The sequence below is a fragment of the Myotis nattereri genome (assembly GCF_964212035.1).
Source record: "Myotis nattereri genome assembly, chromosome: 8".
NCBI lineage: Eukaryota > Metazoa > Chordata > Mammalia > Chiroptera > Vespertilionidae > Myotis > Myotis nattereri.
This window is the reverse complement of record NC_138083.1, coordinates 82,112,313-82,234,208: the sequence shown is the minus strand read 5'-3', so window position 1 is coordinate 82,234,208 and position 121,896 is coordinate 82,112,313. Positions and strand designations below refer to the sequence as shown.

General features: G+C 44.5%; 2 protein-coding genes across 3 annotated transcripts; one reads left to right on the top strand and one right to left on the bottom strand.

Moving 5' to 3' along the window:
• Window positions 1–778: 778 nt before the first annotated feature.
• Window positions 779–86,763, top strand: EPG5 (ectopic P-granules 5 autophagy tethering factor; the record flags this gene model as incomplete). Of its 2 annotated transcripts, none has more annotated exons than XM_081096515.1 (44): window positions 779–841; window positions 7,761–8,702; window positions 10,045–10,288; window positions 11,629–11,765; window positions 12,641–12,748; window positions 14,137–14,210; window positions 16,098–16,203; window positions 17,053–17,167; window positions 17,599–17,749; window positions 20,245–20,400; window positions 21,223–21,380; window positions 23,165–23,319; window positions 26,457–26,597; window positions 27,884–28,048; window positions 30,699–30,818; window positions 31,421–31,680; window positions 35,197–35,337; window positions 35,948–36,092; window positions 36,290–36,487; window positions 36,863–36,973; window positions 38,590–38,712; window positions 40,252–40,418; window positions 41,464–41,685; window positions 44,305–44,428; window positions 50,824–50,968; window positions 54,327–54,498; window positions 55,955–56,117; window positions 60,434–60,576; window positions 61,221–61,377; window positions 62,411–62,605; window positions 63,879–64,092; window positions 66,039–66,187; window positions 67,052–67,253; window positions 68,067–68,139; window positions 68,958–69,058; window positions 72,013–72,188; window positions 74,735–74,920; window positions 75,396–75,605; window positions 76,462–76,606; window positions 79,497–79,739; window positions 80,814–81,030; window positions 81,539–81,754; window positions 83,325–83,439; window positions 84,775–86,763. In XM_081096515.1, 44 exons carry the CDS (start codon window positions 779–781, stop codon window positions 84,955–84,957), a joined length of 7,731 nt encoding a protein of 2,576 aa, XP_080952641.1. In that variant the 3' UTR covers window positions 84,958–86,763. The 2 variants fall into 2 exon arrangements, with proteins under 2 accessions (XP_080952641.1, XP_080952640.1); XM_081096514.1 differs by having other exon boundaries at window positions 68,955–69,058.
• Window positions 86,434–108,173, bottom strand: SIGLEC15 (sialic acid binding Ig like lectin 15; the record flags this gene model as incomplete). The annotated part of the gene is made up of 6 exons (XM_081096571.1): window positions 86,434–86,490; window positions 87,510–87,682; window positions 96,215–96,595; window positions 97,743–98,126; window positions 98,512–98,571; window positions 108,122–108,173. The coding sequence occupies 6 exons, from the start codon at window positions 108,171–108,173 to the stop codon at window positions 86,434–86,436; spliced, it is 1,107 nt and encodes a 368-aa protein (XP_080952697.1).
• Between the last annotated feature and the right edge of the window lie 13,723 nt (window positions 108,174–121,896).

The following is a 121,896-nucleotide window of genomic DNA, read 5'->3' as shown; positions in this document are numbered from 1 at the left end:
TGATTCTCTCTCATTGATGTTTCTTCCCCTCCCTCTCTGAAATCAATAAAAAAATATTTTTTAAAAATAATATTTTTATGGGTCTTTTATTGCTTTTTCCTTTGCCTTCCTCAGGACGAATGTCTCTTTCCTGGGAATTTGTATAGTAATGATAATAACTACTATTTATTGACATGCCTGCTACTACCAAGCGCTTTTCACGATTAGCCCATTTAACCTTCATTACACCGGAAAAGGCAAGCACCGTCATTCTCCTCTACAAAAGAGGAAACTGAACTTCGATGGACATCAAGGTGCTTTCCTTAAGCGCAAACCAGAGACTGAAGCTAACTGGATCTGGTTATCAAAATAAGATGAACAGGCAAGCACCTTTCCCCGGGCTCCTTTAAGCCCACGTGGCTGACCTGTGCAAGCGCACCGGGGACCCAGACAGTGTGGCTCGGCAGAGCTCGGGAAACTGACGGTTCGCGCCTCGCCGCTCCCCGCGGCCCAAGGCAACTCAGAGCAATTAGCGCGCCCCTCGGAGCCTGGCGGCCAGAGCACCTGGGCCAGGGGGCGGGGCCTGGACGAAAGGGGGCGGGGCCACCGCATCCAGTGAGACGAACTCCCGGAGTGGTTTGTCCTACGCGGCAGCCCGTAGAGGCTCCGAGCTGCCGCCCCTGCTCCGGGAGTGGCGGAGATTTGATCATGTGACAGCCCGGGGGGCGGGGCTGGGCAGGTTTTGGGAAGCGCAGGGGGTTGACAAAAACAAACAGCGACGCCCGACGCCGTAGGGTCTATGGCTGAGGCCGTGAGACCCGCACGCCGGGCCAAGGCCAAGGCCAGTCGGACTAAAACCAAGGTGAGGCTATCCCTCCGCCCGCACCCCCCGCCCCTGCGAGCCCCTGGCGGGGCTGTGTGTCTCCCTTTTCCTCTCTGGGCCTCTCCGGCCAACTCTCCCCATCCCCTGAGTCCTCCGCAGCCGCTGCCCCCCGCCTCCCCGTGTTGGACCCCACCGCCTGCTGACTCCATCCTGGCCCTCTGTCCCCCCTCCGCGTCCCCCTGCCGGACTGTCAGGAGTCCGCCTTTGCTTTTTGTTTCTCTGACCTCGCTGGGCTCTTCTTGACTTTCCTCCCTGGGTCTGGATTCCTGCCATGCAGCAGCTTTTCTCGTCCCAGCCTCATCTTTGAACCTGTCTCTTTTCTCCTTTATAGTTGGAGAACCTTTTCAGTGAAGGAACCTCCCCTCCACGCACCGATTGTCCCCTTTGGCTGTATGGATAGCGACAGACAGGAAGTAGACTAGTGATGGGCCTCTTCACTTTTAAAATTAAAGGTGGTGGTGGTGGTGCTAGTTATTGATCATTATCCTGGTTGCTTAAGGGGGGAAGGGGCATGAACGCCCAGAAGTTAAACTAGGGCGAGACTCACAGGGTTAGACTGACAGGTGGTATTGGTGTGTTTGCAGGTTGACCTGTGTTTAGGTGTAGTCCGAGTTTTCATTTTGTTCCCATATATTTTCTGAAATGACATTTATTTTACACTGAACAGATTAAATGCTACCCCTGGATGGCTGGACCTAGATAATTTTGGCATACCTGAAACTGAATTTACGTTAAGGAAATCATGAGGATGGTATTACAAGTCCAGGATAGTTTCATTTCTTCAAATGGGTGGTGTTCCAGGGCAGGGGTAACTTAAAAATGAGACCCAGATCTGATTTCCTCGTGGGAACAAGGCTTGAACAGAAGACTAGTGTTCAAAGGTACCATATTTAATAAGCTGTACGTGATTTAGGTGAATCCCTTTCATTATGATGCCTTTTAAAAGGACTCTAGTGGTGTTATGTGCATCCGTGTACCCAGGTCTGTGAGGAGTTACTCTTTGTGGAGAAAGCCATCATGTTACTTAATTGCAGAAACATTTTCAAGAGAAATACTTTTGCAATTAATTGGGTAAGAACTATCAAAACAGAGGAGAAAGAAAAAAGCCATGGTCAGCCCTGCATAAGCTCCCTGAACCGAGAATATAATAGTGTTTAACTTGTAAACATCAGTCTGTAGAGAACACAATCTTAATTAATTCTTAATCTCTATTTTTTTTTTAAAAAAACAGAACGATTAAACTAAAGCCTAGCTAAGTGAAATGGTAAGCCGAAGGCATGCAGTTAGTGCAGTTAGTGAGAAAACTCAAGTTAAAGCACCAACAACCTCCAAGGAAGTTTTTTTTTTTGCCTAAACTGGCCTCTTCATGTTCATTCTTGCTGCCCATTCTCTGAACTAAAGCTGGATTGATATTTTAAAAAACGGATTACTCTCCTCCTGAAAACCTTTCAGAGCTTTGCTATAGCCCAGAGGCTAGAGTCTGAAAAGTCCTTAAGCATGGACTCAGGGCCCTCAATGATCTGGCTTTTTTTTTTCTTTTTTTTTCTTCTTCTCAGCCTCATGTCTGTTTCGTGCTCTTCCCTGCCCCCCATCCATCAGTACCACTCTGCATCTTTATGCCATTCATTTATTTCACTTGTAGTTACTTTGTCCACATCTCTATTTTTCCTTAAACTGTGAACTCAGTGAGGGAGGGACCTATCTTGTCTGTCTTGTTCCTATTACCTTTCACAGCTCTTGTAGGCCCTTGGTAAGATTTGTTGGATGAAGGAGTAAATATCAGTATTGAATAATGTTTCCAAGCTTTGTCACTCAGGAGAGTTTACTCTGGTGGATTTCCTGAGTGGTGTGAGGAAACAAATAGAAAAAGTGCACAATACCTGTAAGGCCCCCATACTTGTCAATCTAGAAAGTTAATTCTTCTTTTAGAGTCAGTAGATTCATTTCTTAGCACTGGTTATGGTTTGGCATTGATCATAAAGTCCTGCATTAATGAAACCTTTGCCATCTGTGCTATAATTTGGCAACTATTTACAGAGTCATAAAGTAGTTCCAAGGCTCAGTTCAGGAAGTGAGTAGTGTCATGTGCTATTGTCTTTGGAATACTTTGGGCGGCTTCTGGATTTTACCCAGTAGCTGACCTGCATTCTTCATTGTTAATCACCTGGTAGATGACCTCACATTGTTAGGTTGCGGTTATCACCTGATACCTAAGAGTTAGTCCTAATAACATTTTCATTTAAAAAAAAGTCATCTGCTAAATATATCCCCCACCTCAGAAGACCATGACTTTATTGATCTTGGTAGATTATAGGTTAAGAACAGTAGATTTTTAGATTGGACTTACTTTGTAGAAGCAGTGTATTTCATAGTCATAGAAAGTATTTTATAATTAATTTTAAATTCTGAATGCCAACAACTCATTAATAGTGAGAGTATACGGTGATAGCTAAGGATAGACTGAGATGTGGCCCAGAAGGCTGATAACAGAAAGACTTTTAAAACCCCTATCCCCTGTTGCTCTTCAGTCCCTCCCTTTCTTTAGTGATTATAGGAATGAAATTGGGGGATACTGTATATTATTATGTAGCTCCTTTTGTGCCCCTTAAGAGTCATTCATTTGTTGAAGAAACACTCATTGATCACCTACTCCTACTATGTCCCAGAAACTGTACTAGATATTTGGGACTAATAGAAGGAAAAACAAAGAACCTGATCTTAATGGAGCTTGCATTCTAGAGGGAGAGAACAAACAAACAAAAAACCCTATACAAACAAATAAAATATATCATGTTAGAAGGTGATAAGTGCTGTGGAAAGAAGCAAAAGAGCCAGGAAAGGAGTACTGGTGAGATATTAGGAAGGGATGGAATTTTAAATAGGTTGTCAAGGTGATCCTCAGTGAAGGTGACATTTATATAAAGACATGAAAGAGATCAGGCAGTTAGCTCTGTGAATATTGGGGGAGAATGTCCAGGTAGAGGCAACAGCTAGGGCAAAAACTAAACTTCTAAGAGCACATGGTAAGTATAAATATTTGTTGGATAATTCAATAATTTCTTCATATTAGGATGCTGTACCTAGGATGGAGCTCAGCATGTAGTTGGTAGTTAATTTTGTAAATTATAGGTCATCATCACTATCGTCTCAAGAAACATTTATTGAACACAGTGTCGAAAGTCAAAGGCAGATCAGATCCAAAGAAGCATAAGATCCGAAGAGGCATACAATCAAAGGCAGATCCAGAGCCAAAGAGGCCTAAGAAACATTTATTGAACACAGTGTGAAAAATCAAAGGCAGATCAGACCCTTCAGTCCGAAGGTCAATGCTCTATCCACTAAGCCAAACTGGCTAGGGCACTCTTTCCCGATTTTAAAGCTCGTTACACCGATAACGTTACCATTGTCCCTCCTTCTCTCCCTCTGTCCTTCTCTGATCTGCTAGTCCATTTTTCCAGTTACATCTTCAGCTTCTCCTTTTCCCTCACCTTCTTCCCTGGGACGACTCTCTGTTAATTCCTTTTTTTTTTTTTTTTTTTACCTAACTTTCGTATCTACACAGGAGAGAGTTTTCTTTGGTCCCACTTTTGAAACCATGAGAAGCATTAAGTTCTCCCAGGGAAAATAAAATCTAAAGGCTTCTGGTTCTTCCCTGGAGGGGCTAGAAGCTTTTAAAAATTCTTTAGTTGATTATCTAACCACATTATCTGTTGCTATTATTGTGGTTATGATTATTCCTTATAAGGTAGATCTGATGGAAGTGGGCAGCAAGTTTGGGAGTAGCAGCTGGAGACTTTATTTTGTTTAGAGAGGGGGAGAATTTGAAATTGCAAGGGCAGTCCTGCAATGGGGAAAGTGGACGTGTGAGGTGGAGCCGGAGTGGGGCGAGAGTGACACGAGGAGGTTAAAAACTGCATGAAGGATGGGCTGGAGAGGAAACATGATGTAGCCTGTGGCTTGGAGGAGGTGTGGTTGTTTTCTGTGCACTTGATCATGTGGCCTGTCATGCGCCTGCTTCCAGCTTATCTTCTCTTCTGGTTAGCATTTATCCTCCCAGAGGTCTCAGAGTTCCAGAAAAGAGAACTAAAATTTTTCCTTCTATTCCCTAGTTCAGTCTCTACTTGCTTACTTTTCTTTATTTCTCAACTCAGTAAGTGTTTAAAATCTCTTAGGTTTGTTTTTAACAGCTTTATTGAGCTATTATTAATATACTAGTACTATACAATTCACTTATGTAAAGTGTATAATTCACTGGGTTTTAGTATGATCACAGGGTTGTTCAGCCTTCACCACAGTGTATGAGGATTCTAATTTCTCTACATCCTTGCCACTACTTATTATCTGACTTTAAATAGTCATCCTAGTGGCATCTCATTGTGAGTTTGATTTGCATTTCTCTAATGGCTAATGATATTGAGCATCTTGTTATGTGTTATTTGTATATCTTCTTTGGAGAAATGTGTATTTAGTTCCTTTGCCTATTTTTAAATTGACTTATTTATCTCTTTATTATTGAGTTAGAAGAATTCTCTTAAAGAAATTTAACTAGTAAATTTGAAGATCTAGTAGGCTTTATTAAGTGATTCGTGAATTGGGAAGTATTCCATCTAGCAACTAGAAGGGTCCTCTGAGGAGTTGAACAAAATGAAAGGCTTTATAGGCAGAAGCGGGGGGGGGGGGGGGGATTGAGAGGATTATTTCAACTCTGGCCCGTGTGACTCAGTTGGAGCATCATCCTGTAGTAGACCAAAAGGTGGTGGGTTTGATTTCCATTCAGGGCACATACCCAGGTTGTGGGTTTAATCCCAGGTTGGGGTGCATGCAGGAGGCAACTGATCTCTCTCTCTCTCTCTCTCTCTCTTAATTCCTCTCTCCATAACCAATTTTTAAAAAGGAGTGGATTGCCCTCGCTGGTTTGGCTCAGTGGATAGAGCCTGCAGACTGAGGGGTTCCAGGTTCAATTCTGGTTAAGGGCACTTGCCTGGGTTGCGAGCTTGATTCCCAGGAGAGGACATGCAGGAGGCAGCAATCAATGATTCTCTCATCATTGATGTTTCTCTCTTCCTCTCTGAAATCAATAAAAATATATTTAAAAAATAAATAAAAAGGAGTGGATTATTTCAGGCAGGGACACTGTACCTGAGGGGGAAGACTGAGATCTTATCAAGCAAATCACCTCACAGTATTGAAGAGGGAATTCCAGGCTAATTGATTTGAATTCTACTCCTGTGGGAGGATGGAACTGCACTTAGGATAGTTTTTAAGTCTTGATTTGAGATGTGTTTTAGCATTTTGACTGTTTCTTTCTTTTTTTTTAATTCTTTTTTTCATTTTGGATATAAACCCCTTACAAGATCACTGATTTGCAAAAATTTTTCCCCTTTCGGTGGGGTTGTCTTTTCATTTTCCTCCTGGTCTCATTTTAAGCACCAAAATTTTAAATTTTTATAAAGTTCAGTTTATCTATGTTTATTTTTAAATTCTTGTCACTTGTACTTTTTGTGTCTTGTCTTACGAAGGTTTGGCCTACCTTAGCCAAGGTCATGAAGACTTATTGCTTTGTCTTATCTCTTATACTAGTGTCCTGGTGCACGGATTTGTGCACATTGAAAGGAAATTAATTAGAAGAAATATTTTAATAGTGTTATTTGCATCTTGCCAATGAAAACCTATCTACCTACTCCAGGACTTCTGTGAGGATCAAATGAGATGAGGCATGGGAAAACACTTCACAGACATTTAGTTAAACTGTAAAATGTTTGCACCTGGCTATAAAGCAAGTCAGGTTCCTGGGCTGAAGAAACTTCAAAGAGGCTAGTAGTCACTAGGGAGAGGAAGCTGGGCATTGCTCCGTGACGTCATTACCTGGCATCCACAGTGACTGTTTCTGGGCTGGGCTGTGGGCCGCATTTTGCGCCATTGGGTCTTGGCAGCGTTGGCTACGATTTGGTGGGTTGTCGCTCTGGGGTGGTGGCGGGGCCTGTGTCCCACTTGGGGGGAGCCGAGTGTTGGTTTGTTGACGCCAGGTCCGTGGTGCCATTTATTTTTAAACTAGAGGCCCGGTGCACGAATTCATGCATGGGTGGAGTCCAGCCGGCCCGTTCCGATGGGGCCCATTGGGCCAGGCTGGCTGGAGGGAGGTGCCACAGGCGGTTGGCTGACTGGCCCCGTCCCCGATCGGGGTGGGGTGGGGTGGGGCAATTGGGGGCGGGGCCAGCCGGGAGGGGGCGCGGTTGGGGCCTGGATCAGGCCGGTTGGCTGCCACAGTGCATATCATAGCCACCGGTTGTTCCGGTCACTGGGCTTTTATATATATAGATGGCTAGTGCACGGTCATGTCATGGCAGCTCCTGTGTTGAGCGTCTGCCCCCTGGTGGTCAGTACGTGTCATAGCTAACAGTCGGACAGACAGACACTTAGCCTTTTATATATATAGATTAGTTGTATGATTTTCTTTGAGTTAATATTTATATATGGTAGGGGTTCACTTTCATTTTTTGATATCAGTTATTCAGTGCCATTTCTCCCCCATTGTCTTGGCATTCTTGTTGAAAATCAATTGACCTTAAAAGGGAGGGCTTATTTCTGGATTCTCAATTTTGTTCCATTGATCTATTTGTCTATTCATGTGTTGGAACCACACTGTAGTAATACTATCGTAGTTGGTTTTGAAATGGAAAAAGAAAAGAAAAAGCAAATTGTCAGTTTTCTAACTTTGTTCTTTTCAAGATTGTTTTGTCTGTTTTGGGTCCCTTGTGTTTTCTTATCAGCTTGTTAATTTCTATTAAAAGCAGCTTAGAATGAGAAAATTTAGATTTTTATATACAAGTGTAAGATTCCTCATTGAAAACATTGGTTACTATTATAAGTTATTTCACTGTGTAAATCTTGTTTTTAGGAAAAGAAGAAATATGAAACTCTTCAGAGGGAAGAATTTGATGAAGTCTCCCTTGTGAACAGCTCCAGAGAGCTGGAAATCCCTACTCCAGCTTGTGAACTCACAGGAGACCATCCAAAGGTGTTAACTGATTCCGAGCTCCAGAATGATGCCCGTGGACAAGACGAAAGTGAAATGTTTGATGTACAACTCTCCTCCTTAACTATAAATAATGAAAGGTCCCTGACATGGAATGCAGAGACCCTAAAAGAAGGAGAGGAGGTTGGAGCCTGTGTTGGGGGTGATGCAGTCAAGCTGAAGGTTGACCCTGGAGACAATGTTGGAACCAAAGTAGGAACCCCCAAGAACTTTACAGATGTAGAGGAAAGTAAATTGGTACACTGTGGACCTTCTGAAAGCACACTGCAATCTAGTTTTTCTTATAATCAGCAGGAAATGGAAAATTTACAAGTCAGAGAAACTCAGCATAGCAAAGAAGACAAGCAAGCCTTGAATCTTTCTTCAGAGGTGCTACAAAATGTTGGCTTGCAGAGTTCTTGTGAAGCTATGGACGTTTTTCAGCCACCTAGAGTGAAAAAACTGTATCCCCAGTTGCCAGCTGAAATTGCTGAAGTGTCAGCTTTGGTGGCCCCGAAACCCTTGCTCCATAATGAGCGACTCTACCCGGAGCTCCCATCTCAACCAGAAGTAGTACCATTTACTAAAGAACAGCTAAAAATCTTTGAGCCTGGTTCGTGGTTGGAAAATGTTGAGTCATATTTAGAAGAATTTGACAGCATGGCTCATCAAGACAGGCATGAATTTTATGAGTTGCTTTTGAACTATTCACGATGTAGGAAGCAGCTGCTTCTGGCTGAAGCTGAGCTGTTTGCTCTGACATCTGATTGCCAAAATGCTAAAAGTCGACTCTGGCACTTTAAGGAGGAACAGTTGTCTGTACAGGTATTTTGACTAGTGTTCTGTTAAGCTTTCTGGAGCCTGGGGAACTGCTATTCCCTTGATGCCCTCTAGGTCTGGAGTCTGCTCCCTATTCCCACACTGAGCCTGTCTTAGCTGAGTAGTATACTGCAGGAATCGTAAACTCAGGCACCTGCAAGGGCCATGCAGGTAACTGAAGAAATGACTCAGGCTGAGAGGGGTAGTGGTCACTGAGTAAACCCATGTCTGGTCCAGCAGGGGCAGCTGCTCTTGAGTCCTAGCTGATTATTGCTGTGTGGTTGTGTTGATCCAGCATTGCCACATCTTAGGATTTTCCAAATGTGAAGGATCTTGATTTGTTACTGTTACACACACACACACACACACACACACGCACGCATGCACACGCACACACATGCACACATGCACACATGCACACACGCACACACGCATGCACACACACACGCGCACACACACACAGGAGTAGAGGCCAAGCAATCATGTGTCCAAGTCATATTCAGCCTGTGGACTTTTTAGTTTGTGACCTTGGGCATAATGACAAGAATATTCAGTGTGTAGAGAGTATCAAGGAGAGGATGATTCATGGAACAAGGTTAAGAGGAGATGAGGAAACAAGCAAGGCAGTTAGATGTGTCCCTATGGACAGCATGGTGACCATCAGGAAAGCCATTTCATAGTGGCTTGAAAGGAATGGCAGGGAAGAGAAGGCCACTCTAGACAAGCTTGTCATTGAAGGGAAACGAGGAGATACCAGGGAGAAACCCGTGATTTTCCCTCACCCCTAATCCTCTCGTTCATTGGGATACCTGTGTATCTCTTTGTAGATAGGAAGGAGTCTGTGGAGAGGGAAGCATTTGGGGATATTGAAAAGGAGGTTAGAAACAGCACAGCAGGCAGTGTTAGTATTGGAAAGGAAAGGAGCATCTTCTCTTGAACAGAATCACAGTGAATGATGAGGATGAGGACAGGGATATTTTGAGTCCCTTGCACTTGAGGGGGATATCACGTGGACCTTAGTGGGTTTGTAAAGTAGAAGTAGATCATCAATCATAAGAGTCTTAGGGACAAGCTCTATTTTCTCTTGTACCTTTCCCCACCTACTCCTTAGGGTTTCTCTTCTTTGAACTTGTGATTCATTGGTGATTGGCAGTATACTCGGCACTATACTCCTTGGCATGTGATTCTATACTTTATTGTTCTCTGTGTGGTATTACTGCCCCCCTCACTGTGATTTATAAGCATGTTGAAGATGGTACTGAAACCTATGCGTCGTATACCTGCTGCCTGATTATTTAAAGTCTAAAGAGTAACTGGTTTCTTATTTTACCCTTTTGTCTACTGCTAGGGTATCTGTGCAGATCAAGTGAAAGTTTCAGGCTATCATCGCTACCAAAGAGTAGAGATGAGTGAAAATGCACTGGGGGAGCTAAAGAAGTTATTTGATGCCAAATCTGAGCACCTCCACCAGACCCTGGCTCTGCACTCCTACACATCTGTGCTCTCAAGGTTGCAAGTGGAGTCTTACATTTACACATTGCTTAATAGTTCAGCTGTTCTGAGATCGTTAGCAGTTCATCAGCAAGGCCGAGGTGTGTAAGTAATGACAGTCTCACTTTTGTAGTCTGCAATTGAGGGGTACAATCTGGTTGAATTGATTGTACACTAATTGATATTACAAAGTACCATTGTACGTGTGGTTTTACCTTGCCTCCCCAATATAGGATTGTGACTTGCCTTATTAACGTTTTTAGGGAGCAGTGTGAGGTCTACCTTCCCCATGGCTATCATCTCCTTCTCCAGGAAGCCAGCAAGCTCACTCTTTATCCTTAATGTCCTGTATTGTCCTAATTTATGTGCTTGGACGAAGTCAGGTCCAAGTAGAGTTTTTGGTTGTAAAACTGATAATCGAGTACTTTTTCATTCTGTCTCTTGCACTGTATTTTTGTTTGTCCAGCTTATTGGGTTGTTATCATATTTAATTTTCATCAGAGGATCTAATGTTCTGAAATTTTCATCTTATTTTGGGTTTTAAGAAATTAGGCTTTACTATAGTGTGTGTAAAGTATTAATTATACTAATTGAATCATGTATTTTTTATATCTGGAAGTATAATATATTAGAATTGTTTATAGTAAAAAATCCTCCCCCACCCCATCTTGTTCTCATAACTAATCAAAGAGCTGGGGCCTGGGCCACAGATCTGCTTTTTAATATATATATATATATATATATATATATATATATATATATATATATATATATGTATTTATATATTTTATTGATTTTTTTACAGAGAGGAAGGGAGAGGGATAGAGAGTTAGAAACATTGATGAGAGAGAAACACCGATCAGCTGCCTCCTGTACACTCCCCACTGGGGATGTGCCCGCAACCAAGATACATGCCCTTGACTGGAATCGAACCTGGGACCCTTGAGTCCTCCGGCTGACGCCCTATCCACTGAGCCAAACCGGTTAGGGAAATATATATTTTTATTGATTTCAGAGAGGAAGGGAGAGAGATAGAGAGATAGAAACATCAATGATGAGAGAAAATCATTGATTGGCTGCCTCTTGCACACACCCCCCCGTACTGGGGATTGAGCCTGCAACCCGGGCATGTGCCCTTGGCTGGAATCAAACCCGGGACGCTCTATCCATTGAGCCAAACCATCTAGGGCTGCTGCTTTTTAAATAAAAAATAAATTTTAGTAAGTTAATTTTCTCTTGCTTTGAAATAGTTCACAAAGTTAAATACTTTTTTGGTTTACATATTTAGTAGAAATTCAAATATTTTTGATGCAGCTTTTCTTTTTGGATTTTTATCTAAAGTAAATATTTTAAAGAGTACTTTTTAAAAGTGAAGATAATAAATATCCCCCCCCCAACACCATTTATATGGGATTCATTTAATTCTCTCTTTAATTTATAGCTTCTAAACAGGCAGAGAGCATTCCCTCTGATCTGTGTCAACTGAAGGAGTGCATTAGTGTCTTATTTATGTTCACCAGGAGAGTTAATGAAGATACTCAGTTCCGCGATGATATTCTTCTCTGGCTGCAAAAATTGGTAAAGCAATAGAAATAGATACAATAGTTTTTCCTTTATTTCCGTGATAACTTGATTATTTCTTCTTTCATTATAGTTTTTCTCCAACAGTTTCTTTAGCTAATTCATTTAATTTATTAGTGACATTGTCTTTGATCATGACACATGGAATTAAGTTACATTTATCTACTGCATTGTTAAACACAAAGTGCTTTTCTCTCTGATAAACTTTATGTTAAATGATTTCTAGCTTCAACTTAGGAAGAAATAGAAATATGTGAAGCCTGTTACATTTAAGACTAGATTCATACTTAGAATATAGGTATCTGAACTAAAAATTTTCTTTATTTCTTTATTATTTTATGTTTAATCTTACACTTAGTCATACTTTAAAATTTTTTAGGGGGAAAAAGAAAGATGTTCGAAAAACGTAGGAAAGATGTTAGGTGTGTTATAGGGAAGGTGATTTGCTTATTGGTTATATTTCTTAATGGGGCTGCCTTGGGTGCTGTTTTGTTTTGGAGTTCATACTAAAGTTCTTAAATATGGATGAGGTTCCAAATATACTTATTTGTATTTGAGAAACTATTACAAACTGAGACTAGATTAAAATACTTGACTTCTGTCTATTCACAGATGGCCAGGAATGTTAGTGATTTGTAATTTGCCAGATGTACAATTTTTGCAGAGAAATTACAGAAGATATTTTTATCATAGTACTCATAGCTTCATAGGCCTCTGTGGTGGAAACTTAACCAGTGAATAGTGTATCTTATGCCTGGTTACTCTTTTGAAAGATCACATATGTATAAACATCAGATAAGTGTTTCACTAGACTGCTAGATACATTCTTCTTCTTTTTTAAATCGTGAAACTATATATTCTTTGTTGTTCAGGTGTCAGTGTTACAAAGAGCTGGCTGTCTTGGAGATCAACTCTTCCTTCTAAACCATATTCTTCGATGCCCAGCTGGTGTTAGCAAATGGGCTGTTCCTTTCATTCAGGTTTGATGAATATCCGTCTGGTTTTGAGCAGCATGGGAGGGAGATTTTGTTAAACATTATTCCTAAAGAAATTGCTTTTAAAAAAAGGCTAGTTAAAAAAATATTGATATTTCAGATAAAATTCTTAAAATACATCCAGAATATATTTATGGGAGTTTTTTATGCTGTAAGTTCTTAGGCCACCCTAAGAGCGTAATTGATGAAATGAAGTAGAACTGCGAAAGTTCCGTTGTAGTCTGGCTTGGTAGGCTCAGTAGTATTTAATTCTGTAAAATTTCTATGTGTGAAGGCTCTCTTGGACTTTTTTTCTGTAATACTCAACATAGCTCCCTAAATTAATCCACTTCACACCACAGTTGGTACAGGTGAAGCAGAAACTACCAGCATCTCAAAGTTTATTAATATTGGCACATGTCCAGGTCTGTGTGATCAACTCTCATATAATTAACTTAGGCGTGGATTCTATGGTTTATGGACTTTCCTCTCTGCTGATTGCCTTTGGGTTGTTTTGTTTCTAGTAGCAATCACTCAGACGAGTAGAAGCCAGGTGTATGCCAAGTTCAGCCTCTTTTTTTTTTTTTTTTCTTAAATGTATTTCTTTATTGATTTCAGAGAGGAAGAGAGAAGGAGATATAGAAACATCAATGATGAGAGAGAATCATTGATTGGCTGCCTCCTGCACACCCCCTACTGGGGATCGAGCCTGCAACCCAGGCATGTGCCCTTGGCCGGAATCGAACCTGGGACTCTTCAGTCCGCAGGCTGACACTCTGTCCACTGAGCCAAGCCAGCTAGAGCAAAGTTCAACCTCTTGACATTACCTTTCCTTTAGGATTTCTAGTGGCAAGAAGTTTGAATTTTTTAAAAAATAACTTTTATTTATTGATTTTAGAGAGGAAGAGGGAGAGAGAAAGAGAGAAAGAGAGAGAGAGAGAGAGAGAGAGAGAGAGAGAAAGAAATACTGATCTGTTGTTTCACGTATTTATGCATTCATTGGTTGCTTCTTGTATATGCCCTAACCAGGGATTGAACCTGCATTGGGATGACACTCTAATCAACTGAGCTATCCAGCCAGGGCGAAGTTTGAATTGTTTTAGGTAGAAGGAGGATTTTTTAATTTTTGATTAAAATATCAGTATTGTCCTTTGACCCATATTGATACTGTTCAGGTAATTGATATAAACTGCTCAGCTACCTCTGCTCTTTAAGTACACCTGAATCAGTCCTGCCAGGTAACCCATGAGCTGTGCTCTCACTCTTGTGGGTTAGGTACCAGTTCCATCTTTGCTTTCTTAAAAGCTCCCTTTCTCAGAATTCCTGTGAACTAAGATTATGGATACTTGCATTGTTGGTTTTCTACAGAATGCTTTTTCCTTTTTTGATTTCAGATCAAAGTTTTGAATAACCCCTCAGGGGTCTTTCATTTTATGCAGTCCCTTGCCCTGCTAATGTCTCCTGTCAAGTAAGTGGAATATCTTTTTGAAATGGAAATTGAAATGCTCTTTCTGTCAAAGTATTGACTTCCTAAATTGTCCATATCCAAAGAACTATCAAGGCCTGGGTCAGCATCCCAGAATTTAACATTGCAGATTTTCTTTGGGTTTGATGCCCTTTGTCCCAAAGTGACCCCATTAACCTTTTTGGGTCTCCCTTTTAGTGGGTTTGCCTCTCCTGTCATATACGTCATTGTGACAGATACTGTGGGGAGAGACAAAAAGATGATCTGTTTCTTAGAAGAACAGCTTTAGTGAAAGAGGAAATAAACCCCACAGAGATTTAAGTGCTGAATTGTGAAGCCATGATTGACGTAATGAGAATAAAGAGAGGAGAGTGGAGTTGTCAGAGAGGGTCAGAGTGGAGGAGCTGGGTTTGAAGAATGGAATGGATTTCAGTAGGAGAGAAGGAGTAGAGGGCACTGTAGTGAGAACAGTGAGCAGTGGCCCAAAGTGCAGGTGAGGATAGCTGTGCTGGGGACAGGTGGGAGGACAGCATGGCTGGGATGGTAACAGAGATGAATAGGGTGAGTCAGATTATAAAAGGCCTTGACATTAAGACAGAAGGATCTAGATTTGATATGGTCTGGCCTTTGTGGCAATTGAGGGTTTTTGAACAAGGATAAAAGTTATATTTAAGGAAGTTTAGCCTCAACTGGAGGCAGAAGGTATGCAACTGAATTACATTATGGACGCCTGGCTCTCCTGGTTCTAGACCCAACCCAGCATCAAAAGGACAGACACATCCTTAACTGGGGAGAAGGCAGAGTCTGTGTCTGTGTGACCTTGAACAGTGTTACCACCACCGGCTCTCAGTCTTGGAAAGCTTGTGTGCTTCCAGGCCTGAGCGGGGGTAATGGTAGGGGGAAAGAGAAAGAGGGGAACCTAAAGTCATCTCCCTACAGAAGGATGAGGTAGTTGATAAAAGAAAATCTGGGAAAAGGAGTGCTTCAGATATAACGCCACAGACTTCTGAGTTCTAGTGATAGAGAGGGCATTGGCAGCCCTAATAGGCAGTAGAGACAGAAGGGAGGGCTCTTTTGTAAGGAGGAAAATTTGAGGTCATTGAGGCATATATATTCAGTTGGATACACAAGAGACAGATAACAGTGGACATTCGGAGCTTCAGGACTGGAACTTCTCGAGTTGAAAGGCAGCTCTAGAGTTACAGAGCTGGAGATCATAGAATAAACTTCCTGGTTAAGGGAAGGAATGTATGAATGTTCAGGGTCAGGCCAGAGAGGAAGGAACAGAGGACTGAGAACCGGGTTGTGGTCTCAGAGAAGAAACTTCTCTGACTGCACCTACTCACTAATCCAGCCAACACCGTGTGAAAATCTGGCTGGCAGGAACTCTTCCTGATTCCTCTTTCACTTCCAAGATACAGGGTAAATGTGATTTGTCTTAAAAATGTTTTTGCATTTAGATGTATTTGTGTGTGTGTGTGTGCGCGTGCATGTGTGTGCCTTAAACAAGCTTCTGCATTACCTGCGGATTATCCTTTTTATTCAATAAAGCATGATTTTTTAAAGTCATCTCTCTGGCAACACTCTGTAAGCCTGGTTAGAGTTAAGGTACTGCAGCAGTCCATGTGTACTGAGTTCCTACTGTGTGTAGGACTGGTACATTTTAACCGCTTTTATGTAATTACTCTCATCTTTAGTGGTCTCTGCACTGAAATTAGTGAGATTTTGGTCTCCTTGAGTTTTAGTCAGTTCTTATTTCTTATTTACTAATTTAAACCATTTGAAGATTGGGTCAATATCTGACGCTTCTTCAGGGTCAGTAGGTGATCCAGAATGCACGCGTGTGGGCTGTCCGCGTTTGTGATTGGAGTGATGTCACTTGTCCTTTAGAAATCGAGCAGAGTTCCTGTGTCACATGAAGCCCAGTGAGGGGAAGCCATCCACCTCGGGGCCTGCGTCTGGGTCGTGGACACTAGTAGATGAAGGAGGAGAAGAGGTAACTCGTCATGTCTGCATTATTTTGATTAACCATTTTTGAGCTCTTTTTATGTGCCAAGTATTGTTCTAAGCACTTTCCACATATTATCTCACTTAATGCGCCCAACAACCTCATGAGGCAAGTACTGCTGTGGTCCCATTTACAGATGAGTAAACTGAAGTGCAGAGGGGTGAAAGAATTTGTTCCAAGTCATACAGTTATTAAGTGTAGGGCCTGTGCTCTAGGGCCTGTGCTCTGATCTAGTGTGCTATGCTGACACTTTTAGAATACATCCCTGTTGAGCTGAGAGAATAGAACCTGGAAATATTTACAGATTATGTAAACTTTATGTTAGGATTGTATTTTTTGTAGAAACAGTTTTCTGGGCTTGAGATCTCACCCGCAGATTATGTGAGGCTGTGCCATAAAGAACTGGAGCTTACCAGGGTTCTGCCTTGCCTCTTATAAACTTACTCAGTTCTTCTCTTTTGAAAGTAGAAGATGGTTTTCTATTTTTGATGAGACTTTAATGATCAAAATCCATTTTCTCAAGATAACCCTCCTTGATTTTTCTTTCTACTATACACATGGTTAGTGGATCTGTAAAGAATTTTTTTTTTCCAATTAGTTATTACTGAATGGACATGACCTAGATACACGTAAATTGTACCCACAATTTCAGGGGATTTACAGCCCATCCATAGAACGCATGCCATAAATCTCTGTCCCAGAAAAGAATTTGATGAAGGCTCATGAGAATACCACACACGTACCATTGAGACCTGTGATAATTTAGCTTCTGTAACTCTAGACCATAGTATGATCTGATCAAATCAGTGGACATGCTTTTTGCATCTTTTCCTTTAGGATGAAGACCCTGAGACTGGTTGGATTCTCCTTAATGAAGATGACTTGGTTATCCTTTTCTCACAGTTTCCATTTCATGAACTCTTTCAACATCTTCTTGGGTTTAAGGCAAAAGGTAGACTAATTCTTTGGTCATATGTAAAATGTGGTAGTGCCAAGTTCAAACACAGGAACTCAGCATCAAGTCTTACCCTCGTGCAGGTTCCTGATTCAGGTTCCCCTGTGCCCCGCCACGCTCTACAGAAGTGATTGCATCATACCTTGATGAGGCTTCCTTCCTTTCTCTTGTGCTTGTAATTTCCTACCGAGTGTTTAACTGCAAAAAGGGTGACTAGCGCACACATTACCCAGCTTAAATAAATTGTTTTAACTTTATACCTTGTTTCAAGTTTCCCATTTCACATTAACACAGGAGCCAGAGAAATGGGAATTGTTAATTCTTCTCCTATTGGCTTTGTTTTCTTATTGAGGTATCTATACCTGTATCTTTCAGTGTTTCTTCATAGCAATTGTAATTTTTTTCTTTTCTTTGATTTTAACTTCCAGGTGATTATTTACCTGAAACAACAAGACCTCAAGAGATGATGAAAATTTTTGCTTTTGCCAACTCACTAGTGGAACTTCTGGCTGTGGGGTTAGAAACCTTTAATAGAGCACGCTATAGGCAGTTTGTGAAGCGGATTGGTTATATGATCAGGTAATACTGCTGTTGCTACATCTTGTCTATTTGCTTTGGTCAGACACAGATACTGCATAATTTGGATTATGGACATTGTTGTGTATACTTCAGGTCTTATTTATCATAAAAATAAGAATTGGGTTTTTTTTAGCATCTACTAGATGGAAATTTATAAAGGCTTCCAGTCAGAATATGTGGTTAATTGTCTCAAATTTAACTGTTGCTTGATAATTGCTCTTGGAGTCAAGATCCTCAAAGCAACTGCTGGGTTGAACTTAGCCAGAGAAACTGAACTTGGTCAAGGAAAATGTAGGCTCTTTCCCCTTCCCTTGCCCTCTATTTTCTTCTCTCTCCTAGCTTCTACCTGGGGATTGTCACTTAGCTATGGGAAATCAGCAGTTGCTCTTTTGTGTCATTGTTTTTGTTTTCTTTTTTACTTATTCTTATCCTCATTCCTGTTAAATATCATTTAAAGAAAATTTTAAAGACTTCAGCAATGGCTACTCTTTTGATCTGGGAAAGCATATGATTTATTTGAGTGAAAATTTGATTTATGTTTTTATTATCAAGCAAGAAGAAATTTTTGAGAATAAGTACTACTTTTCATAGATTTAATTTTATATATTTTCTGCATCATCAGTTTTTCTATCTGGGTCATTTCCTACAGCATATAAATATGCTTTTATTTCTTCCAACCATCCCCTTCCCCCAAACCCCTTCAAAAAACTTCAAAACTTTCCCTCCCCTCATTTGTTTCTAAAACAACATTGATTTTAATTAATTTTAGATGTGTTATTTATTCCTCAATCCATCAGCTTTATAAAGCCAGCTAAATGATTATAAGATGTCCTGCAAAGGCCAGGGGTCACTTTTAAGGTCTAGAGAAAACCTTCAGTAGAAGGTTTAGAAATGAGATGGTGGGAGGAGGGAGAGTTGTTGACTTAGAGAGTAATTTCTTAGAAGCTAAAAACTTACTTGCTTATTATCAGAAGTCCTACTATACCTTTTCTGATTCTGTTCTGATAAATCAGGTAAAATTCGCCCTCGGGCTCACACACATCCTGTAGGATTGAATGATTACCATGTGCCAGGACTATGCCTTCTCATTTTATTCTTGTAATGACTCTATAGGAAAGACATTGTTATTATTGTTTAAAGATCAGTATTCTGTTTTTATATTATTTTTATGACACTTTGTCATTCCTGACTTTTCTCTTTTACACCCACATCCCATCTAATAGCCAATTCTATCATCTTTACCTTCAAAACATCATTTACTTTTTAATCAAATTTAAGATGCCACCACTTCTGAAGATGTATTTTGTGTTCCACTAAGGAGGAAAAAATGCTGCCAAATAATGGCATTTTTATGGCCACCAGTTTTTGTGTACATTCCAGTAGCAGAGATTAAAGTATAAAAGGTGTGCATCGTTTTGAATCAACAAAACAGGCCATTTCCAGAATCCAGCATCTCACCACCTTCACGGCTACCGCCCGAGTTCATTCTTAGTTTTTTCTCCCTGATTATCACAGTGGCCTCTTTACTTGTCTTCCTGCTTTTGCCCTTCCTCCCCCGTCACCCGCCCCCAGCTTATTCTCACAGCAGCCAGTGTCCTCTTTAAATGGTGAGTCAGCTCATGTCACTCCTCTGCTCAAGTCTTTACTGCTCCCAATCTCTCATTCAGAGTAAAAGCCAGTCTTCACAGTGGCCCATAGGACCCTTCATGCTCTGGTTTCTTGTCACTTTTCTGATTTCCTCGCCAGCCAGTCCTCCTCTCACTCACTTTGCTTTATTTTATTTTTTTGTTAATCCTCATCACGGAAATTCTTTCATGACTTTTCAGAGAGTGATAGGGAGGAAGCGGGGAAGAGAGAGAGAAAGAGAAACATTGATGTGAGAGGGACTGGTTGCTCCCCACACACTCCCTGATGGGGCAGGGAGAGAATCTGCAACCCAGATACATGCCCTTGACTGGAGTCGAACCCGGACCCTTTGGTGCTCCAGCTGATATTCTAATCACTGAACTCCATAGGCCAGGGCTCACTCACTTTGCTTTAGCACACTGGCTGCTTGCTGTTTCTCCAACATACGGAACACACCTTATGGCCTTCACACTGGCTGTTTCTTCTCCCTGGACGCGCTCCCCTTAAGCATCTCTGTGACTTCTTCCTGTCTTCACGCTCACGCTCCTCCTTCTTCAGTGAGGCCTTTCCTGCTCCCAACCTGCTCCCCTTCCACCAACTTCAGAGCAACTTGATTCTCCTCTCCTACTTATTTTTCTCAATGTCACGTACAGCCATGTGACACACTATATATTTTACTTTATTTTGTTTATTGTCCGTTTTCCCTACACTAAATGTAAGCTCCATGAGTGTAGGGGTTCCCTCCCCGCACTGAGCTCCCTTTAGAACATAGAAGATAGTAGGTGTTCAGTGATGCTTCAGATAGAATTAAAGCTGGCGACAGTGAGGACATTAATGAAGAGTGCTGTCTTGTCCTTCCTCATGCTCAGGATGACTCTTGGTTATGTGAGTGACCATTGGGCACAGTATGTGAGCCACAACCAGGGCGTGGGGTTGGCCCTGGAGCCCTACTCCATGGAGAAACTACAGGTTGAATTTGATGAGCTGTTTTTGAGAGCTGTCCTCCATGTGCTGAAAGCCAAAAGGTAAGCATGACATTAAGTGTTAAGAAAGAGTGACGTGAAAGTATTGACTGAAGTAGATTCCTTGTAGTGTCTTAGTGTGTTTCCTCTAGTCCTTTTCTTGAGCAAATTCATGGGTTTTAGTTTTCTTATCTATAGTGTTGACTGAAATGATCTCTCTTTCAGGTTTCTCTTAGTCTTAAAATACCTGGATTCTGAGATCTAGTTTTGATGCCCCTGAACTTGTGGGATAGCTGTGAGCAGGGGATGACCTTTACTTCACACCCACCTGGTGCCCGCAGTGAGGCAGAGTAGGTGCTCAGTGCACGGTCAGATGATTTTCTGACTTCTTGTTCAAGTTGTGAGAAGTCACTGGAGGGTTTTTGACTCCCCGCTCACCCACTCCCCGTGAACCTGCACACTTGCTCAGGCACATGCATCCACACCTCTGCAGCCTGTTGGTCAATCAGTTCTTAAAAGAATCTTTGGTTCAAAATCCATTTCTGCCCCTTATTACCATCCTCTCTGTGCCCCAGTAGCCTCATTTGTGAATTGGGGATAATATCAATAGCAGTGCTTGCCTTGGTTTCAGTGAGGATGGAATGAGTTGATATAAGCATGAAGCAGTGATTACAACAGTGCCTGGCACAGACTGAGTCCTTTGTGCGGATTTCCTGTGACTGTGATCTGTCCTCAAGGTGTTGATGACCGAGACATGTTAGAAAAATTACTGTAGTATGATTTAAGATTTTTTTCCCTGTCAGAGCTGAAGGTTTGTCTACTTTCTCAGTGTGGTGAGGTTGACTGATAATATAAAATGCTTCCTGCTCTTTTTGAAACACACAGACTTGGCATTTGGCTGTTTATGTCGGAAATGCCTTTTGGAACACTGTCGGTCCAGATGCTCTGGAAACTCTTCTACCTCATGCACCAGGCGGAGAGTGGGACCCTGGAGACTCTCTGCACCGCCCTCCCACCCGCGGAGTGCAAGAAGCAGCTCCAAGGTATAGCCCCCTGGAACAGGCATCCTCTTTCCCCACCTGTGTGCCTGTCCACTGCTTTGCTTCCTTCTCTTCACTCTTAGAAGGTCTAAGGGCAGGGGTCCTCAAACTATGGCCCGCGGGCCACATGCGGCCCGCCGAAAACATTTATCCGGCCCGCCGGGTGTTTTTGCCGCCGCTGCCTGTTGCTTAGCAGCCGACTAGTTTTTTTTTAAACTATAGTCCAGCCCTCCAACGGTCTGAGGGACAGTGAACTGGCCCCTTGTTTAAAAAGTTTGAGGACCCCTGGTAAGGGAATGTTTTACTTGGCGTATTTGGGCGATAATTTTGAAATTCGAGTTTTTGTGGATTTTGACTTACTAGAATGTAGTTTCAGATTTCATTATTCTAGAATGCTCTGGATAGTAATTTCTGTGGTAAACCCAATTTGGGGATGGGAAATGAAAATGGGGTTGGTAAATGCCCCATGGAGTTATTATTATTTTTTAAAGTTATTATTATTATTTTATGGATTTCAGAGAAGAAGGGAGAGAGAGAGAGAGAGAGAGAAATATCAATGATGAGAGAGAATCATTGATTGGCTGCCTCCTGCATACCACCTACTGGGGATTGCCACCTATTGGGAATTGAGCCTGCAACCCCGGGCATGTGCCCTTGACAGGAATTGAACCTGGGACCCTTCAGTCCGCAGGCTGATGCCCTATCCACTGAGCCAAACCAGCTAGGGCCCCATGGAGTTATTTTGAAGATACAGGAAATTTGATGTACTGCCTTCAATATCTCAAATGTGTGAGCATATGAAAGGCACTGGTAGCTTGTTGCCTTCTTACTGTGGAAAGGCCTGCCAGGGGAATGTGTTTTCTAAGCAGATTATTTTTCTTCACTCTATACAACTTGTCTTTGCAGCACTTAGTTTTCTGTCATGCATGGCACAGCTATTGACTAACACTGCCCCCTATTGGCAAAATGTAATGTTGCTTACATGGCATCCTCTGAGAAATGGGCAAAACTTATACGGGGATAGCAAAATTAGGTTTATAGTTGTGAGTACGTGAAAGGTTTTATTATTTATTAATTATTGTATTATTTTCCATATGAACAGCTGTAAGCCTACTTTTACTCCACCCTGTATACTGTGTGTCACGTTCATCGGTATTTCAGTCATTGTTATAATCGGTTTCTTGCCCCAAATTTTCATTTATAATCAGACCTCTTTAGTTTGGAATGCCACGCTTGTGCTGAGTAGTTTGCCAGTCTTAGCGGTTTTTGTTAGCAGGGTTGCCATTCATTTGCCTGGCAATTTTCAAGTAGCTTCAAGTTTGCCTTTGAAGATGTCTCACCTAGTGACAGTACTAGGGCTTTGCAGTTGACAAAGCGCTTTACCAATGACATGTCATTTAATCTTAAATAAACTTTGGAAGCAGATGAGGAAACTGAGGCTTGAAGATGTTAAATGTCAACTCTGAGGCTACATTATCGTTAGAGTAGGAAATTTATCTGGCCCAGCCTTCTTCTTGGTGCCTGTAGAAATCCATTCTGCAACAAAGAAAGAGAGTTTTTGTTGTCTAGTTTTAGCAGGAAAGAAGTGAAAGTTTAACCACATGTATACCTCCTGTATACACAGGAGAGGCCCAGGCACATTGAGTAACTTCAAGAAAGAACTTTTGTATCTTTACATATTTCTGAATGTCTTTTAAATTTGATATCTTCTTTCTCTCTGGAAGATTAATTAAAGTGATATATATTTATTCTTTCCCCATTTTAATTTTTTTGATTTGAACTTTCAGACCCAGAACATTTTGTGAACTTTGAGAAGTGCCTTTCTTCCATGAATAGCTCAGACGAGATTTGCCTTCTGACTACGTTTGCTCAGATGGCTCAGGCCCGGAGAACCGATGTGGATGAAGACTTCGTAAAAATTATTGTTCTGGAGATATATGAGGTTAGAATATTAAGTTTTAGAAGTCAGCTAAAAAAATATTTTCTTTTGGATTATCCCCTCACTGATTCTTTTGGAATTGCTTTAAAAAGTAAAAGTGACTGTTGTGTGCTGTCTGTTCTCATGGGAGCTGGTAATCAAAGGAACATTATCCTATATAATAAAAGTCTAATATGCTGTGTCCGGTTGTTCGGTCATCTGTTCAACCAATCAAAATGTAATATGCTAATGATATGCTAAGGCTGCTCAACCGCTCGCTATGATGTGCACTGACCACCAGGGGACAGTTGACCAGTCGCTATGACATGTACTGACCACCAAGGGGGCAGACAGTCGACCAGTTGCTATGATGTGCACTGACCAGCAGGGGACAGACGTTCCGACTGGTAGGTTAGCTTGCAGCTGGGGTCCAGCCGATAAGGATGGGCCAAACACTCCCTGGAGCCCTCCCCCGGTTCCTTCCCAGCTGGTCAACTTCCTGTGTTCCTCCCCGGCCCCGATTGTGCACTGGTGGGGTCCCTTGGCCTCGCCTGCGCCCTCTCACAATCTGGGACCCCTCAGGGGATGTTGGAGAGCCGGTTTCAGCCCGATCCCGCAGGCCAGGCCGAGGGACCCCACTGGTGCATGAATTCATGCACTGGGCCTCTTGTTTTACTATAAGGAGAGTGTTAAAAATATGAATCATTCCCATTCCATTTCCCCCTATTATTTTTTGACATTTGATGCATGAGTTTTGATAAGGAATAGACAATCTGATACAGCCTGATACTCATAGTTTTTTTCTTTTTTAAATATTTTTTTATTGACTTCAGAGAGGAAGAGAGAAGGGGAGAGAGAGAGAGAGAGAGAAAGATCAGTGATGAGAGAGATTCATTGATTATCTGCCTCCTATATGCCCCACACCAGGAATCGAGCCTGCATCCTGGGCATGTGCCCTGACCAGGAATTGAACTGCGAACTCCTGATTCATAGGTTGACCCTCAACCACTGAGCCACGCTAGCCAGGCGATACTCATAGTTTCTTTTCTTTTTAAAAATATATTTCATTGATTTTTTTTTACAGAGAGGAAGGGAGGGGGAAAGAAAGTTAGAAACATTGATGAGAGAGAAACATCAATCAGCTGCCTCCTGCACACCCCCTACTGGGGATGTGCCCACAACCAAGGTACATGCCCTTGACCGGAATTGAACCTGGGACTCTTCATTCTGCAGGCCAACACTCTATCCACTCAGCCAAATCGGTTAGGGCTCATAGTTTCTATACTGTCTATTCTCTCCACCCTCCCTCTCCGTCCCTGCCAATAATATGGAAATCTGGCTTTTAAGTCAGTTTAAAGGAGATGATGAAAAGAATACTGAACCTGGAGTTAGAAGGCCTGGATTTCTTTTCAATTTGCTATTAATTGCCCATCTCATATCAGAAAAGATACCTTACCACTCTTGGCCTCAGTTTCCTCATCTATAAAATGACTAGCTGGGCCCTGGCCAATGTGGCTCAGTTGGTTGGGTATCGTCCTGTGCACTGAAATGTTACTGGTTCGGTTCTGGTCAGGGCACATGTCTGGGCTGTGGGCTCGATCCCCAGTGGGGGGCATGCAGGAGGCAGGCTATTGATGTTATTAGGCTCTCACATTAATGTTTCTCCCTCTCCTATCCTCTCTCTCTAAAAATCAATAAAAAATATTTAAAAAATAACGATGAGATTCTTGTTTTCTTCACTTTTTTACTGAGCCATCCCTGACAATGGAAGAGAGTGAACATTGGACCCTCGAATGTCTAAGGACATAGCCCTAAGTGGTCATTAAAACTTTCATTGGAGTTTTGTGTATATTAAAGTAAAATTATATTTAATTTAGGCTGTCATTTATCTGTTTATCTTCATAAAAAGTATTTGCTCCAGCCCTAGTCAGTTTTGCTCAGTGGTGAGAGCATCGGTCCTTGGACTGAAAGGTCGCAGGTTCGATTCTGGTCAAGGGCATGTACCTCTGTTGCAGGCTAGATCCCCAGCCCCAGTAGGGATGTATGCGGGAGGCAACTGATCGATGTGTCTCTTTCACATCGAAGTTTCTCTGTCTCTCCCTTCCACTCTCTCTAAAAATCAATGGAAAAAATATTCTCAGGTGAGGATTAACAACAACAACAACAACAACAATATTTCCTCCAAACTATTCAAGTAAACTCCAGTAAAGTTATGTTTCAAGAAGAGTCTCTGAGGTTATTATCCTTAACCTAGCACTCCAGTTTGAGAATGGCCAAGAGGATGAATTCTTTTCCAGGATCAAATAAGCTATTAAGCTGTACTTATGCTTGTATGTCGTAACCATGCATGAGGCTAAGGCCTGGATGCATCTGCAATTCCAAACTATCTCCATGTTGTGAAAAACTTGGGGTAGAGGTATGTTTTCACATGCATTAAAATTGCTTTAGCAGTGGATCGCAGCATTCTTCAAATCCTAAAATAACATTTATGCTCTTGAATAATGTTTCAAGTGTTTTGACGAGTACTCACAGTAAAAATTACATTCTGTATTACATTCTGATGCTGTGTGTGCACATATGTAAATTCTTACAAGAAATTAAACCAATACTTAATTTTAAGTGGATGCACTCTCACATTTTTCTATTCTATTTTACTTTACTGTTATTTTTCTGTTTGATTCCATTGTATTTAAACGGTAAATGCTGGCACCACTGGATTGTGGCCTGTAGTTTGGAAGACATTGTTTAAGAGGAATTGGGAAACATTGATGTTTTTGGAGCCTTTGTAGTTGGGGATCTTATTTTGTAGGAGAGAATATGTATTTCCATGAAATGCATTCTGAATTTTATCATTTTAGTGATTTCCTCAAGTTTAGAAAAGTTTTACAGGGAAGGGACTATTTTATTGCTACTTTAGGGTTTACTTTCTGAATCCAGCACATGAAATCATGTTACCTGTTACCTTTCCCCTCTATTCTCTCCCCTTCCACCTCCCAGCTTCAGGGAACACACTTTGTTCTCTGAAGGTCTGACATGTTTTTGAACCTTGTATGAGGTGAGGCTGTTTTTTCACTTGAAAACATCTCTAAGTAAATTATGGAAATATGTTTTGACAGATAATTGGTATTAAAAGTGCCATCTCCACTCCCTCCCACTTTTAGGTATCGTATGTTACCCTGTCCACCAGAGAGACTTTTTCAAAGGTTGGTCGAGAGCTTTTAGGGGCCATCACAGCTGTTCACCCGGAGATAATTTCTATCCTTTTGGATAGAGTTCAAGACACCATTGACCAGGTTGGAATGGTAAGAGCGCTGCTTTTGTTTATTTGTTTGTTTCTTTTAAATCCTGGAGTAATGGAGCAATGGGCAAAATAGTAAGGCTGTTGGGAATGAGTGAGTCATGGGCACAGCAGGACGAAGAGAACATTTAGTGTCCTGGGCTCTGTGCCCTTCAGATGCTTACTTGGGATCAGCTGCTGCTTATAGAAAGCTGTGATTGTTTTTCTTTAATCTCCTCAAAGTGACCTTTCTACCTCCCTCAGTAACAGGTTTTTACTTTAAATAATTATTATAAAGCCTATAGTTTACTAACAGTTTTTATTTCATAATTTTGTTTGGCTTTCATAATTTTATATTTTACCCTTGGAAGAAACAACTTTGATTCAGAAACAAGGCACTATTTAAATCAGTCAAAATTAAAAGCAGTAGTTTGAGTTGAGCAAGACACATATAGTTTATTTCTGTATTTTTCACAATCACTTTTGTAATGTTTATATAGTTTTTTGTTTGCTAATCCTCGCCAGAAGATATTTTTCCATTGATTTTTAGGGAGAGTGCAAGAGAGAGGGAAAGATAGAAAGAAACATTGATGTGAGAGAAACACATCGATTGGTTGCTTCCTGCACGAGCCCTGACCAGGGCCTGGGCCAGGGAGGAGCCTGCCACTAAGGTACGTGCCCTTGACTAGAATCGAACCTGGGACCCTTCGGTCCGCAGGGCAACAGTCTATCCACTGAGCAAAATCGGCCAGGGCTTTCTTTATATAGTTTTTAATAACAGCTTTATTGAGATATAATTCATATGCCATACAATTAATATACCATACATTCTATCTAGAATGTAGAAGTCAGTGTATTTTAGTATTTTCACTGAAATGTACAAACATCACCACTGTCAATTTTAGGACATTTTATCATCTCAGAAAGCAACCACATGCTCGTTAGCTATCATCACTCTATCCTTCCATCCCCTCCAGCCCTAAGCAACCACTAATCTACTCTCACTATATAGTTTTGACTATTCTGCACATTTCATATAAATGGAATTATGTACACAGGTCTTTTGTGACTAGCATCTTTCATTAACATGTTTTCCAGGATCATCCATGTTATAGCAGGTGCTAAATATTCATTTTTAATATTAACATTTTTAATATTCATTTGATTTGGTTGTCCATTTCACATCTCTAAAAATCAAACAAAATCCATTTTCCTTTGGAGAAAAAATTTTGCAAGCAGTTTAATGATGTATTATATATAGGATTGTCTCTAAATTTTGATTTTAATTATTATCATTTTCTTCTTAATAAGGTGTCTTTATACTTGTTTAAAGAACTGCCTTTGTATCTTTGGCGACCTTCTGCATCCGAGATAGCTGTGATTCGGGATTGGTTATTGAATTATGACCTGACAATGGTGAAGAACAAGTTGGCTTGTGTCATTCTAGAAGGACTGAATTGGGGATTTGGTGAACAGGTATGTGTTGAAACCACTCCTAGGGCAGTGATTTCCAACCTTTTTTATCTCGTGTCACACATAAGTTAATTACTGAAATTCTGCAGTTCACCAAAAAATACACTTTTTGCTGATCTGACAAAAAATAGGTATCATTTTTTTTTCATTCACACCAGCTGGCTATTGTGTTGGCTGTTGTCATTATTTTATTGGACAATCTAAGGAAAAAGGTCAGTGCCCCTGACTAAATAGGTATTGCATGTTTAAGATTTCTTGCGGCACACTAGTTGAAAATTGCTGCTGTAAACTGCAGGTTCTACACACATCCATTTCAGAGAAACATTTTCTTAAAACATTAACCTTTCCGAGTATCATTTGCAAGATCTGCAGATTCTTTTAGCTGTGTCAGAGTTTAGGATCTTCTCTTTCATTCTGTTTTTGCAGAGTGAGCATCCTCTGAATGAAGATAAATTGTTCCACATTGAAAGTTCTTTCCTTTTTTTAAAGACAATTTGTATCTGTTGTTTTATCTTTGGCTATTTACTGCAGTTCCTCCTAATTGCTCTCCTGCCTCTAGTCCTTCCCCTTCCTGCATTTTGTCTTTTGTGTCATTGTCAGATTTGTCTTCCGAACCGCTCTGGGCTGTTTGAGAGCCTGAGCCAGCTTGGGTTCTATTCCCACTCTGCCACCTCCTGGCTCTGTGACTCTGGGCAAGCTCTTATACTCTCTGGGCCTCAGTTGCTTATCTCTAAGCATCAATATTAATAAGCTTACTTCATAGGGTTTTTGTAAGGATTCAGTAGCTTAGGACATGGTAAAACACGACAGTTCCTGGCACATGCCAAGTACTCAGTGGTGGTAGTTTTTATTAAAGGTTTGTTATTCTTAAGGCCTTGCTACCTATCAAATGTCTCCAAGATGCCAGGTCAAGTGAATTAAAAATTTTTTAAAAAATTTTTTAGTCCTCACCCGAGGATATTTTTTCTATTGATTTTTTAGAGAGAGTGGAAGAGTCAGGGAGAGACAGGGAGAAATATTGATGTGCTTGTTTGCCTCCTGCATGAGCTCCGACCAGGGCCGGGCCTGGTCGGGGGAAGATCCTGCAATCGAGGTACGTGCCCTGGACTGGAATTGAACCTGGGACCCTTTGGTCTGCAGACCTACGCTCTATGCACTGAGCCAAATGGCTAGGGCTCAAGTGGTTTTTGACTGTTAAACCCTTCCTGCCTCTTTACCCTAGATCTTTGTAGTGGACTCCTTGATCAAAATATTTAAACATTTTTCAGGGAAAATGGGGGAGAGCTTAGCCCTCTCCAGTTGCCTGGCAGCTTTTGTTCCGAGCGAGTCATTTAGTCCTCACGGCCATGGTCAGTGGTTTGCCTGAACGTGACTCCTGCTGTCCAGATGAGAACACCGAGGCCAGGGAGCTCGTCCCCTAGGCCGTGGTCGGCGAACCGCGGCTCGCGAGCCACCTGCGGCTCTTTGGCCCCTTGAGCGTGGCTCTTCCACACAATACCGACTTCTGCCCACGGGCCACGAAGTTTCAGTCGCACTGTGCATGCGCGCCCGCACGTGGTATTTTGTGGAAAAGCCACACTCAAGGGGCCAAAGAGCCGCATGTGGCTCGCGAGCCGCAGTTTGCTGACCACGGCACTAGGGTGACCCTGACCAGGTGGGACTGCCCATGGGTTCACGGGGCCTTCTCTCTCTCAGGTGCTGGTGGGTGGGCGCTGCTTGGGGCTGTTCTCGACCTTCACATTCTCTGACTTGTGACTGGCCCCCACCCCCCAGGTCCCCCTTTTCTCAGAGAGCTGCATGAAGATTCCCCTGTCAGTCTCCTTGCTCCTTTTTAGAGTTAGAAAGGTCATCTTCTATGAGAGGGTTAAAGAATGTGTTTCTTCAGGCGGCAGAGAAAGACTGGATGGAAAAAAAATTTTTAAAGACCTTTTAATAGCTTTTCTTTAAAAAAATATTTTTATTGATTTTAGAGAGAGGAAGGGAGAGGGGGAGAGAGAGAGAAAAAAACATAGATGTGAGAGAAAAACATCAATCAGTTGCCTCCTGAATAAGCCCCAACTGGGGTTTGAACCTGCAACCTGGGCATGTGCCCTGACTGGGAATCGAACCAGCAACCTTTTGGTGCATAGGACAACACTCAGCCAACTGAGCTACACAAGCCAGGGCTGGATGGAAATTTGATAGACAACTTTCAACTCCTGAATATTACACCTGTGTTGTTGAGTATTTTTTATATTATCAATGCTTATAGAACAAGAAAAGGGAATATATACTTAATTTATTAAATATCTCCCTGTTTAATAATAATTTATTAAATATTTCCCTGGCTTGTGGCAATGCCCTTAAACTTATAACTTTGTAGAGATTATAGGGAAGGGGAGGAGGATTACATTCAAAGATACCTGTTATGCCTGGAGTCTGGGATGACCCAGGTCTAAACCTATCTAGGTACAGTGTAACGTTTCTTTAAAATGAGATTTAAATTCCCCCTCCCATTGTCATTTTATAACTTAATCATTAAGGAACATGGTTTTTAGAAAATTTAGCTTCTGCATCCAAGATTCTTTTTCACTATTCAACCTAGTCTTTTGGTTTAAAGGTATATTAAAAAATATCAAGATTGCATATTTGTGCTTAATATTCTCTTTAATAGGGTACCCTTCATCTGGATCAAGCAGTCCATGCTGAAGTGGCTTTAATGATTCTTGAAGCGTACCAGAAATACCTCGCACAGAAGCCATATGCTGGGCTTCTTTCTGAAAGTATGAAGCAGGTATTGCCTTCCCTTATGTATTGAGAACATAAATCTCTATTATAAATAGCCTGGGTGGATAAAGTTACCGTATTTACCCTATGGTTGGGTAAAAATTTTCCTTTAAGAAGTATGACCATTTTAATATCATGGAACTTGAGTTGAGCTACAGAGGTGTGCTGGAGCTGGCCTGTACTGGCTCAGGAGAACTGATTGAGACATTTTCAGGAACTCCGCAAGCCAGGTTAACCTATTAGTAGCTTGAAATTGACCATGGTGGGAGTGTTTTTAAACCACCTAAATTGGCAAATGTATAAATGTGTTTCCTCAGCTCCAACTGGTTGTTAAACTTATTTACCAGCACACCATTTTTTTTGCATAATAACTTTTATATTATTACTGTTTTGCTTGGCCTGACTCAGATCAAGTTCACAAAATGACTAGCAAGTAAGCAGAAGTGGTCACTGAGAAATTGCTTTAATTTAGTGTCACAAACACGAATACCAGTAAGTGATATGTTCTCTCTTTCAACAGCATTATTGATCACAAAGGAGATGGATGGGTTAGCTTACTGATTTAATGTGCACATGACTAATCTGGTTTAAAATAAATCATTGTTTTAGGTTTCATATTTGGCCAGTATTGTTCGATATGGAGAGACACCTGAGACCTCATTTAACCAATGGGCCTGGAACTTGATCTTGAGGTTAAAACTGCACAAAAATGATTACGGAATGCAGCAGAATTGTCCAACTGTTCCTTTCTCCAGCACTGTGCCTGACATGACAGAGTCTCCCACGTTCCATCCCCTCTTGAAGGCTGTTAAAGCGGGAGTTCCCATTGGCTGTTATCTGGCCTTAGCTATGACGACGGTGGGCCACAGGTACAGTGTTGGGGCTGAAATCTTACAGTCAGTGATACTAGAATCTCCTCTTTCACATCCCAAGGTCTGAGGCCTCCATTAAACCTATCTAGAGTAATCAGGGCCAAAGCATAAGCCTTAATTACTAGCCTATCAAGGGGAAATGCTGCCCAAACTCATATGATACATTTGTAAGTTACCTTGTAAGACACAGTTACCTTGTTGCATTATGAAGTGTTGTTGTATGTGTCACCCAGCGTGGAATGTTTATGTCAGCAGTGGATGTATTTATTCTTTCCCTCAGAATAATCAAATAAAAACAATTGCTCACTTGTACAGAATTTTAAAGTGATGCAGCCCTGGTTCCTCAGCTAAAGGGCTAACCCTGCCCAGGGGGATGAAATGCTTGAGTCACAGGCTTCTCTGGGATGAGCTCATAGCTGTCTGTATCTCCGCCCCTGGAGCATGTATCCTGCTGTATTGTAGTTGTCTGCCTAATTTTATCAGGGGTCTTCTCTGAGGTTAGAACTCGGGAACTGTGTTTGTCTTGTGTTACCAGAAACAATGAATGAATGAATTCTTAGTTGGTTAAAAATCCTTTACTTTAAAGATCATTTTCCTACAAGGTATAAATTTTTTTCTAGCCTACCCATTTTTCTAAAAACCTCTCTGACCTATGCTTTCTGGTTCTTGCATTTCATACGCATTGTAACACCTTTTAGTATTCTGATTTCAACGTCATGTTCCACATTGAGTGTATTTTCAGTGGGATGCCAGTTGTCCTATCAGCTGTTAGTGTTCAGCCTTGTGCTATAGAGTAGGAGAGATACGGAGCTGTTAGACAGCTGCCCTCAGGTTGTTGACAGTTTGGTGGAGATGGTAGACAGAAAACAATGGTCAGTTCTAAAGATATACCTCATGGGCTGCGTGATATGTATAAAGCAGAGGTTCTCAATGGAGTTGCTCTTTAATTCGCTTTTGGATGATTCTAAAAATACCAGTGCAGGGGAGAGGGTGAGAATAATCCTGATCTAATTGGTTTGAGGGGCCAGGTCTCTAGATTATTCTAATATAGAGCATGGATTGAGAACCACCAGTATGAGCAGGAAGAATTTAAGGGAGTGAAAGTCATTAGAGCAGATTACCTTTATGGAGGAGTTAAGCTTTGGAGAGGAGTCTTAATTAGAGAAGGCGTTCTAGGCTAAGGAGCAGAGTGGTGACTCACCTCCTCCAGGTGATCAGCACCCTTAGTGTTGAAGATTCAGCCCAAGGTCACCCCTCCACCCTGCAGCACCTGTGCATTCTGAGCCACACACTCACTGTGCTGTAGTGTAAAAGTTTATCTCCCTCTCCTTCAAGGTCAGGGCATTGATTCATTCACCTTTGTACATCCAGAACTTGTACTTAGTAGGTATTGATTGAATGAATGTGAGAAGAAGCACCAGGTGTCTGAGAGGTTAGGAGGAAGAGGCGAGGAGAAGTGATGAAGAAATACTTCTGACTAAAGCCTGTGATTCCTGTTAGAGAATGGAGGTGATCAGATAGGTCAGGAGGGCCAACTTATTGACAAATTTGAAGGTCAGGTTAAAGGGTAGAATTGATCTACCAGGAAGAGGGGGATGTTATATAGGCCTTTTGGAAGGTACCCTGCATTGTTTCCAATAGCTCTAGTGTCATTCACAATTTACTGTATCTCACGTTCCTTATCTTTAAAATGGAAATAATAATAGTTTTGGATTTTATGAGGCCTTAGTGAGTATTATACATTTAACATGCATAGAACAGTGTCTGGCACTTGAATTCTTTGAATGGTGTTCTGAACTTAATTGTTTCATGATTTCTTTAATTTTTTATAATCATTTTGGGACTATAGCTTCTTATTGATCCTGCTACAGGTCCTCTAAAGATAAATACTTGTTTACTGCTAATTACTGGATTCTGAATGGGAGTGAGGGTAAAGATAAGGGTTTTTTTTGAGGAGCTGAACTCTAGTGTAAAAGTCCACCATGATCATCTGGGATGTATACTAGTATATACTAGAATTAAAGCCAATTTTATGAGTGGGCTTGAGGTTTGGGGTAGAGTATGCAAGGAGGTAAGTTGTACTTGAATATAACCTCACAGACAGTTCAGAGACAGCAGTCAAAAAAATTACCCAGAATCTTTCTCACCCTAATACAACATTGTTGGGTTTTATTGTTATTGTTTTGATTATTTTTATGCAATTTTTCTTTTGCTCTTTTTTAGAGTTATAATTATACTAGAGGGCCGGTGCACGAATTTGTGCACCAGTGACGTCCCTTGGCCTGGCCTGTGGGATAGGGCTGAAACCAGCTCTCTGACATCCCCCAAGGGGTCCCGGATTGTGAGTGGGCGCAGGCCTGACCGAGGGACCCCACCAGTGCATGATCGGGGCTGGGGAGGGATGTGGGAGATTGGCCAGCCAGGGAGGGACCACAGGAGGGCTCCAGGGCATGTCCAGCCGGGCTTGCTCAGTCCCTATTGGCTGCACCCCAGCAGCAAGCTAACCTACTGGTTGGAGCATCTGCTCCCTGGTGGTCAGTGCATGTCATAGCAACTGGTTGACCCACTGTCTGCCCCCGGTGGTCAGTGCACATCATAGCGAGTGGTTGAGTGGCCTTAGCATATCATTTGCATATTACGCTTTGATTGGTTGAACGGACCACCAGACACTTAGCATATTAGGCTTTTATTATATAGGATGCCACTGCAACACAATGAGCATTTTGGTGTGATATCATCCCTGTTTTACTCCTCTATATAACTTTTTTACTAGTAGTTGTAGTCAGAAGTATAACATTTTATATTTTTCCTCCCTCTATTGTTATAGCAGAAGTATTTTTTCATGTTGCCCATGGCCATCAAATGCATTATCTAAAAATTGTGCAATAATATTCCCATTGAATGGGTTTTTCTCAATATTTACATGTCATTTTGGCCTCCAAGTTTGCAGTTATAAATAATTCTGAGAAGCACATTTTTACATGGGTTATCTCTCTTTTTTTCTATCTTTGAGATTATTTCTTAAGGATAGATTCTCTGGAGTAAATTTTGATGCCAAAGTGGTTTCAGAAGACCTTTGCCAGAGTAGACTGTCAGATTGAGCTCACCTTTGAGTCTTTTCTTTGCTGTGACTACCTTGTAAGACTAGCAAATAATGAGAGCCCCTTAACTCTTAGCAGAAGCACCATTTGGGAAACAAAATAGGGTAGCAGCAAGTGCTCTGGACTAGAAATTTGCAAACCTGCAAATTTTGACCCTACACTAGGAAATTATGTGAATTTGGGCACATATTTCACCTTTCTCATCTATAAAATGAAAATATAGATGAATGTTTAAGTTCCTTTGTACTTCCAGAGTTCCGATTCTAATACTTCTGTGTGAAGTTTGTGTATGCAAGAATGTGCTGGAGACTTAAGATAATCCTGGTATCATGTAGGCTGACAGCTCATTGGAAGAACATCAGTTTATGAACTGGCTGCCTTGTATGCTCATTGCCTTTTTCTTTTTCCATAGCATTGAGAAGTTCTGTGCAGAAGGCATCCCACTGTTGGGAATTCTGGTCCAGTCGAGGCATTTGAGAACAGTGGTCCATGTCCTGGACAAGATTCTGCCTTTGTTCTACCCTTGCCAGTATTACCTTCTGAAGAATGAGCAGTAAGTAGAGAACAGCTCAGCAGGTACAGATGACTACGTCTCTGGTTTCTGTGTGCTGCTACCATCTGTACAGTGGTGAGCAAAGCAGGCCGGGCATTGCTGTCAGACACAGGAAGTTATCACATCCTCAGGATGTAGTTACTGGTTTTAAGGACCATGAAGGAAAACAACAGGGTGCTATGAGAGAGGTTAATGGGTTAGATGTATTTTAGATAAGTGCCCTATATGTGACCTGTGTGAAGTTGACACCCAAGAAAATACTGTGGAATGATTTTGTTAACATTTCTGCTTTTGTTAGTGAAGTGGGGAGTGTAGAAGGGATATTGGGGCACTTTGGAGTGTTTTTCCTCAGATTCTCTTTAATTTGCACGTGTTTGTGTGTCTTGAGTCTGTTCATACCCTTCTCCTGGTAAATACAGTTCCTTTTAACCCACATGAAATTGGAAAACTTGATTCTTTTGAAATTCTTGAAGGTTTATCAGAATCCGTAAATAAAGCTGGTCTAAAAAATGGGACCACTGTAATATTTTTCTTCTTTTTCGTAAGTAATTACCCACTGGAAATTCTGTTGACTTTGGAAGATAAAGTGTGTCATTGTATGTGTTGGCAGGTTTTTGTCACACCTCCTGCTGTTCCTGCACTTGGACAGTGGCGTCCCTCAGGGTGTCACGCAGCAGGTCACCCACAAGGTGGCACAGCATCTGACTGGAGCCAGCCATGGGGACAACGTGAAGCTTCTCAACAGCATGATCCAGGTCAGGGCCCTTCCCAAGCACCCCTAGTGCCAGCGCATCTCCATGTTGGTCATTCCAGAGCTCTTGGCACAGTCCTTTTGGCCAAGAAAGTCAGTAGATTGGGGTTTTGGAGTGGAGGTAGATACTGTTTTGTTGGTGTTTTAAAAAATGGGAGGTTGGTTATTACCTTTCACCTCACCTGAGCCCTTTCTCCATAGGCCCACATATCTGTAAGCACTCAGCCCAATGAGGTGGGCCCCATTGCCGTATTGGAGTTTTGGGTTCAGGCTCTAATAAGCCAACATCTTTGGTTCCGAGAACAACCCGTCCTCTTCCTTATGGACCACTTGTGTAAAACAGCTTTTCAGCTCATGCAGGAGGACTGTGTGCAGAAATTACTCTACCAGCAACATAAGGTAAACCTATTAGAGAATTTATCTTTCAGGCCCTTGCTAGATAGTAGCCTTCTAAGAAGCTTCCCCTCAAAACACCATTCTCAGCACTACTCTGTGGCTAAAAAAACTTGTCTTACTGAAGTCTTATCTCAGTAACCGCAGTCCATTGGCTCAGATCCCCATAAAGCCAAAGAAATATCCCTGCACTCCCATTACATTTGGCTGTAATACACTGCCTGGGTCTGTGATTGCTGGTGGACTAATGCATTATTGAAATCCGTGTCTTACCAGCATCTTACATTATAGTAAGATAATTGCTGATATTCCTGAAAAGGTCATTGATAAGGTTTTTTTTTAAAGCTTCCTCTCTCTGCTCCAATCCTCTCCCCGGTGTAGAATGCTTTGGGTTACCACTGTGACCGGAGTCTGCTCTCTTCCTTGGTGAGCTGGATCGTGGCCGGCAACATCACTCCTTCCTTCGTGGAGGGCTTGGCCACGCCCACTCAGGTAGGAAACCCTTGGGAGCATTTGTTACCTCAGTGAACTTTAATATCGTTTTCATCCTTACTAGTACATTATTACTAGCCTCCCATAACTAGCATTGACATAGCACTCACTAGGCGAGTACGTCTTCATCCCATCCTCACAGTAGCCTCTGCTGAGTTTCACTGTCGCTGTTTCTGTTTCATAGAGGGGTTAACTGAGGGCATTAGTGGCTGGCTCAGGTTCAGACAGCTCGAGACCAGACCCGGTCTGCCTGACTGCACAGCCTGGCCAGCCGCATGGCAGAGTGGTTAAGACTGGACACTGGAGCCAGAGGATGCTGCCATTTGCTGGCGCTGTGCCCTGGGCAGCTTGCTTACCTCTCTGTCCTCAGTTTCCTCAACTGTCAAAAGGAAATAACGATTGCACCAGCATGCAAAGCATTAGAACAGTGCTTAGCATGTAGTGCTCACTGGATAGGTGTTGGCTGTTATTATTGCTGTCATCATTATCACCAGCACATTATTTTCATCATTATTACCACCTCTTAGACTTCGTGTTGAATTACGCCTGTTTCATCACTTAAGCCAGTAGTAACATCCCTCACCTCCTATCAGTCTTACCTCCTGCTTATACTTCTTGAGATCTAGCTGAAGCCAACTCCTTGCTGTTACCTGCTCACGTCTTTGCCTTTGCCTAGCTTCGTGGTCGGCAAACTGCGGCTTGTGAGCCACATGCGGCTCTTTGGCCCCTTGAGTGTGGCTCTTCCTAAGCCTTAGGAGTACCCTAATTCAGTTAATAACAGTGTACCTACCTATATAGTTTAGTTTTAAAAATTTGGCTCTCAAAAGAAATTTCAATCGTTGTACTGTTGGTATTTGGCTCTGTTGACTAATGAGTTTGCCGACCACTGGGCTAGCTGATTGTTTTACTAGGCAAGCCTTTCCTCCAGTCTCTATGTAGAGCCTTCTCTGAACATACCCTCCCTCCCTCTGGCTTCCCATAGCACATTATTCCTGACTCAGTAGTCACCACTACACACTTCCACTTTTGGTTACTTGCATATTAGTCTTGTCTCCTGTTAGAAGGAAAACCTCTTTAAAAAAAATATTTTCATTGATTTCAGAGAGAGAAAGTGAGAGGGAGAAATAGAAACATAAATGATGAGAAAGAATCATCAATCAGCTGCCTCCTGCACACCCCTTACCGGGGATGGAGTCTGCAACCTGGGCATGTGCGCTGACCGGGAATTGAACTGTGACCTCCTGGTTCATGGGTCTATGCTCAATCACTGAGCCACACCGGCTGGGCTAGATGGAAAACTTCTTAAGAGCAGAGCTTGTGTCTATCTCTCTTTCCTGTCTTCCATGCATATAGAAACTGCCTGCTAAATGTTTTTGAGCAAACAAACATCCTGTTTTAGTATAAAGGAATTTGACATTTTTAAGTGAACTGTTTTATCTGAATTTATATCTGTGATAAGAGTATAGATAGGTATGAAAACTGTTAATTTTAGAAACCCTAAATATTTGTTGATTGAGATCTATGATAGGAAAGATATTAGTTTGTGGATTATCAGAATGTATTTTGTTTGCCTAGTGAGCTGCTGATTGCTCTACTGTTACCTGTTGTCATCGTAGGTGTGGTTTGCATGGACCGTCCTGAACATGGAGTCCATCTTTGAAGAAGATTCTCAACTCAGAAGAGTTGTTGAAGGGGAATTGGTTATAAACCCTTCTTTCACTCCTGACCAAGCTTTGAAGGTGCAAATACCAGTTCTGCATTTGAGTGGGAGAAGGTGGTTTATGCTTTGATGTTGATGGATTCACCTGTAGCTTTTGAACACCTATGGTTTCGTTTGTTGTGAATGTTTGGAAAGCACATAACTAGACCAATGTAGAAAATGTTATACTTGAAGTGTATGCGTCTTTCCCAGGGTTCATTGCACATTGAGAGTCACACTGATTATTGAAGGCCGTGCTCATTGCATGTGAAGGAGATCACCAGTGTTTTAAAGCAATTTCCAGTGTGTCCCACGTGCATCAGAATCTCCTGGAGATTCTTGGACTCCCAACTTCTGAAATTCTGAGTTTGGAGTAGGATCAGGAATTTATTTTTAAAAACTCCCTAGCTGATCCTCAGGCTCACTAAAGTATGAGAAAGACTGGAACAAAGCTTTAGAACTAACTAAGTGCCTTCTCTTTTAGGGTCCCCCAGGCGTGTCAGACTTGTGGCCGGCAGGCCGCATGCCTCATTTAAATGCCGGCTGCAAGTTTGACATGCTTGGACTATTGACTTTGCTTTGGAGTTTCAGAGCCAATCAAACAATTTATCACTCTTGAAAGTCCTTTTAAAAATCTAATTTTCAAGAGATTGATAAAGTTTGACAGTAAACTTTACTTTTGGTTTTCATCTACTTTCTTTTTTTTTAATAAACGTTTGGTGTTTTATTTTTATTTATTTATTATTATTCACTAGAGGCCTGGTGCACGACATTCGTGCACTTGGCGGGGAGGGGTCCCTCAGTCCAGCTTGCGCCCTCTCGCAGTCTGGGACCCTCATTCCTTACCATCTGCCTGTAGCAGAGGTGGAAGAGGCTCCCACCACCGCTGCTGCACTCGCCAGCCGTGAGCCTTCTCTGGCTGAGTGGCGCTTCCCCTGTGGGAGCGCACTGACCACCAAGGGGAAGCTCCTGCATTGAGCATCTGCCCCCTGGTGGTCAGTGTGCATCATAGCGATGGGTTCCGCAGTTTGGTCAATTTGCATATTAGGGTTTTATTATATAGGATTTTAAAATATATTTTTATTTCAGATAGGAAGGGAGAGGGAGAGAGAGAGAGAGAAACATCAGTGATGAGAGAGAATCATTGATCAGCCTGCCTCCTACACAATCCGCTCCCCCCGCCCCCCCCTTCCCCGCTGGGGATAGAGACCGCATCCAGGCATGTGCCCTTGACTAGACTCGAACCCGGGACCCTTCAGTCCATAGGCCGGCGCTCTGTCCACTGAGCCAAACCTGCCAGGGCCATCTCCTACTTTCTTGCACTGTAGTGTTTTATATACAAAGACATAAAGGTGTGTCAAGGCATGGACATGAGGTTAGGGTGACAGTTGAGACCCTTTTCAATTCTAGGGTCTGTGAAATGTTTTGACAGAAGAAAAGTTACCCCTTATCTCCTGCTAACAAGGAGGTTAAAATGTTAGCTAGTGGGTTGGAGAAGTAAGTTCTGGATCATTTAGAAAGAGCAAACTTTGCACGTGTGTTCATTTCATGGCTGCTCATAGCTCCGCCTCTTCTGTAGAAAGCCCAGGCCCAGCTGAAGCTCCCCCTCGTCCCGTCGCTGCAGAGGCTGCTGGTCTATCGCTGGGCCCACCAGGCTCTTGTCACTCCATCTGATCACCCTCTTCTGCCGCTCATCTGGCAGAAGTTCTTCCTGCTGTACCTGCACCGCCCAGGACCGCAATACGGGTAGGTAGCCAGTACCGTCGTCTGTTTCTGTGAATCCTTCCTGCCTTAGCACTGCTCTGCTGCGCTGAGTTCTCACACTGAGGCAGGTGAGCTAGAGTCTCAGCTAGGAGTTTCCCTCCCTTCCTGCTTCACAACTGTTCAGGATATCTTGTGGCAGCTCTCTCTTTACCATCTCCCATACCCAACGTGGGGGAGACAACACCCTGGAACCTCTGGAAATGCAAAGGGAGAGAAATTGCCCCAAATAGGCTGCTTGTGACTGTCATGGGGCTCGTTGGAGGAGATCTGTGATGAATCGAGCAGGTGTGGACAAAGGCCAAGCTGTGTCTGGCAGCCTTTGGGCTGGGCCTGGGGGCGTCCAACATTTCCACTGGATATGAAGGGACTGACCAGCTGGAACTGCCCACTGTTACTGACCATTGATCTTTAGCTCCAATTCAATTCCTAGCTCATCTTTCACTACCTTAACTCGCTCCCTCGAAACATAAATGTTAATTCTTTGAAACGTCTGTTTTCTACCAGATTGCAAGTTCTTCAAGAGCAGAGACTATTTTTAAAATATATATATTTTTATTGATTTCAGAGAGGAAGGGAGAGGGAGAGAGAGATAGAAACATCAATGAAAGAGAACCATTGATTGGCTGCCTTCTGTATGTCCCCCCCCCCCCCACTGGGGGTCGAGCCCGTAACCAGGGCATGTGCCATTGACCAGAATCGAACCTGGGACCCTTCAGTTCGCAGGCTGATGCTCTGTCCACTGAGCCAAACTGGCTAGGGCGAGGAGAGACTATTTTTAATCTCTTCCGTACCAGTCTAAGTGGTGATAATATCTTGAATTTGCATAGCATTTCATTTTTAAAAAAACTTTTCATATATACCATTTTGTTGGAGCCTCATAATAACTGTTATGGTAGAACTAGTGTGTATTAATTTAACGCAGTATATATACAGCTATAGTAAATTGACTTGTTATTGTGATTTTGTGGTCACATAGGAGGTACATCGTGTATTGATCTTGTTGTGATCCATGCTTGTATTTCTTAAGGCTACCCATAGATGGTTGTATCGGAAGAAGATTTTTCCAAAGCCCTGCACATACTAATTTGTTGAAAGAAATGAAGAGGCGCCTGACCGAGGTAGCTGATTTCCACCACGCAGCGAGCAAGGCCCTCCGTGTTCCAGCAGAGGGCAGTGAAGGGCCACCCGAGAGCCCGGCTGGCACCCCTGCTTACCTGACTTCACCCGAGCTGCACACGGAGCTAGTGAGGTAACACGTGGTTGTTTAGCCATTTACGTGTTGTTGGCACGTAATGTTGGCAGTACTGTGCTGGGGCAGTTACTTGTTCCTTAACTACTGGATGTTACTCTCTTGTTAGATTCACTAGGGAAGGCAGCTTTGACTATAGGTTTATGTCTTGTAATGTTTCTCTTCTTATGTTTCTTGTGGGAAATGAATCAGCAGTTTGTGAGTACCTGGAGTCTTTCACCTGGAGTGAAAGATCTTAAACTAGAGGCTTATGTCATTTTTTTAATGTAAAAACAGAAATAAACCTAAACAGTTGGCTGTGGCAGGTGAACAACAGGTGAAGCCTGCTTGGTAGTTTTGTAAAAGAAATAAATGAAAAGAAAAAAAGAAAAAAAAAAAGAAATAAATGAGCATGGCAGAGCTCTTTAAGTGGGAGTTCATAGCCTCTTAGGGGATTTCAGGACCCACCTGGGGTGGGATTTAGTGGGATCTAGTAATCTCCCAAAACTGCTTCTAAAATCGGCACAATATTGGCATCCCCAAAAGGTTAAGAACTTTGAAATAAGTTTGGGTCCCTATCCCATTTTCATTTATTTTTTAAATTTATTTTAAAAATATGTTTTTATTGATTTCAGAGAGGAAAGGAGAAGGATAGAGAGATAGAAACATCAATGATGAGAGAGAATCATTGATTGGCTGCCTCCTGCACGTCCCCTACTGGGGATCGAGCCCACAACCTGGGCATGTGCCCTTGACCACAATCAAACCTGGGACCCTTCAATCTGCAGGCCGACACTCTATCCACTTAACCAAACTAGCTAGGGCCCTTCACCTTTCATTTATAAGTTTGCTATAAACCAGATTTTAGTCTTATAAGTAAGACATTAAAAATGGCTCTTTATGTTAGTCCTGGGAACAAAATGTCTTGGTGTGGACACCCTGTGCTTGGAGCCAGCAATGAGGCTTGGGCTGGACATCAGAGCCCTAGGGCTGTCTCTCAGCCTCCAAATGATTTCTCCCTGTTTTACTTGCTCGAGGGAAACTGATTGTTAACCAGGCTTAACCAGTGGGAAGACTTTATCTTTGAACATTTAGATCAGCGAAGAAAGTCTCTGCTGTTCCCTCTGCCTCTCTTAAATCCCCCTTCCTTTGTCGTGTTGGTAGTGTCCATCTAATCCAGTGGTTCTCAACCTGTGGGTCACGACCCCTTTGGGGGTCGAACGACCCTTTCACAGGGGTCGCCTAAGACCATCGGAAAACACATATATAATTACATATTGTTTTTGTGATTAATCACTATGCTTTAATTATGTTCAATTTGTAACAATGAAAATACATCCTGCATATCACATACTTACATTACGATTCATAACAGTAGCAAAATTACAGTTATGAAGTAGCAACGAAAATAATTTTATGGTTGGGGGTCACCACAACATGAGGACCCCCATTAAAGGGTTGCGGCATTAGGAAGGTTGAGAACCACTGATCTAATCGAATCGGGCTGGAAGAGAGATCCATACCAGCCTCTCCCCTGCAAGAGCTCAAACCCCAGTCTCGGCTCTCTTCCTACACAGACCACTCCAGAGATAAAGGAGGTAATTTTCCACTTCATTGAGCAAAGCCAAGTCATGCCACCTCCGCCCAGTTCCTCACCCAGTCACTCTTGTGCTGGAGACTACTCTGGTACCTTTTGCTGCAAACAGCTGCTTAAAGTACAAGTGATTTTAGCTAAATCGACTGTGTTCCTTATTAAAACAAAAAATAAAAACAAAGGAAACATCATTAAAATTTATAAAATGTTTTTACTGGAAAGTTCAGATTGTTTTTCTTTCTCTTTATAGCTTGGCTTTGTTTTATTTCTTCTTAATGGGTCTAGGACAGTGATGGCGAACCGATGACACTGTGTCAGAGGTGACACGCGAACTCATTTTTTGGGTTGATTTTTCTTTGTTAAATGGCATTTAAATATATAAAATAAATATCAAAAATATAAATCTTTGTTTTACTATGGTTGCAAATATCAAAAAATTTCTATATGTGACACGGCACCAGAGTTAAGTTAGGGTTTTTCAAAATGCTGACACGCCGAGCTCAAAACGTTCGCCATCACTGGTCTAGGATCACACATGCTGTGGATTCTATCTGTGACTCCTGTGGCAGGAGATGCCATTGAGCCTACCGCTGGCAGGTGCTGCCAATGCGTAAGTTGAAAATGGCATTTACTTTTCTCAGGAAGACAGGAGGTATATTTATTTGGATGTTGTTTAAACTTTTCAAAGCACTAAGGCTCATTGACTGGGTTGCTCAGGAAAGAGCAGCTCCAAATTCATTCCTAGGTTTGTGATAAAATCACCTTTCCAGGTTTTTTTCTGTTTACTGTATTTAATAATGGAATTCCCAGAGTTCTTTCTTCACACCTTGTCTTTTAGCAATAATTGCATTATATTTTATTTGTAACCTGTTTCTCCCCAGCTGGCTCATGAGCTTTATGGGAGAGTGATGGTTGTTGGGAACATTTTCTGTACCATGTGCCTTCTTTACTTTTATGTTGTGGTGCCATTGTTTCTAGAGATGTAAGAAACTTCATCTGTGTGCACATCTTTTTATATTTTATATAATTATGTTCTTTTCTTTTAGGCTCTTCAACGTATATATATTATGGCTAGAAGATGAGAATTTTCAAAAAGGAGATACCTATATCCCTACTCTACCAAAGCATTATGACACTCACAGGCTAGCCAAAGTGATGCAGAATCAGCAGGTGAGACTATGGCTGTGTCTCTTTTAGCATCTCTGGCTGTATTTTGAATTGGTCACATTCATAATCGAAGGGTAAAACCACTTACAGATATGGAAATCACATGCTCGAATGGTCATTGTTTTTGTGGATTTTGTCAGTATACTAGTGATTGTTGTATTAAAGGGATAGTCCCTCTTGAATTTCCGGCCCCACCATGACCTCACCTGAATGCCTAAAACTCAGTCTAGGACTTTCTACCATCTCATAAACATAGCCTTCCTCGAACTGCTTGTATACTTTCTTAATTTAAATTGTTGGAAGCCGAACACTTTTAGCTGTCATCTCCACTCCCATAAAAAGCACCGTGTGAGAATTTGTTCGGATTCATACATTATATATGAAGTTACGTGGCCTAGATGGGAGCTCACCTTTATGTGGCTTTGGAGATGACTCGCAGGTGTCACAGTTTTGGTTGCCCTTCTGGAAGTACTCAGTTCTAGTCTTTACATATTCTTTTTTTTTTTTTTTTTTTTTTTTTTTACCTTTATTATCTCTTGTTATGGCCTTCATTTTGAAGTCTGTTTTTTTTTTTTTTTTTTTAATTAAATCTTTATTGTTCAGATTATTACATTTGTTCCTCTTTTTTCCCCCCATAACTCCCCTCCTCCCAGTTCCCACCCCACCATCCGCAATCACTCCCCACCCACTGTCCTCATCCATAGGTGCACGATTTTTGTCCAGTCTCTTCCCGCATCTCCCACACCCCTTTCCCCCCCAAGAATAGTCAGTCCATTCCCTTTCTATGTCCCTCATTCTATTATAATCACCAGTTCATTCTGTTCATCGGATTATTTATTCACTTGATTCTTAGATTCACTTGTTGATAGATGCATATTTGTTGTTCATAATTTGTATCTTTACCTTTTTCTTCCTCTTCCTCTTCTTAAAGGATACCTTTCAGCATTTCATATAATCCTGATTTGGAGGTGATGAACTCCTTTAGCTTTTCCTTATCTGTGAAGCTCTTTATCTGACCTTCAATTCTGAATGATAGCTTTGCTGGATAAAGTAATCTTGGTTGTAGGTTCTGGGTATTCATCACTTTGAATATTTCTTGCCACTCCCTTCTGGCCTGCAAAGTTTCTGTTGAGAAATCAGCTGACAGTCGTATGGGTATTCCCTTGTAGGTAACTGAGTTTCTTTCTCTTGCTGTTTTTAAGATTCTCTCTTTATCTTTTGCTCTTGGCATTTTAATTATGATGTGTCTTGGTGTGGTCCTCTTTGGATTCCTTTTGTTTGGGGTTCTCCGCGCTTCTTGGACCTGTAAGTCCATTTCTTTCACCAGGTGAGGGAAGTTTTCTGTCATTATTTCTTCAAATAGGTTTTTAATATCTTGCTCTCTCTCATCTTCTGGCACCCCTATAATTCTGATGTTGGTACGCCTGAAGCTGTCCCAGAGGCTCCTTACACTATCCTCGCATTTTTGGATTCTTTTTTCATTTTGCTTTTCCGGTTGGGTGTTTTTTGCTTCCTCGCATTTCAAATCATTGACTTGATTCTTGCGCTCCTCTGTTCTGCTGTCGGGAGTCTGTATAATATTCTTTATTTCAGTCAGTGTATGCTTAATTTCTAGTTGATTCCCCAATATAACATCGAGGGTCTCATTAGTTTTCTTGTAGATCTCATTAAGTTTATCGGCGGCTTCTAAACAGTTCTTGAGAGACCTTAAAAGTGTGGTTCTGAACTCTAGATCTTCCATTGACAATTTTGTCCTGTTTCTTTGTCTCCGCATTTTGTTATGCTTCCTTGGTGCACCCCCTAGTGGTCTTTGTGCGCAGTCTTATAGTTAAATCTTGTAGCTAATTCCAGGGAGGGTTTGACCTCCAGGCCAAGTGGCTATGAGAATCAGCTGTGTCAGCAGTGAGAGAACTTCTGTCCTCTAGGGAGGTGCTAATCTAGCCTTTGCCTGAGGCTATCCGGCAAATGCCTGTGTGCAGGGCTTGGGCAGGGCGGGTCGCACAGGATCAACAGGGTGGGCCGGAGAGAGCAGTGATGGCGGCTCTCAGTCCTGTCCCCAGGGGCTCTGCCTCTCTGAGTCCCAGCACCCGCTGCAAACCTCGGAGAGAAAGCTGCACTCGCTCTGACCGAAGCCAGGCAGTCCCGCTTCTCCCGTTTGAGTCTGGGTCCCTAAAGACTCGCCCGGATCTGGAGCTCAGAGTCTGCGACTCCCTCCCGATTGAAAACGCCAACCGCGCCCTCCACCGCCAGCCCGCTCCGCGCACTCCGCACCTCAGAATTTGACTTCAGCATTGCGCCTCCTCTGAGTGTCCGTATGTGTTTCTCTTTCCTCCTAGTTGTAGGACTTCCATTCAGCCAGCGTTCCAGTGGTTTTGGGTGATGTCCGTTCTGTCTTTTAGTTTCACTTTTGAAGTAGTTGTTCAAAGCAGCAAACTCCGGCGTTAACCTATGCCGCCATCTTGGTTCTCTCTAGTCTTTACATATTCTAAGCTGTTCTCTCCCTAGAACCCAGAGATGTCTGTGGTCCTTTTTCAGGCCAAAACTTTTAAGTTTTCTCTTACCTTCTGTGTGTGTGTGTGTGTGTGTGTGTGTGTGTGTGTGTACACATTTCTCCTATTCTAGTTCCATTTTTCTAGGTGCTGAACTCTAGTGGGCATTGACCTTGACACTGGGATGGGATTTAGGAACCTCTAAGACTTGAGAGACTTTAATGTAGATTTTTAAACTTATCTGCTTCCATATTATATGTAGTATTTCATTTCTAGTAGGTGTCTTTGATTTCTTTCCTTCTTCCTTTTTCTCTCTCTTTCTTTCCTCCCTTCATTTTTCTTTTTACCTTCTCTTTCTTCCATGAGTATTTATTTAGTGGTTTTAAGGTATCAGATATCAAATGTCAAATATACAAAAAGAGATCTGGCACAGTCCCTGCCTTCAAGGAGCTTACTGTCAAATGAGGGACTAAACAGTGATTACGTCTGGTGAGAAAGATTGTGGGAGTAGAATGTACAGGGTGCTGTGGGGACACAGGAGCAGCACCCAGTTCAGACTGGGGCAGGAGTGGTGATCTTTGAGTTGAGACCTGAAATAGGGAAAATAAATGTGATCTTAGTGTCGTGAAATCCTGAGTGAGGTTCCATACCCATTTCTTCTTTACATGCCACACACCAAGGCCTTAAGGTGTAGGTACTTGGTGTTGTGAAAAATTAATCATAGCTCTTTTGGTTCTTTGATATTTATCTTGGCTCTCCAGCATCTACTGAGTTAATTGCTTTGTTTTTCTTAAGTCTGCTTGCCCTTTGCTTTTATAGCTTCTATTTTTAAAAAATATATTTTTATTGAGGGGGAGATAGAAATATCAATAATGAGAGAGAATCATTGATCGGCTGCCTCCTGCATGCTCCCTGCTGGGGATCGAGCCCGCTGACCAGGCATGTGCCCTTGACTGGAATCGAACCCGGGACCCTTCAGTCTGCAGGCCAATGCTCTAGCCACTGAGCCAAACCAGCTAGAACTATAGCTCCTATTTTTTATCTGTAATCCAAGTTCTAGGTTTTTCTGTCCTTTTGTGTTTTCTGAGGCATCTCTGCTTAATCCATCACTGATTCTCAGGAATCTTCTCTAATTGTTGGCCTCTGTCAGCAGTTACTTAGCACAGAGGCAGAGAAGGTAACAGTGGCCCCACTTAAAGGAGATGTTTATGTGTATGCACAGCAGGAAGGCCTGGCATGGCCCTTGTGCAGTTGGGTGCATTTAGGAACCATCCTGTGATCAGGATGACTTGGAAGTTCCTTCTCTGAGTCTGGAGTGCCTTGTGCCATGGTTAGTTTGGAAATAATGACTTAGGACTTAATGGCAGTGTGCTAATTTGAAGCCAGGGACATTTTCAGGCTCAGAAGGATCCTTTAGACCACTTAAAATAAGGGGAAAAAAGGAGCCATAGTCTATAACTGATCATCTACTATTACTATTTGAAGTAGTTTTTAGTGTTCAGTGATGGTTGACTCTTTTTTCTCATTAAAGTGAGTCCACCATTCTAATTTGTAGTGATCCCCAAAGTGAAGTACATAGAGAAATACAAGAATGTGCAAGACAAAAAAGAATATGCAAGACAGCTCACTGGAGTGTGGGAAAAGAATGCTGGAAGTTCTATTTTTTCTAATTTTTTATTTCATCTTTTACTATGAAAAGATTCAATTGTACAGGAAATAGAATCTATACTAATAATAGCCTAGGGCCTTCAGGACCTAAAAGACCAGAAGGATGACCAGTCACCAGGAAGTGCATGGAGCACCTCTCGGTCCCTCCCCCACAGCCCACAGGCTCCTATCACAGGAAGGCTGTCAGCAGGTGGGCAGGTGGGCAAGTGGGTGGGGTGGTGGGGTGGTGGGGGGTGGGCGGGGCCAGGCAGGCATGGCAGCTGTGGATCAGGCCCAGATAGAGGCTCGGAGAGAGAGGCAGGGCCTGATCAGCAGCTGCTGTGGCTGCTGGCAAGCCCGAGAGAGAGAGAGAGAGAGAGAGAGAGAGAGAGAGAGAGAGAGAGAGAGAGACAGACAGACAGACAGGGCCTGATCAGCAGCTGCTGCAGAGGATTTCCCAGAAGAGCCAATGGCTGCCTAGGAGGCAAAGCTTTTGATGCTGACTGGCATAGAAACTGACCAGTCAGAACCAAGTCTAGGTGAACTCTGAGGAGCCAGTGGCTGCCTAGGAGGCAGAGCTTTTGATGCTGACTGCCATAGGAGCCAACCAATCAGAACCTAATCTGGGTGAACTGCGAAGGCAGATCCTAAGGTAGGGGCTGAGGCGGGTTTTAAGGGCAATAGCTGTTTGGTATAAGATGTAAGAAAGCAGTTCAATTTTTTAATGATTGATTTGGCAGTATAGTGCATATGGCTGGCTATCAGTCCAGATATAGGGATTACGTATTTTTGTCTGCAAAGAGCATCTCCTCCTGCTGAAAAAGGCTCCCCCTCCATTTAAGCAATCCTATCCTATATAATCTATCTATACTAATAGAAGGGTAATATGCTAATTAGACCAGGTCGACTGGCCATCTTCCAGACCTCCGACTTCCTTCCGGACAAAACCATGGTGGTGGGGGCTGAGGCAGAGGCAGTTAGGGGTGATCAGGCTGGCAGGGGGGCAATTGGGGGTGACTAGGTTGGCAGGGGGGCAGTTAGGGGCGATCAGGCAGGCAGGGGAGAGCAGTTAGGGGCAATCAAGTTGGCAGGGGAGAGCAGTTGGGGGCAATCAGGCTGGCAGGAGAGCAGTTAGGGGTGATCAGGCAGGCAGGCAGAGGGGTTAGAGGCGATCAGGCAGGGAGGCAGGTGAGCGGTTAGGAGCCAGCGGCCCCACATTGCAAGGGGTATGTCCGATTGAAGAGGGTGCAGTCTGGGCTGAGGGAACCTGCGCCCCCCCCCCCCCCCCGCATGAATTTTGTGCACCGGGCCTCCAGTAGTGTATAATAGACATGCCCATTCTCCCCCTCCTCACTTTGTGTACCATGTGTGTAGTTTCATCTGTAGTTCACCCGTACCCTCCACCATGTTATCTTGTAGCTAATCCTAGAGAGCACTTGATAAATAAAGATATTAAAAGATGAGGATTAAAAGTGCACATGGCTTACCATGCTTGCATGCACTTTCTTTTTCCCTGAATCCTTTTTGATGATAGAAAAAAAAAGATGAAGATTAAAAGATAACATAGTCCAATATAGCATTTACATTGGAAAAACAATAATAGGTTATTAAAATCAAGCATCTAATCAGTGTTCAAATTTCTCATTGTCTCATAAATGTCGTAAAAGTTTTGTTGTGCTGTATTTGTACAGTTCCTTTGAATCAGGATCTGAATTTTGTGATTGGTTTATAGCTCTTAAGTCCTTTTAATCTGTAGGTCCTCCCCTTAGTCCTTTTCTCCCTTGCAATTCATTTGTTAAAGAAACTGGGTAGTTTGTCCATAGAGTTTCCCCACAGTCTACATTTGTTTACTGCATCTTTGTGGTGAAGTTTAATATGTTTTTCTGTTCCCTGTAAATTGTTCATGGGACATAGGGTTTGAGCTAATCCAGATTCAATTATTTTCAATATATTTAAATTTATCTCTGTACAATTTCTGTTATTTACCTATGTCTTATAATTTCTTAGCTCAGTAATATGTATGTATAATTTATAAATATACATTTAGTGGGACTATAAAATTAGTTTTTCTGATCAATGGTAAATATCAAAAAAGTTTTGAGATTCTTGCTAAGATTGTTAGAGTGTCAGTTTTAAATGCGATTCTTCCTAATGCTGGAGAACTTGGAATAGACCAAACTTATTGGTTCACTTTATAGTTAAATATATAGGTTTATATGTGAATATATCTGGGAAAGTTAAGGTTCTGTGTTTTCATTCTAGGATCTGTGGATGGAATATCTGAACATGGAGCGCATACATTACGAGTTTCAAGAAACCATTGGCCTGTGGACGCAGGCCAAACTTGAGTCCCATTCCACATCCTGCAGTTTGTCAGTTCAGCTAGACTTCACTGATCCTTTTTTGGGTGAGTCATACAAGCATCAGCCCCTTTGTATGAAGGATGGAATGATGAGGGAATCAGAGCCTTTGAGGGTTAAGGTGTACAATAGCGTATTCCTCCAGTAAGCATTGATTTTTTAAGGAGTTCATAGTTAACTTGTCTACCACTTAGGATTAGGTTAGGCTGTGAGTGAGAGAAAATTCAAAAATAGTAATGGCTTAAATAAGATAGAGATTTTTTTTTAAATAAGATAGAGATTTAATTTGTTTTTTCTCATGTAAAAGGAGTCTGGATGCAGGCCTCTCAGAGTGGTGTGTAGCTTCATGACCTATAAGCCTTCAAGGACCCCTGCTCCTCCTCTGTGGCTGCCCCACTGTCTTCACACCTGACATCCACTTATGGTCCCAGGTTAAGATTACGGTCACATTCACGTTTTACCCAACAGGAAGGGGAAACTCCTTCTTTAAGGACTCTTTTCAGAAGCTGCGTACAGACTATCCAGTTATAGCTCACTGGCTCACATTGAGACACATGGTTCTACCTACCTGAAAAGGAGACTGAAAAGTGACTTTAAAAAGACATTTTAATTGACATCAATGTATAAAGTGCAACTTTACATTTCATTATTTTGGATTTGCAATTTTACAGTTCAGAAGTAAAAGTGTATTAACTTTTCTTTGTATCTGGAACTCTTACCATACAATACACATGGATTATATTCCTAAAGTTTCTGACTTGGTTGTTTTCTCACAGTGCATTTTTCTAAAGAAACAGTTTTATAAATTGTCAGTTTTCTATGCCAAGCCACAAAAACTCATTTAACCTGGAAAGTTGATGACATATCTTACAACGAAAATAACATAAAACAATATTTAGGTTCACTTGCTGGTTTTAATACTGAATATATTTTTTAAATGTAGGGCATATAATACAATTATGAACATAACTTTTGAATAAAATATTGTAATATGTAGTGTAATAGAGCACTGAAGTGATTCAGAGAAAGGCAAAAATATCTTCTTGTTCCAGCCCTGCCACTAACCAACTAGTTAGCTGTGTGATCAGAGAAAAAAAGCTTTAGTCCACTCATCTGTAAAAGGAAGGTGCTAGACAGTTTCATCTAAGGCTTTAAAATTTTCCCTCCAAGATCTTTCTCCCCACTTTTTCCCCCTGAAATAATAATAGTTTTTCACCACAACTATAAAAATTATATGTGTTCATTGAAGAAAATTAAACAGTATAGAGAAGTATATAGCGGAAGGTCTAAAAGTTGCCCTCAACCCAGCCACATCGAGTCTCGTTTTCTATTCTTTAAAGTCTGTTAAGGAGAAAAAGAAACATGTTTGTAGGTCTGGAAGCTGGTGAATACTGCTCTGTTAATGTCCTCCCATCTGTAATGCTTTCACATGGCCTTCATACCGCCCCCAAAGGCGGATTGTTTTCTCTGGAGTAAAATGAGCAATTTGTTCAGCCTTCAGTTTGTTCCAGGCTCTGTCCCAATACTTTATATGCGTTAATTCCATCCTCCCAACAGCCCTATGAGGTTTATCCCCACTGAGCAGATAGTGAACCTGAGAGGTAAAAAAGGTGGTTAGTGTGAACATGGCTTGGACCAGTTTTAAATGTAGGGCATATAATAGAATTATAGATTTAGTCACTTTTGGTCCAGAGTGGTGATTATAGTTAAAAATGCTCTGAATTTATTTTTGCCTGTCTTTTATTTTGCACTTAAAATATCCTTGATTTTTCTTTTCTTGTTTTATGATAAGTGATACTGATTTTGAAAAAGAGCTTCCAGTTTTCTTTAGAGTCATGTCCTAAAATGTTGCTGGAAAGAAACCTGAGCATACTCAGCAGTCTTATCCAGTGATTAATATCCAACTTCGTTACATTCTGTGCGGGGAGTGGTAGTTCTAGTGGAAAAACCCCGGCTCTAAGGGACAATCCTGTACTTGACCTGTTTGGAATGTTAAATTCCATCTGTTTGGGGTACAAATAGTACAAGTCTTCTTATGCCAAGTAAAATCACGTCTATTAAACTTAGTTTTTCTTAACAAGAATAGAAAATTGAATGCTACATTTGGAATGAAATCAGAAATTCATAGTAGTCCCTTAAGTACTTGTTGACTTGACACTCCCGTGACCTCTCATCCCCTGTTATCTTGCTATGGAAAAGAAACAGGGATGCGGCAGCTTTTCTTCATGTTCTTCAGTTCCTGCCTGCACTCTGGTATGTGTGTAGTGTAGTAAGGAGAGAGGGAGGGAAGGGAGGATATATTGGATACCTACTGTGTTGTGTTCAGCTGTGTACTAGGTGTAGAAATGGCAACATTTAACTTGGACTCAGCAATATGAGAACATGTGCAATTTACTGCAAGGTTAACAGTACAGATTTACCTTTATTTTTCTTATATGCCACCTTATTTCTTATTTGGGCTCCATAGATTATTTGTTGAGTGAATGAATAGTAAATGAATGAATGAATGAATGACTATATGACTATGTAAACATAAGTTCTGTAGGAGTTTGTCCCCATGTTCTTATTCATTTTAACTCGACTACTTTCAGCCCTCTTGTCTAAACCTTGGCCTATTTAAGATTTTTCGCTTAGCTGTATTCCATGATGCTCATTTCTTTTTCTCCCATTCCTATGAAGTTTATCTGGGTGATTGCATTAAACTTTTAACTGGGCTACCTGCCCCATCCCCCCAATCCATTGTCTGATGGTAGCTACCATCTTTCTCAAGCTTACTTAGAGCTGTTCACTAGATCCTCTTTGTTGTTTTTTTGTTTTATTTGTTTTTTTAAATTTATTTTTATTGATTTCAGAGAAGAAGGGAGAGGAAGAGACAGAAACATCAATAATGAGAGAGAATTATTGATCGGCTAGTTGCCTCCGGTATGCCCTACAATGGGGATCAAGCACACAACCCGGGCATGTGCCCTTGACCAGAATCGAATCTGGGACCCTTCAATCTGCAGGCCAACACTTTATCCACTGAGCCATACTGGCTAGGGCCACTAGATCCCCTTTGTACTAGCATAAGTCCAAACATCTTAGTGCATCATGCAAGGCTATCTAGGGTAATAATTTAAGATTGTGAGCTTTAACTCTTTAACTATCATTAAGACTTTTTGAGGTAGGAGTTCTATTCAATCACACCGCGTGCTCCTGATCTCCCAGCTCCTGGGAGAGTATTAGCAGGCCTGTAGGTGCTCCCTCAGAGCTTATAAATGATAAAAGATTTAGGCCTCTGAAGTATCTATTCTGTATATCTCAGCATATTTTATGATGGTAGCAGGCCAGGGCTTTGCACCCTCTTAGTAAGTTACTACCTAGTTGTAGCCATTACTCAGTAAATATAACTTTATTTTCTTTCAGCTAAAGAGAGGGTCTTAAGTAACTTGCGGAAGCATGACGCTCCCCAGCCTCCCCTTGCTCTGCACCCAGTGAGGCCTCCTGTGCCGGTTATTTCCTCTGATGTGCTCCTGAGTCAGAAGGACACCACCCAGCTGGTGCGCACAGACCTGAATCTGTTGCGACATCAGGCCAGGTAAGCCCAGGAGACCCCCGGGTCACGCCTCCCTGCTTGCTGCCTTGACAGCTGGGTGACTTAGCACCTGGAAGGGTCCTCATCAGCGTTCTGGCCAGGCGGGTAACGGGTGGAGACGGACTCACACGGCTACTTTAGTTAACCAAGTTGTGACAAGTCTTTTAATTTCCCATGGAAATTATGTGGTGCTTTCATGGACTATAAATTTGTACATGTTTCCTGTGGTGGCATTTCTGAGTGTCAGCAGTGCCAGCTAAGTGTTTCTTACGCTTCTCCTGAGGAACCTTCTGATAATGGAAAGGTTGTGTTTAAAGGGGATGAATTGAGGTTTACTTTCTTTTGTCATCGCTTTGCTCTCTCACTCTCCATACTCTTAAAAATCGGCACAGGCATTGATCGACGTGCGGGAAAGGCATTTAGTGTTCTGTATTCACGAGAGAGACAGAATGATCAACTCTTTAAGGTTCTAGCTTGCCATCTTGTGAGAAGGAGCGTGTGTGTAGCAAGTCTATTTTATAAAGTAAAAGAGTCTATTTGGCAAATCCCACAGGAATCAACCTCTCCTTTTTTTAAAATTTATCTTTATTGTTGAAAGTATTACAGATGCCTCCTTTCCCCTCATTGACCCACTCCACACCACTCCTGCCCCTGGGAATCAGTCTCTTATTGGCCTTTGTTTCCTTTGCTGTTTTTGGTCCAGTTATGTATTTGCATGTGCACACAACTCATCTACGTAGGCACACACATACTGGCCTGCACGAGAAAGTAATCATAACTACACTTGGAACAGTATTGACACCATGTAAGAATTAACTTTCTCCATTTAAAGAAATATATGTTTTTTATTGATTTCAGAGAGGAAGGGAGAGGGAGAGAGAAACATCAATGATGATAGAGAATCATCGATTGGCTGCCTCCTGCATGCCCCTCACTAGGGATGAGCCTGCAACCTGGGCATGTGCCCTTGACTGGAATTGAACCTGGGACCCTTAAGTCTGCAGGCCGACGTTCTTATCCACTGAGCCAAACCAGCTAGGGCAACTTTCTCCATTTTTGAAAATTTAGTTTGAGTTACTAATACCTAAAAAATCAGTGATACGTACAAGTAAGGGCACCACCCCTTTAGGATAGTTAAATTAGGTTGAAATTCTCATTTGTTCTTATATATTTAAGGGTTCATTTAAAAAGCATTGCTAATATAACAGATTCTAAGTGGAGTTTTATTTCTGGCTAAAAAGTTGTCCCACTTTTTCTTGGTTTCTTAATTTTCTGGTTAGCATGACTGCCAGGGTGAGAATTTGGGTGAGCCTTGGCACACACACCTTTGGCCTTTTTGCTGTGGAATCCTTATATCTTGCTCTAATGCAGGCTTGGGTAACTGTAAGCCTTTATCACTTATTATGAAATCTTTCTAAGACTTTCTTTGACCTCCGGGATGATTTTTTTTTTTTCCCAGAACGGCTGCTCTTCGGGAATCTCAGCAAGTTGCCCTGGATAGTGAGCTGTTGGACACAATGCCCAAACAGTATGTTAATCGAGAAGAACAGACCACACTACATTTGGAGTGTAGAGGCATTAGTGGTAAGAAATGCCAAGGAGCAGCAGTTGTAACAGTTCAGGTAAGATGGTTTAAATTCCTTTGTAGTTCAGAGAATTTTAATTGAGCCCCTAATTGGCATATCATTGAGAAAGACTGAAAGAAGTATATAGCAGGTGAGCCATGTCTCAAAACATGTAACAGTTTTTAGGGGAGTGAAGACACACACAGCTAATTACCCGTTTCCGTAAGTGCTGACAAGTCATATAAAACAGATAGAAATTCAAAGAAAAGGAGAATCATCGAGGAGATTGTGAGAGTGGGGGCCTTAAACTGATCCTTACAAGATTTTGATAATGATAGTTTGGATTCAGTAAGAAGCATTGTGGGAATGGAGTCAGCATGACTTCATCTAGGGGTCAGGGGCTGGCTGTGTCAGTGTGTTTCAAGTTGTTGGAAGTGGTGGTAGGAATCCACAGTGGGGAGGTTGGAGTTCACGTTGGAAAGGATGCGCATTGGGAGCGCTGGCTGTGTGTTGTGGACAGTTGGGGGACACTGAAGACAAACATGGGAGGGACCTGTGGAAGGCAGATCAGCTGGGTAGCACCTGCCAACAGGCAAATGGGGAGTTGTGCAACAATGTGTATAAAAATTAAACTACCTCTAGAGTCACCTTCTTGAATTGGAAAAATAAAATTAAGTTGGATGTGACTTTGGAAGGACTTCCAAATGGAAGTTTAGCTTTAGCCAGCATATCATAGCATTTGCTTCATGCCAGCCACTGTCTGAACACTTTACAGAACTGATTGTTATCTTCACCACAACCCAATAAGAGGGTAATTTTATTATCTTCATTTCCAGATGAAAAAATAGAGGCATAGAGAGGTTAAGTTACATACCCAAGGTGACACACCAGTGAGTGGCTAAGCCAGGAAGTCCCAGGCAGTCTGGTTAGAGCACATGCCCCTTAATCACCTCACCTCACTCTGCACATGAATTCAAGATTCCCTGAGCTGGGGAAGAAATGCTTAGAGAGAGGCCTACTTACTGCCTGACTACATTTGCACAAAAATAGCTCTCCTATTTGGTTAGCTTTTAGAAATTGGGACATTTTATTTACTGACCCTTGGTTGTCTTTCAATAATTTCTCCTTTGTGTGTGTGCCAATCCCCATTTTTACCAGTCCAAATGTATTCTTTTTCTTTTCTTTTTTCAAATTTTCTTCTGGTATTCTAATGTATTCTTTTTAAAAAATATATTTTCATTGATTTTTAGAGAGAGAGGAAGGGAGAGGGAGATAGAGAAATATTAACGTGAAAGGGAGACATCAATCTGCTGCCTCCTGCATGCCCTAACTGGGGATCGAGCCCACAACCCAGGCATGTGCCCTGACTGAGAATTGAACTGGCAACCTTTTGGTGCATGGGACGATGCCCAATCAACGGAGCCACACTGGCCAGGGCTCTAATGTAGTCTTTATCTCCTTGGGTGACTGTTTTATCTAAAATGTCTTCTCAAAAACAACTTTTATATTTTGTACTTTTCATTACCTTCAAAGTTATTTCTGGCAAAGTAACATATTTGTATGCATCTAAAGTTAGGAAATTCAATCTGGAATGTGATCATAGATTAGAGAATTCATGGATCGGATCATTTTTTAAAATCAGCTTCATGGAAAATGATTTCATATTTAAAATATGAATTTTAAAATTAAAAACATAAATGTTTTAATATAATTTTAATGCTCATTTATGAAGATTTCAAATTATATCATGAAAATACTTTATTGCTTGATAAAACTTTTCTGGGAGGGAACGCCTTGGAAATTTCCAGCCATCTGCAAGTGTTTGAACTATGTATAGCTTGTTGGGGGTATACAAAAGCCAAATATATTTTATGGGAATTGAGACGTGCTTCTTCTGTGGTTGCCTCTCCTAATAGAAGCCTAATAATTCAGTGACATTCCCTGAGGACATGGGGTGATTTATAATAGGGTTCCTTGTGTTGTACTTTGTTATTGTGGGGCATGTTTGCGGGACTCAGAATTGATTTATTGTCATGTGAAAAATTTGTTCATTCCTAGAAATGAAAGATGGAAAAGACCCACCGAGGGCCTCAGGTTATTGTGAAAGCTTACTGGAGGACCAGCTGTGTCCTACTTTTAAATTTCTTTGTCTACTTCAAGTGACTCAGGAGGGGCTTCCATCAGGCTGCTTTGTTCTATTGTCTACGACTTCTTGTAATTATGAGCTGGTGGTCATTCAGTCTCTCTCACCCCCGTTCTAGGAAGAAAACTTTCAACAGTGGTGGGAACAGTAAACAAAATAAGTAGACTAGGAAATAATGAGCATTTTGGGAAAGTGGCAAAACTTTCCTACACGAGTTGGTTTTCTTTTATTCTTCAGTATTAGTAGTTTCTACGACATGGATGGAGGTTTTAAAGTTCAAGTTATGAAGCGGACTTGGTCTTGTCTCTACATTTCCCAGTGAAGTGAACCTCTGTTCTTTCTCTCTTGTCCTTAAGTCTTTCCACTTTCCTTCATCCTCACTGTCTTCCTTCTCTCACATTCTCTTTCACTCTCTGGCTGTTTCTCTCCAGGCCAGCCCAGCGCTGTGGCCCTCAAAGACCAGCTCTAATTGCGGTTGCTGACATATTGGGCAAAAGAACTGACTGCACATCGTATTCCTAATCACATCTTAAGCTATTAAATTTTGGCCTATTGTTTGAAAGTTTTGAAATTCAATATTTGTATTGGTTCAGTAAGTGGTTTAATGGAAGTTATTTAATTTTTTATCTTTCATTTCTCTAGTAGTAAAAACGAAAGTAATTATTGTTAACATATATTATTGGATAGTCGCTTTTGTGGCTTTTGACCCATACTAACAGCCTATGTTTTTCTTTGAAACAAGAAGTTTTGTAAAGATCTTTACCACAATGGTGGTGCATGTTATAGAAGAAAGCTGTCATTATGATCATAAAAAGTAGGTGTTGAGTGTATTGTCAGAGCTGTGCTGTGCTGGGTGCTATGTAAAGCAAAATAGGACCATTGCCCTTCAGGAGCTTTTGATTTGGAATTTATGTCCCCTGACATAAATAAGTCTCGATTAAATAAGTTTGTGAATTAAATGTTGACATTATTCACAGACAAAGGATACCTATAACCATTATAGTGGTGGCTGAAGACTGGGTTTGGGCAGGTGCATATAAAGGAAAATGTAGACCCTACTGCTCACCCAGGTGATTGTGGAAAACCATCTAAGGAGAATGTAGGATTTAAAACTCTTGCCTCCTAGATGTTCTGGTCTTTTCAGCATTCTCCACCGTGCCTGCAAAATAAGTCCAAGTTCCCCAGTTTGCTTTAAAGGCCTCTTCTGCTCCCCGGGTCTCATTGCACTGCACCCTTCAGCCCAATCCCTTGACCCCAATCAGCCTGGCCAGCCTCCTCCTCAATGTCCTGTCCTCATGTCCCCCACATCTGCCACATTGGTTCTGTCTTTGTGTTGCAGCCTGGGCCAAGGATCTTTTCTGCATCAATCCACATCCAAAAAAGAACATTAAAAAATGCAGAAACAAAGCAGTTATTATATAGGTCACCATCAGTTAATCAGTAAAAGGGTTGTTAGCCCCTCAACTAGGAAAGACATGATCTTAAATAAAGGATAGTCTTTTAAATTTAAATGAGATAAATTTAGTTGTGTTTTTTTGAAGCTTACTAAATTTTTCTTGTTTTTTATATCTTTACTGAAATCCAATAAAAATTTAATCAAAGATAAGCTTTCAGGAACCATTGAATTAGTCAATTGCTCTTTCCAAGGCATGCAACTGATTTGGGCTCGTCCCGTATTTATCTTATTTTATTGTTTGCTTTATAAGTGTATGCCATTTTTTTCCCTTTCAAAATGGCAAATGTTTTATTAACAGCATCCATGTCCTCCTTTGTTTATGCTGGGCACACGTGAGATGTGCAGCCTCTGTCTCGAGTTGAATTGTATGTGCTGCTGGGTGGGAGAGCAGAGGGGTTAAGGCTTTGTGGACAGATGATCAACAGAGGAGGGCCTCGTGGAGGAAGACATTGAGTCATCTTTTTATGAGGATTGCGGCATCAAAACATAAGCGACATAGAGCATATCCTACAGAAGACTTTGAACCAGCGAAAATGAATTCAAGTCTGCTCAATTCAAGTCAAAACTAATTTCCCCTTATGAAAAATTTGGAGATTCTTGAATATTTTTTTGACATTTCCCCCCATCCCTGTCAGGTTCAACCAAGAGTCTTGAGCTATCATATTAATTGTAATAATAATCTTTTATCATATGCCAGTATATATATGTAATAACATATCCGCTCTAGAAACATTAGGGGCAAAAATATCTGTTGACCATTTTAATTTTTGTTAGTTTGAAGGTATGCACAAGAACGAAGCAGTAAGCCAACAGCTTCATGCTTTGTGGAAAGAAGTGAAGCAGTTACAAGCAGAAGCTACTAAACCACCACCGCTTAATATTGTGGAGGCGGCTGTGCATGCAGAAAACTTGATTACGTAAGTTGTAAGGACATTCTACTTTAAAATACTCCTTTGCTATTGTCGATAGTAATAGTCTACTACACTCCCCCAGGCATCCACTAATTAAATTAGCATAGGGATTGGCATACTATGGCCTTTGGACCAAAATCTGCCCTACCACCTATTTTTATTTTTTTAAAAAATATTTTTATTGATTTCAGAGAGGGAAGGAGAGGGAAAGAGAATCCAGAATCAAACCCTGGACCCTTCCGTCCACAGGCCAATGCTTTATCCACTGAGTCAAACCGGCGAGGGTGCCACCTATTTTCCTAAAGTTTTATTGGAATACAGCCATGCCCATTTATTTATTTTTTAAAAATATATTTTTATTGATTTCAGAGAGGAAGGGAGAGAGAGGTAGAAACATCAGTGATGAGAGAGAATCATTGATCAGCTGACTTCTGCACACCTCACACTGGGGATCGAGCATAAATAATTTTTATGTACTGAAAGTAAGATGTTGGGTCAAGTTGGAAGATAACCAAGAAATATTTCTAAAGTGACATTTGTATGGGATTTGAGCACTCTTAGGAATACTGCCTGAGAAATGTAGAGTATCAGAAACCCGAGTAAGTTTGGATTCTCATACTGCAGACCACTTCTTACCTCTTTTCCTACAGAACCTTAGTGAATACCTATAAGTTGCAGCCGACGCCTGGGGTTCAGAAGGTTGGCATTAGCCTCTTCTTTACTGTTGTGGATTACGTCAGCGATGAGACTCAACGTCACCCTCCCACAAGGCAGTTCTTTACTTCCTGCATTGAAATTTTGGGACAGGTAAGGTTAATCTGTGTTGCTAGCCTTTTTCAGATATAATGAAATACACCCTATTGTATTCTTATTAGATATGTGACTTCAGACTTATATTGCAGGTTCAGAAGCCCTTTTATTTATTTATTTATTTTAAATATGTTTTTATTGCTTTCAGAGAGGAAGGGAAAGGGAGACAGGGATAGAAACATCAATGATGAGAGAAAATCATTGATCGGTTGCCTCCTGCATGCCCTCTACTGGGGATCAAGCCCGTAGCCCGGGCATGTGCCCTGACCAGGAATAGAATTGTGACCGGATTCATAGGTCGAAGCTCAACCACTGAGCCACGCCAGCTGAGCTTAAGTCATATTTCTTTAAGTATTTGTTAAGTTGCATAATTTTTCATGTTTTGGCCATTTATATCTTTTTGGTGATTTGCTGGTTATTGTCCTTTGCACATTTTCTGTTGGAGAGTTTCTTTTTTTATTGCTTTTCAAAGAGCAACTCAGACTATTAACCTGGTATCTGGAATTCGTTATAAATTAATTTTTCTATTTCATCATTCTTTAATTTTATACACTTTGCTTTATGGAAGTTATCAATTCAAATCTGCCAGTCTTGTCCTTTATTATTGCTGCCTGTGGTCAAGTTTATCAGAACTTTCCTGACCCTGAGATTATTTAAATATTCACGTACATTCTAGTACTCTTAAACATTAGAACCAAGTTAAAACAATGTGAAGTTTTCCTGATTATACTTTAATTGTAAAAAGTTAGCTTTTTTAAAAGTATTAAAGTCTATAATCTAAAAGTTTTGTTTTCTTGACATAATGCAGGGTCACTCTGGGTACTTAGTAATCATGGTAGGTACATTGCAGATTGTTAATACTATCTACAGCGGAAGTGATATGTTCATTTTAGGTTTCTTTTGATTGTTTTATATTTTCATTTAGAAAGAACTCCTGTTTGCCTTGTATACTACCCCTTAAAACTTGGTTCCTTAAATAACGGTTGGGGAGTGGAGAATTGATGGCATTTTCCTCTTTTATTCGTTCAAGGTGTTCATCAGTGGCACTAAATCAGAATGCAGAAGAGTGCTGGAGACCGTTCTGAAGAACAGGAGGCTCTGCTCTCTTTTGTCTCCTTTCTTTACTCCCAATGCTGCGCCTGCAGAGTTCATACAGCTCTACGAGAAAGTGGTGAGGTTCCTGAGTGAGGACAACAGTGACATGATTTTCATGCTGCTGACCAAGGTGAGATGTGATCCCATCCGATGTCATCATTGAAATGTAGAAACTATGGTGTTTCCCACTCCACAGACATGAAAGGCCCTCCAGAGTCCTGCTTCCAGGTGGACTGTAGGCTCACAGGCCTTTTCCAATTTGGTGTGGTCTTTAAGCAGCCCAATTCCACAGCTTCCTCTTTTGGGGTGTCATTTGTATTGTATGGGACAGTCTAATTTCACTAGAAAAAGGACCTAGCTCCCAAACTCTCTTTTAAAAACTTGGTACAGTTTTGAAATATTCATTATAGTAATTTAGTACATCCTTCTTTTGAATTTATCCTGAATTAATGCCTAAATTGTGTTTGATAAATGGGTTGTACTGTATCCAAGTCTCTCCTATTTACAACAAGCCAGATCTAAGCGAATTGCCTTTGTCGTCATTCCAAATAGGATGTTATTTAACTCAGACCCAGGCAATGCATTTACTTAACGAGTTGGGAAATTTAGAGCCTCAGCTATTTTGTCTTCAATTGTATTTCTCTGACATCTGTGAGTCATAAAACCTGGTGATTTTTTAGGGTCTAGGACTGATCTCAGTTGTAATGGGAGAGAACATGTAGTATAGTGTGGGATTCTGGAAGGTGACCTCAGCACCCTGAATTTTTATTAACTGAGGTAGCTAACTGATGCAGATTCAGAAACATGGCCGTTCGAGGGAGACAGTTCCATTAAGCGCTGCTTGTTTGCAGCACTGTGACCAGTGAAAGAGAACTACGGATCCTTATAGGGAAAACTTACCCACAAGCTTTTATTTTAAATATTTTTTTAAATTGACTTAAGAGAGGAAGGGAGAGGGAGAGAGAGATAGAAACATCAATGAGAGAGAATCATTGATTGGCTGCCCCCTGCATGCCCCGCACTGGGGATCTAGTCCACAACCCGGGCATGTGCCCTTGACTGGAATTGAACCCAGGACCCTTTAGTCCGCAGGCCAACTCTCTATCCACTGAGCCAAACCACCCAGGGCCCCAGAAGCTTTTTAAATTGCAAAAAAGCATGCGGAGCTGAGAAAACTCTGCCTTTGCAGGCTTTAGAGATGGAGGCATAGCAGCACCCATCAATCATTGAACTGCCCAGATTCTTTTAGGTGTTTGTGTATAAACTTTGGTTTGTTTAAGTCTTTATGAAAATCTAAATGCTAGGTAATCTTTGATTTTTAAATTAAATCATACAGACTTTAGCCTACTTCAGTTAACTTTTTAGTGTCAATAAAATTGCTTCTTGTGTCTTTTTCGTTTTAGTTCCATGTGAAGCAATGGTTAAACGCCGCCAAGCCTCCTCTGTCTGAGCGCACCAGGCTTCTGGAGTCCATTCACCTGGCTCTCACTGCCTGGGGCCTAGAGCCAGACGAAGACATTTTGATGCCGTTTAACCTTTTCTGCAAGCACTGGACTTACCTTCTTCTCTACCAGTTCCCTGACCAGTACAGTGACATTCTCAGGCTGCTGATGCAAAGTAAGTGACAGGTTAGACTGCAGTGAATAATAGGACGCCATCCCACAGACGTCAGCCACAAATGTGAAAGTAACACAAGCGCGCAGGATTAGCGTGACTGACTTTTACCTGAAGAACTCGATAAACAATGCCCAGGAGATGGCTACTTGTAAAAATGGTCATTTATTGTCTGAAATGCTGGAAAGGGCCCTAATTGGGCAAGGCAGCACTTAGCCTTCGGTGTTGGAGTCCACAGTTGTGCACCCATCTCTCTCCCTTGACTTGGCAGCTGTCTTGAATGGGGTAGAAGTGAGCTTGATTACTCTGCTGACTACAGATTTGGTCAGAGAAGGAAGTTGCTCCTTACTTGACAAGTTGGTTTCTCTGTAGTTGAAAATAGTGAATAGATTTTAGGGTTTTTTTCCCTCAATTTTTTAATTTAATTTTTTTGCAACTGCATTTTATCCCTACATAATGACAGACTGTACTTATATTTGTTAAGGAGAGAAGCAGCATTAAATTTTCCCCATTCCCATCGTTTCTGTCCTCCTCCAGCAATTTCCCATTGGAGTGTTGGAGACTAGAGGAGAAATAAGGAATGTAGGCTTTTTATTTTTGGAATTTCACTAGGCAGGATTTTTACTTGAAAAATGAGATAGTATTTATTTTTCATACAAACTTTATACTATTTACAGATGTAATGGAAAACTAAATTTTGCTTTATGCCAACTCTTTGTGTTACTTATCAGAGATTATTTAATGAATAAGTTAATGCTCTTATGTACTGGACTGCCAGAAGAATACTGAAATCTGTGGCCTCATTTTTAAAGCCCTCTGGCTTTCATTGTTTCCTATGGAGGGAAGTTGCAGGGCAAGTAGAGAATACTGACAGGGAAATCTATTTGTACAATTTTTGATGCATATTTACATAGCTAATTTTTGTTCTAAATTTTCAAAATTTGATCAAGTATATGTTGTCCCCCCCCGCCGCCCCGAAAGCTTTTAAAGAGATTGTACACTGTTTATGTAGACAACCATAGACTTGCATGTAGCAGAAAATGTATACTTCCCAGGGGAGGTAACTCAATGAAAGGTTTGGGAATAACAGTACACCCCTGTCAGATTCCATGACCTCCAGCCTCCTGGCTTCCCATCCCTCCCTGGCCATCATGTCAGTTCCTAGCATCCATTCTTTGCTCATCTGCTCTCTTCCTTCGCCCTGGGGAGCCTGTTTGATTCTTCCTGGCTTCACTACTCTCTTGTAGGTGTGAATGATCCCACACTTGTAGCGTGGCTCTAGGCCTCTGTCCTAAGATCAGACCACAGGTAGCAGTTGGACACAAGCCCTTTCAATATAGTGCAGCTGACCCAACATCCTCCCCTCAGACCTGCACCTGTGAGCCTCTGTTACTCTGACCCTCGTGCCATCTCCAGGAAAAGGCCTGAGGAGTTATTCCTGTCCTCTGGGATGTGAGCTTTACAAGGAGTAGGCTGTTGGTTGGTGGTCCCTACTTTTGCATGATGTCTGTGTTGCTTTAGGTTTTCCCATTGTAGGAGTGGAATTTTAGGGGAATTTATGACACCTTTTGAAGACAGCCCAGACTCTGCTGTTGCTTCTGCACCCAGTCTTTGCTGCCCTGTCACCATTATTTGTCTCACATCATCCAGCCAGGAGGATGGCACCTTACCACTCCCCAGTCAGGTCTGTAGGTGGGATTTCCCTCCTGGACTCCGGCTCAGATGGTTCCTAGCAGGGTGGTCAGGAACAGGGAAGCCAAGTGTTCAGGTGGATAGTTTAGTTCTTTTAATGGGTTCACTTCACTTTAGTCTCTTCACCACAGATCTTTATGAATTTGTTTTGGATTTTTATTTAATATTTATTCCTTGATAAAATTCTTGTGTTCTTTGATTCATATTTTTGTTTGTGAAAGATGCTGACTTGCTGTCCTCTGTCCTTACCCCTTAAGGCTCTGCTGAGCAGCTGCTGAGCCCTGAGTGTTGGAAAGCCACTCTGAGAGCCCTGGGCTGCTGCGCCCCAAACTGCCAGCAGGGGGCAGCTCTTGCCGAGAGCACGGTGCTTCAAAGCTCTCCGGATGTCCTTTTGTCAGACAAGCAGGTGTGTAGCTTTTGGTGTCTGACTTTTTTTTTAGTCTGTGCATTTCTTTTCCATTTCCTTTGCTATTTAAACAATTGGAACACATTTTACATTTATAGCTAAAAAGTTTATTTTGCCCTAGCTGGTTTGGCTCAGTGGATAGAGCATTGGGTTGTGGACTAAAGGGTCCCAGGTCTGGTTAAGGTCACCTAGCTCGGTTACAAGCTTGATCCCTGGCCCTGGTCGGGGCACATGTGGGAGGCAACCAATCAATGTGTCTTTCTCACACCGATGTTTCTCTCTCTCTCTCTCTCTCTCTCTCTCTCTCTCTCTCTCTCTCTCCTCCCTCCCCCTCCCCCTCCCCCCTTCCACTCTCTCTTAAAAAAAGGAAACATCCTCTGGTGAGGATTAACAAAAACAATTATTTTTTATTTAAATTTAGAAAGTTCCTTTTTGAGCATTATCTTTTAAGAGCTCTGAGCTTTTCTTTGTCATTCACTTGCTTCCCCCAAACCCCCTCTATCGGATCACCTTTCTCTCACACCTCAGTGATTCTTGCCTATCTGATCAAGAGCAGCCTGGGCCTACTCCCTCCCCACCTTAACCCACCTATTTCTTAGCTTTGTACCACTGGCTCCCTCGGCCAGGATTTCAGGTAATGTTCCACAGAGCTCTCATTTTGACACATTTTCTATGATATGGTCCACATGAAAATGTATTTGAAGTAAATGTTTCCTTTATTTTAGAAACAGTTTGAAATATGATGATTTACTTTCACGTGCTATATAACTTGGCAACAATCTTACAAAGTCAGTCACAGCCTACTGTGATACTCTTGTCCAAGTAGCATCAGTGAGCAGTTTTTAACCAGTCATTCTCTTCCAGGTAATGGAGACTATACAGTGGCTCTCAAACTTTTTTTATAAGCTTCGCTTATCCACATTGGACTTTAAAAGTTTCGGGTTATTCTCAAAGTGGAGTCCTTACATGGGTGATATGCAGACACTCTTGGGCTATCTTGTGAAAAGGCTGCTTGACTCAGAAATGGAATGCTTGGCCCAGGACCCATCTGCCAGCAGCAAAACAGGTAATATGCTTGAGTGTAACATGGAGGTGGGTGTTTTGACCTTCCATTAGGAAGTGGCTTGAATAGACACATTAAGAGGTTTAAATCTTTGCGATAAAACTATCAAAGTGTCAAGCAGGGAAATATATAGCAGAGGTGTGAACCCATGGGCTGTATGTGTCATACCTGCACCTATATTCAGTTAGACAGTAGGTGCTTGCTTCGGCTTGTCTCTGCCCCTCCTTTGTAGGGTGGGGTCTGAAGAAATAGGTTTCAATCTCCATCTCTTTCTTCCTATTACTTATATCACTGAGAAAATGGTTCTGAATATTTAAGCTTATATCTTTACACAAATGTGTTGTTACAAAGTTATTCATAACATTTTGTAATAAAAATTCAATTCAGGAAATTACGCTGTAGTAAATGAAAATGTACTTAGTTACATTAAACTTTTGTTTTTATACCAACATAAGCTTATGAATATACAGATATTAAGTAAATTATTATTATTATTTTTGTTAATCCTCATCCGAGGATATCTTTTCCATTGATTTTTCGAGAGAGTGGAAGGGAGGGGGAGAGACAGAGAGAGAGAAACATTGATGTGAGAGAGACACATGGATTGGTTGCCTCCCCCGTGCCCACCCCGATCTCAAGCCTGCAACCAAGATATGTGCCCTTGACTGAGCCCGGGACCCTTCAGTCCACGGGCTGACGCTCCAACCACTGAGCCAAACTGGGCAGGCAGAAGTAGATTCTTTTATATAGTGTTATCAGTGATATTGACAAAGGATTTGCTTGTTTCTTGTCTCTAAAAGTTTTTGTTTGTTTCAGTGCTGAGATCCCTGCACTCAGTGATCATCCAGCTGTTTAAGCCATGGATCCTGGTTTTAGAGGACAGTGAAAGGTACATCATTTTTCGGATATTCAAGTTCTTTTGAAATTTATGGACTTAAAGTTCTAATGTTGTTTTGGCACAAGTGATGCACTGACAGATTTAATTTTTTTAAGTTAGGGCCATATTTAAATATGGAAAAAGCTTCTTTATGAAAGAAAGTTAAGACATTTTCTGCTTGTAGAGTTAGGTTAGTCAGGTTGATCAGAGCTGTTATCTTGATATTTTGAAGCAAAACTGGACACTCATTTCTAGTTTTCCATGATAAAGTTGAATGAGTTTTGGTACTTAATTTCAGAGAAACAGATGCTGCTCTCCTTAATTAGGTTTGGATAATATAACACTAAAAGATGAGACCTACTTGATCTTATTCAGTACCTCAGTTATTTTTGGAACTAAGTTTGCTTTCAGATTAGTGGGTGGGAATTACCCTTTTAACATGAACTCTGCACTAGAATGAAAGCATTATTTTGTGAGCACTTAAGAGAGAGAGGTGTAAAGCTGTCCAAATACCTCTTAGAAGTCTTTTTCCCCCTAAAAGCATACAGACAAAAACTAGGTGAACTTGACGGGAGTTTTGTAAAAATTACAACAGTGGTAGACATCATAGTATTTAAGGTGTTTTCACAAATACTGATTCATCTGATTCTTAGACTCAGAAAAATTAAATATCTTGCTCCTGTCCCACAGCCTGGGAAGTGGTCTAAATGTGTTTTTGGGCTACATAACACAGTGTTTTCTGTTACTTAGGCAAGCCCCAAACTCTGGGACCTGGAGTAATTTTAATCATGGCATTTCATTTCTATGTGCATTTCATCTGTTTAAAGCAGCCAGCGCCATTACCCCTGGCTGGAGAGCGATGCTGTGGTGGCCTCAGGCATCGTGCAGCTGTTCACTGACTGCATTGGCTCGCTGCATGAGAGATTTAAAGGTAGGAAGATGTTCTATTATGTCTATTATGTCACTTTGTCCCTAAGTCATTCAGGTAATCTTTTGCCTCTGCTTCCCTACTTTTTTAGATTTTATTTTAATTAGTATGCAGTCCTCTTTGACTAAAGGAAGTCACTGATACAGTATTTAGTGTAGTTTGTAGCCTCTTGTTTGTGAGTAGCTGTTAGTTTCATCAGCTGTGGAAAGTATACAGCCTCTCTCTTTCAAATGTTGTCCATCCCCCTTCTGTCTTCTAGGACTTTGACTTCTTTTTCATGTTTTTCTATTTTTCTGTATTTCATTTTGGGAAAATTCATGAAGTTTATTTTTCAACTTACTCAGTGTCTCTAACTATAGCTATGTCCAGTTTTTTAAAATATCTATTGAATTCCTCATTTCAGTTTCTAGAATTTTTATTTTTCAAATCTACCCTGATAACTTTTTAAAAAAAATATTTTTATTGGTTTCAGAGAGGAAGAGAGAGGGGGAGAGAGAGAGAGAAACATCCATCATGAGAGTAAATCATTGATTGGCTGCCTCCTGCACGCCCCCCACTGGGGATCAAGCGTGCAATCCTGGCATGTGCCCTTGACCGGAATCGAACCCCAGACCCTTGAGTCTGCAGGCTGATACTCTATCCACTAAGCCAAACTGGCTAGGGTAACCCTGCTCATTTTTGACGGGATCTTTTTTCTTTTTTTAAAATTCTAGTTTTCACTTCTTTAAAATGTTTAAACATGCCTCTTTCCTTTATGATCTCTATGCAACAGTTGCATTATCTGAAGTTCCCATTGCAGGGCGGATTATGCTGCTGTTGGATGTTCTTTCAAATTCTTATTTTGTGTATTTTGTAATTTTGTGTCCTAAGCCCATGTTTAGAGAGATTTTATCTAGGGAGATTCTGTAAAGGCTCGGATGGGATGTGCCTCCGGAGAAAATCTGCATTTGGCCAATTGTAACTATGTACTTTCTTGGCTTGGGGTTTCTCACATCACACACTTCCATGAAATCCAGGTCCAAACGGAACTTGCAGGCAGTCCTCAGTTACCACATAACCTTTTTTTCTCTCTAAGTCCCAGTCCAGGCCAAGATAGGGAGGGTGCCTTCCCCTGAATCAATGACAGTCTAGTCCTCGGAAGGTCTTCTGTCTCCTGTGCTGTTAAAACCAACCATAAGCAAAAAGTCCAGGCACCTGTGGCCTCAGTATCACTTTATCCCCCTGGTTTCCTGGCCTCTCCTTGCTTTGGCTCCTGGCGTTTTCTTCCATTGAGTGTACTACGCATTTTCAAAGATATTAATATTTTCTTAGTGTATCAGAATGATTTATATTAGTAGGTTTATGAGGCCATTAGGTCCAACCAACTCAGATTCTTGCAATAGCCACCTATTTTCCTGTCCAGTTTCTGTTCCTGTCTATTTATTCTTTTCTTGTCCAAAATACTATTTATGTCCTACTCTTATTCAGAAACTTTTAAGTATAATGTTATAGCTCATCATTCAAATATGTCTTTTCCAGTGCATTTCAACATTATGTGATGGTTTTTAAAGGGAAGCACTCTACTCCAGCCACACTGCTCTGATCCTTGTTCTCTAAAGTCCTTGGACCTTCCTTCTGCCCTCACTTGTGAGGTCACAGAACTTACTGTGTTTGGGCTGGGACTAGCTCACTCTTAACCTAAGGGATTTCCTCCCAGAGTCTTCTACCTACATGTCCATCCTTATCTAAACAAAACTATCTTTTATCCATATTTAAACAATGCTACCCTTCATGTCTTAAAAGGTTAAACCATGGGTTAATGATTCATGCTGTGGAGTAAGGACTGGGAATCTAGCACAGGGTTATTAGGAATGATAAATGGATGGGTACCATGTGTTACGCTCATGTTTTTCAAAAGTGAGTGTTGAGAAACACTGTCAGGTTCCTGCCCTTATTGTGTGTGGCACTCTCTCTTGTGACCAACTATGCTGCATTCCAGTGCATAGAACCTGAAGGCTGAAACCATTTGCTTTAGACTAAATGCTCCTTATGTTGACATTAGCTCTGGAGGCACTAAAGCAGTTGATTCTTTTTTTTTTTAAATTATAATTTATATTCCTTTAATCTTTTAATGATATTTGATAATTTTTTTTTTATTGCTTAAAGTAATACAAAGGGTATTACATATGTGCCCATTTCCCCCCCCCCTCCCTAGACAGTCCCCTAGTCTCCCCTATCCCCCAGTGTCTTATGTCCATTGGTTATGCTTATATGCATGCATACAAGTCCTTTGGTTGATCTCTTACCCCCCTACCTCCTGTCCCCTAACCCTCCCCGGCCTTCCCGCTGCAGTTTGACAATCTGTTTGAGGCAGCTCTGCCTCTGTATTAAAGCAGTTGATTCTTGTGAGAATAATACTGAGTGATCCAGGTTGCAGAAGAATGTGAGGTTTCTTTTAGAATGACTTACCTGAATGACAGTTGATAGTCTGGTTACATTTCTCTTTGAAGAATATTGGATTCCTTCAAGGTTCCAAAGGACCAAAGTGCCTAGGCAAGAGACTGAATCCATGCTGAGGACCACAGACTAAAGGGACATCTGGGAGTGGTTAGGGCTGTGGAAGTGTACTTCAGTAAAAAGCCATCTATTTAGAAGTTTTGAAGGAAAACTGATCACCCCTGCTAGCTACCACACACCAGCCACTCATTTTAGTTACCCAAGTAATTAAAGTACCGTTCTCTATTGTTAACCTGTCTCCAGGATTTTCCCCCTGGCATGTGAAAATCTTTGATTTAAAAAAAAAAAATGAATCACATATGAGCATTTATGCCAATAATGCTGGCTGAAAATCTTTGAAAATGGGTAATTATTGGGAACCTTAGGTTTTAGACTTTTAGTTCAAATTGGTATTTTGTATCATTATTACTTTAAAAGGTAAATCAAGAGGTCTTGAGCTGTATTTTCTTTTTCGGCTTTAGGTTATCTTTTGCCGGGTGATGCAGGGGCCCTTCGGTTACACCTGATGCATTATTGTGAAGCGTGTACGGCGCCCAAAATGCCAGAGTTCATCTTGTACGCTCTTCACAGTGCCTACCGGAAGCTCCCGTGGAGGGACCTGCACCCCGACCAGATGCTCATGGAGGCCTTCTTCAAAGTAAGCCCTTCACTCCACGGCCTGGAGAGCATGGCTTCCAGGCGCAGCCTGTGCCCCTTCACTGTGGGTTTTCCGCACAGTTGCCAGGTGTGCCAAAGTGGAAAGCATCTTCCCAGGGAAACCGTTTTATGCTGTTGGCACATGATTGGAAACATTTATGGGACCGTGTTTAAAACCCAGAGACAGACTCTGTCTGTCATATGGCCGTTGTCTCCTAGACTTCAGACATATTGTCGTGTGAGTACACAGCTTAATGACAGTGTCACACTCTTTAGTGCTTTCTGTGTATGTATGTTTTTCTGGGATAGTATTATTACTACTGACTGGCAAATGTTCTGTTAAAGCAAAATGTAAATTGTTGGTACTCAGGCCATTGGTTTCTTTAAGCAGTTCTGCAGGGATAACTAGGCTGGAGGAGAGGGAAGTGTCTTGTAACACCGGCCGATGGTGCAGCATAATTACGTGAAGCCGGGGTGACCTGGAAGAGCGCCCTCGGTGTGTGTGAGCCTGTGGCAGGAGCCATAGTTACAGGGCCAGGCACAGGGTGCCACTCACAGACCGGTCAGGCGGTTTTGTTGTTAAGTTTCTATTTTTTAAAAACCGTTTACCGTCTTAGCTTTATATGATTGTTTCAGTCTATTTGTTCATAGTCATCAGTTCGTTTGTGTTTACTCTTCATGTCACATTTACTATTGGAGCATCTTACATGCTTTAATGACCGTAGGCCCAGTTACTTATGGCAGTTAGTAAAGTGTCCTGCAGTCTCTTAGTGCTCTAGATGGAAACCTGCCCAGAGCTGCTCTTGTCAGCCACTCCCTGTAGCTCTGGCAGAAGCTGAGGACAGTTGTCTTAGAGAAATACAGGGTTCAGAGTGAACTCACAGGGAGATTGAGCAGGGGAGACAGGCACGAAGTAGATATTCATTATCATTAGGATGTGGAAGGGCATGTTGTTTCAAGAGCTGTGAGGTAGCATCTGAGGGAGAGAGCAGCCTTGGCCGTATGAGGGATGAAGTAGCAGAGTGGTCTGAAGGGATGATGCTGTAGACTCTCTGACTCCAGGAGTTTTAGTCTAATGATGACCTTGACCTGCCAGAAACGGGAACCTTTTTGTTCTGTGTTCTTTGTTGAGGGGGTTGAGGGTGAGGATAGAGAGCAGGTTATAAAGGAGGATTACGAATCATTTTCCAAAAGGAAAAGGAATAAGTAGTGAGTATGGTATAATGATGGTGGGAATGGAAGGACGTGACTCATTACCAAATCCCATTGATTGTGACTTTATAGGGTAGAGCTTCTTTTTTTTTAAAATATATATTTTATTGATTTTTTTAACAGAGAGGAAGGGAGAGGGATAGAGAGTTAGAAACATTGATGAGAGAGAAACATCGATCAGCTGCCTCCTGCACAGCCCCCCACTGGGGATGTGCCTGCAACAGAGGTACATGCCCTTGACCGGAATCAAACCTGGGACCCTTCAGTCCGCAGGCCGACACTCTTTATCAACTGAGCCAAACCGGTTAGGACAGGGTAGAGCTTCTTAATCTTTATTGGGAAAGGAAAATTTTATAGCTAGCCATGTTTTATTTTAAACAGACTAGAAATAGGCTTATAAGATAATTTTGACATTGATAATATACTATATAATACATTTGCCACTCCCCTAATCCCTAAATTTTATTTTTTTGGACCCGGACATCTTTTCTTTGGGGGAAGAGAATGGGAAGGGTTTTTTGTTTGTTTGTTTGTTTTAAATATATATTTTTTGATATCAGAGAGGGAGAGATGGAAACATCAGTGATGGGAGAGAATCATTGATTGGCTGCCTCCTACACACCCCCTACTGAGGATTGAGCCCACAACCCCGACATGTGCCTATTCTAATAATTTTAAATAAGATTTAATTAAATATTATACCATCATCAAAAATTATAAAGACTAATGGAGACATTTTTGAAACATAACATTACACTAAAAAGGAGTTTAGTGTAGATACACTAGTATAGTGGTTCTCCAAGTGTGGTTCCAGGACCAGCAGCGTCAGTACCGCCTGGGGACTTGTTAGCAATGCAGACTTCTGCACCGCCCCCTGACATAGGAAATGAATGATTCCAGGGGTGGGACCCCGCAGTCTGTGTGTTAGCAGGTCCTCCAGATGCTTCTGACACATGCTCGGCTGTGGGGGATATTGACTGGCAGATCTCACCCTTGTCTGACCCAGCGCACGTGAGGACTGAGATGGGCCCTCAGCACCAGGGCCCTGGCAGGGATTCCTGCCGTGTGAGAGCTAGGGCGCGCTTTCCTCTTCTGCTGAGAAGCAGTAGAAGCAGCAGTGACCTCCAGTCAAACGGCAGACTGTACACTCACTGCACGTGCAAGGAAAGACTGTCAACGCTAAAACTCTGGGGGGCAGGATTATGGGTGACTTCTATAATTTGAAAAAAGATGTTATTTTTAAAAATATAATTGAGTAAACATTGATTTATACACATTTCCAAGATACATAGATAGCTTAAAGCAAGACAGTGGTTTTAATTTGTTTTCTTTCAGGTGGAACGCGGAAGCCCCAAGAGCTGCTTCTTATTTTTGGGGTCTGTCCTCTGTGAAGTGAACTGGGTCAGTGTGCTCTCTGATGCCTGGAGTCCCAGTCCCCTCCCCGAGACGCGGAGCATGGTTGTCTGCCTCCTTTTCATGATGATTTTATTGGCAAAGGAAGACCAGCTGGTTGACCAGCCGGTAAGTTTGGAGACCTGGGATACAGCTTGGCAGTCCCCCGGATCCTGACTCCTGACGAAGCTGTCATTTGTCAGTTGTTGCCCTGATGCCTTCCTCCCTGTGACTGTGCTCAGCATGTGGGATGCCCGATTTTCTTGGGTAATCCGTAATCCAATAGATTATGAAGGGAACTACATTGAGTCAGAATATAAAAAGTAATGTTATTTTACATCTCATTAATTGCTAGTTCTAACACCAGATCAGAGAATCCCTTTGAAAATTGGCTTCTGAATGCTTAGAGGTCTTGTATTTTTGCCCCGACTTTGGCTGTTACTTTCACTAGTGCTCCTAACTTGAGTAGATACTTATTTGACATCTTAACTGTTCTGTGTTTTCAAATAGGCCATCTTAGTGGTCACTTCCGAGACTAATTAGAAACACATGTTTCTGGAAAGTGGGAGCTCTGGAAATAAAGAACTGTGTTTTTCGTTTTTAGGACTCGCCTCTACTTAGTCTCCTGGGGCAGACGAGCTCCCTTTCGTGGCATCTTGTGGATATGGTGTCGTATCAGAGTGTGCTAGGTTATTTCAGCAGCCACTACCAGCCCTCCATCCTCCTGGCTAAGGAATCTTCTGCTGAATTAATTGTGAAGCTCCTAAAAGTGGCTGCGGGCCTCTCCATTCCTACTGACAGCCAGAAACATCTTGTAAGTTGAGGGGGTGCTTTAAAAGGTAGAGTGTTCCTCAGGGCTGGCGATGGCATGAGTGCTGCTGAGGACAGCCTTGAGCTCTGTGACAGCCCATCTGAGAAAGTGGGAGGGTGCTGAGCACGTGTGCTCATGTTTTGGCCTCTTGGATCTTTTCGTTTTGGTAAGCCTTTACTTGCTAGCAGTGTCACATGCTCACAAGAGGCCAAAAGGATTATGGTTTAGTGGCCTGAATGTCATTGGCAGCAGAATGTCAGGGAAGTGATGAGTTTGGTCCCGAACTCACTGTCATTCTGCTCTTGGTTTTCTCATCTGAAATAATACCTTGCCTCAAAGTGTTGTTGTGAGGATTAAATTAAATAACGTACATAAACATTTTTGGAAAAGCTCCTGGCCAGTAATTAGTGTGTAGTTAATGTTTTAATGTAGTAAAAAAGGAAGAGTGATCTACAGGAATTTGGGGGAATATAGGCCCTAGTCCAGTGATGGCGAACCTTTTGAGCTCGGCGTGTCAGCATTTTGAAAAACCCTAACTTAACTCTGGTGCCGTGTCACATCTAGAAATTTTTTGATATTTGCAACCATAGTAAAACAAAGACTTATATTTTTGTTATTTATTTTATATATTTAAATGCCACTTAACAAAGAAAAATCAACCAAAAAAATGAGTTCGCGTGTCACCTCTGACACGCGTGTCATAGGTTCGCCATCGCTGCCCTAGTCTAAGTGTTACCACAGATTTGCATGTCTCTAGACACAGGGCCCTTAGACACCCCTGCTGCGTGGCTTCCTGCTCTGTCCTCCATTCACACAGCTTGCATGGATTCATTTGAATGATTCTTTGTTTCATTGTCAGGATGCAGTTCCAAAATGCCGAGCCTTCATTCATCAGATGGTTCAATTCCTCAGCTCCCTGGAACAAAATGGAAAAATCACCCTAGCCATCCTAGAACAGGAAATGTCTAAGCTCTTAGATGATATCATTGTCTTTAACCTGCCTGGTAAGTGACCACCGGAAGGTTGTGTATTTATTCAGTAAATGAATTCCTGTTGTCTATAAGGCATTGTGACATCAGAAAGATGGACAAGATACAGTCATTTCTGTTTCCAGAGAATCAGAGGCAAATGCATGAAGTGAAAATTGACAGAACTGGGAAGAGAAATGTCATATTCACTTATAGTGAGAGATTTTGACACATGCCTCACAGTAATTGATAGGTCAAATAGACAATCAGTATGACTATAGGAAGTCTGGATGTGCTGGCATGTAGTGAATGATGAACCTGTTTCATATACCAGGTGTACCAGTTAATAATGCGGATTTTGTGATCAAAGAAAACATGACAATTTCAAGAGAAACATCAAAAGTGCTTTATTCAAAGTAATGTCTATCGCTAGCTACACATTTCCCCCATCTTTCAGGTAATTTGTGGGTACCGTCCCAATAGAACTTTTCTCGTTTTGAGGCAGACCATTCAGAGATCCAATTTTCCACTTCTTCGTATGTTTTGAAGTGCTGCTCACAAAGTACATGTGACATCGATCGGAACAAGAGGTAATCTGAAGGAGCAAGGTCTGATGAATACAGCGGGTGGGTTAATCCTTCCCAGGCAAGATCTTTTAATGTGTCTTTAACTGGTTTTGAAGTGTGTAATGATGCGTTTTCATGAAGCAAAATTACTTTGCCATGTCTTCTGGCCCATTCTGGTCGTTTTGCAATCAAAGCTTTGTTCAATTTGATTATCTGTTGTCGGCAGCGATCAGTATTAGTGCTTTCACCTGGTTTTAGATGCTCATAATACACCACACCTTCCTTTCCCACCAAACGCAGAGCATTGTCTTCTTTCCGAAAAGATTTGGCCTTGCAGTCGATGTTGATGGTTGACCTGGATCAACCCATGATTTTGTGCATTTGGGATCCTCAGAATAAATCCACTTTTCATCGTCAGTCACAATTCGATGCAAAAAAGACTTTCTTTCGTGCCATTGAAGCAACATTTTACTGATGACTTTTCGGTTTTTCATTTGTCTTTTGTTCAGTTGATGTGGCACCCATTTTCCTTCCTTTAAAATCTTTCCCATTGCTTGTAAACGATTGGAAATTGTTTACCGAGCAACATTTATCTTTCTGCAAGTTGTTTTTGAATTTGACATGCATCTTCATCCAATCATGCTTGTAATTGTTGGTCTTCAAACTTTTTTGGTTGACCTGGATGTTCTTTGTCTTTCACATCAAAATCATCACTTTTAAAGTGTTTAAACCAGTGTTCACAAGTATCTTGAGATGGAGCATGTTCACCATAAGCTTCCTGAAGTATACAATAACTTTCAGCAGCACTTTTCTTCAAAATAAAGTAATGAATTAAAACTTCACGCAACTGCTCTTTTTTTGGCGCGAAATTCGACATTTTTAAGTGTAAAAATATCTATGTTAACACCTTCAGAAAATTTGACATATGAAGTTTTGAAGCTTGTTGTCAATACAACAAAATAGCATACATATCAAATCGCATATATATCAACATATGTGTAACTCCATCTACTGAAAAAATCCGCATTATTAACCAGGAAACCTGGTAGATCCTGTAGGTATGGAATAAGATGATGCACCTAGCATTTAACACCAACTTGCAAGCCACAACATTCAGAGACTGTTAAAGGAAAGAAAGGGAATTTAGAAAGCTGTACTGGAGAAGCTGTTTTAGAGGTGATCCTGTGATTGGGCCATGAAGTTTGAATAACAGCTTACCAGGCAAAGGAGAGAAAGGTATTCTAGAAAGATCTTAATCAGAAGAATGATGGGATCACATCTCATTTTTACGAATGTGTTTGTTGGCTCAGTTGATGACTAATAGAAGGGGAGAGGCTGAGATCTGTTAGGAGGCTTATTGCAGTCATTTTTTATTCCCATGAGTCATAATTAAAAGGTAAATTAAAATTGCTGTTCAGATGAAATTCAGAGATAAGCCTTTAAAGTCCTTGCTTGATGATAAGTAGGTCTTATAGTGACATTAAATTAGGGTTTATTTAATGTTGTGCAAGTGGGTGAATTTGGTCGGATGGGTGTGGTGAGTAAGATCTCCCTACTCCATTGACATAAACACTGAAACCGTGGTGTGAGAAAGCCACAAGTCTATCATGTACAAATGTGTATTCAACTCCAGGAGCTAGAAATGGCAAAGACTGTGCCTAATGAATATTTTCTCCATCTGTTTTTTAATGTAAAAAAGAAATCTACCTTAGTAACCGCCTCATTGGCAGTTATCTTGTAAAATGAATTTGCTCTTTTTCTTGTGTACTATTCTCTTTTTGCATCTTAATTTTTTTGAGAGCCATTTATATTACCAGCCTATTTTTATTATTCAAAAAAGCAAATAAATAGAAGATCTGCTCTTAGGAGGTTATTTTTTTAAAGGTTTTTCCTCTTTTGTATTTCATTTTAAACTACAACTACTCTGTGTAAATCCCTGTAGAACTGACAGCTTTGGCATTGCAGACGGTACTGTTTCTAATTAGTTTACCCAGTGAGAGCTGAAATCTATGCATTTGGTTTTCCGAATGAGTAAAGTTGGGGAAATAAGGGCTAATTAAACGTACTGGTAAGTGAGTTACTCTTTCACACCAGCTTGATTTGTCTGTTTATTAAAGCATTGCTTGGCCACGCTGCTTAACCAGGGACCTTGCCGCAGTTCCTGCCCTTACAAAGCACTCGTGTGCTACGTTCTGTCCTTAAAAGCTAAGTCCTGTCCACAGTCTTCTTTCTGCTCTGAGGTCAGCCACAGAACCGTAGAACCTGCCTGGAGAGCAGCTTTGATGAAAGCACTGTTTCCCTGGGTCACGTTCATACGCCTTCCAGCCGCCTTTCTCAGTGTGTGTCTCTGTCCCCCTCAGACGTGGACAGCCAGACCCGCCACATGGCCCTCAGCAGCCTCTTCATGGAAGTCCTGATGATGATGAACAACGCGACTATTCCGACGGCGGAGTTCCTCCGGGGCAGTATCCGGACCTGGATTGAACAAAAGGTGCACGGGCTGGTGGTCCTGCCCCTTTTAACTGCCACCTGCCAGAGCCTGGCTTCCGTCCGCCACATGGCCGAGATGACGGAGGCCTGCATCACTGCCTACTTCAGGGAAGGTGAGGAGCCATCTCCTGCTCTCTGTAGAAGTGTTGATGTTTCAGAATGCTTTTGGTCTTTCTCATAAAGATCTGCACTTAGCATGAGGACCTGTGACCATTGTCTGTTGGTACAGGCGTGTTTCAGGGGAGGGGACATCTCTACTCCATTTTACTGGTGGAGTATCAGGCCAGCCTTTCATGGTAGACACATCGTGTGTGTCACAGGCCCAAACATAGTCCTCCAAGAAAGTGCTATAAACCAGAATCTATATAATAATGACCCACCATATTAATTTCCTCTATTTTGTCACTTGTTAAAATGAGTTTTCATAGGACTCCTTTTATTGTTTTTTTGTTGCATCTCTTAAACCATTATGAAGAGGTCACCCTCTCTTCTCCCCACACCACCACCACCTTCCTTTTACCTTTGTCATTCTCTATCTCTGTCACATTCTGGAAACAACCTGGTCTGGTTAAGAAGAGTTGCAGAGAGCACCTCTCCACTCACACCCAGATGCACACCGTGGTGTGCACATGGGCGAGATAGGAGGGAACTGGAGGGAGAATGCCAGGAAGAGCTGTATTCTGCCCTTTTTTGACAACCCGTGAACCCCCATGGGAGGTGGTATGCACATCACCATGTCACCCCATGCTAATTCCCCCCAAAGAATTAACAACCATTAGGATGCCATCCCTGCTCCAAATCATTTGTGTACTAAAATAAAAATGCTTTTTTTTTTCATTTTTGAAACATTTTGAAGGATTTCTGTTGAGATATGAGTCAAACTAAGCATGAGTAAAAAATATGATGGATAGAATAGTTATAATCTCCCTTAAGATGAGAAAGGTGGTTTATAAAAATGCAGCACCGGATTCTGATTTCTTGGCCCTCTATGGTGGCTGGCCAGGCACGGGCATTTTGCAGGCCGGCTTTCCAGTCTTAGCTCAGGCCCGTTTTGCTGTTGTGGCTCTAGCGCCACAGTGGGCAGTGTCTTCTTGACGTGAAGCTTAAAGGGAAGAGACTCACTAGAGTAGTTCGGTCATTTGAATCTGGCGTTGACCTGCACTCTCCTCTTGGTGTTCTTTTCGTAGGCTCCCTCCATCAGATTGTAGGATGGGGCCCCATCCTGGTGTCCCTTCAAGTTCCCGAGCTCACCATAGAAGAGTTTCTGCAGGAGTGCCTGTCCCTCGGCAGTTACTTGACCCTCTATGTCTACCTGCTGCAGTGTCTCAATAGCGAGCAGACCCTGAGTAACGAAATGAAAGTGCTGCTTCTCCTAAGCAAGTGGTTGGAACAGGTGTATCCCAGGTGGGTTGGCCCTCTGGCTGCTGGTCAGACTCATTGGGTTTGATCACTTGGAATGTAGGGTTGAAGTCAGTGTTCATTTAAGTTCACAGAACCAAGTGAAACAGAAACAAGCAAGGCTATGAGGTACAGGAACACTTGTTTTAGAAAGATTTTTACTTGCCTGGGCTAATTTTCTGAGCAGGATTTTTATGTCCTAAAACAGACATGTTGAAACACCAGCCTTTAGCTTCCTCATCAGTTCAGTAGGGATAACAGTGTTTACCTAATAGGGTTGTTGTGAGGATTCAGTGAAGGAACATAAAGCTCACGCACAATGTCTGGCATGCGGCAAGTATTCAATAAGTGGTAGCTGTTACCGTCCCCTGACTTTGTTAGCATTGTTACTCGTTAGCTTAAGCTTTAGAAGTACTCAATGCCCCTTGCACTTAAAACTCACAGGTGGACTTTCAGTTAAGTGGGAGTAGAAAAAATCCCCTTCTGATGTTCTTTCCTCCTGGCCTCCCGCCAGGTCTGCTCAGGAAGAGGCAAAGCTATTTCTGTGGTGGCACCAAGTCCTGCAGCTGTCCCTGATCCAGACGGAGCAGAACGACTCGGTCCTGACGGAATCGGTCATTCGAATCCTGCTCCTGCTGCAGAGCAGGCAGAGCCTGTTGGCCGAGGAGAGGCTCAGCTCGGGGATTCTGGGGGCGATTGGCTTTGGCCGGAAGTCGCCCCTGTCTAACAGGTGAGGAAGCGCCTGCGCTGCTCTCTGAGTGGCCTCAGCGTCGGCACCCACCCAGGGTTGTGAGACATGAGTAGGTTTTTGACTTAAGGGACTAGGTTTCCCTCAAAGACTAAGGGAAAATGATCAAGGCCTGGTCACATCTCCTGATTTTAAAATCATGTTTATATTTTTCTCATTTTAAAACAATTTTGGTTTTATGTTCAAAGAATTTTTTTTTTTAAAGTAATGTCTCCTGTTGTATTTTGACTTTGTAACCTGACCACACTGCTGATTTCTTCTTGCCTTGGAGCCTGTGATAGTTTGTGGGATTAGGTTAAAATGCCCTGTCAGCTGCCTCACTGAGTGCACTTTCTCAGGGTAATCCTGGTCCCAGCAGAGACCCCTCTGCTAGGGCTGTTAAGTCAGGATGAGTTAAAGTTAATTGAGAAGAAGGATAAGCAGTGAGAAACAAATGTAGACTTTTGCTGCTTAAAAGTCCAAGGTCTGAAAGAATTGCATTAGCCTCCCATTGTATCTCCTAATAGGTACCTCATGCTGGTTTTTCTTTAAAGCCCTTATCGGTGCTGGGAAGAGTTCTCATCCCATTCTGACGTCAGCATTCTTGCGGACTAGCTCATCCTGTTGTTGCAACTTTGGGGACCACTTAATTCAAACCAGTTAGCATCCTGTTTCTTTGCTTGTGATAGAATTTATCAGACTGTGTGATTCTGATTCGCTTAAATTCTGGTGAAATACACATAACATAAAATTTATCATGGTAACCATTTTAAAATGTATGATTCAGTGACATTTAGTATATTCACAATGTTGTTGCAACCATCACTGCTAATCTAGTTTCAGAATATTTTCATCATCCCAAATGGCAGTCCATTAAGCAATCACTCCCTATTAGTCCCTGTGTGTTTCCTATTCTGTGCGTCTCATGTACATGGAATCGTATAGTACGTGGCCTTGTGTCTAGCTTCTCTCCCTTAGCATAACATTCAGGGCTCATCCATTGTTTAGCATGTATCAGTGCTTCATTCCTTTTTGGGACTGAATAATATTCCATTGTATGGATATACACCACCAGGTTTTGTTTATCCATTCATCAGTTGATAGGCATTTGGGTTTTTCTATCTTTCGGCTATCGTGAATAATGCTGCTCTGAAATTTGTGTACAAGTTTTTGTTAGAACAAGCACTCCTTTTAGGTTCATTTGGGTGTATGTTCCCAGGAGTGGAATTGCTGGGCCACATCGGTACGCTGTGTTTACGTTATTGAGGACCCACCAAACTTTCCCACAGCACCTGCACCATTCTTTACATCCCCACCAGCCCTGTCAGAGTTCCAGCTCTGCTACATCTTGCCAGCACTTTCATTCCTGGTCTGAATTACGCCTGCATTGTTGGGCAGTGACAGTGGAAGGGGAGACTAAGGCTCCTTAGTCATATTTAAGTTTCCTGAAGAGGCTAAAAACAACAGTAGGTGCAGAAATGTGTCAGTCTTGATTTTTAATAGAAAATATGTTATTTGTTTTTAAATGGTTACTTCAGTAGTCATTGACTTCTGACCTCTCCCTGCGCCCAAGGTTCCGCGTGGTTGCCCGAGGCATGGCCGCCTTCCTTTCTGTTCAGGTTCCTGCCGAGGATCAGATCCGGTTGAAGCCTGGCTCTGAATTATACCTCACCCTAAAAGCTCAGCAGGTCAGTGAAAGCAGCTTTCCATGAAAGGGCAGGTGTTTTCCGCCAGGCGGGGAGGGGGAGGTGGCGCTCTGGTCTTTTCAGCGCTGGTGTGGTGGCTGCAGGAGCCCAGCACGCCCTTAGTGCGTACCTATTGGAGAAAGGGTGCATGTGTGCTGCCCCAGATTTTCTACCATGTTCTGTAAAGGTTCCTGCCTGGAGCACTGTTACCACCATGTGGAAGAAGCAAGGCGCAGGCAGGCCGGTCTGGGATAGAACTTGGGGGCTGAGGACTGGCACCGAGGAGGGGCCATGGCTGAGAGTGATGGGGGTTAGCTGAGCTGTCACTGGAACCAAGAAAATGGTTCCTGTTCTGTGAGCCTGGAGGTTGACCACTGTTGGAATAACCCAACATGGAGAGAATGGTAGCAGTGAGAAGTTATAGTGTGTTCTAAAATGTGGAAGGTCCCATTCTTGTCACTGTTGTCACCTGTCACCAGGCTGGCCAGGTACAAAGGTGTGCAGTAGAAAATGGTGCGCATTCTTGAGTGCCTACTGCATGCCAGGCTCTGGCTGGTCTACATTGGAGTCACTTGATGCTGATCCTCCTAACAACCTGGTAGCATAGAAACTTTTATTATCCTCGTTTTTATGGATGAGGAAATGGAGAGAAAGAGAAGCTAAGTAATTTGCTGCAAATCTCACAGCTAATGAGTGCTGGAGCCAGGATTGGGGTTCACTCGCCAGGCCACCTCGGGGCCCATGCTCAGGCATTCTGCAGTGTCTCTGTTCGTGGTATGTGTCGCTCTGTGGTTAGCTTTGTGGTGTCTCAGGCAGCCACGTTCAGGATGGTATCTTGGTTCTTAAGAGCGAAGGTTAAGCAGTACAACCAGCAGGTTTTTGCCCAGCATCTGTTTTTACAGTGCCCGGCTGTGTCACCAACTGACTAGACAACTGCTGCTTGAACCCCCGTGTCATGTATGAACTGTCACAAGTCAGCAGACGAGTCTCTGGTTGTGAAGTCAGTGTCCTCCGCCGCTGCTGGCACTGGAGGGTGGGGGACAGGCAGCAGGCCAGGTGGCTGCGGCCGCGGCTCTCTGTGGGGAAGGGCTGTGCAGCAGTGCAGGCCAGGAAGAGGGGAGGCTGTGTGTAGACATGGCAAAAGCCCAGAAGCTGGAGCAGCCGGCCTCCTTTTGTATGTGGTTAGTCAGTGCCTGTGTTGGGACTTCTGATTACAGTTCTGTAGCTTCCCCAGAGGTCCACGGTTGTACGAGATGACAACGGTAGGTGTGCCATACCTGCTGGACTCACCGGACAAGCATCCAGGTGGTTAACCCTCTTGCCTTCCCTGTCTTTTAGGCTCTGAGCGCGCTTGAATCTTTGACAATAAGTAAGCAGTATGTTGAATACCAGGAGCAGATCTCTCAAGCGGCACAATTCATAAAGCACCCTGGCCATTGCCTCCATGACGGGAAAAGCTTCCTGGCTCTTCTGGTGAACCGCTTCTATCCGGAAGTGCATTATCTGGACAACATACGATAGAGACCCTGGCTCCTCAGATACCGCTGCTGTTTATGTTTACATTTACCTTTGCTGTTGCACAAGTGGCTGCTCAGCTTCCCTGTGGAGCTCAGTGTGGCCAATGAAGTAGTTGACTGAGATGCAAGTCAGAGGCACTAGAGAATGCTTTTGTGCATGTGCACGTGTGTGTGTGTGTGTGTGTGTGTGTGTGTGAGCTCTTAAAACTTCCCTGGACTTTTTAGTTTTTATGGTCATCCAATGAGATAAACTTACCCAGTTCCACTTGGGGACAGGGCTACTCTCAGTTGCCGAACATCCAGGCCATCTCACAAAGACTCTCCAGTTTTCTTTCAGTGTCGAGGCTCCTGTGCCAGATCTAACCACTTTGGGAATCATGTAGAACCCTCACTTTTGAACCCCATTCATGTTTTTTCAAAGTAAAACAAGCTTTGGAAATTTCTGCATTTCTCAACTGTGGGAAAGTACATCAGCTTAACAGTGTTGTTTATTTCTCTCAGAAGGGAGAGAAGATGCTGAGTTAAAGTAAGTCATTGTCCAAGATGTGACCACTTGATCCTGATTCTAGTGGACAGCAGGGATGGTGACCAGTACACTTCATCCAACGCGTGTCCTCATGGAGAGAGGCCATCCGTCTAAGTCGGGGTGGCACGCTGGCAGTTTGCGCTGAGCCTGCTGGGCACGGGTGTGTTTGTTTGGTCCACATGTGGAGAGTATGAAATGGCTTCCTCTCTCCAGTCCAGTATAGGTATACATTCTCTTCATCCTATCCCAGCCCTCCCTCCGTTCACATCACTTACTTGGCCTCTGTAGACATCTAAATTAGCAACTCTTTATAGACACCAAGTTAGAACTCTGAGTGCCCTATTAGAGAGAGAGGGGGCTTGGTTCTCTGTTCCTGCTTAGTTCTTCACTCCATTTTGAAACTGAAATGAAGTTAGCAAACCTATTGAAACACTGGTCCGTGGAAACTAGGTCAGGTCAGGTCAGGTCAGGAGACAACTGAAGATTGGCTTTTTTTTAGTAGCCACGTGCCTTCTGTTACAGTTCATGCATTACCAAAGCCCGTTGTACATCGCCTTGTTCTCTTGTCATCTTTTTGCTCTTGTCATTTCCCCCAGGAATTGGCCATCTGACTCCTTCAACCATACTCATAATCCCGTTGGCTCCAAATTGATTTTGGTTGTCCACTTGCATAATGTGTCTTTTGTTTATGGGTTATCTGTAGCCTAAGGAAATTTACCTGAAAATGTCTAACCGTCCCTGGGCGCTTTTAGCAGGGGATGGAGACATGCGTTAACAGAGATACTTTCTGTTCAGACATCCTCCTGCAGTGCTTCCCCGAACATGTGCAAGCCTACGGTGGTTCTTTTTTAAGGGGACAGAGCATTCTGCCTCACAGACGTGGCCTGAAGAAGACCACCCCTGAGCAGACTGCAGGTCTGTAGGCCACCCATGGCCTTATCAGATGGGCACCGCTCAGAGCTGTCCTTGCTTCTGCTCCTCTCCATTTTCAAAACCAGTCATCTTCCTGTGCTGCGGATGAGAAACTTTTAGAAGCTGTGGACAGTGTAGGGGCTGATTTGGCAACAGACTTTTTTTGACAGGAAACACTTTGTGTGCTGTTTTCTTTGAGGAAGATGTAATTATTGATATCCTAGACTGTGAAATTTTTGTGTGACAGTATGTACATTTTAAAGAAAATTATGACTAATCTGTTAATTTTTGAAGGTTTATAATATTTATAATGTATTTGATCTCTAAAAATTATAAAAAATAAAATCATTCTTTAATTGTAGCTGGTGAGAATCTGTCACTATGCTGTCGAACTCTCTTGTAAATTTTTCAGTTGTTAAGGTTGATGCCGATTTTTATGCCTGATGTCTTCTAATTTATTTGACAGTGTGCCTTGAATATCAGAAATGTTTGGTCAAAGTGCTTCCTCTTTAACTCCTCGTGCTTAACAGAGGGTCTACTCATGGCATAGGGTCATCTGAGAGGCTCTGGACAGTGCTTTAAAGACAAAGAGCAAAATAAGCCATCAGAGAAAGACCAGTATCACATGGTCTCACTCATATGTGGAATCTAATGAACAACATAAACTGGTGAACAAAATAGATCCAGAGACACAGAGCATGGAGGAGAGGGACAAATCGTAGAGGGAAGGTGGGGTGGGGGGTGGGGAGAGATTAACTGGGGAACTTATATGCGTACTAGGGGCCCAGCACGCACAAAATCCTGTGGGAGTAGCTCACTTCCGCCTGCCTCAGCTAGCCGCCCCACCCATGGCTGCTGGTAGCTCGTGCCCCACCCCGCCTGCTGTGAGAGCCGCTGCTCGTTTGGTCGTGATGGTGTGACAGCTACAGGCCTTTTATATAAGAGACTAGGGGCCCAGTGCAGGAATTTGTGTACCTTGAAAGGAACTGTGGGCTGCAAGGCTGCGCTGGGCACAGGGGTGGGTCTCAGCCCATCCTCTGTGCCCTTGCCTGGCCCCTCCTGCCAGCAGCCCCGCTCCTGCTGCCACCGCTCCCACGCTCTGACAGCGCCAGCCCCACTTGCACCTGCTGATGGCGCCAGAACCGCCGCTTGTACTCATTGCTGGTGCCGGCCCCGCTCACACCTGCAGCTGGTGCTGGAGTTGCCGCTTCCACCCACTGCTGCACCTGGCGCTGGTCCTGATTGCTCAGCGCCATCAGTGGGTGCGAGTGGCGGCTGCTGCACCGATCGCCTCTCAAGAGCAGGGGGAGGTGGAGAAGCCCTCAGGGGCAATTGGGGCCAGCAGCCACTGCTCGCACCCACTGACAATGCCTAGCAATCGGGACCGGTGCCAGGTGCTGGCAGCGGATGCAAGTAGTGGCTGCTGGCCCTGATCACCTCTTAGGAGCAGGGGGAAGTGGAGAAGCCCTGAGGGGCAATTGGGACTGGCGCTGGGTGCAAGCAGTGGGTGTGAGCAGTGGCTCTGGCACCAGCTGCAGGTGTGAGCGGGGCTGGCGCTGGCAGTGGGTGCGAGAGCCAGGCAGGACCATGATGTGCAGGAGCAAAGAATTTTCAGTAACCACCAGAGGCTCTCCCTGATGACAGCAGTTGGCACCCCACCTTGGTCTGGCATCCCCATGTACCTGCTTCACCATCCCACCTTGGCCAACATGCGCCATGTTCCGTGCATGCCCCCTGGTGGTCAGCGCATGTCATAGCGACTGGTTGGTTGTTCTGCCGTTAGGTCTATTTGCATATTAGCCTTTTATTATATAGGATATGCATAGCCCATGGACACAGACAATAGTGTGGTGAAGGCCTGGGAGGGGCAGGTGTGGAGTTGAGGTCAATGGGGGGTGATGGGTAAGGAGGGCACTGTAATACTTTCAACAATAAAGATTAAAAAAAAAAGATCCTGAAATAGCCAGAAGGTGGCAATGCTGCTGTGGCCTCGGAATGAAGAGACCAGTGTGGCCAGTGGCTTTCGGGAATAAGGAGCCATTGCTGACAAAAACAGTTGCAGGGCCAGTCCCGGAGACAGTCCTGGTGTTGCATGTGGAGGCCTGGGCCAGGCAAGGCCAAGCCCCTTTATCCCCAGCAGTGTTGAGGATGACCTGGTACAGACTTCTCCCCACATGTGGCCATCAGTGGTGTCTGGTGAAGATGTGCTTTGTGCAAATGTGTCCAGCAGCTTTTTGGTCTTGTGAAAAGCACCTTTGCATCTCCACTCATCTCCCCACTCCACTCCACAGTGCAGAGGACGGTGAGCTGGGAGGCATGGAGGCTAAGGCCGGGAGGGCCTGCTTATGTGTCTGCTCAGCCTGATGGGGGCAGGACCCACCCCTACATGTGTCCCCAAGTTACCTGGGGCTCAAATTTAAGCATCACTCGCCTGCAGATGCCAAGAGTGTGCCTCCTACATTCTGTGCCCTCGCCTGGTGCCTGCCCTGGAGGGTGGTCACACTAGTGTGGACCAAGCAGCCAAGTTCACTCCCCTGGACTCTCTGGTGGCATCAGTCCTCAGCAGCTGTGCCCTGGGGTTGGCACATTCGGTTAGTGCTGAGTGCAAACTCCAGGCCTCAGTTTCACATCAGTTGCTGCCAAAGACTGGCCTCCTTAGCCATCTGCATGACGGGTCCAACAATGAGGCGCTTTGTGCTTCACCTTTAAAGCTGCCCGCTCTTCATTTTGGGCCAACGTAACAGCTTATTTTGAGGCAGTAGTTGCTTTTTTCCTGCTCAGTTAACTTTGTCTTCTTAAGCGAAATGTTGGAAATAGGTGTTTTGCTTTTTAAAGAAGTTCCTCTGTTGTGATCTTCCATGTGCCAAGCTGCGTGACGTTCTTGGCTTACAACTGGCTCAACCTTGTTCTCGTCCAAGATGGTCCTCACTCACCATAGAGGCATCCACATCCTGTAGAAGCTGGAGTTGAAGTTTCCGTCAGTCTGACTGGATTCCTCATTGCTGATGACAATTACTTGAAAAAAATGAACTACTGACCCTATTTGAGGATAATGTCATTTATTATATAACTTTTATTTTTTAATGAGAGATGTAATATCTCTCATAAGCACTGGGGGTTAGAATTTATTTTTCTTTCCATGGCTTAAAATCACCTGTGTTTTCAACTCTTTTTCCTTCCCACATGTCCAGTATGGCCTTTAAAAACCCAACTTAATGCCTGGCTGGCGTGTCTGAGTGGTTGAGCATTGACCTATGAGCCAGGAGGTCACAGTTGATTCCCAGTCAGGGCACATGCCTGGGTTGGGGGCTCGGTCCTCAGTGGGAAGTGGGGAGGACATGCAGGAGGCAGTCGATCAATGATTCTCTCTCATCATTGATGTTTCTCTCGCTCTCCTCCTCTCTGAAATCAGTAAAAAAATATATATTTTAAAAACCCAACTTATTTTGGTCATTAAATGTGCAATATTCACTTCTTCATTGTTCAGCATTTTACACATTGTACAAAGGACATTTTTTATATAATGACTAGAGGCCCAGTGCACATTATTGTGCTGCCCCACCCACCTGTGCGCCCCCCTCACCCCCCCGCCCGCCCACCCACCAATTTCACAGCAGCGTTTGCAGCAGTGCTTGTAGCCGCCCACCGCCTCGCCGCCCTGCTGGCCCGCCGGCCACCAGCCTTGCTGCGATTGGACCCTGTGGGCCGCCGGGGAGGGCCCGAGAGGTGCTCCATGCACCTCATGGTGACAGGTTGTTTGGTTGTTTTGGTTGTGATGCTTCTTGGCATTTTATTATGATGATGAGAAACAAGAAAAAATGAGAATTGGTTAAGTAAACTGCAAATAAACTAGACTCAAATTTAACGTATACATGGTGGACATGGCTCATTTTTGGCAAGTTGGTTGGCAGGTCTTTTCTTCCAGAAATCACACTAAGGAAAAATGGGAAAATAGAAAGCTTGTAGTGGGTGGAATCTATGTTCTGTGACATTTCACTACAATGGGCGAGGCCTCTAGTTTCAAAGAGAAATTAAACCTTGGGGGTTTAAGAGTTGGCATTGACAGGAGGCCACCTGGTGATTCCAGAGACTCAGGAGCACCTGGAGGGCCCATCACATGGTCGGGACTGTGGTAGGAGGGACATGAAACTGCACAAAGGCTCTCACAGCCTGAGTTCCTGGGTGGGGGTGGGGGAGGGCGCCTCTGGAAGGGCAGAGCTGCCAGGGGAGGGTGGTGTAACCCGCTTGGTCATGGTTTGTCAGGAAATCACTTCAGCTTTGGAAAGTTCTTCCTTGGTGTTCCTTTTCATTAACATTTGTAGGACACACTCTGAATGGGCCAAGGATGCTGGGAGGGCAAACACGCGATGCTGGCCAGTTCACTTTCCTACCTGGGACTTTCCCCCCACATTAAAGTGAGAATTACTGAAGCCTTACCCGTCCCCTGGGTTTTTAGTGAGAACTACCCGAGAGCACAGAGGCGAAGGGGCTTTGGGGACACAGGGACCCCAGAAATTTAGGAGCTGTTCCTGTGGAGGGGGTGGGGCTGAGCCTAAGTGGCCAGGGATGGAGGTGGGTCAAGCCCAGAACCCCTAACCCTTGGTCTCAAAGGTCCCTCTAGCCCAGCCGTGGGCAAACTACGGCCCGCGGGCCGGATCCCGCCCGTTTGAAATAAAACTAAAAAAGAAAGACCGTACCCTTTTATGTAATGATGTTTACTTTGAATTTATATTAGTTCACACAAACACTCCATCCATGCTTTTGTTCCGGCCCTCCGGTCCAGTTTAAGAACCCATTGTGGCCCTCGAGTCAAAAAGTTTGCCCACCCCTGCTCTAGCCTGAAGGTAGACACCTGTCTCTCATCCACTCTGGGCGTGAGATATGTGTGAACACTCTGCTCCTCACCCCCACCCCAGTGTCATTTCCATCCGAAGGCACGGGGACTACCTCCGTGTAGATTATACCGTGTCGTCTCATGTAGCCACATCTTGATTTAAAATCTAGGCTATTAGCTAGCTCTTTGAGGGCAGGGAAAGTGTGTTGGGCTCTTGGTGCATCTGGGCGGGCACCCGGGCGGTTGTTGCCTCTTCCATCTGCTGCCCATGTCCAGCCCCCTGTGCGTTGTGAGCGAGTTGTTGGAGTGCCGGAGGGAGCCTCCACTGTCCCTCCTCTAAGTGTGCCCTGGCCCATCACTGTGTCTGGAACAACGTGGTCAGAGGCACATTCCTTTGAGGAATGCTGCTGCTTCCGTTTCAAAGTGCAAAGACACAGGAAGGACCACCATCGGGGAACTGTGAATGTGGGTTGTAAGACCATATTATTGAATTATCAATTTTCTCAAATGTGGTAATGGCATTGAGGTTATGGGGGAGGATGCTCTTGTTCTCAGAAGTCACAGTATTTAGGGGTGACATACTGTGATGCCTGCAGCTTACTCACAAATGGTTCGGACACACACACACACACACACACACACACACACACAGTTGAATGTAGGTAGTAGGTACCTGGGGGAACATCCTGCTTTTTCAGTTTTGCTGTGCATTTGAAAATGATCACAGTACAAAGTTAGGGGTAAAATCACCTGGAGGATTTGTGTAAAATTCCAGCCCTGCACTCAGAGTCTGTGATTCCGGAAGTCCAGGTGTGCTCAGAATGGGAATCTGAGCAAGCTCCCCAGGGGTTCCTGATGCAGGCGCCCTTGGAACCCCCTGGGGAGACACTGCTCTGAGTGCCAGGGTTCCAGGGTGGAAACCCAGCCCCAGAGCATTGTGGGGCTGGAGCAGGTGCAGTGATCAGACAGGTGAGAGTCGTCATGCTAAGCGGTACAGGGAGCTTGGCCCCTTGGGTTCACTGACTCCCTTCCGCTACTTGGAGCCTCCTCTGCAGCCTCTGCTAGGCCTCACCCTGCCCCATCCCCACACTCCAGAACTTTCAATTGTTTAAACATCATGCTGTATCTAACCACCTGGCCTTTGCTCAGACTGTCCCCTCTGCTTAGAATGCCCTTCTTTCCTACCTCCCAACCTGCATTCTCCCCCATTTTCATGGCTAATGTGTACTCTCTCCACGTCCCCCCTCCAGGAATCCTTCCCAAGTCTGGCCAGTCATCCCTTTTGATGTGCTCCCACAGCACTCCCAGCATACTGTTGCCCTTAATAATTTCCCATTCACTGTGGAGTCCTCAGGGCTGTCCCCAATGCACTGCCCAGCCCTTGAGGGTGAGTGGGACATGTACTTATATATGGCAAATGGGAGGCCCTCTAGAGCAAACATGTCAAACGCAAAGGCTAACATGGGCCAAATAAATGAGGCATGTGGTCCATGGGCCGAGAGTTTGACATGCTTGCTCTAGAGCTTTCTTTTTACCTCCAACCCAGAAACCCACAGCATTAGAGATGGTGGATCCCTAAGTAAGAACAATGAGCAATACCCCCCCCAACCCCAGTCCCCCCGCCCCGCCTCCCCCACCAATCTGTGATGGGCATGTAGCTTCGGTGAGAATAAACCCTAACTATTTTCAGCCATTGTTATTTGGGGGTTTGTTTGTTACCACAACCTGCCTGATACACATACCTTATTCATTTTTGTACCCCCCAAACATTTGGCCCAACTCCTAGCACAAAACAGATACATAAGAAATAATTCCTATCACTATTGTTCTTGGCTGTGAGACTGGCCTCAAAGACCAGGCAGAGGTTCCAAGACCAGCATCCTGTATCCTTCATTTCTTCCCTGGTGATACAGGACCCTCCGTTGAGGTGCCCCAAAGCATCCCCATTCAGGGAGGTACAAATGCCAACTCCTCTCACCCTTTAACAGCTTGGACAGGTTCCTGGATGGATCCCAGTTAACCATGAGACTCCTTCACCCACTTGCCCTGGCGAAGGCTCTGGGGAGGAGGGGACCTCATATCACTGCCCTGCTCATTAACTTGTAAAATCCCTCAGCCTTCAGGCCATCTCCCCAGGGAAGCATGAGAGAGGACCTGTGCTTACTCGGGGTCACCATTTGAGCATTTGAAAAAGTCCTGAAGGAACGGAAGTTTGTTCCCTTTGCCTCTTCAGTCCCCTGTGGGGGGAATCTCTGTGGCCCTTTCCTCTTGCCAGCTCACCTGGGCCCCAAGTCCACCTCCTCCCCTCTGCCTGACCCCAAGGAAGTGATCAACAAGTTCACACAGACGTGTGAATGTGGAAGGCGGGACCCTGCAAGTCAGCCTGGCAAACGGGTTGAAACTGCTGGTGCCTTTGGGAGGATGCAGGTGGTAGAAAGGTTAGAGCTGCAGCTGCTTTATCCTCGGGGTCCTGCAGCCCAGTCCCCGTGAGGTTTCCCAGCCTGAGGACAGTGGATTCCAGATGCTCTGAGATGATGGGTGTTGGTTTCCTTTTCCCAGGAGTCCCAGCTGGAGGCAGTGCAGAGCAGCTGATGGGGTAAGAGGTGGGCAAAGCGGGTGGGGCACTCCCAGAGGAGACACCAGGGGGCAGAGGCACCAGGGTCCCCCTCACCGCTGACTCGCACTTCCTGGGACCACCGCTTTGCGCGGCCCCAGCCCCACAGCCCGGGCCTCAGGCTTGCTCTCCGGAACTTGAATCCTCAGCGAGGCCGCACTTGTCCGAGAACTAACTCTGCAAGTCCCAAGGTTGCGCTCACATATGTAGACAGCTTGGCACTTCCCCAAGTCCCTTCACATCCTCAGACCTTGAGAGTCCTCCAGCCAGGAGGGAAAAACATTACTGTCCAGGTTCAACAGTAGAGAAAAGTACCTGGGCCACACAGCAAGTGAGTGATAGTCAGGGTGGAGTCTGGGCCTCGGGGCCCTATGGCCAGTGTCCTGCCTGCTCTACGGTGGTGTTCTAGGTAAGAAAAGGGCTTTTCCAGACGTTTCACATGGAGCTCACACATGCACAGACATATACACATTCTTTCAAAATGCTGGTCCCACTGACGTAATATCACCGGGGCTCCGAGACAGATGTCCATGTAGGAGACCACTGAGCTCCTGTGTGGGGTCTTGACTCTCAGGGGGTGCCCAGCTGGGGGCTGCCCAGGTGCCTGAGAGCCAGGAAGGGCCGCCCCAGCCAAACCTCACGCCGGCCTTTGCAGCTCATGGTGCACAAGTGGATGCCTGTGTCTGAGAGGCTCCCCGTGGTGGACATGTGGCTGTGGGTGGACTCCGTGGGCTCCTCTGGCTCAAATTCTCATAATTGGACTCTTGAGCCTGAGGCCTGTGGGCAAGAGAAAGTTGGCTGATCAGCCAATACCGGAGGTTGGGGTCCCCGACTTCCCAAACCACTGCCCAGCCAGGGGCAGGAAGGAGGGATGAGGTGGGTGTTGGGGCCCTGATCCAGGGCCTGGACACTAACTGAAGGTTGGAGGCAGGGCAGTGCAGAACTGGTGGGGGTGGGTAGCTCACTTACCGTGGTGCGGTGTCCTGACTGACTGGATCCTCTGTGTGAGGGATAGGGAGAAAGAGAGAGAGAGGGCATGAATCTACAGGGCGGCCTCCAGACTATAGGCCTGGCTGTCCACCCCACCCCACAGTGGACAGTGGTCTGAAGGGAAAGCTGGCAGGGTGTGAAGGGTCACGTGAAGGGTGAGCAGGAGTTACCAAGGAGAAGGGTGGAGTAAGGGACGGTCCAATAGAAAAACCTGCCGTCCTGAGGACCCCGAGCACAGAATCCTGGATGAGTTTGAAGAACCAGCAAGAGAGACAGTGTGGCCGCGGCAAAATGGCAGCTGGGGCAACGGTGACCAGTTTTGGAGTTCATCCCAGGAGAGTGTGAGGCTGGTGCTATTGGCCTGGGTGGTCTGAGTGGCTCTGGGAAGTCCCCCCTTTGGGGCACAGAAGTAAATTTCCCCTCCAGCCCAGGAGCAACGTGGGGCCCACGGCAGCTCCCTATTTACCCTCCTACACTTCTGTGCATGCTGTTCCCTCCGCTGGGAACACTCTAGCCCAGTGATGGCGAACCTTATGAGCTCGGCGTGTCAGCATCTTGAAAAACCCTAACTTAGCTCTGGTGCCGTGTCACATATAGAAATTTTTTGATATTTGCAACCATAGTAAAACAAAGACATATTTTTTGGTATTTATTTTATATATTTAAATGCCATTTAACAAAGAAAAATCAACCAAAAAAAATGAGTTCGCGTGTCACCTCTGACACGTGTGTCATAGGTTCACCATCACTGCTCTAGCCCCTTGTCTTCCTAGCTCATGCCTCCTTACAGTTCACCTCCCTCTGGCCTCACTTGTATAATGCCCTCCTTCCTGGCCCCACCCGATGCCCCCCAGAGGGATGCATGTATGCCCTGAGCTCCCACAGTGCCCCGACTCTAGGACACACTTCTGAGGCTGCAAGCATCTCCTCACTCCTCACCCCATCCAAGGGCCGGGAACCTCATTTTAGTCACCTCTATTGTGAGAACCCCACAGCGCCAGCAGGTCCTCCCGATGCTGCTGTAACTAGTGGAATGGTGCTATTCGCCAAGCCTACCTGTGATCAGAGAGCTCAGGGAGGAGTCCTTTATGGGGGTGGTAAAGGGGAGGGCTCCAGAACTACACTGACTAGTGTCTATCTCTGCGACTGGAGGCTAGAGGTGAGTCCCTTAGCCTTGCTGGCCTCAGCTTCCTGCTTGTAAAGTGGGTTCACGCTGGTTCCCAGCTCCTGGGTTTGATGCAGGTAGCGGAAATGGAGGGGGTGCAGAGGCGCAAAAATGAGGTTTTGGTTGTGTCATGCCAGCTGGTCAGCCTGATGGTCTTATCGAAAAGGACAGCCCCGCCCCGCCGCTCCCCTAGCGCCCACTTGGGCCCAGGCGCACCCACCGAGGCGGCGGCGGCGGCTGGTGCAGGCGGCCAGCGCGCCCAGCAGCAGCAGCGCCTTGAGGCCGAGCGCGCCGAGCAGGAGGGCGATGGTGGAGGCCCCGGAGGCGCCGTGGAAACGGAACAAGTAGACGCTGGCCTCGGCGCGGCCCAGGCTGTTGGAGGCCGTGCACGTGTAGCGACCGTCTTGGGCCAGCGCGGGCAGCTCGGCAGTCACCTGGTGGCCAACACCCTGCCCCGGGCCCGGCGCGGCGGAGGAGCGGTTGCCCAGGGCCGGGCCGGACCAGGTGAGGGCGGGCGGCGGCTCCCCCTCGGCCGTGCAGAGAGCGCGGAAGGCGTGCGTCGGGCCCGGCAGCACCGAGATATTGATGATCCGCGGGGCAGCTGCGGGCGGCAGTCAGCGGGGCGGGGAAGAAAGCGAACCGCGGTCAGAGGGTGCGGCCGGCAAGGAGCAAAGGTACCCTCCGGTGTCTCCTTTTCTCGCCCAGAACGTAGGGAGAGGTGGGAGCAACGCGTAACGGAGGGAGGGAGTGGGCACTTGGGCACCAGCCTGCCTGGGTCCTGGGGCCCTGGTCCAACTCTCCGGCCGCGCTGTGCCTCCGTTTCTCCAGGTGTAAATGCGGCTCACTTACCTGATGGGTCGGTAGGAAGATTTGGCCAGTTAATGCGTGCAGGGCGCTTGGACTAGGGCCCGGCCCACAGTAAGTGCTCACTAACTAGTCCTTGTTATGGTGGTGGCGCAGGGTGGGGGTGTGGGTTGGTTGCCTGCAGGTGTGATCTCAAGGGCACCTCCCAGCACCAGGCCACCTCACCAAGAGCTAGAGTGGAGACTGATGCTCTGAGTCCCGGGCCTGTGTTAGGCAGGCACCCCCCCCCCCCCGGGAGGAAACTGACATGCTCTCAGAGGGGCGCGCAGCCAGCCCGAGGCGCAGGCGAAGTTCTTGGGAGGGTCTGACCCCAACCCCGAACTCCTGGACGACCCCGCCCAGGATCATAGCAGGTCCCGGCTTTTTAAAGCTCTACAGGTCATCCCGATGCGCCGTCCGGGCGAACCGCTGCTCTAGGGACGGGCACGCTGGTTCCCACATCTTTATACCCCAGCGTTGAGCCAGCGCGCCGCCCCGGGGACGCGGTGCCCTTCAGAGCCCACAGCGCCCACCCCATGGCAGCCCTGTTGCCATATTTAGGGGTATCCACCGTTCACTAGTTCTTCGCTCCCCTGGACTTGGAGCTCCTGGGGACTTAACTCTCCAAGGGCTTCTCTACAATGCCCATTCCCGGGCCCACCTAGCCCTTCGGGGCCGCGATTTGCATGTTTGACAAAGTCCCAGGTGGCCCCATAACCACTGCCAAGTGTGAGTCCCCGCCCTGGAGAAAGGAGGGTGTATGGCTCCCCGTCCTATCTCAGCGGCGCGGCACCTAGTTAGCCCCCGGGGAGGGGCGGGGAGGGGCGGGGAGGGGCGGGGAGGGACGGCGGGGGGGCGGGAGGGAGGAAGGCTGCCGCCTCGCCCGCAGCCCGCCCCGCGCTCACCGGTCACGTGCAGCCGGACGCCGTGGCGGCTCTCGTAGCGGTCGTGGATGTCGCCCGCGAACTCCACGCGGCAGAAGTAGCGGCCCTCATCGGCCAGGGCGAGGCGCTCCACGCGCAGCGAGAGGTCGTTGCGGCGCGGGTTGCCCAGCAGGCGGAAGCGGCCGTGCAGGCTGAGCGCCGTCTGGCAGAGCTCGCTGCCCCGCGCCGCCGCGCAGCGGAACACCTGCGGGCCCGCGAAGGGCTCGCCCGCGCGCCAGATGGCCGTCAGCGGCCCGTCGTAGTGGCGGTGCGGGTGCGTGAAGGTGCAGGGCAGCACGGCCGCCTCGCCCGCCGCCGCGCTCACCTCGGCCGGCAGCTGCATGGACCAGCGCTGCGTCGGGGCACCTGGGGGGCGGGGGGGGGGGGGGGGGGAGCGGCCCCGGGTGTCAGCCTTACCCGCCCCTGGCCTGGCTGCGGCCCCCGCCCCCATTCCCAGGATTCCAGGGGGACCCCTTGTAAACCCATAACTCAGGAAGCACCCCTGCCCCGGAAGAAGGGTCTGGAAACCCACCGGGTGCCTAGAGGCAGCTCCTGGAACCTTGACTCTCTTAACGGGGAGGTTCCTGGGCCCTCCCCCACTTCCCTGAGACTATTCCCTCTCTTTCTCCCCGCGGTCCCACCTCCCCAACAGGCCCAGTGACTCCAGCACCTGCCCTGCTGCAGAGAAGTCCTGGATTCTGTGGTTACTAGAGTCCCAGCCCCTCCAAGATGGTGAGGATAAAGCACTTACTGTGCACGTCTGTGTTGAGCAAGTTCCCGGTGGTATCTCTCTTAGTTCTCACGAATGATCCTGGAGGTAAGCATAGTTATCCCCGGTTAGGCACAGAGGGTGAAGTAGTTGCCTGCGGTCACACAACCAGCATGTGGCAAAACCAGCATTCAAACTCAGCCCCGCCTGACTCCGCAGCAGCACTCCGTTGCACTAAAGGCATGGGGCCTCGGGTCTCATCCAAGGACACCAACACTCCCACTCATAGAGGGGAAACAGGCCTGGGAGGGGTGGTATGTTCTGAAGCGAAAGTGTTAAGTTGGTGGATAAGATTCCTCTAGAATCCAGGCCAACCCAAGTGGGCTTCCCAAGAGGCTGGTGCCCCGACAGGGAGCTGAGAGGCACTGCGTGGCGGGCAGTTAGGCTGCCCCCTTGCTCTGTGCAAGCACCCCTGTCTGGACTCCGTGTCCTCACCTCCTGGGCTGTGAGCCTCTGAAGTATGGCCAAGCGAGAGCCAGAGGCTTCACTCTGCCTCCAGCTCACGGAGGGCTGGTGAGTGACTCCTGTGCAATTGAACATGTGCTTGAGAGAGGGGTGGGCTGGGTGGGTGGGTGGCTGTCAGTGTGGGTCCTCAGAGGATCAAACCAAGGGTTGTGCCTCCCCAAGGAGGGAGGGCAGGCTTAGCAGCTAGTGCCCAGCTGCAGTTCACGAAAAAAAATATTTAGAGAGAATAATATAGCAGCCCTTGTATTTGCAAAGGGCTTTGCAATTTACATAGTTCTTTCACACACATCATGTCACATGACCCTCAAGACACCCAGGGGAGAAAAGCAGGGCCAACATTGTTATAGACGAGAAAATGAAGGCCCAGAAGCACACAGGCAGAAAGGGGGAGAGACCCGGCTTTCCTGATGCCAAGTCCAGTGCTCTTTGCTCTTCAAGGCAGCCTGACAGAGTCGTCTCTCTGTGAACCATCCACAGGTTAGAGCAGTGGTCGGCACACTCATTAGTCAACAGAGCCAAACATCAACAGTACAACGATTGAAATTTCTTTTGAGAGCCAGATTTTTTAAACTTAAACTATATAGGTAGGTACATTGTTATTAACTTCATTAGGGTACTCCTAAGGCTTAGGAAGAGCCACACTCGAGTAGCCAAAGAGCCGCATGTGGCTCACGAGCTGCAGTTTGCCGACCACAGGGTTAGAGCTTTCCTCCTGCACAGAATCCCTGTCTATACCACCACGTGACTCCCACTAATGTGGGGAGCATTGCGCATCCCCTCCCCGTGATAGCCCTTCCAGAAGCCCATCATGGCTACCGGACCCAGTAAGCCTTCTCTTTTCTGGTGAAGGTCCCAGTTCCCCCACTGCCCCGCCCACTCCCACTGCCTGCTCAGTACCTTCCTGCAGTGTCGTGTCCTGACCCGGGCTCTAGGTGTGGGCTCCGGGTGCGCTGGGCCTGCAGAGTGGGGTCCGAATCGGATTCTGTGAGTTGTGCCTCGTATACAACCTCACTTTGCCCTTGTGCTGAGCTTGTGATCAAATAAAACCACAAGTTCTTTTTTTTTCACATAATCTGCTAAGCCAAATCTCTTTTCTTCCGGACAAGTGGAATTACGCTTTTGAACCCAAATGGAGGACTTGACGATTATCCTGAGTAAGAGCTTGTTTGCTCAGTCGTTAATAATCAAATTTGAGAAACCTTCTGAGGTTTGGCTGGTTCACTCGGTACTCCCAGCTGCAGAAAGCATCTTCCCGCTCTGAGACTTAGCCCCTGCCTCAGTTTCTCTGCATTTCCCACCCTCTGTAACTTCAGCCTCCTCTGACCCCCTGCATCTCACAGGCAACCCAGATTCCCCAGGCATTGTTCGTTCTTGTCCATTTATCAGTTAGCAAACATTTATCAGACACGTCCCCACTCTAAGCCAGGCACCGGGATTGGAGAGGGGGTTACAAAGATCAACAGAAAGATTTCCCAGCCTGCTGGAGCTCACAGCTCAGAAAGGGAGGCGGATCTGGGAACACATAATTACCCCACTGCCTGCCAGGTGCTCTGATGAGAGACAGTGTTCCCTTTGTCTGAGCGTGGTTCTGGGCCCTTTCACTCACCAGCTCCCCCCTCAGCACCCCCAGGTCTCCTCTGAGTCTGCCGACAGTGGGAGGCCTTCCTTGAGGCCCACACCTGGGTATGGCATCCCTACCCTGTGCCCCAGGGCTGGCAGAGGTACTTCCTCTGCATGGGCATTGCCTGTTCACTGTGTGTCTCGCCCAGGTACCCAGAAGCTCTGGGAGGGCAGGGCCCATGTGTGTGTGGTCACACCTGTGTTGTTACTGCCCAGCACAGTGCCATGTCACATAGTAAGTAATGCAATTGCCATGACAGTGGGAGGGTGATCCGGCTGGCAGGAATGGCTGGGCACATCGTGGGGGAGAGGCATCGTGCAGATAGTAGGCAGGCAGGGAGTGGAGGACCCGTGAGAGAGGAGACACCATTTCAGCAGAGGCTCGAGAAAGGAGTGGGATGTTACTAAGCCTCGAGGTGGGTTGAAGGCAGTCTAGACAAAGGGGACAACAAGACAATGCAGAAGGCAGGGACATCAACAGAGAGGTTGCAGGACATGTGGGGTTTAGGGGCCAGAGGCCACAGTACTTTGGGGGCTCCTTGAGGGACATACCTCATCTCATTTCATATGCACAACAACCCCGTGAGGGACTGTCATTAGCCCCTTGTTATTATTTATTTTTTAAAATATATTTTTATTGATTTCAGAGAGGAAGAGAGAGGGAGAGATAGAAAGATCAATGATGAAAGAGAATCATTGGATCGGCTGCCTCCTGCATGCCCCACATTGGAGATCAAGCCAGGCATGTGCCCTGACTAAGAATCGAACCATGACCTTCTGGTTCATAGGTCAACGCTCAACCACTGAGCCATACCAGCCGGGCTAGCTCCTTTTTAGAGACGGGGATGGGGGTTCGGGGAGGGTGGGGATTGGGGCTCAGAAAGCACAAGGGATATGACCAGGTCAGCTGACTAACCAGAAGCAGAGAGAAGCAGAGCCGGAGGCTTTGCCCTCAGGGGTTCAGATTCAGCCTGAAGTGTGACACAGATGGGGGGGGCGGGGGACGGGGGGAGGCCTTCCCTCCCGGGGGTTCTGCTGTAAGAGCAGAGAGGGCGCACAGAGAGAGGCCTTTACCAAGTGTTACCCTCTTGGCTCTGGGTAGGGCTGGAGGCCGGAATCTGGGTTTCCTGTTTACCTGCTGTAGGACTCCCTCTCGCACGGAGACCTTTGGATGAATCCCCCTACGGAACTCAAAGTTGGCAGGAATTGCCCAGGGTTCAGATGCATTTGCTTTGGCAGGGATCCAAGCTCCCAGCATCCTGTGACATTTAGCGTTCTCTCTGGCAGCTCACACACAGTCTCTTGTCTCTTAGGACAGGGGAGGGAAAACACCACCCTTTCTTATAGGATCTCTAATTTCCTTATCTCGGTTTTGTCAACCTCTGGGGTCAACAGGAGGCCCATATTCTTCTGGTGGGCCACAGGGCATGGTGGAAAGTATTTCAGCTTTGGCACAGCTAAGCCTAGGGGGACAATCTTACTTGGGGGTCATTCTCTCTTCAGATGTGTATCAAGCACCCAGTCTATACCTGGCACTGTTCTAGGCTCATTCACGTAGTAAGAGATGTTTGGGCAAGAGTCTTACTAAATGGCCCAGGTCTCACTCAGACGTTTCTGTGGCAGAAAGGGGAACACCATACCTTTCTCATAGGATTGAGGATTGAATGAAATCTCTGTAGATCACAGTGCCTGACACTCAGAAAAGACTCAATGGCTGTCAGCTCCCTCCATTCACTAGCCCTGCAAAGGGGCGGGGTTGAAGGGGGCAGGGTGGAGAATGCTGACGAGCGGAGGAGTCCCTCTCTAAATCAGGGACAAGGGTCCTCACTCTGCAGGGTTGTGGGGAAGAGTAAATGAGCTGCTCGTCCAAAGTCCAGCACAGGACTCCCTGAGGATGACAGCTGCTGAGGTTGCGAGACCCGCTTATCAGAGATTTGTGGACTGACTGGGGACTTTTACAAGGCCACCCAAGTCGGTCAGCACTCTCCACCCTGCCCCCTCCGCTGGTCAGCACTCTCCACGCAGGGTGAGGCGGGAGGGGGGGGGTGGGGGGGGCGTTAAGACACATTGATATCCTAACATTGCACCATTTGCGACTGGATTTGGCATCTTAGACCACAGGAAATTCGATAGCCTCGCTCTTGCCCATAACTCACCTGGTAGCCAGTCATTTCTTTGTGTATTTATTCACTCAATAGCTACTCATTGAGGGCCTATTGTGTGCTAGACATTGTGTTGGGGATGCAATTACTGCAACAATTAGCGGCCCTCCTCGGTATGTTTATAGTTTGGCCATTGCTCAGCCACCTTTGTTTTTCATTTATACGCAGGTCTAACAGGTCTGTTTGCTTAGCACCCCTGCCTAGGGAACTAGAAAGTGAAAAGCTGGAAAGTGAATTCTGTTTGCAGGTCCATTGAAAGCAGAAAGAAAAGACAGCTGACATCCTGGGAGGAAGGAGCCAGTGAACATGATGAAAAGACGGCTCAGGACCTGGGACTGAAACACCAACAGTTCAGCACAGAAGAGACCTTTAAAAAGGAGTGAGGGCAGGGGGTCTTCAGGCACCGTGACCTGCAGCAGGCTGTGTGACAGATGCTTGCAGCTGTGACCCGAGTCACCTTGGGAAGGTTCATTACTATGAGAGGTGGGCCCCCAGGTGGGGGATCAGGCATCTGTTTTGGGCTCTAGCCCAGGCCAGACTGACCCTGACTTTGTGACATTAGGCAAGTCCCCACAGCTCTCTGGCCTCAGTGGGCTCATCCGTGAAACGATGTCTCGATGTTTACTAAGGTGACTTTTCAGTCTAAAAGTCTATTCTGAAAATAACATTTGGATAAAAGTGATAAGGAAGTCAAGTATTTTAGAAATATGCCTGTTTAAATTAAAAGACTATACCTAATGGCTTACTTAAAAATAAGCCACTGGGTATCCAGAAAAGTTAGCTATTGACAGTTGCATCTGGGCCTTGATGCTCCTGCACCCATTTACCAAACTCTCCACATCGTTCCTCATGGTGACTGGTGCTCAGCTGGGAAAGGCTGGGCTGCAATATTGGGCACCAGCTCCTGCGTCACCATAACCACGACTCAACTAAGGGGTAGTCGAGTCACCCTGGACTTGTTATCCCAAAGCACCATGCATATCTGCAGAACCTGGATGGGCAGAAGGGGTATCTGGATGGATCAGAAATAGAAACCTTGGTTTTGGCTGCCTTTGACCAAGAATTCTACCAGTTCCTTGGTGAGGAGGGAGCAGGAATGTGCCTGGGGCCTCTCTGGAGGTCACTGGCAGTGGCTCTGTAATAGTCTGCTCACGTGAACTATAGAGAAAATGGCTTATCGGTCTCATCACAGAATGCGGGCCAGTTGCTGTCTGTGGACCACAGACAGGAAAGTGATCCTGGGGTGGTCCTGGTGGGACGATGGCCAGTGGGATAAGCACCCTCACAGATGGGGCTTTAACAAGAATAGGTCTGCTGGGTGGGTTTTATGTGACATTTTAAGAGGAAACAAGTTATGGACTTGGGAGGGGGAAGGATGACACCACATGGGCAGTCAGCATGGACCTCGGAGGGATAGCCTCGCGGCACTTACAGGAACTCAGCAGTACTGCTCCCATAGTGGCTGGTCAATCTGATGAGTCAGCTGTGTGTGCAGGGCTACCCTCCCAGGGACACCTGGGCATGTCAGCAAGGGTGTTCTCAGGGAATGACTCTCATGGTGGCCTCTTAGGCACGGTGACACCTGGAGGGTCAGGTGAAGGCGTTTTGGGGGCAGGGAGGGATGTTCACTGTGGCCACCAACCTCACCAGTTAGGTGTGTGGGTTGAGCTGGGGAACGCTGCCTTACTTCCAATTCCCTCCTGCCCCTCGGTTTGCTGCCACAGTTCTTTCTGGGCCTGCATGCTGTCCAGATAGGTTATCAGTGGAGAAAAGATGAGAAAGGGGTGGAGTCCAGAGGGGAGAGGAGGGAGTGGAAAAAGGAATTCCATCCTTCAGTGAGAACCAGATCCAGAAGGGTCTAGGGAAGGGGTGAGGCACACTGATGTGTGAGTACAGGGCCTGTGGGTCTCCAGCTGCCCTCCGGTTATCCTGGCTTCCCCCTACACCCTGGCCTCTTTGGCTGCTCACCTGAGCTGAGTGAGATGCAGAGCCACTGTCCTGGGGCCCGTGTCCACCACAGGACGCTGCTCTTCAGAGTTCTGATTCAGCCTGTCCCGGTCCGAACTCCTCGCCTCCTCCAGGGCCCTGTTCTCCTTCACTCCTCCTCCTCCCCGGGTAGGACTTCTCCATCCAGCTGCTGACCAGAGTAGCCACCACCAGCAGCAGAAGCATCCTGGCTCCCTAACCCTTCCCATTCCTCCTGGACCCATGATGCAGCCACCTCCTCCCTGACTTTACCTGCATCCCGCACGGGCACCCCACAGCCTGGGTGAGCCTGCGATGGCCTGGCCTTTGCAGTTGGTTTTTCTTCAGTGATTCAGAGCTCGTCAACTGCATTCCTCAGAGCACCAGGCTTTGGCCCAGGCTCACCACCATTGCACACAGGTGGCGCAAAGGGCGGCTGCACACAGGCGACTCCTGTTCACATCCAGGCTGTGACATCCCAGAGTCACCTGACCTCTCTAAATCAGGGACAAGGGTCCTCACTCTGCAGGGTTGTGGGGAAGAGTAAATGAGCTGCTTGTCAAAGGTCCAGCACAGGACTCCCTGAGGATGACAGCTGCTGAGATTGCGAAACCCGCTTATCAGAGATTTTTGGACCAACTGGGGACTTTTACAAGGCCACCCAAGTGGTCAGAGCCCAGACCAGTGTCCACCTCCCCCATTCCTTGGCATCTCCCACTTTCCAAAAGCAGATTTGTGGGGAGAACTTGGGGAAAGACAAGGGAGAGAGTGTGGGGACCGCCTGGAGGTGAGGGCCTGCCCAGAGCACTGGGTGCTAAGTGGGTGACGTGAGGAGGGAGAAGGGTGGGGGAAGTGGAGGAGGGGTTGTGGAGCAGCTCCATCCACTTCACTTTTGCCCGCGGCCTGCCCTGCGCCCCACACTCAGAGTGTGGACAGGATGTGACTGTGACCCTGGGCGTGCGGCCCTTTGGGCTCTCACATCGCACCAGGCCCAGCCTGGTCCAAGAGCCTCCTGCCCAGTCCTGCTGCCACCTGGAGGGGCTCACCGGTGGCCGTCACCAGAGGAGTTCCAGAAAGTGGGACCCCCTCACCTCAGCTATGGACCTTTGGGTTTTAGCAGTGAGGCAGCTGCCACTGTGAGAACAACAGGGTCCCTCCCATGAGGCTCACACATGTGGCTCAGCCTTCTGCGCAATCTTGACACACAGCTGGAGCACTGGTGCGGGTCGGGCTTGTTCTGGAACATGTGACCGTGCATGCTTCCTCCAACTCTTGTGTTTAACTGACTCATAGCAGCTGACCTTCAGCAGGAGGGAAACGAACCCAAAGTAAAACACAAATACCCCCATACCTCGCTTCTCTCCAAGCTGTGTGCCTTCTGCAACCTTTCATGCCATGTATTGCATAACCACCGAGGGCCAGGATCTAACTGTCCTTCACATCACCACTGTGAGGTGGCAGGGACCCCACTTTATCGGGGCTCAGAGAAGTTAGGAAGCCTGCCCAGGGCCACACAGCCAATAAATAGCAGAGCCAGGATTCAAAGCCACATCTGACATCAACACTCAGGTCCTGCACTGCTGCTGTCCTATCTGCCCCGGGTCTGGGCAGGGCCTCCTCTTCCAGCTCCTACCCTCTATGTGGGACCCAACCTTAAAGCACCCCAGAAAGATGGCTGAGTTCAGCCAACTTGGGAGAAAGGCTCCTTCCCCATTAGCCCCTGCCATAGGGCCCTGTGCAGGGGACGGCGGGCAGTGTGTGTGTGGGGTCTAGTCCATGGTTCTAACCTCAGCTCCACCCTGGGTCACTCACCAGAGCTCTCTGTGTGTCAGTTTCCCATCTGTGAAAAGGGAATAGAATAGCTTCTTCCTCACTGGGTTCTGAGGCTCACGTGAGTTATTAATTAAAGTGCCAGCACTTAGAGTTGCGTGGGCATTTCCTGTTCCTGTTCCTGTTCCACCCAGACCTGTCTGGGCTCTGCTAGAGAGGAAGGGAAGGAGCCGAAGGGGTGTGAGTTTATCATCCAGTCCTGGCGGCAGGACCCCACACAAGGAATGTTGTTGAACAGCTGAGAACATCATGATGTCAGTGAAGTCGCCAGCAGCACGTGGCAGCAGGGACCGGGCTCACAGACAAGGATGCAGAGTCCAGGGGTCACGGGAAGGACCTCCCAGGCTGGGATCGAGGAAAGAGCTGGGGCCCAGACAGAGGGCCACAGAGGATGGCCTCTGTCATTTATCCCAGTTCCCTCGATGGCCCTGGCCATCAGAATCACTCAAGGTGATGGTGGAAGAATGCATATTCCTGGGCCCTGCTGCCTGATCATGTGATTCCATAGGTCTAGGATGGAGCTGAAGTATCTGCATTTTAGTGTGTGTGTGTGTGTGTGTGTGTGTGTGTGTGTGTGTGTGTGTTTAAGCCTCACCAAAGGATATTTTTTCCCATTGATTTTTAGAGAGAATAGAAGGAGGAGAGGGGGGACAAAGAGGGAGAGAAAGAGAGAGGAAAATATTGATATGAGAGAGACACATTGATTGGTTGCCTCCTGCACAAGCCCTTACCAGAGCTGGGATTAAACTTGCAACCTAGGTATGTGCCCTTGACTGGGAATCAAACCCACAACCCTTTGGTGCGTGGGCCTATGTTCTAACCACTGGAAAGCCTGGGCTAGCAGTATCTGCATTTTAACAAGCATCTCATGCCTCTGGGATTGTGATGCAGATGGTCAGGGATCAACCTGTGAGGCACACTGTTCCCAGGGACACTAACTCACTGCGCTCAAGGACCCAGATGTCACTGTTACTGAGCCTGCCACAGAGAGTTCCCGCTCACCCTTTGCAGTTCCTGCTGGGAGGCCAGGGTGCCCTCTCTCACTTGCTCTATTTCCCACGTGAAATCATCTGCATCCTTACCCCAAACCTCAGTGTGCTCTCCTCTGCTCCCCTTGGGGCGTGCAAGTGCCCATCACAACGTAAAACACTGTGTGGGGCGGGGCTGGCTTTCCCACCTGAGAGAGTGAGAGGTTACAACACCCAAAGTCTGTTCGGAGCCTGACTCTCCTCCCCATTCCTTGTCCATTATCTCCCTGGATCCCCACAGCACTGGGTGGGCCAGGCAGCCTTTCTACAGGTGGGGACACAGGCCCAGAGCAGTCAGGGGCTCCCTCAATCACTTGGAACCCAAGGCCAAGCCCAGACTTGAACTTCTGGCTTCCGTCAGCCCAGCCTCCCGGAGTGCAGCTCTTCCTCCTCCACAGGCCTGGAGGCTCTGGGTAATTAATCCCAGCTTCACTGAGTTTAAGGCGAGAAGACTGTACCGAGGGTTTTGTGAGCACCTGTTCTGTTCCCAGCGTGGGCCAGAGAGAAGAGTGGGAAACTCACCCATCGGGAGGATGCACACCAAGCAGGCCAGGAGTCGGACGGACCCTTCCATGTTGTGAGCGCCTGGAGACCAGCCCCCACATTCGGTCAGGCCACCTTGGAGAACCCTCCTTGGCGTGGGTGTGAGGGAAGAAATGTGTGAGGAGGGGTGGGCGGTGTGCCCAGGCCTGCACCGTGCAGGGCTCGGTGGGTGCTGGAGGAACTGGGGAGAGGCGGCCAGGCAGCCCGAGGTATGATCAGATGAGACCCGTGGGGTTTAGTCATGTGGAAAACTAAGAGGGGAACCACTCGGATGATTTTTCAGGACAGGAAACAGAGAAGTGGATGGGGAAGATTGCAGGGCCCTTTCTGTAGCCTGGTCCCTTTAACAAATGACTGCTTCCTTCCCTCCCTCCCTCCCTCCCTCCCCTTCCCTACCTCTTTCTTCCCTTCCCTCTCCCTTTCCCTTCCTACATTTTTAGTGTCAGGATGGGTTTCCTCTCCCTCCAGTCCCTTCTTTTTTCCCCTTCCCCACCCGCTTTGGAAAGGAGTTGTGACAAGATGACGAAAGAGACGTTGGGGAGGAGCCTGCCAACATAACTCATCCAAGTGCAGCCAGAAGGCTGTCAGTACCTCCAAGGAAAAGACTGTTCACAGATGATCCACCTCCATGACCAGAGCCCTCCAGAGGGCCTGGGTCCTAAACCTGCACCCCAGATTTTGATGGTCATAAGGATCGCCTGAGGATCTTATTAAAATTTAGGTTCTGACCAGAGTCCCTGGTGCTGCTGCTGGTCCATGAGCCATACATGTAGTACATCTAGTATGGAGAGCTGAGACCCCCAACCCCATCCCTGGGCCACTGGGTAGAATATCAGATGGAAATGTGGACCCTGGGGGAGAAGGGAAGCTCTCAGAAGCTTACTTGGTGGACTCTTCTGGGATGACAGTGGGAGCTAGAGGTCTGTTTGCTCCATCGAACGGATAGTGTTGGATTTGGACTGTCTGGTGGTAGGATCTCTTTTCTGCTAATGCACTGGACTTGAGTGCCCTGCACAGAGGTAACATTAGCAATGCCACTCTTCGCATTCAGGTGGCAGAGGAAATGCTGTCGGCCAAGTCCAGTTTGTGCTTTGCCTATCATCTGCTCCTCCCCTAGTAACCTCTCACTCTCTCAGGTGAGAAAGCCAGTCCTGTCCCACCCTGGAGGCTACGCCCTGCCTCAAGGTGAGTTCTCTCTGGTGGCCTGGCCATCTTGGAGAAGAGGAGGGTCAAGCTCTGGGGGTCCCAGAATCCTCAGAAAATGAGGAAGGATCTTCTCTTCTTGACTGGACTGCTTCCCCAGCTCCTGGCAGAGCAGGGTCCCAGCTCAGTTCCAACTGCTCGGGACTCCTTCTCGAGCTCCACTGAACTCCAACTTGCTTCTTTCTTCTAAGTAGTGAACCAGGGGCATCCTTTCAGGAGATGCGGACCTACCCCATTCTTTCAAATAGCTCCATAGAATCCCACAGAATATATTTTATGTCACATAATTTGTTTAACCACTCCCTATTAATGGGTGTTAAAATTACAAGCAAAGCTGCAGGAGGAATTCGTGCCCGTGTCTTTACATACTAGTACTTATATTTCATTAATAATCCCAGAAGTGGGATCTCTGGGTCATAGGGTATGAACATTTTGCATTTTTGTTGTTGTTGTTGTTGTTAATCCTCACCTGAGGATAGTTTTTCCATTGATTTTTAGGGAGAGTGGAAGAGAGAGAGAAAGACAGAGAGAAACATTGATGTGAGAGAAACACATTGATTGGTTGTCTCCTGCATGAGCCTCCTAACCAGGGCCCGGGCCAGGGAGGAGCCTGCAACCAAGGTACAGGCATTTGACCGGAATCAAACCCGGGACCCTTTGGTCCTGGACCAACGCTCTATCCACTGAGCCAAACCGGCTAGGGCAGATATTTTGCATTTTAATTATTATGCCTAGATTATGCTCCTAAGAGTTTGCAGTTGTTGTGGTGTTTTACATCTTATTGTATACGTTACAATCAAAGGAGGAGGTTTAAGGGGGTTACATGAAATCCACTGGTGATACATTAGGGATGTGGAAGAAAGCCAATGGGTATGGGGTGGGATAAGGTGGGGGAAGGAGGAGAGGGTGGGGAGGGATCTCTGGGATTAGATAAAAAGTAAAATGAATAGACACATGCTTCTTTTACATAGGTGGGTACAGGATAGTTAACAGTTAACAAGTAACTCGGTAACAATAACAGTGAGGGGTTCGGTGGTCTCCTGCTCTGCTGGTCTAGAAAAAGGAAATCACCCTGACATTCCAAAGGTATGTTATTGTAGATGCCAAAAGACAATAGGCAGGCTCAGTTAAGGTAAAGATTGACCCTTGCCAAGGAAGATACAGCCTAAGACATAGCTACTTGCCATGACTAGCTTTTAGTTAGAAATTTTTAATGTCAGACCATCCAGTGTGGTTACTTTTGGCCTCAGAATTTGTAAGGCTCACCATGCAGGCCTCTTCTGAGCCACTTTTTCATCCACACTTCTCCCTTTTGGTCATAAATCAATCCAAAGGATGCATTGATGACCAACCTTTTAGTTGGATAATGTGGCCCCCCTGTGCTAGGAAGGCTCATTCCTAGGAAGACTTAGTGTCAGCATTTGTCTTGCTGAATAATGAACCATGGGCAATAGGGCAAGATCATAACCTTGGATGGAAGTCAAGGCCAAATTTTTCTCAAAAGTGAAAAGCAGGTAAATGGGAGGTAAGTATAGCATTTACTTACTAGTGGCCCAGTGCACGAATTCATGTACATTGAAAGGAAATTAATTAGAAGAAATATTTTAATATCGCTATTTGCCCTTTCTCTATAATAGAAGTGTCAACCAAATTCATGATTGACAATGACAGATTGAAACACACGCATGTGATTGGCAACAGTGAGAGCTTTATATGTATCGCTCATGTGCAAATCAACATATATATATATATATATATATATATATGATTAAGAAAGTTTAATTAGACCTCCTTTCTGATATAGCTAAACTTTTTCCAGCCCAGTGAAGCATCCCAACTTTTCTTTCAGGTAATTGTCAGCAACACAGCAGTAAATATGAACACAAAGCAGATTATTATTGTAGATCACGCAGGGAGAACAAAGGGTAAAATATTTAACTGCAGCAGTATTTGACTATATTCTGCACAGTGAGAAAATCTGAAATCATTTCCAAGGTCCACCATTTCTTCTTTTCAGTAAGGTCAAGTTTCTAAGCTTTCTAAATCTCCATTTTCCAGCTAATGAAAAAACATAGGATTCCACCGAGTCTCCTATCTACCGACTCCAGGATTTCTGTGAGGATCAAATGAGATGAGGCATGGGAAAACGCATCACAAACATTTGGTTAAACTGTGAAATGTTTGTACCTGACTATAAAGCAAGTTGGGTTCTTGGGCTGAAGAATCCCAAGGAGGCTAGTCGCTAGGGAGAGGAAGCTGGGTGTTGCTACATGATGCCATTACCTGGCTCCCACAGCCACCTTTCCGGGCTGGGCTTGGCTGTGGGCCGAATTTTGCGCCATGGAGTCTTGACAGCGTTGGGTTGCCCCAGGGTGGTGGTGGGGCCTGTGTCCCACTTGGGGGAAGCCCAGTGTTGCTTTGTGAGTGCCAGGTCCACATGCCATTTCTCTGTAAATGGCCAGTGCACGTCATGGCAGCTCCTGCGTCGAGTGTCTGCTCCCTGGTGGTCAGTGCACATCATAGTGACTGGTCAGACATTTGGGCACTTAGCATATTAGCCTTTTATATATATAGATAGTTTCAGGGCACACCATCCAACTCTCCAGTTTTCACAATCTGACTATGAGATGGGTCCCCATTTACTATGGCCCATTCACTTCCCATTGGAAGCATTCAAGGGCTGTTTATTATTAATCTGATTCCCTCTAGTTGTGCAAATGGAAGCTGTAACTTTACAGTTTATTTGGGGCCAAGGCTGTAAGAACACAATGGTGTAAATTACAATTACCATAGAAAAATAACAGAGGCCAGGAGGACAGTAAGAGTTTCAAAAGTAAAATTCCTGTGCCTCAGCAGCAGTTACAGGAGCCCATAGAATTCCTTTCTGAATATTCCTTTCCCACTAGCCTTCAGCTTCCCCTGTTCTTCAGTCAGAAATAACCAACGTATTAGGACAAACTACTTACTTTTAACTTCTGTTAAAAATGCACACAACCCTTTCATTCCCGCTGCACTAACATTCCTTCTAAATTTCAAGAGAAACAAACCATAAATAGTATTATGGATAATACAAAAGTTATTTTATATATCTTCAGCAAGTATGAACAGCTGGGCTATATATACAAGGTTTGAGAGAAGCCCAAAGAACAAGTATAATTATTATTATAGCTAATATTAGCAGACAGGTAAAGACAATCAAACAAATAAAGTTCAACATCAATTTGTAGGAGTATAGGCCTTGTCAATTTTGTGGGAAAGGTGTCTATCTCTGGTGTCAGTGGCTTCTTGTCCCCTGGAAGTCTTTGATCTCTGCTGTAGGTGGAGCCAACTGTCATTCACAGTTAAGTACCTGATAAGGTCCCTAGCAATGACGTTGGAGAGAGTCTTTAATTGATGTTTTTACAACAGTTGTAATTCATGGTCCTTGAAGTCTTTGTCTTTTGGGAGCTCACTGTGAAATAAATTGGTTACTAATTTATCAGTCCCTATAAATTGGTTAAAAAGTGCTTGATAATAATGCAGAATGTCTCCTTTTAATAAGGTTGATTTCCTTCATCTGGAAGCATAGGGTGACCAGTGACTATTTAATGAGGAGAAAAGCTATGTGTTTACTAACAGAAGTAGATTTCAGGTTGAGGAGAACCATAAGGAGAGCTTTTGGCCAAGGGAAATGTAAAGCTTTTGAAAATTTGCCTAGTTGAGTTTTAATTGTACCATTTTTATGTTCCACCAATCCAGAGAAGTGGGGTGATAGGCACAATGAAAATTCTGCAGAATAGGCCAAATATGACAAATGAATTGCATTATTTGCCCAGTGAAATGACTCACTCAATCACTGTAACTCAGAGCGAATTCCTCAATTGGGAATTAATTTTCCCCAATAATAATTTACCTATTGTTAGGGAAGTTGCTCTCCTGTAAGAGAATGTCTCAACCAAGTGAAAAAGCATACAAATCATAATTAACACACATTGTATTCTTGAGATGGTGGAATTTGGATAAAATCCAAAGTTCCATTCCTCAAATGGATCTAAAGGAAGTGGGAATGTCCTTGGGATTATTTTCTAGCATTATATTTGGACAGATAGAACATCTGCTATACACTTTATGAGCTGCAGTTGGAGAAGGTTTCCAGTAATATTGTTTACTTCATGAAATCATCTTTTCAGGACCCCAGTGTATTAGCTATTGTACATGTTAAAGTATAGGTATTTGTGTCACTAAACTTAAGATTGGTTTCTGATTGGGGCCAAACCACATCTCTTTGTCTGAGTCAAAGACTCCCCCTTTTTGTTGCCATATCCTCTTGTCTCAGTTGTCCATTGAAATGTAAAAGAGAGTCTTTTATAGATTTAATAGGAAACAAGGAGGGTTATTGGGGCTGGATAATATGGCTGTTTGATGCTGCCTGTCTAGCTGCAGCATCAGCTAAGTGATTTCCTTTTGCTTTCCTGGTGGCAGCTTTAGGATGCTCTGGAAGTTTGATAACTGCCAATTGTGTCAATTTTATATGACACCTAATAATTCTACAATGTATTTTTCCATTCTTTATGGGCTGCCCTGAGAAAGTTAAGATGCCTTGCAGCTTCTACAACATTCTAAAGTTGTGAGCTACACCAATAGCATAGCTACCATTAATGTAAATAGTAGTTATTTGATCTTTGGCCAATTAACAAGCCCAAGTTACAACAACGAATTCAGCTTGCTGAGCAGATCTTATTGAGACGAATAAGAACTTTCAGTTATGTCTACCATGGAATTTATCACATATCCAGCTTGGTAACATCCCCATTCATCTCTCAGAGATCCATCTATAAATCAAATTAAGTCAGCATTATCAATAGGAGTTTCCTGTAAACCATGCATAGGAACAAGAAGATAGTCAGTAAGCAAAACACAATCATGAATGTCTTCATCCTGTAAAGAAGGTAGCAAAGTTGCTGGGTTAAGACTGTTATATCAAATTCAAGTAATGCCAGGCACAGAAAGCAAGAGCCAGATGACTGACAGAAGTGTTCTTCTCTGCCTGGGGCTGGCTTTTCCCTGAAGGGAGCTGCTAGAATTCCTGGATTATCCTTGTCTGAATTTCTATTCTCATTTCCCCCTAGGTAATAAGGGAGTGGTATGGAGGATATAGAGAGGAGATAAAAGGGGAAGGAAGAAGGGAGGTAGCAAAGGATATAGCAGGGGAGCTTTAGAAGGGGAGGAATGGGCTGTTGGCATTTATTAGCTGCAGAAGCCTTCTTTAGTTCAAAGAGAGTTTATAAAATTTTCTTAACTTTTTGTAGGGAAAATAATATATCTGAGTCTTTCCCAGAAGCTTCTAATTTCCAATTAAGATATGCTTCCCTTTCATTCAGTTTAATTTTAGAGACAGCTTTTTCTAATTTTGCATGCGAAAATTAATTTAGGCATCAAAAGAGTTCCATTTTGGCCATCGTAAGTTGATATTGCCTCTAGTTAAATCTTTCCATTTCTGCAAATACTTGCAAGTAAAGGCTTCCTGTTAATTGTATCTCTGCAGAAGTATGAACGGGGGCCAAGGGCTGGGAGTTCTCAGCCTCGGAGACACAATTTCCCATGTTAATTTTAGTTTTATTTTGAGATCTGCAATCTGAACAAAATTTTTAGGGATATTGTGTAGTAGGTTGAAGTGTGCTGCTTATGGGTTGAGGTCTAAGGGGCTGTCACCTCCCGAATCATCTCAACCTTCTTAGGTGTCTTGGTTTCTCTCCCTGTCTGCCTAATACAGCTGTAGTGCTCAGCAACCAACTTTTATGTGCAAGTCCTCAGAGAAGACAACTATTTCATTACAATGGAGTTGGAATTCCTTATGGGGGATCCTGCATGCATGAAGGATACCCTCTGACATATCCACACAGATTCTTAGTCACCTAAGAAAACCCGAAAATTCAAGCTGGAGGGAGTAAATTCAGACTCTCACTTATCCAACAAAAGGTTTTGTTCAGACTCCCAGTAAGCAGTTCCAATTGAAAAGCCAAATTAAAAACCAGCCACTCATTTTTTGTCTCCTGTCCTCAGTTAACATTTATCCTTAGCCTGGGTTATCTCAACTCTTAACCTGTAGTTCCACCTCAAGGATTTTTTTTTTTTTTTATTTTACAGCTCAAATAAAGTCAGGGCCTCTTACCTTAAAACAGGAAGGTTCCAGGATGTGGCTCAGTGGTTGAGCATTGAAGGTTGAACTGAAAGGTTATGCAAACAGGAGGCAACTGATCAATGTTTCTCTCTCACATTGATATTTCCTTCTTTCTATTCCTGTCCCTTTCTCTCTCTCTCAAATCAGTAACACACACACACACACACACACACACACACACACACACACACACGGAGGTCTGGTATTCCAAGCAAAACTCACCCACGTTTACCTGATGCCAAGCGAGGAGCCGGTGGGGCACAACAGGCCCCTGCTGGTCCTTAGTATGGGCTCGGGTCTGCGAGGTGGTCCTGGGTGGGCTTCTTTGGAATCCTGCTGCATTATGCCTAGTAAATGTCGAAGTAAGAAATGTCCAAACCTGTAGAGAATTTTTATGAGTTTATTTGAGTCCAACTGACAACAATTGCTGAGAAGCAAAATCTCAATGGTTGAGAAAATGCTCTAGAGAAGGGCAGTTTTGCACCTTATTTTATACATTACAATCAAAGGAGGAGGCTTAGGGGGTTGCATGAAAGCCACTGGTGATAGATTAGGAAGGTGGGAGAAAGCAAAGCAGGGGAAATCTCTGGGATTGGATAACAAGTAAAACAAATATAGTAGACACATAATTCTTTTATATAGGCGACTGCAGGTAGTTAACAATTAACAATGAACTGAATAATAATAACAGTGAAGGGTTCTGTGATCCCCTGCTCACGTGGCAGATTGTACCCTGAGAGGTTTGGAAAAAGGAAATCACCCTAACATTCCAAAGGCATGTTATCCCAGAAGCAAAAAGACAATAGACAGGCTCAGTTAAGGTAAAGATTGACCTTTGTCAAGGGAGATACCAGCCTGCAACATGACTACCCTTCATGACCTGCTTTTATTTTATATTTTTAAAATTTTTATTGATTTTTAGAGAGAGAGGAAAGGAGAGGAATAGAGAGATAGAAACATTGATAAGGGAGAAACATCATTGATTGGCTGCCTCCTGCACATCCCCTACTGGGAATCTAGCCTGCAGCCAGGGCATGTGCCCTGACCAGGAATCAACAGTGACCTCTTGGTTCCTGGGTTGATGCTCAACCCCTGAGCCACACCAGTCAGGCCATGACTTGCTTTTAGTGAGAAAGTTTTAATTTCAGACCATCCTATGTACTTACTTTGACCTCTGAGTTTGTAAGGCCCACCATGCAGGCCTCCCCTGAGCTTGCCAGGTTTAGTATGTGGCCCCTTTTTCATCCACAGTGTTTTACAGTTTCTCCAATAATGAGTGGGAACAAGCTATTTAAGTGGGTCATTTTGATGAAGCTATTTTACTGTAGCCATACAGATTTTGAAGTGGTGACTACTGATGAAAGAACAGTTGTCTCCAAAATGTAGTCATCATTGACATTAGTTATATTTCCAAGCAGCATAAATGAGAAATGATAAAATTATAAAACAAATCAATCTAGACAAGCAAAATGCTCAGAACATTAAAATGCCTAATTAAAATATCCTGCTATCTTGGTATCTGTTGCAAGGAGATTGTCAGAAAGCTGGACAGAAAAGCAGTCAGGTAAGGGGCTGGCAAGGATGAGCCAAGCCTTGGGTGGATGGAGGTATGGTATTTGAGTTAGGATAAAGGCTAATCTGTTGAAAAAATAAAAGGAGAGACTCCCAAATACAATGGATTAAAAAAAAACAACAGAGCGTGATTCCTGCTGCATAACAGTCGTAAGGTGAGCTGCTTAAGTTGGCAGGTGGCGTGGCATCTCCTGGTCATTCCGGATCCAGATTCCTTCAGGTTGTTACTCTGCGCCCCCCTCCCCCCCCCACCTCCCAGGGCATTGTTAATGCCTTCGTGGCAGAAGTTGGTTATCATAACTGTGGTCTTCTTTTTGAGCCTGGAATCTGGGAACCACCATGCTCACAAAAAGAACCAGGTTTGGGAGTCAGATAGTTCCATCCAGAAATCTATGTTTTAACCAGACATCTGGGTGATTCTGATGTAAGCTTATGTGTGAGGACCAGTAGTTTAAGGAGCAAAAGAGGTGAGGCCCATAGAGCTCTTAGTCCAGAGGTTGGCAGGTTGAGGAGTGTCTAATCTTCAGTGGTAGCTATATATGTATCTGCTGGAGGCCCGGTGCATGAAAATTCATGCACTGGAGGGGGGGTCCCTCAGTCTGAACTTCCCCCTCTCACAGTCCGGGAGCCCTCAGGGGTGGGAGGCGACCCGGTGAACAGGGGAAGGCGATACCCCATCACACCTCTGCTGCTGCCACTGCCGGCAGTGCAAGCCTCGGCCAGCCCTGGTTACCTGTGCCTTGGGCCAGCCCTGGGCGGCTGGGGGGCTGAGGGGACTGGGGGTTTCTGGAGGTAGGCACGCAGAGCCTACGTGCTTGCTGCATGCTTGCTGTGTGCTTGCCGCGTGCCTGCCACCCTGGTGGGGCTGAGGGGACTGGGCACCACCATCTTGTGGCGGTGGGCGCCCCCATCTTTGAGGGCATGGCAGCCAATTAGCATATTCCCTCCTTATTGGCTGTGGGCGCCACCATCTTTGAGGGTGGGGCAGTCAATTAGCATATTCCCTCCTTATTGGTTGTAGATGCCACCATCCTTGCGATAGTGTGAGGGTCAATTAGCATATTCCCTCTTTATTAGATAGGATGATATGTATACACACATATATTATATATATGCACACATATAAAATATAACATATATGTATTCTACATGGTAGCTGCTCAATTAAGTGATTCTTTTTTTTTTTTAATTTACTGCTTAAAGTATTACAAAGGGTATTACATATGTGTCCATTTTATCCCCCCGCCCTAGACAGTCCCCTAGACTCCCCTATCCCCCAATGTCTTATGTCCACTGGTTATGCTTATATGCATGCATACAAGTCCTTCTGTTGATCTCTTACCCCCGTACTTCCTGCCCCCCAACCCTCCCTGGCCTTCCCGCTGCAGTTTGACAATCTGTTGAGGCAGCTCTGCCTCTGTATCTATTATTGTTCAAAAGTTTATAATGGTCTCTATTATCCATGAATGAGTGAGATCATGTGGTATTTTTCCTTCATTGACTGGCTTATTTCACTTAGCATAATGCTCTCCAGTTCCATCCATGACGTTGCAAATGGTAAGAGTTCCTTCCTTTTTAGAGCAGCATAGTATTCCATCGTGTAGATGTACCACAGTTTTCTAATCCATTCATCTACTGATGGGCACTTAAGCTGTTTCCAGATCTTAGCTATGGTGAATTGTGCTGCTGTGAACATAGGGGTGCATATATCCTTTCTGATTGGTGTTTCTGGTTTCTTGGGATATATTCCTAGAAGTGGGATCACAGGGTCAAATGGGAGTTCCATTTTCAGTTTTTTAAGGAAACTCCATACTGTCTTCCATAGTGGCTGCACCAGTCTGCATTCCCACCAGCAGTGCACAAGTGTTCCTTTTTCTCCACATCCTCTCCAGCACTTGTCGTTTGTTGATTTGTTGATGATAGCCAGTCTGACAGGTGTGAGATGGTACCTCATTGTTGTTTTGATTTGCATCTCTCGGATGATTAGTGACTTTGAGCATGTTTTCATATGTTTCTTGGCTTTCTGAATGCCCTCTTTTGAAAGGTGTCTATTTAGGTCCTTTGCCCATTTTTTGATTGGATTGTTTATCTTCCTTTTGTTGAGTTGTATGAGTTCCCTATAAATTTTGGAGATTAGGCCCTTATCAGATATGACATTGGCAAATATGTTTTCCCACACAGTGGGTTTTCTCGTTGTTTTGTTGATGGTTTCTTTTGCTGTACAGAAGCTTTTTATTTTGATGTAGTCCCATTTGTTCATTTTCTCTTTAGTTTCAAGTGCCCTAGGAGCTGTATCAGTGAAGAAATTGCTTCGGCATATGTCTGAGATTTTGTTGCCTTTGAATTCTTCTAGAATTTTTATGGTTTCCTGTCGTACATTTAAGTCCTTTATCCATTTTGAGTTTATTTTTGTGTATGGTGTAAGTTGGTGGTCTAGTTTCATTTTCTTGCATATATCTGTCCAATTTTCCCAACACCATTTATTGAAGAGACTATCTTGGCTCCATTGTATGTTCTTGCCTCCTTTGTCAAATATTAATTGAGCATATTGGTTCGGGCCGATTTCTGGGCTCTCTATTCTATTCCATTGATCTATATGCCTATTCTTGTGCCAGTACCAGGCAGTTTTGAGAACAGTGGCTTTGTAATACAACTTGATATCTGGTATTGAGATCCCACCTACTTTGGTCTTTTCAGGATTGCTGTAGCTATTCGGGGTCTTTTTTTATTCCAGATGAATTTTTGGAGAGTTCGTTCTAGATCTCTGAAGTATGCCGTTGGTATTTTAATGGGAAGTGCGTTGAATTTATAGATTGCTTTGGGTAGTATGGACATTTTAATGATGTTGATTCTACCAATCCAAGAACATAGTATGTTCAATTAAGTGATTCTTAATGTCTTTGTGTTATTGGATGATAAGCTGATGCTACCTTCTCCCAGTCTCTCCGGGCTGACCCATTTGTGGCTTATAAGAAGGGTGATTTCCCCCTGGCTGGAAGGCTCAGTTGGTTGGAGCATCATCTTGTATACCAAACGGTTGCAGGTTTGATTTCTGATCAAGGCACATACCTAGCTTGCAGGTTCAATCCCCAGTCGGGGATCGATGTTTCTCTCTCATATCAATGTTTCTCTCACTAAAAAAAAAAAAAAAAAAGAAAAGAAAAGAAAAAATGAAATCAATAAAAAATATATTCTTGGGTGAGGATTAAGAAAAAAAAGATTGTATAATTTATTCTCCAAACTGGGACACTTTTGTCTGGGACAAATCAATGCTAAACTGTTGGGACTACCAGTACAATCATCATAAACTGGGGCTGTCCTGGGCCAACCAGACATGTAGTTACTCTTCTGGAAACATCCTGCGCTATCAATTTTTTGGCAGAATGTCTCAAAGGCTTTATGGATCCCCATATGACTACTGGGGGCAGTGGAAGGTGAGGGAAGGTGTGGATAGTCAGTTATTGAAGGCAGAATTTTGTCCTTTCCATCTAAGTTTCTTTACCTTGGGTTTCTTGGGAGTTGCTATGGGGATTAGGATATATGTGAATAGGTCTTCAAGGGTGAGTGTAAGTTGATGCTGGCATCCTCATAGTTGAGGATAAGTGAGAGTGTGTGAATAAGGGGTCATTGTGCTTTTTATCCTCTGTGAGTTTATGCTCTATACACCAATACAGCTGTATGCGGTCACCCTGTGTGAATGCCTGGGGGAAGGTAAAGACAGGTTGGAACATGAAACCAGGATTGTTTCTGGGGAGCATTAGGGTCCCTCTCTGCCACCTGACACTCATAGTCTGGTTTAATCTGGTGAAAGTGAACCCCCCAGCTGGCCTAGTTCTGTGGAACCAGGGTGTAAACCTTAGGAGCAGCAGTGGGTGGAAATGTAGCAGCAAGGAAAAATGGCAGAAGGAAACTGGGGGAATTCCCAGTAACAGGATTACAGGCTGATACCATTTTCTTACTCCCTAGCACCTGCTGATTCCCTGCCTCGCCCCTGCAGGGTGATGTCCCAATTCAGGGGGCCCAGGGTCATGGCCAACTGCAAGGCTTGTGTGACCAGGGAGTCAGGAAGGTCAACTCATGTCTCTGCCTAGAGAATTCAAGAGAGAGGGGTGTTGCCTGATTCAAGGACATAAGGAGCTAGTCTAGATGGGCCAGTGGGGACCAGCTCATACCACACAGGCTGGGGAGAGGACAGAAAGTGTGGGTTTCCTAAGTCATTCTGTTGGGGTCAGTGAGGTCACGTCCTCTTGCTGGTTTGAATGAAGGTAAGGACTGGTCGTTCCTTCCACGTCTTCTTTCCATTTCCTCTTCTCTGGAAAGCCCAGTTATTCTCAGCTTCCTGTGTCATTTCCCCCTCTGCCCTAGTGACCACACGGGAAAGGTGGCGTGATATCCTGGCTGGGCACAGCTTCTGCAGTCCCAGCTTTGTCACTGACCATAGCGTGACTTCGGGCAATTACTTATTTTCTACATAAAATGTGGACAATAATGGCCTCCTCATGCTGCCACTTCAGGGACCACAGGGTGAGGTGTACAGCGGGGCATGGCCAGTGCCTGGCTTCTAATAAGAATTCAACTGATCTTCCAAAAGCTGTGATATCAACTTTTTAGTTTTGGGTCTCACTTGTGCGGAAAGATTCAGATTCTGATTCTAATAAAAAGCCAGTATGAGCTTAAGAGTCAGATGAAAGATGATAGTGGGTAAGAGATGCTTTGGAGAGGGCAAATGATTCCAAGTACTTTAGAAGCATTTGGCAAGCTAATGAACAAACCCGTCTTCTATCCATTCAAGCACGTCCTCTGAGGACCTGGGCAAGTG